The following is a 144,179-nucleotide window of genomic DNA, read 5'->3' on the forward strand; positions in this document are numbered from 1 at the left end:
CTTTATTCAAATAATAAATATCATTTACAAAACATATTTTTAAACAAGCCCATCCGACATTTCCGGAGGTTACATTCGATACAGGCATTCATTTAGACATTTACATACATTTACCCAGTATCCCTTATTTGGAGGGGCGTCTCTCTCCACCACACCCTGCCCCCCCATGTCCAGCAGCGGAAGGACCCTAGACTGTGGTCCTCCCCCACAGAGCCTTGGCGTTGGCTGCACCAAGCTTCAGTGCGTCCCTCAGCACGTACTCCTGCAGTCTGCAGCGGGCCAGTCGGCAACATTCCTTGACGGACAGCTCGCTCCGCTGGGAGGCCAACAAGGCTCGGGCAGACCAAAGAGCGTCTTTCACCGAGTTGATGACCTTCCAGCAGCACTCGATGTCAGTCTCGGAATGCGTCCCTGGGAACAGTCCGTAGATCACAGAGTCCTCTGTGACGGAGCTGCTCGGAATGAATCGTGACAGGGACCCCTGCAGACCTCTCCAGACTCTCTTGGCAAATCCACACTCTGTGAAGAGGTGGGCCACCATCTCCTCTCCGTAGCAGCCGTCCCGGAGGCAGCGTGCGCTGGTAGTGTGGTTCCGGCGGTGCAGGAAGGATCTGACTGAGAGGGCTCCCCTCACCGCCAGCCAAGCCAGGTCTTGGTGCTTGTTGGTTAGTTCTGGCGATGAGGCATTTTGCCAGACAAGCTGGGCAGTCTGCTCTGGGAACCACTCCACAGGATCCATGGAGTCATTCCCCTGCAGTGCCTGCAGGACGTTCCGTGCTGACCACTGCCCGATGGACTTGTGGTCAAAGGTGTTGGTCCGGAAGAACCTTTCCACAAACGACAGATGGTTCGGCAATGTCCAGCTGACTGGCACATTGCGTGGCATCTGCGCCAGGTCCATCCTTCGCAACACCGGGGACAGGTAGAACCTCAGCAGGTAGTGGCATTTGGTACCCACGTGCCTTGGCTCTATGCTCCGCCTGATGCAGCCACACACGAAAGTGGCCATCAGAATGAGGGCGACGTTGGGCACGTCTTTACCCCCGTTGTCTGCCGACTTGTACATGGCGCACCCGGTCCATCGCCGACCCCCAGATGAAGCGGAAGACGGCCCGGGTGATCCCCTTGGCGTAGGAGGGAGGGACGGGCCACACTTGCGCCAAGTACAGCAGCCCCGAGAGCACCTCACACCTGATGACCAGGTTTTTCCCCGTGATGGAGAGGGAGCGCTGCTTCCACAGCTCCAGCTTCTTCCCCACCCTGGCTATCCGCTCCAGCCAATTTTTGTTACATGCCTCAGCCTTCCCGAACCAGATCCCCAGCACCTTCAGGAAGTCAGGCTTGATGGTGAAGGGGATGGAAGATCGGTCGGGCCAGTTGCCAAAGAGCATGGCCTCGCTCTTCCTGCGGTTTACCCTGGCCCCCGTGGCCAACTCAAACTGGTCGCAGACGCTGATCAGTCTGCGGACCGACCCTGGATCCGAGCAGAAGACGGCGACATCGTCCATGTACAGGGAGGCCTTGACCTGAGTGCCCCCACTGCCTGGCAATGTCACTCCTCTTATGCTCGCATCCTTCCTGATGGATTCGGCAAAGGGTTCAATGCAACAGACGAACAAGACAGGGGAGAGAGGGCAACTCTGCCTGACTCCAGACCTGACGGGGAAGCTGTCTGATTCCCACCCATGAATTTGGACTGCACTACAGATATCGGTGTAGAACAGTTGTATCCACTTCTTGATTCCCTCCCCAAATCCCATTTTGGAGAGCACGTCCCTCATGTACGTGTGCGATATCCTGTCGAAGGCCTTCTCCTGGTCCAAGCTGACCAGGCAGGCATCCACCCGTCTGTCCTGCACGTAGGCAATGGTATCTCTCAGCAGCACCAGGCTGTCTGAGATTTTCCTGCCAGGTACAGCACAGGTTTGGTCCGGGTGGATCACCTGTCCCAGAGCAGACTTGACCCGGTTGGCGATGGCCTTAGACAGGATCTTGTAGTCTACATTTAACAATGTGATGGGTCTCCAATTCCTTATGTCATTCATCTCCCCCTTCTGCTTGTAGATCAGGGTGATGCTGCCCTTCCTCATAGAGTCTGACATGCTGCCGGCTAGAAGTATGTCGTTGAACACTTCCAGCAGGTCCGGGCCCACCAAGTCCCACAGAGCCGAGTACAACTCTGCCGGTAAGCCATCGCCTCCGGGAGTTTTACTCGAGTCAAAGGAACGGATGGAGCCAGTCAGCTCCTCCAGGGTCAGTGGTTGGTCCAGACTCTCCCGCTTGCTGTCGTCCAAGACTTCCGTGATGGAGGACAGGATGTTCTGGGAGGCGGTGCTGTCTGTGGTCTTTTTATCGTACAGATCCTTATAAAAGGATCTGCAGATCTTTAGCATGTCTGTCTGCAAGGATGTTACCGAGCCGTCCTCCTCCCTAAGGCTGTTGATCACAGAGCTCCCCCTGTGAACCTTATGGAAGAAGAAACGTGAGCACGTCTCATCCTGCTCAACATGACGGACCCTGGACCGGAAGATGATCTTGGAGGATTCAGAGGTAAAGAGCCGAGCTTGCCGGCCCTTCAACTCTCTCAGTTCCTCCCTCACATCCACCCCTCTCCTCTGCAGAAGGAGCAGTTGCTGCAAATCTGTCTGGAGTTGACACAATTCCCTCTTACCCTGTCTTGCTCTCTGAACACCTTTGGAGACGAAGAACTTCTTGATGTTCTCCTTTGTTGCCTCCCACCAGAGTGTCGGGGAGTCAAAGAGGGGCCTTACAGTTCTCCAACATGCGTAGTCCCTCTTTAGCTCCTCAACGTTCTCCGGGGTCAACAGCTCCACATTTAACTTCCATGTCCCTCTGCCCGCCTTCCGGTCCTCCTGTAGGTGACAGGTGGCCTGAAGGAGGCAGTGGTCAGAGAAGAACACCGGCGCGAGGTCGGTGTGTCTGACCGTGACGGCCCTCGATGTGAAGAGGAAGTCTATCCGTGACTAGGCTGAACCGTTTGGTCCTGACCAGGTGAACCGCGGCTGGGCCCCGCCTGCAAGGTCACTGAAGGCGTCGCGCAGCTTTGCATCTTTGACCGTCTCCACCAGGAGTTTGGAGGTGCCGTCCAGTCTGTGGTTGGCACTGCCGGATCGTCCAGCCGCATCGATGATGCAGTTGAAGTCACCGGCCAGAACGAGCGGTCTAGACGTGGCCAGCAGCGGTGGGAGCTGCTGGAGGACGGCCAACCGCTCGCTCCGCCTGGGTGAGGCATACACATTAATCAGCCGGAGCGGAGAACCACGGTACATTACATCCACCACCAGGAGATGCCCCCCCACCACCTCCCTTACCTCAGTGATGGTGAAGCCCCCTCCCCGCAGCAAGATCCCCAGACCGGACGCACGTCAATCATTGCCCCCCGACCATACCGACAGTCCGTGGGGCCACCATCGTGACCACCTCCGATAGCAGCGAAGGTGTGGCAGCCCGCACTCTTGTAAAAAAGTCACATCCGCCTTTACCTTGGCCAGGTACTGCAAGGCGTTGACACATCGCGCAGTGCTCTTCACACTGCGCACGTTTAGGGATGCCAGTTTCAGCTCCATTGTCCTTTAGAGTTCCAGGCCGTCCTTCTCCTCCCGCATGAGCATCGTCTGGCTGAGTTCCAGCACATTTTTGTGGCACAGGTACTGGTACTGGGTGTTGACTTCCTCAGCACAGGGTGAATTTTCTGGCGTGGCCACTGCACTGCTCCCGGTCTCCCGGAGCTGGGGCCCATTGGCCACCGCACTGCTCCCGGTCTCCCGGAGCTGGGGCCCATTGGCCGTTGTACCGCTCCCGGTCTCCCGAGCTGGGGCCCATCGGCCACTGCAATGCTCCCGGTCTCCCGGAGCTGGGGCCCATTGGCCACAGCAATGCTCCCGGTCTCCCGGAGCTGGGGCCCATTGGCCACCGCAATGCTCCCGGTCTCCCGGAGCTGGGGCCCATTGGCCGTTGTGCCGCTCACGGTCTCCCGGAGCAGGGGCCCATTGGCTGCTGCACTGCTCCCAGTCTCCTGGGGCTGGGGGACAACAGACATGTTCTTCCTCTTACCTTCCTCCTCCCCCGTTTTCTTCCTCTGCCTCCGTTGTTGGCTCCTCCCGGTCGCCTCATCCTCCGACGCGGAGAGGTTGCTGGCCTCGTCCTGGGAGAGGACTCTTTTTTTGGGACTTGCTTGCTCCCTCCGGCTTTTTCGGTGCGCAGAGCCTTCAGGGTTTTCCTCGACTGTACCAACTTCCAATCCTCCTCTTCCTGTTCCCCCTCTTCCATTGACTCGCCCTCCTGGGCAGGGGGCTGTGGGGCTCTGTCGGGCGGTTTGGGGCTCGAGGTAGTCGAGCTGTCATCGCCCCTGCTCTCCTTTCCTATTTGGGTGTTTGCCGTGGTAGGAGGCGTCTCGTCCACCCTGGGGGTGCTGGCAGCGGCCCCTCTTATCGCCTGTGCATAAGTGCTTGCTCTTTTAGGGCAGGCCCTGTAAAGGTGGCCTCCCTCCCCACACAGGTTGCAGCTCTTACTTTCTTTACATTCCCTTGTCTCGTGGCCTTCTAACTTGCAGTTTCTGCAGACGACTGTCCTACCACGTGCCACGTGCCCAGGTTTGTTGCATTTTCTGCACACCCTGGGCTGCCCCTCGTACGTCATGTAGCCCCGGTTCCCTCCGATGGCGAACACCGAGGGAGGGTGGATGATGAATCCCTTCCCGTCCACCCTCAGCTTCACCTTCACTTGCCTCTTGCTCGTCCAGATCCCGAACAAGTCCTTTATGTCCACACAGTTCCCTGCCCCTTCGACATAGCGAGCAAGGAAGGTGAGGACATCCACGACGGGCACATGTGGGTTAAACATGTGCACCGTGATCATTCGTTCCCTCTGGGTGGGGAGGGTGAATTTTGAAGGATGAAAGGGCCCATTGTTAGCTGGAGAGGGTGTGGTAACAAGAGGGATACCAAGAATGCCACCAGTGGGATTGGTTGTATGACTAGGGTGAGGGAAGGTGGGGGAGAGAGCTGAAGGGAAGGAATGCAGGTGTTCCATGAAATTAGACAAATCAATTTCATACTGCTGGGTTGTAAGCTGCCCAAGTGTTGTTCCTGCAATTTGGCCTCACTCTGACAATGGTGGAGGCCCAGGACAGAAAGGCCAGCATAGGAACGAGAAAGGGAGTTAAAATGTTTTACAACCGGGAGAGCGTAGGCCAAGGTGGGCTGAGCGTGTGTTCAGCGATACGATCACCAAGTCCACGCCTGGTCTCACTGATCTATAGAAGCCCACACCGGGAGCGCCAGATACAGTAGATGATGTTGGAGGACGTGCAAGTAAACCTCTGCCTCACCTGAAAGGACTGTCGGAGACCCTGGATGGAGTCGAAGGAGGAGGTGTAGGGACAGGTGTTGTGTCTCCTGCCATTGCAGAGGAAAGTCCCTAGGGTGGGGGTTGTTTGGGTGCCCCCTGGAGCGACTGGGCGGAGGGGGAGGGGTAGAGGGTATTTAGTTGTAAAGAGATGTTTGGACAAGCTTGGATTGTATTCCCTGGAGGATGGAGGTTGAGGAGAGATCTGATAGAGGTATATAACATTATGAGAGGCATAGATAGGGTAGGCCATCACAACCTTTCCCCCGGGACGGAAATGTCCATACATAGTGGGCGTGGTTTTAAGGTCAGAGGGGGAAGGTTTAAAGGAGATGCGCGGGACCAGATTTTAAACCAGAGATTGGTGGGTTCCTGACACACTCTGCCACGGGTGGTGGAGGCACATACGCTAGAGGTGTTTAAGAAGTACTTAGGAAGGCACAGGGTTATGTGGACAAAATGTGTAGGAACGAACTGCAGATGCTAGTTTACATCGAAGAGAGACACAAAATGCAGGAGTAACTGAGCGGGACAGGCAGCAGCTCTGGATAGAAGGAATGGGCGACGTTTCGGGCCGAGACCCTTCTTCTGATGGAGGACTCAAGCTCAGTCTGAAGAAGGGTCTCGACCCGAAACGTGACCCATTCCTCTATCCAGAGAAGTTGCCTATTCCGCTGAGTTATTCCAGCATTTTGTATCTATCTTTGAATATGCAGACAGTTGAGGGATATGAATCACGTGAAGGCAGCGAAGATTAGTTTAACTCGACATCATGTTCATAGAAACAGAGAAACATAGAAAAATAGATGCAGGAGTAGGCCATTCAGCCCTTCGAGCCAGCACTGTCATTCAATATGATAATGGCTGATCTTCTAAAATCAGTACCCCGTTCCTGCTTTTTCCCCATATCCCTTAATTCCTTTAGCCCTAAGAGCTAAATCTAACTCTCAGCATTAACATTGTGGGCCAAAGGGGCCTGTTTTTGTGCTGTATTGTTCTATGCTCCATGAAATGTGAACCCATTGAGGACAGACTGCTTAACACATCCTTGCAGGCTTTCAAACACCTTTGGACAAAAACTTTTTAATGAGGCTATCAAATGGTGCAACACCTGTCCCTTTACCTCCCCCCTCAACTCCATCAAAGGACCCAAACATTCTTTCCAGGTGAGACAAAGGTTCACCTGCACCTCCTCCAACCTCATCTATTGCATCCGCTGCTCTAGATGTCAACTCATCTATATCGGCGAAACCAAGCGCAGGCTCGGCGATCGCTTCGCTGAACACCTGCGCTCGGTCCGCATTAACGCCACTGATCTCCCGGTGGCCCAGCACTTCAACTCCCCCTCCCATTCCCAGTCTGACCTCTCTGTCATGGGCCTCCTCCAGTGCCATAGTGAGGCCCGCCGGAAATTGGAGGAGCAGCACCTCATATTTCGCCTGGGCAGTTTGCGGCCCGGTGGTATGAACGTCGACTTCTCCAACTTCAGATAGCTCCTCTGTCCCTCCCTTCCCCTCCTCCTTCCCAGATCTCCCTCTATCTTCCTGTCTCCACCTATATCCTTCCTTTGTCCCACCCCCGACATCAGTCTGAAGAAGGGTCTCGACCCGAAACGTCACCCATTCCTTCTCTCCCGAGATGCTGCCTGACCTGCTGAGTTACTCCAGCATTTTGTGAATAAATCGATTTGTACCAGCATCTGCAGTTATTTTCTTATACAAATGGTTCTTTAAGTCTATTTCCCAGGTTAGTCCATTGTCCACAAAGGAGTTCCAATTTACGTAGTTCCAATTAGTTCCAAATAATGGCTTACTATTGTTCTGGAGAAGGATTTTTTTTTAGGTGACAACACATCCTCTAGAATACTTCTCAATGCTGGTGCCCACAAGGCTGCATTCTCTTTCCCCTACAATGCTACCTGCACACTCATGATTGTATGGCCAATTCGGCTCCAGTTAGTTTAGTTTAGTTTAGTCTAGAGATACAGCGAGGAAACAGGCCCTTCGGCCCACTGAGTCCGCACCGACCAATGATCCCCGCACATTAACACAAACTAGGGACAATTTACACTTATACCAAGCCAGTTAACCTACAAACCTGTACATTTTTGGAATGTGGGAGGAAACCGAGGATCTCGGAGAAAACCCACGCAGGTCACGGAGAGAACGTACAGACTCCGTACAGTACAACACCCATAGTTGGGATAGAACCTGGGTCTCTGGCGCTGCTGGAGTTGTTGGTTAAGGAGGATGGCACGGCAGTGACCAGAGGTGACATTACGGATAGTTCGTCTAGTGAGGCTAAATGGGTGGAGCTGAGGAACAGAAAAGGGATGGTCACCTTGTTGGGGGTGTACTACAGACCCCCGAATAGTCAACGGGAATTAGAAGAACAAATATGCCAGGAGATTCCAGACAGCTGCAGATCAAATAAGGTTGTTGTAGTAGGGGATCTTAACTTTCCCAATATAGACTGGGAAAATCATAATGTGATGGGGTGCAATTCCTCAAAAGTGTTCAGGAGAGTTTTCGTAAGCAGTAATGTAGAGGCCCCCCACACATGAGAGGGCAACGCTGGATCTAGTATTGGGAAATTGGGAAGGGCAAGTTAATGAAGTGTTTGTGGAGGAGCCTTTTGGGACCAGTGACCACAGTTCGATTAGGTTTAAGATAGTTATGGATAGGGACGGAGAGGGTCCACGTGTTAAAATGCTCAACTGGGATAAGGGTATGAGAGAAGGTCTCGCTCAAGTTGACTGGAGCAGGTTATTTGAGGGGAAAGGAACATCGGCCAAGTGGGATGAGGGGGTCACCTTTTAGAGGTGTACAAAAGCATGAGAGGAATAGATCGGGTAGATGCACAGAGTCTCTTGCCCAGAGTACGGGAATCGAGGACCAGAGGACATAGGTTCAGGGTGAAGGGGAAAAGATTTAACAGAAATCCAAGGGGTAACTTTTTCCTCACAAAGGGTGGTGGGTGTATGGAACAAGCTGCCAGAGGAGCTATCCCATCATTTAAGAAACAGTTAGACAGGTACATGGATTGGAGGGATATGGACCAAGCACAGGCAAGTGGGACTAGTGTAGCTGGGACATTGTTGGCCGGTGTGGGAAGTTGGGCCGAAGGGCCTGTTTCCACACTGTATCACTCCCTATGACTCTAAGTGCTGTAAGGCAGCAACTCTACCACTGTACCACCGTCACAACCATAAGATTGCAAATGTCACCACTGTGGTGGGCCGAATCATGAACAATAATGAGACGGAGTACAGGAAAGAGATAGAGAACATAGAAACATAGAAACATAGAAAATAGGTGCAGGAGTAGGCCATTCGGCCCTTCGAGCCTGCACCGCCATTCAATATGATCATGGCTGATCATCCAGCTCAGTAGCCTGTACCTGCCTTCTCTCCATACCCCCTGATCCCTTTAGCAAAAAGGGCCACATCTAACTCCCTCTTACATATAGCCAATGAACTGGCCTCAACTGGCCTCTGTGGCAGAGAATTCCACAGACTCACCACTCTCTGTGTGAAGAAATGTTTTCTCATTTCGGTCCTAAAAGACTTCCCCCTTATCCTTAAGCTGTGACCCCTGGTTCTGGACTCCCCCAACATCGGGAACAATCTTCCCGCATCTAGCCTCTCCAACCCCTTAAGAATTTTATATGTTTCTATAAGATCCCCCCTCAGTCTTCTAAATTCCAGCGAGTACAAGCCCAGTCTATCCAGTCTTTCCTCATATGCAAGTCCCGCCATCCCAGGGATTAATCTGGTGAACCTTCTCTGTGCTCCCTCTAAGGCAAGAACGTCTTTCCTCAGGTTAGGAGACCAAAACTGCACACAATACTCCAGGTGCGGTCTCACCAAGGCCCTGTACAACTGCAGCAGAACCTCCCTGCTCCTAAACTCAAATCCTCTTGCTATGAATGCCAACATACCATTCGCTTTCTTCACTGCCTGCTGCACCTGCATGCTTGCTTTCTATGACTGGTGCACCATGACACCCAGGTCACGTTGCATCTCCCCTTCTCCCATTCAGGTAATACTCTGCTTTCCTGTTCTTGCCGCCAAAGTGGATAACCTCACATTTATCCACATTATATTGCATCTGCCATGCATTTGCCCACTCGCCTAATCTATCCAAGTCACTCTGCAGCCTCCTAGCATCCTCCTCGCAGCTAACACTGCCACCCAGCTTCGTGTCATCCGCAAACTTAGAGATGTTGCATTCAATTCCCTCGTCCAAATCATTAATATACACTGTAAATAACTGGGGTCCCAGCACTGAGCCTTGCGGTACCCCACTAGTCACTGCCTGCCATTCTGAAAAGGACCCGTTTATTCCTACTCTTTGCTTCCTGTCCGCCAACCAATTTTCTATCCACCTCAAAACTGAACCCTCAATACCGTGTTCTTTAAGTTTGTACACCAATCTCCTATGTGGGACCTTGTCAAAGGCCTTCTGAAAGTCCAGATATAACACATCGACTGGTTCTCCCTTATCCACTCTACTAGTTACATCCTCGAAAAATTCTATAAGATTCGTCAGACATGATTTACCTTTGGTAAATCCATGCTGACTTTGTCCGATGATTTCACCACTTTCCAAATGTGATGCTATCACATCTTTAATAACTGACTCTAGCATTTTCCCCACTACCGATGTTAGGCTAACTGGTCTATAATTCCCCGTTTTCTCTCTCCCTCCCTTTTTAAAAAGTGGGGTTACATTAGCTACCCTCCAGTCCTCAGGAACTACTCCAGAATCTAAAGAGTTTTGAAAAATTATCACTAATGCATCCACTATTTCTGAGGCTACTTCCTTAAGCACTCTGGGATGCAGCCTATCTGGCCCTGGGGATTTATCTGCCTTTAATCCATTTAATTCACCTAACACCACTTCCCGACTAACCTGGATTTCCCTCAGTTCCTCCATCTCATTAGACCACCGGTCCCCCGCTATTTCCAGCAGACGGTTTATGTCTTCCTTAGTGAAGACAGAACCAAAGTATTTGTTCAATTGGTCTGCCATCTCCTTGTTCCCTATGATCAATTCACCTGTTTCCGACTGCAAGGGACCTACATTTGCCTTAACTAATCTTTTTCTCTTGACATATCTATAAAAGCTTTTGCAGTCTGTTTTTATGTTCCTTGACAGTTTTCCCTCATAGTCTATTTTCCCTTTCCTAATTAAGCCCTTTGTCCTCCTCTGCTGGACTCTGAATTTCTCCCAGTCCTCTGGTATGCTACTTTTTCTGGCTAATCTGTATGCTTCATCTTTTGTTTTAATACTATCCTTGATTTCCCTTGTTAGCCACGGATGCACTACCTTTCCTGGTTTGTTCTTTTGCCAAACTGGGATGAACACTTGTTGTAGTTCATCCATGCGACCTTTAAATGCCTTCCATTGCATGTCCACCGTCAACCCTTTCAGCATCAATCGCCAGTCTATCTTGGACAATTCACGCCTCATACCCTCTATCTACTTCCTTAAATACAGACTTTTCCACCAGCTCTACTGATACGCTGCTGCATTGAGAACTATATTCTCAACTCTATTTCCCCCCCTTTGCTCTATCTATAGTATTCGAGTTGGACTTGATTGTATTTATGTATGATGTATCTGATCTGTTCGGATCGCATGCAAAAAAAAACTTTTCACTGTACCTCAGCATGCAGCATAGGTTTACTAGGTTAATTCCCGGAATGGCGGGACTTTCATATGTTGAAAGACTGGAGCGACTAGGCTTGTCTACACTGGAATTTAGAAGGATGAGAGGAGATCTTATCGAAACGTATAAGATTATTAAGGGGTTGGACACGTTAGAGGCAGGAAACATGTTCCCAATGTTGGGGGAGTCCAGAACAAGGGGCCACAGTTTAAAAATAAGGGGTAGGCCATTTAGAACTGAGATGAGGAAAAACTTTTTCAGTCAGAGAGTTGTGAATCTGTGGAATTCTCTGCCTCAAAAGGCAGTGGAGGCCAATTCTCTGAATGCATTCAAGAGGGAGCTGGATAGAGCTCTTAAGGATAGCGGAGTCAGGGGGTATGGGGAGAAGTCAGGAACGGGGTACTGATTGAGAATGATCAGCCATGATCACATTGAATGGCGGTGCTGGCTCGAAGGGCCGAATGGCCTCCTCCTGCACTTATTGTAAAAAAAAAGTATATGTGTCAATAATAAACCTAAATGTAATTGTAAGTAAACCTAAATGTAATCATAAATAAGCCTTAACGTAGACCTAAATAAGCCTAAATGTAAACCTGAATCAAAATTGGCACAAGTGGAGCAGCACTTTCTATCCAGGTTCTATCCAGCTTCCATGCGTAGTAGGTGTAATTGGATAAAGTTATTTTTGTTACACTTTGAGACATATCTTTTGGTCAGTTACTTTCCATCAGCTTTTAAACATTTTATGTGCGGTATACATTTGTTTTGATGTGATCACACAACGCGCCAAATTTCCTGCTGGGTTTATAGAGAACAACATGTTATTTATGCAGACCAGATCAATTTTGTTTTGCGTGCATTGTATTCAGAACCTTGCCTGGCATTCAGTACTTTTCCACTGGGTGTTTGAAATATATATATATATATATATATATATATATATATATATATATCATTTATATATTTATAAATGTCCATGTAATGTATCCAGTTCTGTGTCTCACATTCTGTATTTTTCCATAAGTTTTTTATATATATATATTTATATTACACACACACATTTGTGTCCCAGTACTTTTCCACTGTCCCACAAGACTGGTACTTTCCAATTCTGACGTCAAGGCAGCTTCAAACCATGTTGCCGCTTGCTTTAACCCCTCCTCTCTTTTCTCCCTCCTCCACTCACCTCTCTGTGCTTCTTTTTTTACTCCTCCTCTCTGTCTCTCTCTCTCTCTCTCCCCCCCTCCCTCCCCCTCCCCCCTTTTGTAGGCGACCAAGTGAAATAGTCAGGACGGAGACCCAAGCAGCCAAGAGCAGCAGCTTCACCGACTGGAAGGTACAAGTCAGGACATCGGGATGATGATGACGACGATGGAACAGCAAGCACACAGCAGTCCCATTGCGGGTAGGTCCATTTGCCATGCATGCTTCCAGACTCAAAGAGTGTTTTATTATCATAATAACGTGTTATACACAACACGTATAACACGTTATTCAAAGTCTGAATACAATGCACGCAAAACACGCTAGGCCGCGGGACTTAACATCGCCCGGGGCAGCTAGGCCACGGGACGGTTCAGCGCCCGGGGCAGCTAGGCCGCGGGATGTTTACATCCCCCGGGGCAGCTAGGCCACGGGGCCTTCCATCGCCCGGGGCAGCTAGGCCACGGGACTTTACATCGCCCGGGGCGGCTAGGCCGCGGGGACTCCCATCCCCTTGCGGGGACTGTGCGGGTCGGTCGGGGACGAGCTGTCTGTCCGTGGGCGTGGGGGGGGGGGGGGGAGAGAGAGTGGAAGTTTTGTTGCCCTCCATCACAGTGAGGGGGTGTTTGGAGTCACTGTGATGGATGTTTGTGTTGGGGTCGTGTGTCTTGTGTTCTTTTTTTTGTGTGTGACTGCAATGTGATTTCGTTCGGTACCGAATGACAAATAAAGCTCTGTATTCTGTATAACATTGGTGCAGCATTTATTACCGGTTACAGGTGTTAGTGCAACGTTACGCACTTCCAGTCGGCAGATATATATATATATATATATATATTTCAAACACCCAGTGGGAAAAGTACTGAATGCAATGCCATGCCATGCCATGCCATGCCATGCCACACAATGCACGCAAAACAAAATTGATCTCACTTATATATATATATATCAAAACAAAATTGATCTCACTTGTGTATATATATGAATATATATATGAATATATATATATTCATCAATATATATATAAATATATGAATATATATATATATTCATATATTCATATATATACAAGTGAGATCAATTTTGTTTTTGATATATATATATATATATATATATATATATATATATATATATATATAAGTGAGATCAATTTTGTTGTGAGATCAATATATATGAGAGATTCAATTTTGTTTTGCGTGCATTGTGTTCAAACCTTGATCAATTTTGTTGTGAGATCAATATATATGAGAGATTCAATTTTGTTTTGCGTGCATTGTGTTCAAACCTTGCATGGCATTCAGTACTTTTCCACTGGGTGTTATATATATATATATTTCAAACACCCAGTATATATATATATATATGTGTGTGTGTGTGTGTGTATTTCCAAGGCAAAACACTCACGAGGTTTGCAAAAGCCCTGAGAGTTCTCATGTACCTGACTGAGCACAAGAGCAAAATTCTGCGGATGTCGGAAGCCTGAAGTAAAAACGGACGATGCTGGAATTAGGCTGCTGGGCATTTTCTGGTCTTATTGTTCCTTTCGGAGAGAAGCCGGCTTTCAGAGAGAGGAATCAGAACAAACGTTATATTGTCGATTCCAGCATCAGCGGTTGCTGGCGACTCCGTAATTGTATTGTAAGAAAATAACTGCAGATGCTGCTGGTACAAATCGAAGGTATTTATTCACAAAATGCTGGAGTAACTCAGCAGGTCAGGCAGCATCTCAGGAGGGAAGGAATGGGTCGAGACCCTTCTTCAGTCTGAAGAAGGAGAGAAGGACTTCAGACTGAAGAAGGGTCTCGACCCATTCCTTCTCTCCTGAGATGCTGCCCGACCTGCTGAGTTACTCCAGCATTTTGTGAATAAATACCGGAATTGTATTTAATCTGCTGTTTGAAGTAAGTATTGGGTTTTAACTCAGCGAAGAGTTTTGTCCTCCGGGGGGCATTGGGGTGCTGGCAGGCGAGGCGAGGAGAGATTTACATCGGCACAGAGAGAGAGGGAGGCCATTCGGGCCGGCTTGCTGGTGCAGGCCCTTTGATTGTCCACTACCCCCCCCCCCCCCCCCCCCCCGACCCATTGGCACAATGCAGTCCTCTCACATTACATCAGCCGCAAGGCGATGCTGGTTACATATTCCTCAGCTGGCGATGGGGGAGGGAATTTCCAGACACAACATCTGAACCTGACAGGCCTTGAGAAACCCCTCTTCCCGGGCGGCAGGTCTCCAACCTCTCCTCTCTTCCCTCCTCCTCTTCCCACTCCCCCTCTTCCCACTCCCCCTCTTCCCACCCCTCCTCTCCCATCTCCCCACATCTCCTCTCCCCACCCCTCCTCTCCCCTCTCCCTTCTCCCCACCCCTCCTCTCCCTCCCCCTTCTCCCCACCCCTCCTCTCCCTCCCCACCCCTCCTCTCCCTCCCCACCCCTCCTCTCCCCACCCCTCCTCTCCCCACCCCTCCTCTCCCCACCCCTCCTCTCCCCACCCCTCCTCTCCCCACCCCTCCTCTCCCCACCCCTCCTCTCCCCACCCCTCCTCTCCCCACCCCTCCTCTCCCCACCCCTCCTCCCCCCACCCCTCCTCCCCCCACCCCTCCTCCCCCCACCCCTCCTCCCCCCACCCCTCCTCCCCCCACCCCTCCTCCCCCCACCCCTCCTCCCCCCACCCCTCCTCCCCCCACCCCTCCTCCCCCCACCCCTCCTCCCCCCACCCCTCCTCCCCCCACCCCTCCTCCCCCCACCCCTCCTCCCCCCACCCCTCCTCCCCCCACCTCTGCCCTCTCCCACCCTCTCCTATCCCATCCTCTCCCCTCTCCCCACCCCTCCTCCCCCCTCCCCCCACCCCTCCTCCCCCCCTCCCCCCACCCCTCCTCCCCCCCTCCTCCCCCCACCCCTTCTCTGCCATCTCCCACCCTCTCCTATCCCATCCCCACCACTCCTCTACCCTCCCCTCCCTCTCTCCTCCCTCACCCCTCCTCTTCTCTCACCCCTCTCTCTCCTCCCCCCTCCCCACCCCTTCTCTGCCCTCTCCCACCTTCTCCTATCCCATCCCCACCCCTCCTCTGCCCTCTCCTATCCCATCCCCACCACTCCTCTACCCCCCCACCACTCCTCTACCCTCCTCTCCTCTCCCTCTCTCCTCCCTCACCCCTCTCCCCTCTCCCTTCCTCCCCTCTCCCTCTGTCCTCCCCGCCCCTCTCCCCTCCTCTCCTCAACCCCCACCCCTCTCCCCTATCCCATCCTCCCCTCTCCCTCTGTCCTCCCCGCCCCTCTGTCCTCCCCGCCCCTCTCCTCTCCTCCACCCCAGCTGGTGGCGAGCGTCCACATTGGACACAAACCCTTTCCTATATTCACAGACAGAGTGAGTTGATGTTGCCGTAGAAACCAAGACACTGCTGATGCAATTGCTCGCACGTTGCTGCAAATTACGGATCAACATTATTTAGTCATTGCGACTTCACTGTAATCGGGATCATCGGCTTTCCCAGCTTACATATCATTCAACCTTTCAAAGGGTGCGCTCTTCAAATTTGTTTGAAAAAAAAAAAAGCTATTTAGGGAATCCTAAAAGTTATGTAGATCATTGGTTTTACCCCACGGTTGCATCTTACTCATTGCCTATATTGTTTCTTATTCTCCAAATTTCGCAGAAGGGGGCCGGTTCATTGCCGGCAAACCCCTCCCCGATTTAAAACATGTCAATTTGGCTTTGCAAAGCTTACATGTACTGGAGAATGATGCTGCTGTGATTTGCTTTAATAAGGGATAACGGGACAGCGTCACAATGAACTAACTTGTACTCACAGCTCCTTAGAACAACAGAGGAATAGATCTGAGTACATTTGAAATACTTATTTTTCAATGGTTCAATGGTACTTTATTGTCAAATGTACCGAGGTACAGAGAGCTTTTTTTCCCCCACACAGTTAACATATAAACATAGAAAAATAGGTGCAGGAGTAGGCTATTCAGCCCTTCCAGCCAGCACCACCATTCAATATGATCATGGCTGGTCATCCAAAATCTGTACTCCGTTCCTGCTTTCTCCCCATGTCCCTTGATTCCCTTAGCCCAAAGAGCTATATCTAACTCTCTCTTGAACACATCCAGTGAATTGGTCTCCACTGCCTTCTGTTCACTAAAAGTTTTGTGTAAGAAGGAACTGCAGATGCCGGTTTACACCAAAGATAGACACAAAAAGCTGGAGTAACTCAGCTGGTCAGCAGCATCTCTGGAGAAAAGGAATAGGTGACGTTTTGGGTCGAGACCTTTCATCAGACCCTTTCACCAGAGGTGTGATAAAGGATCTTGACCCGAAACATCATCTATTCCTTTTCTCCAGAGATACTGCTGACCCGCTGAATTACTCCAGCATTTAGTTTCTGTCTTCAGTGAAAGTATTCCTGTACATAAGCACATGTTAGATTCAGGAGATTTGGGAGATATCCAAATAGTTTTTTACCCGACAGTTAACTCCCCTTGCAAACTTGTGATGGCTAGATCTGCAATCAACTTGATTGGACGTGAGAAGAGAATCAAGTGCAATTGCCTATTTTAATGAATAAATTGTTGATTTTAATGAATAAATGTAACAACGTATCCTTGGCTTGTTGAATGTCTTATTTCTGTGAACATATGGCTTGACACGACACTTGTTCTAATGACTTCCTTCTGTTGGTGTCATGGTGAACAAAGAAGAGTGGGGGAGGAACATAGAAAATAAGTGCAGGAGTAGGCCATTTGGCCCTTCAAGCCAACACCAATTCAACATGGCCATTCAACATGAGCATGGCTGATCATCCAAAATCAGTACCCCGTAGCTGCTTTCTCCCCATATCCCTTGATTCCGTTAGCCCTAAGAGCTCTATCTAACTCTCTCTTGAATACATCAATTGAAAATAGTGGCACACAAATTGAGACCCATCGACAAAAAATGAATAAATGGCAATATTTTATAATGAATAAGTAGCAACTGATCCAACACTAGTAGGTACATCCAATATTCCCATATTGGATGTACCTACTAGTGTTGGATCAGGTGCAACCTATTTTTAGCTGTTTAGCTGAGTCAAATCATATCAGTAGCATATAATAAAAGTCCGGTGTTGTTAATTTATAGTGCTTAATGCAGTTTAGCAAAAAGTTAACATTTATACTGTAGAATTCACTGGTTCAAAATCTTTAACTACATAAAAAGCAATGTTTACTCATTGGTATCCAAGCCGCTGATATCTACTTTGAAGATAGTAACCCGGGTTCGATCCTGACTTAGGGTGATGTGTGCATGGAGTTTGTACGTTCTCCCTGTGACTGCGTGTGTTTTCTCTGAGCTCTTCGATTTCATCCCACACTCCGGAGACGTAGTTTGTAGGTTAATTGGCTTGGTATAATGTAAAATTGTGTAGGATAGTGTTAATGTATTGGGATCGCTGGTCAATGTGGACTTGGTGTGGCAGAAGGGCCTGTTTCTGCGCTGTACCTCTTAACTAAACTGAACTAATCTTTTGATGATATGGCTTGCAGCTAATTTCATACGTAATATCGGATACAAATTTTAAACAAATTATAAGAATATTGTCACAGGCTACATTCAAAACCATGTTAATAATAATAATATAATATTAATATATTCTTTTATTCGTCACAAAGTTTTGTGTAAGAAGGAACTGCAGATGCCGGTTTACACCAAAGATAGACACAAAATGCTGGAGTAACTCAGCTGGAGAAAAGGAATAGGTGAAATTTACAGTGTTACAGCAGCAAAGTGGATAGCAAGAGAGCAAGAAACCTGTTGAAAGACAGGTTAGAGAAGCAACAAAATTTATTAAAAACTCGCAACAACTTCAGAGTTGAACGTTGAAGGATGAACTTTGTTTTTGTCCACACATTTGTTCATTTCTACTGAGCCTCCACTTTGACCTCTGGCAGCCACATCTCAATCTCCTCACACTCTCTGTCCCTGCTCCCTAATGCCCAGAATAACGTGATACAACGGTCATCATTTGACATTAAACAACCGTGCTTTATGTTCACATTGAGTGTGGATGTTCGGTGGGGATGTTCCTTGTTTAATTTAATTCAACCCAAGCATGATGGCTTTCTTGATGATTTGGAAACGGACGAGAAAAGAGGGTTAGAACTGCAGCTCTAGTTTGTCTTTAGAAAGAAGAAACAAGGAATTGCAGATGCTGGTTAATCCAGGAAAGACACAAAATACTGGAGTAACTCAGCGAATCAGACGGCATCCCTGGAGAACATGGATAGTGTTGCTTCGGCTCGGGGACCTTCTTCAATCTGAAGAAGGATCCTGATGCGAAAAGTCACCTATCCATATTCTCCGTGAATGCTGCCTGCCCCCCCCCCCCCCCCCCCCCCCTGAGTTACTCCAGCATTTTGTGTCTTTTCCAGTTTAAACATTGTTTCACTTTAAAAATAAAACACGCGTTGCAATTGCTATTGTGGGATCTGCAGATGCACTGCAGCGAGATGTTTTGGAGGGAGGTTTGCAGTTGAACAAGTACAAAGGTGCTCATGGCATCTTTGAACAAGGAGAACTGAGAAGAGGAGAAACGGGAAGGTGAAGACCCGTTGCCACTTGCAATCCTGGGAATCCAATGCCTGAACTCGCTGGAGTTTAGAAGAATGAGGGGGGACCTCATTGAAACATACCCAACAGTGAAAGGCTTGGATAGAGTGGATATGGAGAGGATGTTTCCACTAGTGGGAGAGTCTAGGACTAGAGGTCATAGCCTCAGAATTAAAGTTCCTTTAGGAAGGAGATGAGAAGGAATTTATTTGGTTAGAGGGTGGTGAATCTGTGGAATTCTTTGCCACAGAAGGCTGTGGAGGTCAAGTCAATGGATATTTTTAAGGCAGAGATAGATAGATTCTTGATTAGTACGGGTGTCAGGGGTTATGGGGACGGCACGGTGGCGCAGCGGTAGAGTTGCTGCCTTACAGCGAATGCAGCGCCAGAGACTCGGGTTCGATCCTGACTACGGGCACCGTCTGTACGGAGTTTGTACGTTCTCCCCATGACCTGCGTGGGTTTTCTCCGAGATCTTCGGTTTCCTCCCACACTCCAAAGACGTACAGGTATGTAGGTTAATTGACTGGGTAAATGTAAAAATTGTCCCTAGTGTGTGTAGGATAGTGTTAATGTGCGGGGATCGCTGGGCGGCGCGGACTCGGTGGGTTTCCGCGCTGTATCTCTAAATCTAAATCTAAATCTGAAAGGCAGGAGAATGGGTATTAGGAGGGAGAGATAGACCAGCCATGATTGAATGGCGGAGTATACTTGATGGGCCGAATGGCCTAATTCAGCTCCAATTACTTATGACCTTATTACCTAATCTCTATTACTTTGACATTTCATCTTAATGAAATAACAGATGTATCGTGGCAAATGTACCACACCTCCCTCCCCCACCGAACCGCAGTCACTACTGACATCAATTTAATTTCTATTTTCAACTACTCCTTGTTTCCTTTGCACGATACAATCCTTCAACCACTTCATGGTTGCTCGGTGGGTCCCGGAAACTATTAAGGTTCATGACCAAACAAGTAAAGGGCGACACGTGTTGGCCCTTGGAACGTAACAATGGGCACAATGTAGCTGTCATTAAATTTTATGTACCGTTGTAAAAATGGAAACATAGTAATATAACATTTTACTAGCACTAATTTCTGGTTTGCTATTTTTTTGTGAAAAGAGTCAAAGGCAGCCTATTTTTCCAGTGAAGCCACTTCTTCTCCAATGACACTATTATCAATGCTTCACAAATGTCCTCTTTTGTTTCTAATAGTGATTTCGATTGCACGTATTTATTCCTGGGGCATTATTTGTTGCAACTTTTTTTATTGGGAAAATACTTTTTTTCTTATTGGTATAATGGGCACAGCAGGTTGTAATTTATTTCCTTTTAAATAATTAGAGGAAATAGCCAATGCATAACCAGTGTGCCTCAGAGATTGCTGTTTGTCGTCCATATCAACATTTGAATGAGAATATGCAAGACATGAATAGTCAGTTTGTAGGTGACATCATAGACAGTAAATAGACACAAAAAGCTGGAGTAACTCAGGCAGCATCTCTGGAGAGAAGGAATGGGTGACGTTTCGGGTCACCCTACTTAAAAAAAATGCCATTAAACTGGAAAGATTTATAAGGATATTACCAGGACATGAGAGCTTGAGCTATAGGGGGAAATTAGACAGTCTAGGAATATATTACTTGGAGTGCAGGAGGCTGAGGGGTGATCTTATAGAGGTGTATAAAATCATGAGGGTAGTAGATAGGGTGAATGCACAGAGTCTTTTTCCCAGGATAGGGGAAATAAGATGAGATGGGAAAGATTTAATAGGAACCTAAGAGAAAACTCTTTCATACAAAAGCTGGTGGATATTTGGAATGAGCTGTCAGAGGAAGTAATAAAGGTTTAGAGGGATAGGGGCCAAATGTGGGCAGATGAGACAAGCTTAGATGAGGCATCTTGGTCTGCCGGGCCAAGTTGAGCCATAGGGCCTATTTCCGTACTGAATGACTCAGTATGATAACCGTACTCTGTATTTTTTCCATTTGCCTCTTTGCCCTTCTGAATATTCTCTGACCACGTTTCTGCACATTGTGGCATTTACCTCAGTGAACTTCTCCCTTTTCCCTGTAGCATTTTTGTAGATTTCACTGCTGATTAATTTGTAAATCCTTTAGCTGTTATGCTTCATTAGAATGTGACTGCTGATTCTTTGCATTAAAATGTAAACTGCTTTCTCAGCATATTGTTTTCAAAGGTGCCTCACTTGTCCTCTACTGAAGCTTCTTTGAAAGCTACCTGTTTAATGATTTGCTTAAACCTTCATTTGAAGTTAGCCCTTTTTGAAGTTATAAGGATGGCTTCTGCTCTTTGACATTTCACAATCACAGATCCCATTGAAATCTTTCATTTCTGTCATTATTAGATCTTCGGTTTCCTGCCACACTCCAAAGATATACAGGTATATGGGTTCAGTGTGGACTCGGTGGGCCGAAGGGCCTGTTTCTGCACTGTATCTCTAAACTAAACTAAACTACATATGTCATCTGCATCTCTGAATATGGCTGGGTACAATGACCATTTAAGAGTATTGGGTTCTCCTCATTTACCTTGCCTTAATCTTATCAACTCGTGTTTTATCTTATGAAGAATTTATTTTGCATGTCCTCCAGAAAGGATCCTAACATTTGTTTTACCCAGTACCCGTTATCGTCTACAGAAGAAAATAACAAAGTAAAGGAAATAGTGGGAGAAAATTACAGTTAAAATGAACATCTCTTCATTGTGCACACTTTGACTATCATTAATCAATATCAATATATTTGAATAAAGAAGAGTTAGAATTTTGTGCATTTTGAAATGTATCACTGTTATTTATACACAAAATACTGGAGTAACTCAGCAGGTCAGGCAGCATCTCAGGAGAGAAGGAATGGGCGACGTTTCGGGTCGAGACCCTTCTGAAAGACTGAAAAAAAAACGGTTCCCAGGCCCCCACTCCCTCATCTTCACCATGGATGTCCAGTCACTCTACACTTCCATCCCCCACAAGGATGGTCTCAAAGCCCTCCGTTTCTTCCTCGACCGTAGAACCAGCCAAAATAAATAAATAAATAAATAAGATATAAATAAAAAAGCCCAACCTAGACCACTGTTATTTATATAAACCCGAGATTCTAAAATGTATTTTCCACAGTGAAAAAAAATCTTATGAAATTAATAAACTAAAGCCAATATCCCATTTTTTCCCCCTAATGTCAGTTCTTGGGTTTCAATGCAAACTCCGTGCAGACAGCACCCGTAGTCAGGATCAAACCCCGGTTTCTGGCGCTGCAAGGCAGCAACTCTACCGCTGGGCCACCCCATCAAAGACCAGCTACGATTGCACAGAGGGACAGGGAAATTGCAATTTTGGTTCCTTGCCCTCATCAGTGATGAGTTAATGCTTTAGAATTAACGGCAGGAACGGGGGTACTGATCGAGAATGATCAGCCGTGATCACATTGAATGGCGGTGCTGGCTCGAAGGGCCGAATGGCCTACTCCTGCACCTATTGAAAAAAAAAAAACATTGCTCCACAAAAGGCTTGGATTAGATTCTCAGCCTAATTTCACTCTCTAACAGATCTGAAGGAGAATTTGAGGTCAGAACTTGGCAGATGAAAAGAATGAAAATAAACTGCAAACACAGCTGTTTCAGAATGCCGTCGGGATACGCAGTTAGGAAATGTGCTCTAGGTTTTAACTTCTGTCAATAAGATTAATTGAGGTGGAAATGTTTCTCTTGAATTCTTTGATCTGTGTACTTAGGGCCCTGCTCTATTCTCTTTACACCCATTACTGGGTACAGCCCCACTTCCATCTCTCTCTCAATTGCTGCCAACACCACTGTGGTTTCCCACTGGAGATGGGTCAGCGTACAGGAGAGATAGAACAAGTGGTTAGAGTCATAGAGTGATACAGTGTGGAAACAGGCTATTCAGCCCAACCTGCCCACACCGGCCACCATGTCCCACCTACATTAGTCCACCTGCCTGCGCTTGCTCCATATCCCTCCAAACTTGTCCTCTCCATATACCTGTCTGCCTGGCTTGAGCTCCGGTATAGATGGCTCCATACACCCACCACCCTTGTGTGTATGCCAGCAGATGGGTCCAATCATGAACAAGTTCATCAGCAACAACCTGAGGCAGAGATTCACAACTCTCAGATTCACAGATTCACAACTGTCTGACTGAAAAAGTTTTTCCTCATCTCCGTTCTAAATGGCCTACCCCTTATTCTTAGACTGTGGCCCCTGGTTGGCGGTGAAGAAAGTTAACAGCTTCAAATTCCTGGCCGTTAACATCTCGGATGACCTGTCATGGATCCGGCAGATGGGTCCAAGCATGAAGAAGGTGTTTCAGCGCCCCTGCTTTCTTGGTAGTGTAAATAGATTTGGCATGTCACCAAATACTCTAACAAACTTCCACTATAGAAAGTAACCTGGTTGCTCCATGGCCTGCTGTGGCAATTTCAATGCCCTTGGACGCAAGAGGATGCAGAGAGTGGTGGAGTCAACCGGGTCCATCACAGGCACAGCTCCTCCCTCCATTGAAACCATCTAATTGAGGCGCTGTCCTAACAAGTCATCATTCCCACCTTCTTGGGGCAGTCCAATGAACCTCACCATCTAGTCAATGCCCTCTTCTCACTGCTACCATTAGGCAGAAGGTATAGAGGGCTGATGTCCTTCACCACCAGGTTCAGGAGTAACTCCATTCCTACAACTATCAGGCTCTTGAATCAACCTGCACAACTCAAGTCCTGCCTCGAACATGGAAACCTGCAGACTGCCTCTTACATTTCTAAAGATTTGATAATTTTTTCCTATTTATGTTTTGGGAGGCACAGGTGCACAGTGGCACCGAGCTGCTACCTCACAGCACCAGAGACCTGGGTTCATTCGTGCCCTCAGGTGGAGTGGCGTTTACATGTTCTGCCAGAGGAAACCGCATGGGTTCAGTCTCCCCCCTCCCTCTCCCCCCTCCCCCCCCCCCCACCACATTGCAAAGACATGCAATTTTGTAGGTAATCAGCCTCTATTCATTGTGGGTACGAAATGCATTCGAAAGTGGGATAACAGAACTAGTGTAAACAGGTGATCAATGGTCGGCATGGACCTGGTGGACCGAAGGGCTTGTTGTATCTCTTAACTAAACTATTACACTAATGTCTTACTCATGCACTATCTCTTGCCTGTCATGCTGCAAGCAAATACGATTTTTTTCATCGTATCTGTGCCTTACCGTACTCGGGTATAATAACAATAACCCTGAATTTGAACAGGTTTTGTATTTGAATGAGGTCAAGAAATTTGTTATTTTTTTTAATGATGCAAATATACCACAGATGTTTTTCTCCTATTTCTAAAACTGTCCTATAATCTCTCAATGTAGATGAACTTAAAAAAGACCAACATCTTAAGAAGGGTGCAATTCTGGTGGACGGAGTTGTCTTGAATGGACCCCTGCAGGATGCAAAAGCAGGCGAGAAGTTTATTGAAGATGCATTCCCAATCATCATGGAAGATGCTATAAGGAGAGCCACTGATGTTAATGAAAAGGTACAAAACCTCAGATCACTGTCATCTGTAAAAACAAGATATCAAAAGACAATAAACAGTTTTTGGAGATGTGGATGGAGAAAGGATCTCAACATGGCTGTTCATTTAAAAATCATTTTTCATCTTTAGAAATTAGGTGGCGCAGCAATAGTGTTGCTGCCTTACAGCGCCAGAGACCCGGGTTCGATCCTGACTATGGGTGCTGTCTGTATGGAGTTTGTCCGTTCTCTCCGTGAACATGTGGGTTTTCCCCAGATGCTCCAGTTTCCTCCCACATTCCAAAGATGTACAGGGTTGCAGGTTAATTTGGCTTCGGTAAAAATTGAAAATTGTCCCGAGTGTGTAGGATAGTGATAGTGCATGGGGATTGCTGGTCGGCGGGGCTGAGGGGCCCATTTCCGCGCTGTATCTCTAAACTAAACTAAACTAGCCACCAAGCAGGAGGTAATGATGGGATTTTTTGTTACAAGGGTACAAATTTTTTGTTACAAGGCGGCACGGTAGCGCAGCGGTAGAGTTGCTGCTTTACAGCGAATGCAGCGCCGGAGACTCGGGTTCGATCCTGACTACGGGTGCTGCACTGTAAGGAGTTTGTACGTTCTCCCCGTGACCCCGTGACCTGCGTGGGTTTTCTCCGAGATCTTCGGTTTCCTCCCACACTCCAAAGACGTACAGGTATGTAGGTTAATTGGCTGGGTAAATGTAAAAATTGTCCCTAGTGGGTGTAGGATAGTGTTAATGTACGGGGATCGTTGGGCGGCACGGACTTGGAGGGCCGAAAAGGCCTGTTTCCGGCTGTATATATATGATATGATATGATATGATGAAGGGGGTATGGGGAGAAGGCAGGAACGGGGTACTGATTGAGAGTGATCAGCCATGATCGCATTGAATGGCGGTGCTGGCTCGAAAGGCTGAATGGCCTACTCCTGCACCTATTGTCTATTGTCTATAAGATACAACAGCATTAAAATATGAAAGCCTGCTGTTTTTCATTTTTGGTGTTTTTGCATCTGGGAATAAAAATCTAGCTGCAAACCTCTCATTGATCTAAGAACAATTTGGTATCCATAGGATAGATTAACTCAATTTAATGTTGAATAACTTTGCGTTGAATCAGCATTTTAGAAATTAGATTTCCTGTTGGTACGCAAGCCTGATGCTGCAAGGTCCTTTTGTTATTTCCTAAACTTGTTAAGCATTTTTAAAATTGGCGACAATGTTTAATAATTGTTAAATTAAACATCTTTCTTATCTCTGCCCCTGCTGGTTTCGATATTGTCCACTATTGTTCTATAACACACAAAATGCTCCATGATGCTATGAATCTATGTTCAATTTTTCCGTTCATCATTTACTTGCATTGCTCATGCAGTAGAACATATGTTCAATCTTCTATGCATTATTTATTCATTACTCCTCCAATTTTGTTTTTCAAAGTCTTGCATGACTACCAATACAACTATTACAATTATTTTTGACACCAGTGAGGAAAATTGTTCTGAATTATTGTGTGGTTTGCGTTAGCTCATTCTATTGCTGTGTTCTGGAGATCCATGGTCTGAAAAAAGTGTTTAACATGGTTGCTTATTTATCACTCTTCTTTCATTTTCCGTCATTCTTCCTAGTTTGCATACAAATGTAGTGGATTTTATTATTTTCGGGTTTTATTAAATACGGAAAACAGATATCTTTAGAAATGGAACCAGGAAAATAAAATGATTTGAAATGCTGATATAGTGAAAGAACGTATCATAAAAACATAGCAAAAATTAGGCCATTCGGCCGATCGAGTCTATTCCGCCATTCAATCATGGCTGATCAACTTTTCCCTCTCAACCCCATTCTTCTGCCTTCTCCCTGCAACTTTTGACGCCCTTACTAATCAAGAACCTCTCAATCTCTGCATTAAAAATACCCAAGGACTTGGCCTCCACAGCCATCTGTGGCAATGAATTTCACAGATTCACCACCCTCTGGTTAAAGAAATTCCTCCTCACCTCCATTCTAAAGGGGTGTCCTTTTATTCTGAGGCTGTTCCCTCTGGTCCAAGACACCCCCAATATTAGAAACATCCTCTCCACATCCACTCTATCTAGGCCTTTATTCAATACATTTCAATGAGATCCACGTTCTCTTATGGTGCATTAGTCACGTTTAGAATTAATGTCATAAGTTAAAAATTATTTATCTGCATTTATACCCACCCAAACTATAATGGAAACGACTTAAGTAAACTTCACACTGTAATTGCACATATCACCCAATGGGCCATTGCTATGCCTCAGTTTAAAGTCTTCTATCTTCACAGCCAATAGGGTAGGGCACTGTTATGTTCCTAGAAAATCCTTTGTAGTTGGTTTAAATTTATAGCTTCATTAATTTATAAATTAGCTAATTTTATAGTAAAGAATACAAAGAGACAAAATGCATCACGTTAGATAGAGCTCTGGGGGCTAGTGGAATCAAGGGATATGGGGAGAAGTTGGGCACAGGTTACTGATTGTGGATGATCAGCCATGATCACAATGAATGGCAGTGCTGGCTCAAAGGGCCGAATGGCCTCCTCCTGCACCTATTTTCTATGTTTCTATGTTAAAATGAGTAAAACATAAAATGCTGGAGTAATTCAGCGGGTCAGACTCTGAGGAAAGGTCCCGACCAAAAGCGTCACCCGTCCATTTCCCTCCACAGATGCTGCCTGACCCGCTGAGTTACTCCAGCATGTTGTGGTTTTTACTCAAGATTCCAGCATCTGCAGTTCCTTGCGCCTGATATTAAAATTATACCTGCAAATGAAATATGATTTGAAGGAAAATAATATTGTTAGTGTATTTATGCCAAAAAGGAATCTTTCAGGCCTGTCACCGGATATTTCCCAGGCGTTGAGGTGTTCATTAATTTGTACATACCTTCCAGGTCTGTGAATGGCGGTCTCCTGAAGAGCTGAAGAAGCTTCTTGACTTGGAATTGAGGGACACTGGGGAGTCCCATCACCAACTGCTGCAACGTTGTCGGGACGTTATAAAGTATAGCGTGAAAACGGGTAGGGTGATTTTCCTTTTTAATGATGCGCTTTGCTGAATAAATTCCTTCTTGCATTGAGCAGCGTTTCCTTTCTCATTTGGAAAGGATGATGTAGATTGTCCTCACCCCAAGTGAAGGTCTCAACACACAAATGGCTAACACTGTCCATAACCTTTTACTGTGGGTGTCAACATTCCCTCTAATGGTGGATGTTCTGCCATGATTACCCAATATGTGTCCCTCAACAATATTGGTTGGCTCTCAATGAGCTTCTGAGGTGGTCAAGAACGCCACTCAGTTCAAGGACAATTGGATGGTGGCTTCGTCAGCAAGGCTACGTCTCATGAAAGAACTAATAAAAGGTAAATATAATGACACAGATACTGGAGAGAATATTGGTTGGCTCTTAATGAGCTTCTGAGGTGGTCAAGAACGCCACTCAGTTCAAGGACAATTGGATGGTGGCCTTGTCAGCAAGGCTACACCTCATGAAAGAACTAATAAAAGGTAAATATAATGACACAGATACTGGAGAGCACCTACATCTGTACACACATTGCCTGTCTCGTCTTTTAATTGATCTACAACAAACAGCACTATATCAACTCTAATTGAAGTGTACAAGGGGGACACAGTGGCGCTGTGGTAGAGCTGCTGCCTCGCAGTGCCAGAGACCTAGGTTCGATCCTAACCTCGGCTTCTGTTTGTGTGGAGTTTGCACGTTCTCCATGTGACCGTGTGGGTTTCCTCTGGGTGCTCTGGTTTACTCCCAAGTCCTGAAGATGTGCGGGTTTGTAGGTTAATTGCCTCTGTTAATTGCCTCTGTAAATTGCCCCGGGTGTCCAGTGCGATAACTAGTCTGGACTCTGTGGGCCGAAGGGCCTGTTTTTATGCTGTATCTCTAAATTAAACTAAACTAACGTACCCGAACATGAAATGGTTCAAGGTAGTGAGTAAGGACAGTCAAACTTTACAAAGGTTTGCTGGCTGTTACAGGGTTAAAGTACCATTTGCCGAATGCTTCTCGTGAATGCGTGCGTGATACAGACCTCACCATGGCTATTGGACCTGTGGTACATTATCACAGGGTGATTTTGCCATTGGACCTTAACACAGAAAGACGACTTTAACCAACCTTGAAGCTTTTCTCACATCTTCTATTTGATTTTGAAAACATAGGAGTCATCAGCCAGAATTGTTAAATGTAATCTATCAGCGATTTCCATAAAGTCAACTTCATTTTTTATACTTGTCTGCCTCTTTTTGCTATAGTTAGCAAAGTGAAGTCTTTGTGGGTCCTGGAGGCAATGCCAGGCTTGGCTGTAAGTGCTGACCTTGCAGTACACAACTGAAACGATAATTAGAAAATATAATTCAAAAGTCGCTATTTTCAACTAGTCAAGCATATCATCCCTGAATCATAGGACAGTATAACCGGAGACTATTCAGTCTATGATGTATTAGCTGCTTTTTGGGCCAATCTACTTACTGGGACCCATACCACCTGCTGAATCCTGATTGATACCAATTATTTTTTTTCTGCGACATCCTCGTTCTACCGGCTTAAGCACTAATCTGTGGCTCTGTCTTCCCGGCTTTACAAAACAAGCCTTTGTGTTGAGAAGCCTTTGTGTGTAACTCAGCCAGCTTCTCTGGGGGACATGGACAGGCAAAGTTTCGGGTCGGGACCCTTCTTCACATTGAAATGTCACCTATCCAAGACCTCCAGAGATGCTGCCTGGCCGGATAACTTAATCCAGCACTTTGTGTTTGGTTTAGTTTAGTTTTAGTTCAGAGATACAATAGACAATAGACAATAGGTGCAGGAGTAGGTAGGCCATTCGGCCCTTCGAGCCAGCACCGCCATTCAATGTGATCATGGCTGATCATTCTCAATCAGTACCCCGTTCCTGCCTTATCCCCATACCCCCTGACTCCACTATCCTTAAGAGCTCTATCTAGCTCTCTTGAATGCATTCAGAGGCTTGGCCTCCACTGCCTTCTGAGGCAGAGAATTCCACAGATCCACAACTCTCTGACTGAAAAAGTTTTTCCTCATCTCCGTTCTAAATGGCCTACCCCTTATTCTTAAACTGTGGCCCCTGGTTCTGGACTCCCCCAACATTGGGAACATGTTTCCTGCCTCTAACGTGTCCAACCCCTTAATAATCTTATACGTTTCGATAAGATCCCCTCTGGTGCGAATACAGGCCCTTCGGCCACCAGCTCCGCGCCGACCAGCGATCCCCGCACACTAACACTATCCTACAAACACTAGGGACAACTTACAATTTTACCAAGCCAATTAGCCTACAAACCTGTACCTTCTTCCCTGTGGCTACCAAACTGTACAACTCCTCCCCCTTCCCCCCACATCGCCAGTCCTTACACATCCACAATCCTTTCCACTCATTACTTTAATTTCATGTTTCATGTATTTTGTGTTTTATGACTGTTGGCAAATCAATTTCCTCCTGGGATGAATAAAGTTCTATCGTATCGTAGACACACGAGAGACAATTTTTACACTATACCAAGCCAATTAACTTACAAACCTGTACGTCTTTGGAGTGTGGGAGGAAACTGGAGCACCTGGAGAAAACGCACGCAGGTCAGGGGGAGAACGTACACACTCCGTACAGACAGCACCCGTAGCCAAGATCGAACACGGGTCTCTGGCGCTGCAAGGTAGCAACTCTTGCGCTGCGCCACCTTGTTCTACATAAGATTCCAGCAGCTACAAGCCTTTGTGGTTTTCATGGTTGCAAGTCTCGACTTGATGTCCGTATCCAGTTGCATGTGATGAGGATTAAAAATTCAAACAAGTGAGAGACATATGAAGAGACAGACCCTATTACACTGCAGTGACATCAATCTGAAAATTAATATCAATCCCACTCGGATTCCTCTGACATTCTACATTTAGCTTAGTTTTAACTTAGAGATACAGCGTGGAAACAGGCCCTTCAGCCCACCGAGTCCGCACCGACCAGCGATCCCCCGCACACTAACACTATCCCACACACACTAGGGACAATTTCCATCGATACCAAGCCAATTAACCTGCAAACCTGTACGTCTTTGGAGCATGGGAGGACACCGAAGATCTTGGAGTAAACGCACACAGGTCACAGGGAGAACGTACAAATTCCTGTAGTCAGGATTGAACCCGGGTCTCTAGCACTGTACCGTGCCATTTATAGTGTGGTGTTTGTTTTTACAGAGTTAGCTTAATAGTTTAGTTCCCAGCACCGAGCCTTGCGGTACCCCACTAGTCACTGCCTGCCATTCTGAAAGGGACCCATTTGTCCCCACTCTTTGCTTTTTGTCTAAACTAGGAAAATTGACAGGGGAGAGTCAGTGGATGTGGTGTACCTCGACTTTCAGAAAGCCTTCGACAAGGTCCCACATAGGAGATTAGTGGGCAAAATTAGGGCACATGGTATTGGGGGTAGGGTACTGACATGGATAGAAAATTGGTTGACAGACAGAAAGCAAAGAGTGGGGATAAATGGGTCCCTTTCGGAATGGCAGGCAGTGACCAGTGGGGTACCGCAAGGTTCGGTGCTGGGACCCCAGCTATTTACGATATACATTAATGACTTAGACGAAGGGATTAAAAGTACCATTAGCAAATTTGCAGATGATTCTAAGCTGGGGGGTAGTGTGAATTGTGAGGAAGATGCAATAAGGCTGCAGGGTGACTTGGACAGGTTGTGTGAGTGGGCGGATACATGGCAGATGCAGTTTAATGTAGATAAGTGTGAGGTTATTCACTTTGGAAGTAAGAATAGAAAGGCAGATTATTATCTGAATGGTGTCAAGTTAGGAGGAGGGGGAGTTCAACGAGATCTGGGTGTCCTAGTGCATCAGTCAATGAAAGGAAGCATGCAGGTACAGCAGGCAGTGAAGAAAGCCAATGGAATGTTGGCCTTCATAACAAGAGGAGTTGAGAATAGGAGCAAAGAGGTCCTTCTACAGTTGTACCGGGCCCTGGTGAGACCGCACCTGAAGTACTGTGTGCAGTTTTGTTCTCCAAATTTGAGGAAGGATATTCTTGCTATGGAGGGCGTGCAGCGTAGGTTCACTAGGTTAATTCCCAGAATGGCGGGACTGTCGTATGTTGAAAGGCTGGAGCGATTGGGCTTGTATACACTGGAATTTAGAAGGATGAGGGGGGATCTTATTGAAACATATAAGATAATTAGGGGATTGGACACATTAGAGGAAGGAAACATGTTCCCAATGTTGGGGGAGTCCAGAACAAGGGGCCACAGTTTAAGAATAAGGGGTAGGCCATTTAGAACGGAGATGAGGAAGAACTTTTTCAGTCAGAGGGTGGTGAAGGTGTGGAATTCTCTGCCTCAGAAGGCAGTGGAGGCCAGTTCGTTGGATGCTTTCAAGAGAGAGCTGGATAGAGCTCTTAAGGATAGCGGAGTGAGGGGGTATGGGGAGAAGGCAGGAACGGGGTACTGATTGAGAGTGATCAGCCATGATCGCATTGAATGGCGGTGCTTGCTCGAAGGGCTGAATGGCCTACTCCTGCACCTATTGTCTATTGTCTGCCAACCAATTTTCTATCCATGTCAGTACCCTACCCCCAATACCATGTGCTCTAATTTTGCACACTAATCTCCTATGTAGGACCTTGTCGAAGGCTTTCTGAAAGTCAAGGTACACTACATCGTAAATCGTACACTACATCGTAAATCCATGCTGACTCGGAACGATCCTGTCACTGCTATCCAAATGCTCTGCAATTCCGTCTTTTATAATTGACTCCAGCATCTTCCCCACCACCGATGTCAGACTAACTGGTCTATAATTTCCCGTTTTCTCTCTCCCTCCTTTCTTAAAAAGTGGAATAACATTAGCTACTCTCCAATCCACAGGAACTGATCCTGAATCTATAGAACATTGGAAAATGATCACCAATGCGTCCATGATTTCTAGAGCCACCTCCTTAAGTACCCTGGGATGCAGATCATCAGGCTATGGGGATTTATCAGCCTTCAGTCCCATCAGTCTACCCACCACCATTTCCTGTCTAATAGGTCAGAAGCAGTTAAACAAAACATAGAAAGAAACACAAATATAATCAAGAACCATAATTTCTATCATGTCAATCATTTCTCAGTGCTGATCACATATTTTGTATCTTTCAAATATAATATTTTTGAACATTTTCTTGAATTTACACATATTACTACACTCTTTTAATTCATTGTTGCAACTATTTCATAAATTGACCCCTTTAACAGTCACACGTCTATTTTTCACATTTGTTCTTGCCCTCATTTTTTCAAATATATAATTACCCATGAGTGGATACCTGCTCTCCCTCACTGAAAACAAACCTTGGATACAGTCAGGAAGTGTTCTTTCTTTTGCTCTAAACATTATTTGTAGAGTTTTAAAGTCTACGAGGCCCATAAATTTTAGGGCATATGATTTCATAAATAATGGGTTGGTTGGGTCATTATATCCAGTGTTATTGACAATTCTTACAGCTCTTTTTTGCAATATAAAGATTGAATTAGTGCTAGTTTTGTAGGTGTTTCCCCATACTTCTGCACAGTATGTAATATATGGAATAATGAATGAGCAATATAACGTAAATAGTGAATTTTGATTCAAGATGGCCTTAGTTTTGTGCAGTATTGCAATGGATTTAGACAGTTTTGATTCGATATGTTGTAGGTGAGGTTTCCAACAGAGTTTATGATCTATTATCACTCCCAAGAATTTATTTTCATACACTCTTTAGTTTATTATTGTCACGTGTCGCAATGTACGGTGAAAAGCTTTTGTTTGCTTGCTCTCCAGTCGAAGAAAAGACTATACGTGAACACAATCAAGCTTTCCACAGTGCACGGACACTTGTTATCATGTTGTACAGCAGGTGTAACTGTCGAATCATATGGACAAATCTTTTTTACATATCTGATTGAAAAAATGTGCTGTGCGTTAGTTTTATCATGGCTTGGGCGTAGGTTTCATGCCGAATAATGAAAAGAAAAATTAGCACAGTGCTGGCTCGCAGACCCTTGTGTCAGCTGCTTGCATTTGTTCCTTGTAAACCCCACAGCAAGTTAGAGGCCAGAGTAATAGTGAGAAAACTGGAGGTGGTTCACTCACTGCACTGGAGAGGGCGTATTTTCTGGCTGGAGCTGAGATAGAGGACCAGCAACAGAGTGTTTACTTGTGTCAATAGACAATAGGTGCAGTAGGCCATTCGAGCCAGCACTGCCATTCACCGTGATCATGGCTGATCATCCACAATCAGTACCCCGTTCCTGCCCTCTCCCCATACCCACTGACTCCACTATCATTAAGAGTTCTATCTAACTCTTTCTCGAAAGCATCCAGAGAATTGGCCTCCACTCCCTTCTGAGGCAGAGAATTCCACAGCTTCACAACTCTTTGAGTGAAAAGGTTTTTCCTCATCTCCGTTCTAAATGGCCGACCCCTTATTCTTAAATTGTGGCCCCTGGTTCGGGACTCCCCCAACATCGGGAACATGTTTCCTGCCTCTAGCGTGTCCAATCTCTTAATAATCTTATACATTTCAATAAGATCCCCTCTCATCCTTCTAAATTCCAGAGTATACAAGCCCAGTCGCTCCAGTCTTTCAACGTACGACACTCCCGCCATTCTGGGAATTAACCTGGTGAACCTACGCTGCACTCCCTCAATAGCAAGAATGTCCTTCCTCAAGCTTGGAGACCAAAACTGCACACATTACTCCAGGTGTGGTCTCACTAGGCCCTGTGCAACTGCAGAGGACCTCTTTACTCCCCTTCAATCACTGCACTGGGGAGGGAGTCCTTTGACTGGGTATTTTCTAGCTGGAACTGAGATAGGGGACCAGTAGCAGAGTGTTTACTTGTGTCGGACAGATCTGCAGATGCTGGTTTACACCGAAGAGAGACACAAAGTGCTGGAGTAACTCAGTGGGTCACGCAGCATCTCTGGAGAGAAGGAATGGGTGAAGTTTCAGGTCGAGACCCTTCTTCCGAAGATGAGATAGATGCTCCCACTGAGTTACTCCTGCATTTTGTGTCTATCCAGAGTGTTTACCGGGTTACATTAGTGTTAAAATAGAGCATCCTACCAAAATAGATAGCAATGAAGGTGAAAGCTTTGAAAGTAAGCGATGGAACACTTTTATGAATGAATATAACACAACTGTGCTAAAATCTCCATTGGAGCAATTGTCGTATGGGAGAATTAAATGAATTCAATTTGACATCATTTGAAAAGTACTTCCAGCTCTATATATCGCTTTATGTTTAATTCTGAACAGTTTATTCAAATAAGTCTTGTCTGCAAGATCTCCAGGGTAAGTTCCAGGAAGCAATAATCTCATTTTCACACCATCTAAATTTATTTTACTGAGTGCTGGTGCTATTTCAAATGTATTTTTATATTTACTCCTGTGAATATTTTCGCCTGCCTATTTAAAGCATTGTTTCTTCTTAAAGTGCAGTTTCACACATGCGGAAAGCATTCAGAAGTGCTGCTTCCTCCCTTAGAGTTGTGGTGCTACACATTCCACCAAAGTGTGGTGTGGGGGGATCAAATCTTTCGAAGTCCGACTTGGCAAATACTTTGTGAAGGAAGGAACTGCAGATGCTGGTTTAAACCGAAGATTAGTTGATTAGTACTGGTGTCAGAGGTTATGGGGAGAAGGCAGGAGAATGGGGTTAGGAGGGATAGATAGATCAACCATGATGGACTGAATGGCCTAATTCTCTCCTATCTCTTATGATCTTATGATAGACACAAAAAACTGGAGTAAGACACAAAATGCTGGAGTAACTCAGCGGGACAGGCAGCATCTGGATAGAAGGAATGGGTGACATTTTGGGTCGAGATCCTTCTTCAGACTGAAGGGTCTCATCCTGAAATGTCACCTATTCCTTTTCCCCAGTGATGCTGTCTGACCCACTGAGTTACTCCAGCATTTTGTGTCTTTTGTGTGTATTAACCAGCATCTGCAGTTCTTTTGTTTCTACATTGCTGCCAATTTGTTCATTCTGCACGTTTATTCGTACATTCATATAATTTGTGGAAGTCCTTCTCAGTACTGTCTCCACAATATGGCTTTATTTGCATATTTAGAAACAGCATTCTTTGGCAAATACTGTCCTCCATTCCAGAAATGTTCCTCTTGATTAGTCTCTTCAGTTCCTATGTTGCTGCATGTGGGGGACTTTTGCATTTAATTGACTTGGCGATGTTTCTGAATGGAGAGTCCAGCTACAGACACAAATCACTTATGTATTCCTGATCCCAGGAATGAGTAGATTAACTATTTGATGAGCGTTTGATAGCAATGGGCCTATATTCACTGGAGTTTAGAAGAATGGGGGGGGGGGACACCTCTTGAAACATACAGAATAGTGAAAGGCCTGGATAGAGTGGATGTGGAGAGGATGTTTCCACGAGAAGGAGAGTCTAGGACGAGAGGTCATAGCCTCAGAATTAAAGGACGTTCTTTTAGGAAGGAATGCCTTTAGTCAGAGGGTGGTGAATCTGTGGAATTCTTTGCCTCAGAAGGCTTGTGGAGGCCAAGTTAGTGGATATTTTTGAGGCAGAGATAGATTGATTCTTGATTAGTACGGGTGTCAGAAGTTATGGGGAGAAGGCAGGAGAATGGGGTTAGGAGCGAGAGATAGATCAGCCATGATTGAATGGTGGAGTAGACTTGATGGGCCGAATGGCCCAATTCAACTCCTACCACCTATGATCTTATGATGTAACATCTGTATTGACCCATGTGTTAAACGTGGAGATCTACCAGGTGTGTCGGCCATGAGCAGCATTCTTTGCGAGTGGGAGCTGAGAATACTTGGCAAACTCGGGGAAATGCTGTTCTTTCAAATTGTCCCTGACCGAGAATGGACTTCTTGTCTCGTCGGCATTTACCAGCCCCGAGAGGTTCGATTCAGCAAACCTGCCGTGAGGCAAGAGAAAATAATGGTTTGCGTGAGGTAGCCGACCTCGGTCCATTTGCCACTAAGATGTTTAATTAACTTCGGTACACACAGGAGGGAAAATCCACACATGCTCCCTCTCATGATCACCTTCATAAGTTGTGATGATCTTACAGACCAATTGGTATTTCACTCTCATGGGATTCACACATTTAAAAATATGAATAACATGTTGTCGCACTGGGGGATTGACAACCCAGATTACCATTGCTGAGCCATTGGTTTCAGGAGAGTCACAGTGAACTAAACGCACAGGGGGGTGGGGGTGGGAGGAGGGGAGGGGAGGGGAGGGGGTGGGGGGGGGGGGCAGGAGGCTGAAGGGGGGAGGAATTTCCACTTTTTCTGTGCTGCATTCCTGATTCATGAAGTTGTCAACCACTGGCTGCTGGACTGCTGCTAAATAACGGAAATCAAGCACTTTGGGTTTGGGGGGCACCATTTGGCAATCACCAACAATGGGGTTTCTGCAAGTCCCTCCCATTTCCCACAAGTTCTGACATGTTGTCCCACAAACCAGTGGCGTGACGCTACACACATTTCAATGTTCACTGAACAATGAAAGTGTAAAAATAGACGAAAACCGTCATCCCTGCAGAATAATTAAATGATGGCTCACACACATGTACCTTAAGACAATCTTTTTGACTAAATGTTTTATGCTTCGCTTTCTCTGCGTTTAGTGCAGACCCTTTTTTAATTTTCCTCTTGGATTGAAAAAGAGTCAAATAAAACCAACCAAACACATTCTGCTATAAAAACCCATTCGTTCTCTCCCGAGATGCTGCCTGACCTGCTGAGTTACTCCAGCATTTTGTGAATAAAACATTCTGCTATAAATATTGTTTCTCTGTTTGATTAATTAAAAACAATGGGATGCCGGTTCATAACTTGTGTCCACCTTTTTAAAATAGTTATTTAGTTTTAGTTTAGTTATCTTCCTGTCACGCGTAACGAAGTGCAGTGAAAAGCTTTTGTTGAGGAAAGATTCTAAGGGGAGTAAGAGGCACCCGTGGCTGACAAGGGAAGTCAAGGACAGCATAAAAATAAAAGAGAAGAAGTATAACATAGCAAAGAAAAGTGGGAAGCCAGAGGAAGATGCTATGAAGTTGCAGGGTGACTTGGACAGGCTGTGTGAGTGGACGGATGCATGGCAGATGCAGTTTAATATGGATAAGTGTGAGGTTTGGTGGTCAGAATAGGAAGGCAGATTATTATCTGAATGGTGTCAAGTTAGGAAAAGGGGACGTACAATGAGATCTGGGTGTCCTAGTGCATCAGTCACAGAAAGGAAGCATGCAGGTACAGCAGGCAGTGAAGAAAGCCAATGGAATGTTGGCCTTCATAACAAGAGGAGTTGAGTATAGGAGCAAAGAGGTCCTTCTACAGTTGTACAGGGCCCTGGTGAGACCGAACCTGGAGTACTGTGTGCAGTTTTGGTCTCCAAATTTGAGGAAGGATATTCTTGCTATTGAGGGCGTGCAGCGTAGGTTTACTAGGTTAATATCCATGGTATCTCTTTTAGCTCTCTCTGTCTCCCTCATTTGCCAGCCTAATCACCAATACCTGACCCACTGTGTTGGAGGCAATGTTTTTCTTGCAGTCAATATAACTTTGCCTTAACTTGGCTTGAACTATAAGTACACTTCTTTAACGTTGCCTGCAGTTCATTTGGCTGTCAGCAGCAGTTGACAGAGGCAAGAAGACAATGAATGTGGTTTTTCTGAGCTGGTTTCTTTCCTTTGATTCCACAGGTCATCCAAGATTCTACAACCAACTATATGCTGGGATGGATCACTATTCCCTTGTTGCCCGTTTTATTACCGAAGCCCTCAATCCCAGTGTGTAAGTAGCTTTCTTAATACTTCTTTATTGCACAGCTACATTTTGTTAATTGATATGTAATAAGTCTCTCCTTATTTTAATAATAATAATAATATGCCTTTATTGTCATTGTACACAAGGTACAACAAAATTAGAAATGCTACAACTGATAACAGTGCGACAGTGCAGAGACAATTGCACAGACATGCGAACCAACACAACAAATGCCAGTATCATATAAAAACCGATTTAAAATCCTAATAAATAATGAGTGGGTTAAACACTTAAAAATTCTTAAAAGAAAGTTTCTTTTTTGAAAATGATAGTAGCCGAATCATGTGCTTCCATTCACTGTTCTTATTGCCCAGGGAAAGAAACTGTTCTTGAGTCGATTTGTCCTGGTCCTTAGGCTCCTATAGCGCCTCCCAGAGGGCAGGAGAACAAACAATTCGTGTCCCGGGTGAGTGCTGTCCTTGATTATGACTCTGGCCCTGTTCAGACAGCGCGAGCTGGTGATGTTCTTCAGAGAGGGTAGTGGACAGCCGATGATTTTCTCTGCTGTCCTGATGACCTTTTGGAGGGCCTTCTGGTCTGCAGCCGAGCAGCCAGCATACCACACAGTGGTGCAGTATGCCAGTACGCTCTCGATGGTGGAGCGGTAGAAGGTCACCAGCAGATTCTCCTTCAGTCTGTTTTTCCGAAGTAATCGTAGGAAATGCAGTCTCTGCTGTGACTTTTTCACTACCGCCTTGGTATTTGCAGTCCAGGTGAGGTCCTGGGAGATGGTGGTCCCTAGGAACTTGAAGGTGGAGACCCTCTCCACTTCCTCCCCATTTATATGAAGTGGGGTGGAAGCCGCTCTTTGTTTCCTGAAGTCCAGCACTATTTCTTTTGTCTTGCTAGTGTTTAGTGCTAGATTATTTGCCTCGCACCATCCGGACAGAGCACAGACCTCGTCCCTGTACGCAGACTCATCCCCTCCAGTGATCAGACCGACCACAGTTGTGTCGTCTGCAAATTTGATGATAGAATTGGAGGGGTGGATAGGAGTGCAGTCGTGTGTGTACAGAGCATAGAGGAGGGGGCTCAGCACACAGCCCTGCGGGGAGCCAATGCTAAGCGTAATGGTGGAGGAGCTGTGGGGGCCGATCTTAACAGATTGTGGGCGGTTTGTGAGGAAGTCTCTTATCCAGGCGCAGATGGATGGGGAGAAACCCAGGTTATTGTACAGCTTGTCCACTAGTATGCCTGGGATGATCGTATTGAATGCCGAGCTGTAGTCTATGAAAAGCATTCTTACATAGGTCCCCGGGCGCTCCAGGTGGCTCAGTGCAGTGTAGAGGGCTGTATTGATGGCGTCTTCTGTAGATCTGTTTGCTCGATAGGCAAACTGATGAGGGTCAAAGCTGGGAGGAAGGATGGCGTTGATGTGTTGTGCCACAAGCTTTTCAAAACATTTCATCACAACAGATGTGAGAGCTATTGGTCTGTAGTCATTTAGACTACTGACAGCAGGTTTTTTGGGGACAGGGATAATAGTAGCTGATTTTAAGCAGGATGGGACGGTGGCTTGTGTCAGGGAGATGTTAAAGATCTTTGTGAGGACCTCTGAAAGCTGGTCAGCACAAGCTTTCAGCACTTTGCCAAGTACTCCATCAGGTCCTGCTGCTTTATTTGGATCCACCATCTTTAGTACACGTCTCACTTGGTGTTCCTGTAAGGTGAGCGTGTTAGGTGTGATAGATGGTGGGGGCAGGATGGCTGTGTGTGGCACTGCAGTCTCAAAACGGGCAAAGAAATGATTTAGCTCCTCTGCCAGTGAGGTATCCCTGCTGGAGATCACAGATGTTTTGCCCTTGTAGTTGGTTATCTGCTGTAAACCCTGCCACACCTGTCGTGGGTTGTTCTGAGTTAGATGGTCCTCTATTTTCCTCTTGTAGTCCTCCTTGGCTGCTTTGATGCCCCTCCTCAGCTCAGCCCTTGCCGCGCTGTATTGTGCTCTGTCTCCAGACTTGAGGGCAGAGTAGCGCGCTTCCAAAAGACATTGTACCACTCTAGTCATCCAGGGTTTGCGGTTGGGATATACCCGGACGTGTTTGTTAACAGTCACATTATCAGTGCAGCTTTTTATATAGGACAGAACAGTTTCCGTATATTCCTCTAGGTCCTGGTGTTCAAATATAGTCCATTCTGTGCGTGCAAAGCAGTCCTGGAGCTCTGCGAGTGCTCCTGATGGCCAGATTCTTATAACCTTTTTCCCTGGATTAATGTATCTTCTCCCTTTTGTCTTCCCCCCCACAGACTATATCATAACATGAAAGGGATGGTTTGTGTTTAGATTGCCTTGTACATTCTTACAATGGAAATGAGTTTTCATCTCCACTTGCTTTATTCTGAGAAACTTTATAGATATCTAGTAAGCTAGAAAAGATGTAGTACCATAAATATAGGCTTTAAAATCTAGAAATAGTTCGATTGATTGATTCTTTATTATCACATGTGACACGTCACAGTGAAATTCTTCATTTTGCACGCCATACAAAGAGACGCCACCTAAAGGGCGTTGACAAAGTTACTTGGTTGTTCAGTGTAGTCCCAAATAGTCCCTCTTTGTTCTCGGCTGCCCCGCAGATACTTAAAATCAGGTGCGCCATTGGTGAGTTTTCATTTCCATTTTGTTTATTCTGAGAAATTGTATGGAGATTTATTAAGCTGGACAAAAAAAAACGTAGTACCATAAAGATAGGCTTTACAATTTAGAGATCGTTTGGCACTCCGGATATTTAAAATTAGCTTCAGTGCATCATTGATGAGTTTCCATTTTCTTTATCCTGAGAAACTGTGTAGAGATCTAGCAAACTAGAGAAAAATATATAGTACCATAAATAATGGTTTGAATGAATTGGAGACTGCATACACCAGTTTAGTTTAGTTTAGTCTAGTTTATTTTCCCATGTACCGAGGCACAGTGAAAAGCTTTTTGTTGTGTGCTGTACAGTCAAAGAAAAGACAATACACGATAACAATCATATTATTCAGCATAATATTCAGTCAATAAAATCCAAGTGTAGTGTTGATAATTGTTTGCAAGGTACAATAATTGGACAATGATTATCATGTGTAGTAGTTGGTCAGTGAGCACTGTGGGAAAACTTGCCCAGTAAGTGCGCAGTGCAATATGTAGCGCTTGGTACATACGCCAGAAACAATCAAGGGTGGCGCGGTGGCGCACGATAGAGTAGCTAACTAACAGTGCCAGATTCACAGGTTTGATCCTGACTACGAGTGCTGTCTGTACAGAGTATGTACTCTCCCCGTGAACTGAGTGGGTTTTCTCCAGGTGCTCTGGTTTCCTCCACACTAAAGATTGTAGGTTAATTGGCTTCGGTAAAATAAATTGTCCCAAGTGCACGTGGAGGGTAATGTTAGTGTGCGGAGATCGCTGGTCGGAGCAGACTCGGTGCTTCGAAGGGCCTGTTTCTGCACTGTATCTCTAAAATAAACTAAACTAAACTAAACCAAGGTCAGTGTCCTTTGTCAGACAAGCATCGCCAGCATTGATGCCCTAACTGCGATCGGTCAGCTGAGCTGGGCAGACTACATTGTTGGCAGATACGATATGAGAATCCTGAAACAGAAAATGAATTCTGTGTTGCGTCAAAGAAGGAAATTACCAGGCAGACAGTGGAAAGGATTCAAAGATATTCTCAAACCCTCTTTTAAGAATTGAAACAGCCCGACTGACATCCGGGAATCCCGAGTCTGTGATTGCACAAACTAGAGAGGGAGCGCTCAGGACACGAATAAGAACTTCAATTCATCAAGTCATCGAGTGATACAGTGCGGAAACAGGCCCTTTGGCCCAACTTGCCCACACCGGCCAACATGTCCCAGCTACACGAGTCCCACTTGCCTGCGCTTGGTCCATATCCCTCCAAACCTGTCCAATCTATGTACCTGTCTAACTGTTTCTTAAATGGTGGGATAGTCCCAGCCTCAACTACCTCCTCTGGCAGCTTGTTCCATACATCCACCACCCTTTGTGTGAAAAAGTGACCCCTCGGATTCCTATTAAACCTTTTCCCCTTCACCTTGAACCAATGTCCTCTGGTCCTCGATTCCCCTACTCTGGGCAAGAGACTTTTTGCAAGAGACTCTGTGCATCTACCCGATCTATTCCTCTCATGATTTTGTACACCTCTATAAGATCACCTCTCATCCTCCTGCACTCCATGGAATGGAGACCCAGCCTACTCAACCTCTAGTCCTGGCAACATCCTCGTAAATCTTTTCTGAATCCTTTCAAGCTTGACAATACCTTTCCTATAACATGGTGCCCAGAACTGAACACAATATTCTAAATGTGGTCTCACCAATGTCTTGTACAACTGCAACATGACCTCCCAACTTCTATACTCAATACTCTGACTGATGAAGGCTAAAGTGTCAAAAGCCTTTTTGACCGCCTTATCTACGTGCGACTCGACCTTCAAGGAACCATGCACCTGTACCCCTAGATCCCTCTGCTCTACAACACAACCCAGACACCTACCAGTTACTGTGTAGGTCCTGCCCTTGTTAGACGTCCCAAATTGCAACACCGCACACTTCTCTGAATTTAATTCCATCAACCATTCCTCCGCCCACCTGGCCAATCGATCCAGATCCTGCTGCAATCTTTCACAACCATCTTCACTATCTGCAAAACCACCCACTTTTGTATCACCAGCAAACTTGCTAATCTTGCCCTGTATGTTCTCATCCAAATCATTGATGTAGATGACAAACAGTAATGGTCTATCAACGAACCCTGAGGCACACCATTAGTCAAGGGCCTCCAGTCTGAGAAGGAACATTCCACCATGGAATTCTATGTATTCTTTGGAAGGATGAGAGGGGATCTTATCGAAACATATAAGATTATTAAGGGGTTGGACACGTTAGAGGCAGGAAACATGTTCCCAATGTTGGGGGAGTCCAGAACCAGGGGCCACAGTTTAAGAATAAGGGGTAGGCTATTTAGAACGGAGATGAGGAAAAACTTTTTCAGTCAGAGAGTTGTAAATCTGTGGAATTCTCTGCCTCAGAAGGCAGTGGAGGCCAATTCTCTGAATGCATTCAAGAGAGAGCTAGATAGAGCTCTTAAGGATAGCGGAGTCAGGGGGTTTGGGGAGAAGGCAGGGAAGGGGTACTGATTGAGAATGATCAGCCATGATCACATTGAATGGCGGTGCTGGCTCGAAGGGCCGAATGGCCTCCTCCTGCACCTATTGCCTATTGTCTATTGTATTGCCCCTAGGAGGTCAGTGTAATGGAGGAAGGAGCGTATCTGCTTTCAAAATATTACACAGAAGGGCAGCACAGTGTCGTGCAGTGGTTTACTGCTCTGCCTTACATTGCCAGAGACCCAGGGTCGATCCTGACTGCGGGTGCTGCACGTGCGGAGTTTGCAAGTTCTCTCTGTGGCCGCGTGGGTTTTCCCCAGGTGCTCCGGTCTCCTCCTTCACCCCAAAGATGTGCGGGTTGTAGGTTAATTGGCTTCTGGAAATTGTTCCTAGCGTTTAGGTGATCGCTGGTTGGCGTGGATTCGGTGGGCCGCAGAGCCTGTTTCCATCTTTAAACTAAACTCAGCGGCGACACGGTGGCACAGCGGTAGAGTTGCTGTCTTTCAACGCTTGCAACGCCTCAGACCCGGATTCGATCCCGACTACAGGTACTATCCGTATAGAATTTGTACGTTGTCCTTGTGGCCGTGTGGGTTTCTTCCGAGATATTCGGTTTCATCCCACACTCCAAAGACGTACATGCTTGTAAGTTAATTGGCTTGGTGTAGTGTAAACATTGTCCCTAGCGTGTGTAGGGTAGTGTTAATGTGCGGGGATCACTTGTCGGTGTGGACTCGGTGGGCCGAAGGGCCTGTTTCCGCGCTGTATCTCTAAACTCAACTAAACTGAACTAAACCACTCACCTGTCTGAGCAGACACCTCTTGTGCCATCTTTGAAAGGGACAGCACTCCATTTGTTGGCCTCGTTGATCATCTTAGATCCCACTGAACCTGGGTGGAGGCAAGTTAGCCTCAATCCCGAGGAGCTGTGGAAAGAAACAGAAGGAGTATGGACTATGGAAATTTTTTGAACTCTATGGCATGTACAAAACATCCTGCACAAGATTAGCAAATATATTTCTGTCATCTGACAAGAATGCTTCCCAAAATAGAGTTGAGCCATATCACCATTTGGTATGAGTTTCCAATTACATTAAGTGTTGTGATGTACTTTACAAGCTAACGAATTGTAGGTCTGTGCTCCATTTCAGCAGGTGCTCATACTGTAAATTTCCCTACCTAATCCAAAATGCACATATTGGATGATAAATGAATAGGAGAGATCTTCATCTCAGAGAGTGCTCTGGTTAGAAATATAAAATGAAAGGGGCACTCGTAAATTATATGACTATAATTCATATTCAAGGGTTGGCACCACAGAAGGGTGAGTGACCTTATTAAACAAAGTATGCACTGCTCCGCCCAATTAATGCCATCTAGATTTCCGACCCGTTCGACCTTTTAGTTTAGTTTAGAGATACAGCGTGGAAACAGGCCCTGTGACCTACCAAGTCCGTGCTGACCAGTTTATACACTGGCACTATCCTACACTAGGGACAATTTACAATCTTTACTGAAGACAATTAACCTACAAACCTGCACGTCTTTGGAGTGTGGGAGTAAACCGCAGCACCAGTGTATAAACAACATGGTCAGGGGGAGAACGTACAAACTCTGTACAGATAGCACCTCTAGTCAGGATCTTACCCAGGTTTCATAGGCAATTTTTACAGAAGCCATTGTGCCGCCCTGGGCTTTTGGCTTAAAACTGTCTGAAATTACCTATAATACTTGGGAGGCTGAGTTCCAATCTTTCATTTCTCGTCATTAGTAGTCACAGTATGTCAGCTTCATGCAGACAAGCAACTTCCTGATGAGATTTTTTTCTGTGCATATGGGTATTGCTGTATTAAAACCTGGGCTACAAAAGACAGCTCCTGGTGTATCATCAGACTCCAAGGCACAATTTACCAAGACACACCTCCAATGTCCTTCTTAAGTTCCTTCAAGCCAATGACCATTAGATTGATTGCTCATTCTTCCAAACAAACGTCTTTTAGTAACACTTTCAAGTTCATAAGACAAAGAAGCAGAATTAGGCCATTCGGCCCATCGTCTGTTTCAGCCATTCGATCATGGCTGATCTAGTTTCCCCTCTGATCCCCTTTCTCCTGCCTTTTCCTTGCATTCAAAAGAGAGTTAGATTGAGTTCTTAGGGCTAGCGGAATCAAGGGGTATGGGGAGAGGGCAGGAACGGGGTACTGATTGTGGATGATCAACCATGATCACATTGAATGGCGGTGCTGGCTCGAAGTCCGAATGGCCTACTCCTGCACCTATTGTCTATGTGTCTATGTAACCCCTGACATCCTCACTGATGAAGAACCTATCAATCTGTGCAAGCAAGATTGATTTTATTTTGAATAAATTGGTCTTTCAAGAAGGTGACGATTGTCCAGATTTGACTTGTTTAATTCTTTCGTATCCATGTTTCATCCATACATCCACATTTATACAGGTCCTCCCCAGCTTGCGAATGACTGATTTATGTACCGCTCATACACAAGAGCGAGCATTTGGGTGACCGGTGCTATGGATTTGATGGCCAATATGGGTGTGCAGGTATCTGGGCGGAAGGACCTGTTTCTGAGCAGTAGTGTTTTATCTTCTGCTACTCTGTGGCCACATTTCTCACTTATGGCCTGCTTATAAGTTCTTAAGCTAATCAGTTACAGGAGCAGAATTAGGCCGTTCGGCCCATCAAGTCTACTCCACCATCCAATCATGGCTGATCCATCTTTCCCCCTCAACCCCATTCTCCTGCCTTCTCCCCATAATACCTGACACCGTACTAATCAGGAATCTGTAAAACTCTGCCTTAAAAATATCATTTGACTTGGCCTTCCACAGATTCACCACCCTCTGACTTAAGAAATTCCTCCTCACCTCCTTTCTAAAGGTGCATTCTTTTATTCTGAGGCTACGGCCTCTGGTCCTGGACTCTCCCACTAGTGGAAACAACTTCTCCACATCCACTCTATCCAGGCCTTTCGCTATTTGGTAAGTTTCAATGAGGCCCCCCCCTCATCCTTCTAAACTCCAGCAAGTACAGGCCTAGTGCCATCAAACTCTCATCATATGTTAACCCAATCATTCCTGGGATCATTTTCGTAAACCTGCTCTGAACGCCAGCGCATCCTTCCTCAGAGAAAGGGCCCCAAAACTGCTCACAAGGCACTCCAAATGCGGCTGACCAGTGCCTTATAAATCCTCAGCATTACATCCCTGTTTTTATCTTCCATTCCTCTCGAAATAATTGCTAGTATTGAATTTGCTTGGGTTATGAATAGTTCACAGGACGAGAACCCTTCCTAACCTGGGGAGGGCCTGTGTGTGGATATTTTGACTTTAGACTTTAGGGAATCGGCGTGGAAACAGGCCCTTCGGCCCACCGAGTCCACACCGACCAGCGATCACCCCGTACACTAATTCTATCCTCCACACTAAGGCGAATTTACGAGGACCAATTAACCTCCAAACCTGCACGCCCTTGGGATGTAGGAGGAAACCGGAGGAAACCCACGCGGTCACTGGATGAACAGACAAACTTCGTCAATTCAGCACCCGCAGTCAGGATCAAACCCGGGTCTCTGGCGCTGTAAGGCAGCAACTCTCATCAGGGGCGGCACGGTGGCGCAGTGGTAGAGTTACTGCCTTACAGCGAATGCAGCGTCGGAGACTCAGGTTCGATCCTGACTACGGGTGCTGTACTGTACGGAGTTTGTACATTCTCCCGGTGACCCGCGTGGGTTTCCTCCGGGTACTCCGGTTTCCTCCCACACTCCAAAGACGTACAGGTTTGTAGGTTAATTGGCTGGGCAAATGTAAAAATTGTCCCTAGTGGATGTAGGATAGTGTTAATGTGTGGGGATCGCTGGGCGGAGCGGACTCGGTGGGCCGAAGGGCCTGTTTCTGCGCTCTATCTCTAAATCTAAAAAATAAAATCTCTACTGCTGCGTCACTGTGCCACCCGGATTTAATATCCCCTCTGTTCTACCTGCGTTGGCAAGGACCCGTATGCGGATATTAAATATCCCCTCTGTTCTACCTACGTCCCATTTTTCAGTGAGTTAACAATAACCAGGTATATCGCGTTTCACTTCCCTGGCTTGTTTCAGCTGCGGTATTTATAAGCTGTAAGAGAGGCCACGCTGCTAGGAATTGATGTTAATTCACCTGAAAGTGTGGCAATACGGCCGTTAACATTGCCGTTCTGTTAAATCCTGATTCAGCAGGAGGTCTTGTTACAGTTGGCCGATTTAAATTATATATATTTCTTTTGCGTTTCTTGCCGCAGTCACCAGCCTGGTTTTGTTGAGGTTATCTTCGACCTGGCTGCTGAAACACAGCAGCAACGATTGCTGGAATCAGATATGTTTAATTGGGAACAGAGCCAAATTGCCCAGTGTTGAGACTGCTGTATCAGATGTCCCAGGCCAGACAAGCAGGGAGTATGGAGGTCTGAAAGGCCTGTTGAAAGCTTGCCAAGGTGGATTGTTGTCAGCAAGTATTTCCAACAGCAGATGTTTAACCACTCCGGTAGAATTCCACCGGCAACTTACCATTCCTTAAATAGGTCAGGTCAGCTGACGTAAAAGGGGTTATTTGCCTTGGATTACCTTCCCATGTTTACATACCTCGCAAAATGATGCTTTAGGGTTTTTTAAAAAAACTTGGTGACAACAGCACCATTCATACCAACATTTAAAAAAAAGTTGAAGAATGTCACCCAGCTACTACATTGGTATCAGCAGTGGCTCAGTAGGTAGGTCATGTGCCTCAATGTCAGAGCCAAGATCTATCACCCAGGAAAGCTGAGCTCTGAATCTACGCAGCAGCGTCAATGCAGTCCTGAGAATGTGACACCGTCAGCGGTGCTGCCCAGCAAGTGCCCCTTGGAGGTTCAACCTGTCAGGTGAACAGTTGAGGGCTGGATGTGAATGGTCTTCCAGAACCATTTCTGACAAGAGCATGTTGTCCCGCTGAGTGACTCCAGCTTTTTGTGTCTATCTTCGGTGTAAACCAGCATCTGCAGCAGTTCCTTCCTACACAAGAGAGAGCTAGATAGAGCTCTTAAGGATAGCGGAGTCAGGGGGTATGGGGAGAAGGCAGGAACGGGGTACTGATTGAGAATGATCAGCCATGATCACCATTGAACGGCGGTGCTGGCTCGAAGGGCCGAATGGCCTCCTCCTGCACCTATTGTCTATTGTCTAAGACCATGTTAAAACCGAAGATCGGCACAAAATGCTGGAGTAACTCAGGCAGCATCTCTGGAGAGAGAGAGGTGCGATATCATTGAAATAGATGACGTGATATTTCTCATTAGATGCAGCTGGACCCTTGCTGTGTGTATTACCGATAATGTGTCAGTGACGACCCTTCAGAAATACTTTGTTAGCTGTGAGGCACTTCATGATGCCCTGTGGTTTTGAAAAGGCTGATAAAATTACAGGCCTTCTTCCTTTCAAAACTTCATTTTCGCATCTATTCCCTTCAATGCAGCTACACCTATGAGGTCGCGCCAACATTTGTGCTCATGGAGGACGCTGTTTTAAAGAAGATGAGGGAGTTTATAGGCTGGGCAGACGGAGACGGGATCTTCAGCCCTGGTAAGTAGCAAATACTACCGTTCTTTTTTTAAAATTGAACTCCACTAAGATATAATGCCATTAACCTTTCCAAGCCATTCTCTCATTATGGTTTGGAACGAGTATTGGGGTTTGTGGCCTTTAATTTTATCATATGCATAACAATACATTGGGTCCATGCCATCTCTCAGAAAAACTATCTCATTGGTCCCAACTCTCTTCTCTCTTTACTTCTCTGTACCCTTACAACCTCTCCCTCACATATGCCCACCAACTCTCCTGTCATTCTTGTTGGCTGCCAATCCACACTAAGAGGTGACTTAGAGTGGTCACTCAATTTAGAACGCAGAACATAGTACAGCACAAGAACAGGCCCTTCGGCCCACAGTGTCTGTGCCGAACACGATGCCATGACCATCTCTTACCTGCCTGCACATAACCTGTATCCCTCATTTCCCTGCATATCCCACATGCATATCCAAACATGGTTTAAATGTCACCATTGTACCTGCCTCAATTGCCCACCCCCGGCAGCACATTGCAGGTACTCACAACCCTCTGTGTAAAAAAAACAGTAAGTCTTTAGGATATGGAAGGAATCCAGAAGACCCGGTGGTTGTGACAAGCACATGCAAACACCACACAGACTGCACCCAAGGTCAGGACAGCCCTACCTGGAACTGTGCAGCAGCATCATTATCCATGAAAGAATGTATAGACTGGGCTTGTATTCACTGGAATTTAGAAGGACGAGAGGGGATCTTATAGAAACATATAAAATTCTTAAGGGATTGGACAGGCTAGATGCAGGAAAAATGTTCCCCATGTTGGGCGAATCCAGAACCAGGGGTCACAGTTTAAGAATAAGGGGTAGGCCATTTAGGACTGAGTTGAGGAAAAGCTTCTTCACCCAGAGAGTTGTGAATCTGTGGAATTCTCTGCCACAGAAGGCAGTGGAGGCCAATTCACTGGATGTATTCAAGAGAGAGTTAGATTTAGCTCTTCGGGCTAATGGAATCAAGGGATATGGGGAGAAAGCAGGAACGCAGCACTGATTCAGGATGATCAGCCATGACCATATTGAATGGCGGTGCTGGCTCGAAGGGTCGAATGGCCTACTCCTGCACCTGTTTTCTATGTTTCTATGTCGACAGTACTACTACTCCTTTAAGGTAAATGTTTACACATTTGTTGTGTCTGTTGTAACATGCAGAACTTTGCAGTACAGTAGGAAGCATATTGTATGATTGTCATGAGAAATGGAAGCAGGCCCTTTGTCCCACTAGTTCGTGCTTACCACAATGCAACAATCCACATTCAATGTTCCCATTTTGTTCCCATTTTATTCTCTTCATATTCACATCACATGTGAATGGCCTAGAGTCTACAATGAACCTATACACAAGGGACAGTTCACGGTGGTCATTTCCCCACCAAACTATGTTTTAGGGATGTGGGAGTAAACCCACATGGTGACAGAGAAAATGTGTAAATCCCATACAAACAACATTGGAAATGATCATGCGATCATAGGTTCATGGGTGATAGGAGCAGAATTAGGCCATTGGGCCCATCAAGTCTACTCTGTCATTCAATCATGGCTGATCTATCTCTCCCTCCTAACTCCTTTCTCCTGCCTTCTCCCCATAACATAGAAACATAGAAAATAGGTGCAGGAGTAGGCCATTCGGCCCTTCGAGCCTGCAACGCCATTCAATATGATCATGGCTGATCATCCAGCTCAGTAGCCTGTACCTGCCTTCTCTCTATACCCCCTGATCCCTTTAGCAAAAAGGGCCACATCTAACTCCCTCTTAAATATAGCCAATGAACTGGCCTCAACTACCTTCTGTGGCAGAGAATTCCACAGACGCACCACTCTCTGTGTGAAAAAAAAAGTTTTCTCATCTCGGTCCTAAAAGACTTCCCCCTTATCCTCAAGCTGTGACCCCTGGTTCTGAACTCCCCCAACATCGGGAACAATCTTCCCGCATCTAGCCTCTCCAACCCCTTAAGAATTTTATATGTTTCTATAAGATCCCCCCTCAGTCTTCTAAATTCCAGCGAGTACAAGCCCAGTCTATCCAGTCTTTCCTCATATGAAAGTCCCGCCATCCCAGGGATCAATCTGGTGAACCTTCTCTGTACTCCCTCTAAGGCAAGAACGTCTTTCCTCAGGTTAGGAGACCAAAACTGCACACAATACTTCAGGTGCTGTCTCACCAAGGCCCTGTACAACTGCAGCAGAACCTCCCTGCTCCTAAACTCAAATCCTCTTGCTATGAATGACAACATACCATTCGCTTTCTTCACTGCCTGCTGCACCTGCATGCTTGCATTCAATGACTGGTGCACCATGACACCCAGGTCACGTTGCATCTCCCCTTCTCCCAATCGGTCACCATTCAGGTAATACTCTGCTTTCCTGTTCTTGCCGCCAAAGTGGATAACCTCACATTTATCCACCTCATGAGGTATAAAGGTAAAAGTGTGTGATGTTGTCTATGATCTTTTACCGTCGGCTGCCGATGTTCTTTGCATTTCTAATGACCGCGGTGATCAAGTCACTTGTGTTCAGTGGTCTATTAACTCGTTTCATAAAGCACATTACAATCTGCATCTACTCTCACTCCCTTGTCACTGCTCTCTCTGTGAGGCTGTGAGGCAGTTCAGTTCTGACACCTGAACTGATGATTACATAGAAACATAGAAACATAGAAAATAGTACAGGAGGAGGCTGATCGTCCACAATCAATAACCCATGCCTACCTTCTCCACATATCCCTTGATTCCACTAGCCCCTAGAGCTCTATATAACTCGCCCTTAAATCCATCCAGTGATTTGGCCTCCACTGCCATCTGTGGCAGAGAATTCCACACATTCACAACTCTCTGGGTGAAAAAGTTCCTTCTCACCTCAGTTTTAAATGGCCTCCCCTTTATTCTAAGACTGTGGCCCCTGGTTCTGGACTCGCCCAACATTGGGAACATTTTTCCTGCATCTAGCTCGTCTAGTCCTTTTATAATTTTATATGTTTCTATAAGATCCCCTCTCATCCTTCTAAACTCCAGTGAATACAAGCCTAGTCGTTTCAATCTTTCCTCATATGACAGTCCCGTCATCCCAGGGATCAATCTCGTGAATTGAGGCACTGCCTCAATTACAAGGATGTCCTTCCTCAAATTAGGAGACCAAAACTGTACACAATACTCCAGATGTGGTCTCACCAGGGCCATATACAACTGCAGAAGAACCTCTTTACTCCTATACTGAAATCTTCTCATTATACGTTATCCTTTTCTTAGGCCCCCTCGGTCATGGCTGACCATGGGTGATGCATCCTAGTTGGCTGCTTGCTCCACACCTCGGCTGGAGCAGCGTCGCTTGTGGCTGAAGAGACCAATGCGGGAGTGACAGTCTCTGTCGCAAAGGTCACATTTGTGTGTGGTCTCTGGTCTGTTGAAGTTGCTGCGCTCCTTTCTGCGTGCCCGCTTTTCTGCCGCTGCGTTCATCAGTTTCTCTTCCCCCGTTTTGAGATGTTGGTTCATTTGTACGTTATAACAGCATGGAAAAAGCTGGTCTTGAAAGTGGTGGAAAGTGCTTTCAAGCTTTTGTGTCCCACCCTGCAGCAGTGGGAAGAAGAGGTTGTGAGTAGAAACATAGAAAATAGGTGCGGGAGTAGGCCATTCGGCCCTTCGAGCCTGCACCGCCATTCAATATGATCATGGCTGATCATCCAGCTCAGTAACCTGTACCTGCCTTCTCTCCATACCCCCTGATCCCTTTAGCCACAAGGGCCACATCTAACTCCCTCTTAAATATAGCCAATGAACTGGCCTCAACTACCTTCTGTGGCAGAGAATTCCACAGATTCACCACTCTGTGTGAAGAAATGTTTTCTCATCTCGGTCCTTAAGCTGTGACCCCTGGTTCTGGACTTCCCCAACATCGGGAACAATCTTCCCGCATCTAGCCTCTCCAACCCCTTAAGAATTTTATATGTTTCAATAAGAGTGGTCCGTGATTACGTTCGCTGCTCTCCTGAGGTAGTGTGAAGTGTCGGTGGGGAAGTATGTGGTGCTGGTTGTTGTGATAAATTGGGTTGTGTCGACAATTCTCTGTAATTTCTTTCGGTCTTCGGCAGAACAGTTGCAATGCTTATTTTCCCAACTTTACGCCATCTATAACATTTTAGCCAACAATGACTTATATTTTTTTGGCATAAACAGGAGGCTCAGTTTCCAACATGTATGCGGTGAACCTGGCCAGATACAAGCTCTGCCCAGAGATAAAGGAGACTGGGCTCGCTGGTGCTCTCCGTATGGCAATGTTTACATCTGAGGAGGTAAGTGACGCCACACTAGAATTTGGATGAAGGATCAGAAATGGGTTATGTTGACTCCAGAGTACAAAGAAAATTAAAGCCATTTATTGAACTTTATCAGAATGGAAAATGGTTCACATTTTATTGATAGGCGAGGATGACAATAGACAATAGACAATAGGTGTAGGGGGAGGCCATTCGGCCCTTTGAGCCAGCACCGCCATTCAATGTGATCATGGCTGATCATTCTCAATCAGTACCCCGTTCCTGCCTTCTCCCCATACCCCCTGACTCCGCTATCCTTAAGAGCTCAATCTAACTCTCTCTTGAATGATGGACTTGGACACGAGGATGGACTTGGACTCAAAACATTGGATCATTAGGAACAAACGAACTGGCTCTCCTGTACCTTGGCTCCATCTGCGTACCTTTGCTCCATATCCATTGATACCCTTTCTCAACAATATCTTGTACAAATGGAAACTTTATCAAGCCAAAAAAAAAAAATCTGTGTGATCAATACGGAAGTGATTCCCTGTTCAACAACAATGTCTGAAATGACAAAGCCTTCATCTCAACATAACTATCATTTTCAACCTCTGTGATAAACTTACCATTCAATGCAGTCTTAATGTGTACTAGTAGCATGTGAGAAAAAATATATTGTATTTATAAACCAGTGCAACAAAAAAACAAAAGAGTCATAGAGTCACACAGTGTGGAAACAGGCCCTTCAGCCCAACATGCCCTCACCGGCCAACATGTCCCAGCTATACTAGTCCCACCTGCCCACATTTAGCCCATAACCCTCCAAGCCTGTCCTATCCATGTACCTGTCTAACTGTTTCTTAAACGTTGGGATAGTCCCAGCCTCAACTACCTCCTCTGGCAGCTCGTTCCATACACCCACCACCCTTTGTGTGAAAAGGTTACCCCTCAGATTCCTATTAAATCTACTCTGGACAAGAGACTGTGCATCAACCCAATCTATTCCTGTCATGATTTAAAACCCACTTGGAATAATTTAAATTTTGTATGGAACACAGCTGGCTCTATGAAATCAGTATACACTTGCCCTTTACCCCTGATTTTAGACAAGTTTATTGTCAATTATTTCTATTTCAAACATTTATCCACTTCCCTCCTAAAAGTTTTTTTTTAAATGTATTATGATTCAAGCATTAATTCTAGTTCAGCATGTCATGTATGCAACAATAATGATCTCCTGAACTTCACCTTTATTCTTATTGTGATTTTGGTGCTTTTTTGTTACCATCGGATGGAAATGATTCTTTTTCCACATTTACCGCATGAAAATCTCTCAAAGTTTTGATGTCCACCTCCCCCAACTCTCTTTCCCACTGAAAACAGGCCCGAGTTTTTTCTCATAAGTCCACATAAAGTCACTCTTCCCATGTACTGCCATAATAATTTCCCCATGCATTGTTTCCATGGCCTTGCTATCATCAAGGTCACTTAGAGGAGGACAAAATAATTCAAAGAGCAGCTTGCATTCCAGTGATGACTGGATTTTAATCGTCTTCAGTTTGTGGGAGGGCAGGAACACAAAGACAGTTTGGAGATCCTGAGAAATAATTAGTTAAGAGAGACTGTGGGAATGTTTTCATGATCTTGTAACTTTTTCCTCTCCTACCATACAAAACAAAACCTGGCTTGCCTTTAGAACTTGTTATGTTATTGTCCAGAGTACAATGCTGCTTTAAACTGCATATTTGTTATTGATATTACATTCCCACGGAATTAAAAATAAGGCCAAGGAACACTATAAATGATTCTCAGCGAGCAGATGTGAAAAAACAGGGAGGGTAGCAGAGGGATATGGGCAAAACGCGGGCAGGTGGGACTTGTATAGATGGGGCATCTTGGTCAGCATGGGCAAGTTGGGCCGAAGGGCCTGTTTCCTTACAGTATTTCTCTATGGTTCAGGAAAAGGCAGCTCCAGCAAAAGACTGATAAAGATATGAAGAATAATTTCTATTGAGGGAGAAATTTAGAACCAAGGAACAGAGTTGTAATGTTCATGCCAACTGGGGGCAACATCAGGGAACATTTCTTCACACGTACAATGGTGGAAATCTACAAAAGTGGTTATTTGCAAGGACATTCAGTGGTTTGTGACCCAAGAATGAAATATTTTTTCTATGGTCCGAAGACGGGTAAACGGATCTGAGGTGTAAATCGTTCATGATTTCTGAAGAAGGGTCTTGACCCGGAACGTCACCCATTCCTTCTATCCAGAGATGCTTCCAGTCCCACTGAGTTACTCCAGCATTTTGTGTCTATCATGATCTCGTTGAATAGTTTGACAGAAGGGTGGGATTATGGTGGTGACAAATTAGCCTAATCCTCGTGTTCTAATACGTCTTTATCTCTTGAGTAAACTGGCAGAAATGCTCACAGCATTTCCTTCATATTTCCAGCGCGCGCTTTTTTTTTTGACAAAACACACCAAAGTTTGGTTATTTAGTCTAGTTTCGTTTAGTGATACAGTGCGGACGGAAACAGGCCCACCCTTTGGCCCACCGAGTCCGCACCGACCAGCAATCCCTGCACATTAGCACTACCCTATACACACTAGGGACAATTTTACATTTTATAGCCAGCCAATTAACCTACAAACCTGTACGTCTTTGGAGTGTGGGAGAAAACCGAAGATCTCGGAGAAAACCCACGCAGGTCACGGGGAGAACGTACAAACTCCGCACAGACAAGCACCCGTAGCCAGGATCGAGCCGGGGTCTCTGGAGCTGTAAGGCAGTAGCTCCACCGCTACGCCACCCTGTTGCCCCCGGGTGCATTCCTTACTTTTGACCGAAAGGAAGCAATATTTTCTAAAAACGAAAGTTTAAGACGATGAGTTGTAACTGAGTAATGAGATGTGGCTGAAGTTGATTAAAGTTATTCACGGAGTGCCCTTATTTTGTAGTGTCACTACTCGGTGAAGAAAGCTGCTGCCTTCCTTGGAATTGGCACCCGCAATGTCTATGTGGTGAAAGCTGACAAAAGGTAAGAGCCATTAGTTCTGTCTTGTCGAAGCTGATGGCATCTCCACCTTTGGTCCATTACTTTTCAATAAGGCCATTATTCTCTTATGCTGGTGAGTTTCCTGACTGAACAGTGATGACACTGATAACAGCAGCAATGCTTTGGAAGAAGTTCCCCTTCTGATGCATATTTGGGAATAAAATATGGCTTTGATTCTCTCAGTTTAGTTTAGTTCAGAGATGCAGCGCGGAAACGGGCCCTTCGGCCCACCGAGTCCACACCCACCAGCGATCCCCGCTCATTAACACTATCCTACACACGCTAGGGACAATTTACATGTACACCAAGCCAATTAACCTCCAAACCTGGAGTGTGGGAGGAAACCGAAGATCTCGGAGAAAACCCGCACAGTCACGGGGGGGGAACGTACAAATTACGTACAGACACCACCTGTAGTCGGGATCGAACCCGGGTCTCCGGCGCTGCAAGCTCTACCGCTGCGCCACCGTGGCCGCCCAGTTAAGGGGGAAGGGTCCCGACCCGAAACATCACCTTTCCTTTTCTCTTGATTTTATCAAAATCAGTCTGAGGACATCTAGTCCAAGTTAAAGCCTGGATACTGCTGCCATGAACATGGTGAATGTATCATTTTTCACAGCTTCAGCTGAAAGAGGCATCCCCACAGCTTTTGCTGATCAAAAACCCGTGCATCGATATCTACCTATTACTCACCAGGCTTTGTCCTGCCCCTCCTCTCCTCCAGCTTTCTCTCGCCCCTCCCCCACCCCGATTGAACTCAAGCATGGTCACAACCACAAAATGTCACCTACCCATGTTCTCCAGAGATGCTGCTTGACCCATTGAGTTTCTCAAGCACTTTGTATCCTTTTGTGTGAAGTTTTTTTTACAAATTTGCAATCCTTACCAGTCCATGCGTGGTGACTATGTTGTAGCTACCTTACACCCTAGGCCTCCCGAGTCCCCTCCTTATACCGCAATTGGGATGGCGGAGTTTTGCAGTGGTAGAGTTGCTGCCTTACAGTGCCAGAGACCTGGGCTTGATCTTGACTATGGGTACTGTCTGTACGGAGTTTGTCGGTTCTCCCCGTGACCACATGGGGTTTCTCCAGGTGTTTCGGTTTCCTCCCACATTCCAAAGACGTGCAGGTTGTATGTTAATTGACTTTAGCGTGTAGGATAGAACTGGTGGAATTTAGAAGGATGAGAGGAGATCTTATCGAAACGTATAAGATTATTAAGGGGTTGGACACGTTAGAGGCAGGAAACATGTTCCCAATGTTGGGGGAGTCCAGAACAAGGGGCCACAGTTTAAGAATAAGGGGTAGGCCATTTAGAACTGAGATGAGGAAAAACTTTTTCAGTCAGAGAGTTGTGAATCTGTGGAATTCTCTGCCTCAGAAGGCAGTGGAGGCCAATTCTCTGAATGCATTCAAGAGAGAGCTGGATAGAGCTCTTAAGGATAGCAGAGTCAGGGGGTATGGGGAGAAGGCAGGAACGGGGTACTGATTGAGAATGATCAGCCATGATCACATTGAATGGCGGTGCTGGCTCGAAGGGCCGAATGGCCTCCTCCTGCACCTATTGTCTATTGGTGTATGGGTGATCGTTGCTCTGTTTGGACTCAATGTGCCAAAAGGTCTATTTTCACGACACATCTCTAAACTAAACAAAGGCTGTCTGCTTCTTTTCTCTGTTTAAGACATTACTTGAACTCTTCTCTCAATTCTTTTGATAATTTTTTTAAAAATCACCTGGCTAAGGGCCGATTTATTTTGATTATCCTCCAGTGATGTGCTACATACATCTTGGTGCTATAAAGATTGATTGATTGAAAGATATAGCATGGAGACAGAAACTTGAACCCACCTTCGGATCCACTCACTACCCTAGGGGCAATTTACAGAGGCCAATTAACCTGCAAATCCTTTGGGGTGAAATCAGAGCATCCGGAATAAATCTACGAGTTCACAGGAAACATAGAACATAGAAACATAGAAAACAGGTGCAGGAGTAAGGCCATTCGGCCCTGCGAGCCAGCACCACCGTTCACTATGATCATGGTTGATCATCCAAAATCAGTACCCTGTTCCTGCTTTCTCCCCATATCCCTTGATTCCGTTAGCCCTACAAACTCCACATAGATAGCACACACAGTCAGGATCAAAACTGGGTCTCTGGCACTGTGAGACAGCAGCTCTACCAGCTGTGCCACTAAAGCTCCTTCATAAATAAATGGTTGCACAATAATTTGAATTGCACTGATATGATTTCCTGCACAATTAAAAAAAAAAAAAATAGGTGCAGGAGGAGGCCATTGGGCCCTTCGAGCCAGCACCGCCATTTATTGTGATCATGGCTGATCATCCACAATCAGTAACCTGTTCCCGCCTTCTCCCCATATCCCCTGATTCTGCTAGCCCCTAGAGCTCTATCTAACTCTCTTTTAAATTCATCCAGTGAATTGGCCTCCAATGCCCTCTGTGGCAGAGAATTCCACAAATTCACAACTCTCTGGATGAAAAAGTTTTCTCTCATCTCAGTTTTAAATGGCCTCCCCTTTATTCTTAGACTGTGCCCCCTGGTTCTGGTTCAACATTTTTCCTGCATCTAGCTTGTCCAGTCTTTTACAATTTTATACGTTTCTATAAGATCCCCTCTCTTCCTTCTAAATTACAGTGAATACAAGCCCAGTCTTTCCAACCTTTCCTCATATGACAGTCCCACCATCCCGGGGATTAACCTCGTGAACCTACACTGCACTGCCTCAATAGCAAGGATGTCCTTCCTCAAATTAGGAGACCAAAACTGCACACAATACTCCAGATGTGGTCCCACCAAGGGCCCTGTACACTGCAGAAGGACCACTTTACTCCAATACTCAAATCCTCTCGTTATGAAGGTCAACATGCCATTCATTAGCTTTCTTCACTGCCTGCTGTACCTGCACGTTTACTTTCAGTGACTGGTGTACAAGGACACCCAGGTCTCGTTGCACTAATATGTAATAATTATTCTTTTTCAGAGGCAAGATGATACCAGAAGAGCTGGAGAAAGAAGTTCAAAGAGCCAAGAAAGATGTGAGTGTCTTCGGGATTCACTTGCTATCAGATTGGTGCTTATACACTTCTGGATGTTTCTTTTGAAGTGTAAATGTTTACAGTGTGTAGATATGGCAGCAAGCCTTGGTGAACTGCAGTTTAGTTTAGAGATACAGCACGGAAACAGGCCCTTCTGCCCACCAGGTCCGCTCCGACCAGAAATCCCCGCATGTTAACCCTATCCTACACAGACTAGAGACAATTTTTTTAACATTTACCAAGCCAATTTCCCTACATACAAATCGAAGATCTCGGAGAAAACCCACGCAGGTCACGGGGAGAACGTTACAAACTCCGTTCAGACAGCACCCGTAGTCGGGATCGAACCCGGGTCTCCAGCGCTGCATTCCCGTAAGGCAGCAACTCTACCGCTGCGCCACCATGCAGATGCTGGTTAATACACACAAGGACACAGTTGAATATGTGGTTCCACTTTGGGTAGCTTGCAACCCAATGGTATGAACATTAGATTCTCCACCTTTAGGTAAACACTAACTAAATCCTCCCACCAAACCCATCCCCCTCTTTTCTCCCCTAGACCGCCCCTTTCTCTCCTCTCCCCCCCCCCCCCCCCCATCACTCCCCAAGTGCCCCACCAGGACTCCCACCTATTTCTCCCCCCACTCCCTCCTGTTACTTTCCTCCTCTGGCTTCACAATCCGCAATGCTTCAAACCTGTCTCACTCCTTCTGCTCTTATCTCTGACCTTCGTTCCAGCCTTCTGCTTCTTCTGCCCATCTAAAAAAAGCCGTGCCCATGTCGACCTATTACCAGGCACACTTTGTCCTGCCTCCATTCTTTTGTAGCTTTCTTCTGCCTCCCCGACAATCAGTCTGAAGAAGCATATTAACCCAAAACGTCACCTCTCCAGATGTTCTCCCTAACCTGCTGAGTCACTCCAGCACCTTGTGTCCTATCGGGCAGATAATTATTTGCAATTTATCTCTTGCTATTTCATGCAATCTTCCCATGTACAACATTTGTGCCGCATTTGCTTGAGCATGAAGGAACAGTCCAGTTGGAAGAAGTAATTAGATAGCACATGTGTAATGCTTTTCAGCCGTTGCTTATGGATATTCGCCTTGAGATTCCACGCGATTTCTTCTGTAAACCATGAAGCAATCCTGAAAGAGAACAACAGCAACTGGTTAAACTTCTCTCCAGAGATGCTGCCTGACCCGCTGAGTTACTCCAGCATTTTGTGTCGACCTTCGATTTTAACCAGAATCTGCAGTTTTTTTCCTAAGCAACTGGTTAAACTTGCGTCCCACTGTCACCCCAGTGGAAAACAAGGGTCATTGCAACACTCTATGTCAGTGCAAGGATTTCTTTTCAATTTCATCCATCATGACCAACATCTGGAACTAAAAAAAATTCTTTCTTGCAATCTCTCAACAGGGGGCTCTGCCTTTTATAGTCATTGCCACTGCAGGGACGACGGTACTGGGAGCGTTTGACCCTTTGAATGAGATTGCAAACATATGCGAAGCTCATGAGATCTGGTTCCATGTTGATGTGAGTATATTTATTGGGTAGAAGACCTGCACACTTGACGTGAGCCATTTTTATATGAATGAAAAAGGTGTGCTGTTTCCCGTGATACTCATGTCGGTGAGGTACCAAATCAGTACTTTGCATCTGTATTCACCAAAGGACATGGGGACTAGTGAGATCAGTGCGGGGTATACGAACATGCTGGAGCAGTTTGAGATCAAGAAGGCGTTGGTTCAGCTAACAATGATATGTCTCGTTGTCACCTTCCCCTTAGCTAAGAATGATCCACTCGACATTCTCCTTGACCGTCGTCCCCTTTGATATCTCGTTTTCACACCTTACCCTTCCATATCTCTATGTCTATCTCTAGATAGAGCTCTTAAGGATAGTGGAGTCAGGGGGTACGGGGAGAAGGCAAGAACTGATTGAGAATGATCAGCCATGATCACATTGAATGGCGGTGCTGGCTTGAAGAGCCGAATGGCCTACTTCTGCACCTATTGTCTATTGTCTATTGTCTCCCTCTCCCCTGACTCTCAGTCTGAAGAAGGGTCTTGACCTGAAACGTCGCCCATTCCTTCTCTCCGGATCTGCTGCCTGTCCCACTGAGTTACTCCAGCATTTTGTGTCAATCTTAGGCATTGATGTTGAGTCTCTTGAAAAGCATTAAGGTGGATAAATCCCCAGGGCCTGATCGGATTTATCCAAGATTATTGAGGTCCTAGAGTGCTGGAGAATTGTGAATGTTGATCCTTTGTTTAAGAAGGGAAGTAGAGATAATCCAGGAAATTATGGGATGGTGAGCCTCACGTCAGTAGTTGGGAATTTGTTGGAGAGGATTCTTGGGGATAGGATTTGCTCACATTTGGAAGAGAATGGGTTAATTAGCGCCAGTCAACAAGGCTTTGTCCACAGTAGGACATTGACTTAGTGTTTTGAGGAGGTGACGAAGATGATTGTTGAGGTTAGGCAGTGGATAGTGTCTTCACTGGAGTTTAGAAGGATGAGAGGGGATCTTACGGAGACGTATAAAATTATAAAAGGACTGGACAAGCTAGATGCAGGAAAAAGTGTTCCCAATGTTGGGCGAGTCCAGAACCAGGGGCCACAGTCTTAGAATAAAGGGGAGGCCATTTAAAACTGAGGTGAGAAGGAACTTTTTCACCCAGAGAGTTGTGAATTTGTGGAATTCTCTGCCACAGAAGGCAGTGGAGGCCAAATCACTGGATGAATTTAAGAGAGAGTTAGATAGAGCTCTAGGGGCTAGTGGATATGGGGAGAATTTGGGCACAGGTTACTGATTGTGGATGATCAGCCATGATCACAATGATTGGCGGTGCTGACTCGAAGGGTGGAATGGCCTCCTCCTGCACCTATTTTCTATGTCTACATGGATTTTAGTAAATCCTTTGATAAAGTCTTTCTTGGTAGGCTGATCCAGAAGATTAACTTGCATGGGACCCATGGTGACTTGGTAGTTTGGGTTCAGAACTAACTTACCCATTGAAGACAGAGGGTAGTGGTGGAAGGGTACTGTTCTGGCTGGAGGTCCGTGACCAGTGGTGTTATACAGAGATAGACACAAAATGCTGGAGCAACTCAGCGGGACTGGCAGCATCTCTGGAGAGAAGGAATGGGTGACGTTTCGGGTCAAGACCCTTCTTCAGTCTGAAGAAGGGTCTCGACTCTAAAAGTCACCCATTCCTTCTCTCCAGAGATGCTGCCCATCCCTCTAAATTGCTCCAACATTTTGTGTCTATCTTTGATTTAAACCAGCATCTGCAATTCTTTCTACACGTGTCGTACTGGGATCTGTGTTAGGACCTCTGTTGTTTGTGATATATAGATATATCTAAAACTAGAATGGAAATGTAGATGGGATGGTTAGTAAGTTTGCAGACTACATCGAAATAGGTGGAGTTGTGGAAGTGAGGATATTGTCAAAGGATACAGCAGGTAATAGAACAATCATAGACATGGGCGGAGAAATAGCACATGGAGTTTAATCCGGGCAAGTGTGAGATGTTGTACATTGGGAGGCTGATTGTAAGGGAAGTTAGTAGCAAGATGCCTAACGACATTGATGTACAGAGGATCTTAGGGTCCAAGTCCAAAGCTCCCTGTAAGTAGCAGCACAAGTTAAACCAGCATCTGCAGTTTTCTTTCCTACACAAGTAGATAGAGTTGTAAAAAAAGCCATATGCTAAGGTTGCCTTCAGCAGTCAAGGCATTGAGTATAAGAGTCAGCAAGTCATGTTGCAGCTTTATAGAACTTTGTTTAGGCCTTATTTGGAGTATTTTGTACATATCTGGTTGCCGCATTACAGGAAGGATGTGGAGGCTTTGGAACGGGTGCAGAAGAGATTTACCGGAATGTTGCCTGTATTAGAGGGTATTAGCTATAAAGAGAGGGTGGACAAATCTGGATGTTTTCTCTGGAGCCTCAGAGATTGAGGGGAGATCTGCTAGAAGTATATAAAATGGTGAAATCCATAGATAGAACAGACAGTCGGATCCCTTTTCCCTGAAATTGTCAGACTGGATGGCCTAGCTTTAAGTTCAGAGGGGGGAAATTACCCCTCAGATTCCTATAAAATCTTTCCCCCTTCACCATAAACCTATGTCCCCTTGTGCTTGATTCGCCTACTCTGGGCAAGAGACTCTGTGCATCTACCTGATCTATTCCTCTCATGATTTTATACACGTCAATAGGATCACCCCTCATCCTCCAGCGCTCCAAGGAATAGAGTCCCAGCCTACTCAACCTCTCCTTATAGCTCAGACCCTCTAGTCCTGACAACATCCTCGTAAATCGTCTCTGTACCCTTTCCACCGTGACAACATCTTGTGCCGTATGTCCGCATTGCTTTTTAATTAATAGAAAATCTTCAATCTTTATTTTTCTCTAGGCATCATGGGGAGGTAGTGCGCTGATATCCAGAAAACATCGTTCTCTTCTGAATGGTATCCACAGGTAAATGCAAAATGGCTACTCCGTCAACTACTAAATGTTGTAACTGACCTCTGCATTGCAAAGCAGCACTGTGGGTATTTTGCTTGTAAGTGTGTGAACTTTCTCATTTTTAGTACTTTTTTTTTTCCTTTCTGCAAAGTACCACCGAACGAATTGTTAAATTTAGGCAGCAGCGTTCGGTGAAGTCAGCTTTTGAAACTGCTGATCTGTCTGCAATTGCATAATTAACTTTTGTCCTACCTACCTTTCCGAACTCAGCTATAATTATATATTTACCATGAAAATCAACCAAAAAAAAACTGCAGATGCCGGAAATCTGTAAAAAGAGCGGAAAAAACAGTCAATTTTCAGGTCAATGGTTGTTCATCTTTCAGATTATGTATTTACTTTGTGAAATGAATACATGGTATTCGAATATATGGTATGCAGTATTAGAATGCTATTGAGATGGGATCTATCCCCTTGTCTGGCTTCTCGCCACTTTATCTCCATACTCTTTGATGAGTGGGTAGAACGTTTTAATTTATGTTGAAAATGGCAATGAAGAGTATTGTAAAGAGGACTCTAGATTACAACCAACATTCTTTTTTATTGATTGTGGAGGGTTTGAATAATTAAATCTTGCATCCTCAGAAGTTCAATAAAATAAGAGGTGAAAAACTTATTTGAGAACTTGACATGGAGTCATAGAGTCACACAGCACAGAAAGAAGCCCTTTGGCCCAACTTGCCTATGCCAACCAAGGTGCGACAGAGGGCAGTGGAAGCCAAATCACTGGATGGATTTAAGAGAGAGTTAGATAGAGCTCTAGGGGCTAGTGGAATCAAGGGATATGGGGAGAAGGCAGGCACGGGATATTGATTGGGGACGAGCAGCCATGATCACAATGAATGGCGGTGCTGGCTCGAAGAGCCGAATGATCTCCTCCTGCACCTATTTTCTATGTTTCGATGTTTCTATGCCCCATCTACACTAGTCCCACCTGCCCGCTTTTGGCCTCTATCCTTCTAAACCTTTAATTTAAACTTGACATGATAAATGTTAAGAGGCTATTTCCTCAAGATGAATATCTAGACAGAGGGGGTCATGATCTCAGCGTTAGGGGTTGGCTAGGATGAGGGGAGGTTTCTTTACTCTTCACTCGAAGTCTTTGGAACCCAGGAAGTTGTGTGTTCTTAGTTATTGAGTCTAGTCAGTATCACCGATGTTTAGACACCAAGGGAATCAAAGGGTATAGAGAAATGATTGAAAAGTAGAGATGCAGTGGAACCCCAGCCTGATATTATTGAATAACAAAATAGCTTGAGGAGCCATATCAGGCATTTCTTTTCCTTTTCCTTCTAGTGAAAATAGTTATCAAAAGTTACAACAGGATCTTGATCAGTTGGGCTAGTGGGCTGAGGAATATTTAATGGAGTTTAATGCAGATAGGTGCGAGGTGTTCCATTTTGGGAATTCAAATCAGGGCCAAACCTTTACAGTGACAGACTGGGGTCTGTTGTAGTGCTGATATATCTAGGAGCGCAGGTATATAGCTCTTTGAAAGTGATGTCACAGATAGATAGATTGGCCAAGAAGGCTTCTGGTACATTGGCCTTCAACATTCAGGGTATTGAGTTTAGAAGTTGAGAAGTTATGTTACAGCTGTTCAAGACGTTGGTGAGGCCGCATTGGAGTAATGTGTTCCGTTTTGGCAATAGGAAAGATGTAGTTAAGATAGAAAGAATTTAGAGAAGATTTACGAGGATGTTGCCCAGACAAGGGCCTGAACTACAGGGAGAAGTTGAGCAGGCTAGAACTTCATTCAGCCAGGAGGCTGAGGCAGAATTGTGAGAACGCAGAGATCTCTGTGATTGCAGGATTGGGGAATATTGTGGAAACGAGGAGAAATAAAGCTGTAAACACCAGTGCGAACTTCAACATTAAAGAATTTCTGGATAGTGAACTACTGGCTGATCCTTCCTTCAGAGGGCTCTTCCTTAGTCTTGGCTGTGCACTGAAGGAGCAATATTTTGATTATTTCCTCTACTTTATTTTCTCTCTTTAGAGCTGATTCAGTTGCATGGAATCCACACAAAATGCTGATGGCTGGTATCCAGTGCTGTGCTTTTCTTCTGAAGAACAACTCAGTAAGTATATTTTAGTTCAGTTCAGTTTAGTATATTGTCACGTGCACCAAGGTACAGTGAAAAGCTTTTGTTGCGTGCTAACCAGTCAGCAGAAAGACAATACACGATTACAATCAATGCATTTACAGGGTATAGATACACGATAAGGGAATAACGTTTAGTGCAAGGTCAAGCCAGCAAGTCTGATCAAGGATAGTCCGAGGGTAGATAATCCGAGGGTAAATAGGTAGCAAGTAGCTCAGTACTCTTCCATTTGCGGTCAGTGAAAGGTTGAATGAAATTATTTGAAACTCAGATCAACCTACTGGGAATATGAATGAGCTGACAGTGGCCTCTGACTGTCTAATCTTTGGCAAAGCGTCACTCGTTTCTCATGAAAGATAGCACGAGATTCACGGTCCAGATTTTATTCATTTTCACATAGTTGTGCAAAGCATCACGTGTGAAGTTTGTGGGAAGTGGGAAGCAAGCAAACGCTTTTCACTGTACAGGTGGTCCCCGACTAGCGATGCTTGGACGTACGATATTTCGACTTTACAATGGTACCAATGCTCGGCAATGGCAGCGGCTCGTAGCTCGCTTCCGGCCACGTGATCAGGTGTATTTAAACGCATTTCGACGTACGATATTTTCGGTTTCCAAGGGGTTTATCGGAACGTAAGCCCATTGTAAGTTGAGGAGCACCTGTACCTCGGTACACGTGCCAATAAACTAAACTCAAACTCGTCTCTACATTAAATGTTCACCTACCGGCGACCCACTATAGACAATAGACAATAGACAATAGGTGCAGGAGGAGGCCATTCGGCCCTTCGAGCCAGCACCGCCATTCAATGTGATCATGGCTGATCGTTCTCAATCAGTACCCCGTTCCTGCCTTCTCCCCGTACCCCCTGACTCCGCTATCCTTAAGAGCTCTATCTAGCTCTCTCTTGAATGCATTCAGAGAATTGGCCTCCACTGCCTTCTGAGGTAGAGAATTCCACAGATTCACAACTCTCTGACTGAAAAAGTTTTTCCTCATCTCCGTTCTAAATGGCCTACCCCTTATTCTTAAACTGTGGCCCCTGGTTCTGGACTCCCCCAACATTGGGAACATGTTTCCTGCCTCTAACGTGTCCAACCCCTTAATAATCTTATACGTTTCGATAAGATCTCCTCTCATCCTTCTAAATTCCACTATAATTACAAATCAAACTGTTTTGTGAAAAAGAACTGACGTCATCATCCAGGGTATCCCTACGAGGGATGGTCAAGCAAACTCTGTGAATTTAGAATTGAGAGATTGGCGATAACGTCCAACTAATATGATTGGAATTACAGAGAACAAAGAGTGTTTAGTTTGGTTTAGTTTAGTTCGGAGGTACAAGGTGTGAACGGGCTCGTCAGCTCACCGAGTCAGTGGCGACCAGCGATCACCCGCACACAAGATCTATGTTACCCAGTTCCACATCCTTTACACTGGGGATCATTTCTAGAAGCCAGTTAACCTACACGTCTTGTGGATCGCTGGTTGGCACGGACTCAGTGGGCCGAAGGGGCTGTTTCCGCGCTGAATCTCTAAACTAAAATCTAAACTAAACAATGCACCCGAGTGAAAATGGAACCTAGCGGGAGGAAACCAGAGTACCAGGAGAAAACCCACATGGTCGCAGGGAGAACATACAAACTCCAATTGTAAATTACTGCTATCATTGTTATTAGGTAGTGGTTTGATAATGAAAATTTAATCGTGAACCATTGTGTGCTGTGTGAACCATGATTCTAGCATGGATCAGCAGTGCTACAGAGGAGTAAATTCAGCCAAGTTCTAGTGGGGATGAGTTAATTGAGCACATGTACTGATTCACCCCATCAGCCTCTGTTTATTGGTTAGTTTTGCAAAACATCCTTTCTGAACTGATTCAAGTTGCTTGCACTGGTCATTGTGCAATGTATGGTGCGATAAATTTAGTCCGAAGCTAAGTGTTTAAGTGAGTAGATTAAGGAATACAAAGGGCGGCAAAGTGGGCCAGCAGGAAAGTTGCTGCCTTGCAGTGCCAGAGACCCAAGTTTGATCCTGACTATGGGTGCTGTCTGTATGAAGTTTGAACGTTATCCTTATGGCTGAATTGTGAAAGGCTTGGATAGAGTGGATATGGAGAGGATGTTTCCACTAGTGGAAGAGTCCAGGACTAGAGGTCATAGCCTCAGAATTAAAGGACGTTCCCTTAGGAAGGAGAAGGAAGTTCTTTAGTCAGAGGGTGGTGAATCTGTGGAATTCCTTGCCATAGAAGGCTGTGGAGAACGTTGATGGATATTTTTAAAGCAGAGATAGATAGATTCTTGATTAGTACGGGTGTCAGGGGTTATGGGGAGATTGCAGGCGAATGGGGTTAGGAGGGAGAGATAGATCAGCCATGATTGAATGGCGGAGTACATTGATGGGCCAGATGGCCTAATTCTGCTCCTATCACTTATGACCTTTTGACCGTGTTAGTTTCTTCGGCTGGTTCCTCCCACGTTCCGAAGACGTACAGGCTTGTAGGTTAAATGGCTTCTGTAAATTGTCCCTAGTGTGTGGGATAGAACTAGTGTACAGGTGGTCGCTGGTCGGCGTGGACTCGGTGGGCCGAAGGGCCTGTTTCCACGCTGGATCTCTCAACTAAGCTAAATTAAATGGAACTGGGAAAGAACTAAAATATTCATGCGCCCAAATAAAGCATGCAGTTGGCAAGGCACCAATAAACCTCTAAATTGGTGAAGCACTGGTGTACATTTGGGTGCAATGAACTATGTAGAAATGTAGCCAATATGGCACATGTTTATTCCGTTTTCTCTTCTTCTTTACAGGGCTTGATAGACAAATGCCACAGCGCCCAGGCCTTGTACCTGTTCCAGCCGGATAAGTTTTACAACGTTGATTATGACAAAGGTGACAAGTCAATTCAGTGCAGCAGGAGGGCTGATTCTTTCAAGTTCTGGTTAACATGGAAGGCTATTGGGTCAAGTGGACTGGAGGAGAGGATCAACCGTGCTTTTGCGTCAGCCAGGTACGTCACTGGCCATGGCAGCTGAACCTGGACACGATCAAATTCTGCTGAACTTCGGAAATCCTACCTACCAATCATGACCTTGCATGGCAAAACACAAAGTGCCTTACACAGAGACGTTTTGTCGGGATGACCCGAAACATCGCTTATCCACTCCTTCCTCAGATGGTGCCTGACCTGCTGGCTTCCTCCAGCACTTTGTGTTTTGCTCAAGGTTCCATTGTCTGCAGTTCCTTGTGTCTCCACGACTCTGCATGCAATCGTACAACACTGGAGGTGATCTTTCATCCCATTGTCCCAGTGCTGGCTTAGGAGGTGGGGAACAATGGGATAAGGGACATTTCCGTTTAGACCAGTGCCCTCTAACTATGCCAGTTGTCACATTAAAAAAGTGCATCCTTTAAACATCAAACAACTGCAGATGCTGAGAATCTGAAACAAAAGCAGAAAATGCAGTAAACACACCGAGGTTTGGGTAGAATCTGAGGAAGGAAAAACAGAGTTAATATTTCAAAGGGTAGACCTTCGGTGAGTTCTACCCTTTGAATCATGTTCGTAGATAGACAATAGACAATAGGTGCAGGAGGAGGCCATTCGGCCCTTCGAGCCAGCACCGTCATTCAATGTGATCATGGCTGATCATTCTCAATCAGTACCCCGTTCCTGCCTTCTCCCCATACCCCCTGACTCCGCTATCCTTAAGAGCTCTATCCAGCTCTCTCTTGAATGCATTCAGAGAATTGGCCTCCACTGCCTTCTGAGGCAGAGAATTCCACAGATTCACAACTCTGACTGAAAAAGTTTTTCCTCATCTCAGTTCTAAATGGCCTACCCCTTATTCTTAAACTGTGGCCCCTTGTTCTGGACTCCCCCAACATTGGGAACATGTTTCCTGCCTCTAACGTGTCCAACCCCTTAATAATCTTATACGTTTCGATAAGATCTCCGCTCATCCTTCTAAATTCCAGTGTATACAAGCCTCGTCGCTCCAGTCTTTCAACATATGATAGTCCCGCCATTCCGGGAATTAACCTAGTAATGTATAAAATGTATTCATCTGTACACAATATATATTGTATGTAGATTTCCAAAGGTGATGCCTAAGACTATACTTAAAGTGCATCCTTTAAACATCAAACAACTGCAGATGGCCGAATGACCACCTCCTGCACCTATTGTCTAATGTCTATTGTCAGAGGATAGCTAGTTACTCTTTTGTTACTCAAATTACTATTGTGCCATACATTTTGTATAGATGGTACAGAAGAAAGAGCTTAGCAGTCCATGATGTGATACAGAGGTGAATACAATAATGCAGTCGGCAAGGCAGATTCACTTCATGAGTTGTGTCTGCATCTGCAAGGTCATTAAAAAGAATTGTTAACTTTGATATTCACCTTGGGCATTGGGAATTACACGATAAGACCTTCACATGCATGAAGCTGGTAGTCTAAATATCTATAGTGCATGCACCTCTATCTGTTTAATCTAAATGGTAATAGTTCTCACACTGTTTGCAATAAATCTTTTAAGTATTACTGTTGAGCCTGTAAAGAATGGATTGTGACCTTTATCTTAAGGCTACCATTGATGCTTAAGAACGTCAGGCTTGCAAATTGAATACAGAAGATTCTATCAATAAGGACCAGTATCTGTTGAGGGACCTTTATCTTTTATGTTGTGTATGGTGTAAGACTGCATTTGCAAATGTCCCTATGTTAACATTGATAACCTTTGAAAACAACATAATTTGATTCTAATTGCAGGTATCTGGCTGATGAAATTAAGAAGAGGAATGAATTCAGGTTGATTATGGAGGTAGGCATTGTTATTCAAATCCTTCACTTTGGTTTCTCCTGTGGTCATTTTTACTGGGGAATTATTACTAATTTATCTCTGCTTGGAAATAACTTTTTCTGAAACCATAGGAGATCATTCAACCCATCGAGTCCGTACCGGCCATTCCCCCAATTCCTTCAATTCTTCCTCCTCAACCCCCTCCAACTTCCTCCTCTCCCTCCCCATTCCTATTTTTCACCCCTCAGCTACATACTAGGGGCAATTTGTAGTATATTTAAGCTACCAACTTGCCTGTATTTATGATGTGGGAGGAAACTGGAGCACAGAAGGGAAACCCGTGCAGTCACAGTGAATATACGCAAACTCCCCTAGATACCACCCGAGGACAGGACTAAACCAAGGTCCTACAGTTATTAGTTCTAACCTTGGGTAGAGACAACAACCAAGGACACTGGTATCATCAGGAGCCAGCCTGAAAGTCAGGAGAACCATTGGCTTAAGGAACTGGAGTAAGTGTGTATGAGGCTAGGAGTACCAAATTAAAATGGCCGCCCTCTTCAAAACACCATCTAGTGACTATTACTCGTTGTAGGATTGGGATTTGGTGTGCGCTTACTTGTCAGGGTCAGAAAACATTACTGTGAGCAAATTGGAGCCCCTTATCTGAGGAAGGATGTGCTGGCTCTGGAGAGGGTCCAGAGGAGGTTTACAAGAATGAATCCAGGAATGAGTGGGTTAGCATATGATGAGCGATTGACAACACTGGGCCTCTACTCACTGGAGTTTAGAAAATTGAGGGGGGATCTCATTGAAACTTACAGAATAATGAAAGGCATAGATAGAGTGGATATGGAAAGGATGTTTCCAGTGGTGGGAGAGTCTAGGACCAGAGGTACTGTAATTGCCTCAGAATTAATGGGTGATTTTTTAGAAAGGAGATGAGGAGGAACTTCTTTAGACAGAGGGTCTTTAATCTGTGGAATTCATTGCCACAGAGGGCTGTGGAGGCCAAGTCAGTGGATATTTTTAAGGCAGAGATAGACAATTTCTTGATTAGAACGGGTATCAAGGGTTATGGGGAGACAGCAGGAAAATGGGATTAGGTGGCAGAAATCAGCCATGATTGAATGGTGTAGATGGGCCGAATGGCCTAATTTACTCCTATAACTTGTGAACCTTGACTGCGCCATTTAGGCTTAGGCTTGGTGGCTGAAAGCCTCTTCAGATTGTTTGGGGGTTAACCAAGTTAAATCAGTCAGCAGATGTATGCTCATAAGTTGTTCATAACCTGTGGGAGCAGACTTAGGCCATTCGGCCCATCAAGTCTGCTCTGTCATTCAATCATGGCAGATCTATCTTTCCCTCTCAATCCCATTCTCCTGCCTTCTCCCCATAGTCCTTGACACTCGTACTAATCAAGAGCCTACCAATCTCCACCTTGAAAATATTCATTGACTTGGCCTCCACAGAGCTTCCGTGACCAAGATGACTTTCCAGAAGGTTTGACAAATACTGCAGCCACTTCCGTGGCTGGTCCATAACACGATTCTTGCTCTGGAGTTGTGCCGTCTGTTATCTTTGCCATTTGTATGATTTCAGAAACCTCAGTGTTTTTCGATATTATTACATTTTGTTGCTAAACTGCATACTCATTTTACACCTATCTGTTACATCCTTAGCCGGAGTACACAAACGTCTGCTTTTGGTACATACCACCTAGCCTGAGAGATGGGCCCCAGGACCAGGATTTCTGGAAGAAACTTCACAAGGTGAGCAGTTATGAATAATCAAGGCTCCTAGACTTCGGTGACACTTACACATAATTTCACATATTTTGGCATAAATATGTTCCCTCCAGATTCAGGGACAATTTCTTCCCAGCTGTTATCAGGCAACTGAATCATCCTACCACAACCAGAGAACAGTCCTGAATTACTATTTACCTCATTGGTGACTATCTTTGATCAGACGTTACTGCCTTTACCTAGCACTAAACGTTATTCCCTTATCATTCCCTTGTTCCCTTTACACTGTAAAGGGCTCGATTGTAATCATGTATTGTCTTTCCACTGACAGGATAGCATGCAACAGAAGCTTTTCACTGTACCTCGGTACATGTGACAATAAACTAAACTCAATAAACGTATGCAAGTTTGGGCTGTTAAAGTGGGAAGATTTTCAGAGAACTTGACTGCCAAGGTTGATTTTGGCTTCTTTGCAAAGGGGTTTCAGAACGTGCTGATGAAATAACTCCGTGAGACATCAGTGCAAGAATGGAGCTCAGTGCGTTTAAGTAATTAGGGGTGTAGGCAATAGTGTAAATTGGATTATATCAATTTAGTTGCCTATTATTCATCTTCACTGATCCTTACTTCTACTGAACTGTATGGGAATGAATATCAGGACGTATATATTTACCTGGTGGCCCTGATACAGCTTATCGTCAAAATTACCCACGTTATTAAAAATGTATTTTATTTCCTATATCTGACACGAGCTATCTGTTTAGAAGTTGTCCATTGGAAACAGTAGGAAAGGAATCCAGAGAAACATAAGCTAACTGTTGCCAAATGTCAGGTTTGTCCTTGAGACTCTGGAAATGAATCTTTAGGAGATTACGGTGAGGAGCCCAAAAAGAGAACTGACAGGATGTTAAAAATGTATGTTTAGACATTGTGTGCTGCGAGTTTAGACGTACTATAGTCCCATGGTCCAACAAAGTTTTGTTCAAGGTTCTGCCATTGCAGGTACAGCAGGCAGTGAAGAAAGCAAATGGCATGTTGATGTTCATAGCGAGAGGATTTAAGTATAGGGGCAAGGAAGTCCTACTGCAGTTGTACAGGGCCCTGGTGACACCACACCTGGAGTATTGTGTGCAGTTGAGGAAGGACATTCTTGCTATTGAGGGAGTGCAGCATAGGTTCACCAGGTTAATCCCCGGGATGGCGGGACTGACATGATGAAAGAATGGATCGACTGGGTTTATATTCACTGGAATTTAGAACGATAAGAGGGGATCTTATAGAAACGTATAGAATTCTTAAGGGATTGGACAGGGTAGATGCAGGAAAAATGTTCCCCATGTTGGGGAAGTGCAGAACCAGGGGTCACAGTTGAAGAATAAGGGGTAGGCCATTTAGGACTGAGATGGGGAAAAACCTTTTCACCCAGAGAGTTGTGAATCTGTGAAATTCTCTGCCACAAAAGGCAGTGGAAAACAATTCACTGGATGTTTTCAAGAGAGAGTTAGATATAGCTCTTAGGGATAGCAGAATCAAGGGATATGAGGAGAAAGCAGGAATGGGGTACTGATTTTGGATGATCAGCCATGATCATATTGAATGGCGGTGCTGACTCGAAGGGCCGAATGGCCTACTCCTGCACCTATTTTCTATGTTCCTAAAATTCTGTAAGGCATGAGACCAAAGTGTTGTGAAGATCTGCTACTGCATGAGTGGCCTTTGTCGCCAGCCATGTGTTATATCTTATTGAATGCCATTACTTGTGTTCAGACGCTTACAAATATTAACATGTGGAGATTGTGTGTTATTCATCCAGGGACCAACCTATACAATGTCAGAAAGTCTGAGCGATTAGCCACAGGAGACCTGTTACAATGGCCAACGGCAGCCCAATGATGCAGTTGTTATGATCTGCAAGTCTTTAAAAATGCTGCAGATGATAATGAAAATGTTGTTCCCCAGTTCACACACACAGCCAAAGAGACACAGACACACACAGGCAGACACAGCCACGCAGACACGCACACACACACACACACACACACACACACACACACACACACACACACACACACACACACACACACACACACACACACACACACACACACACACACAGCCACACACACACACACACACACACACACACACACACACACACACACACACACACAGCCACACACACACACACACACACACACACACACACACAGCCACACACACACACACACACACACACACACACACACACACAGCCACACATAGCCACACACACACACAGCCACACACACACACACACACACACACACACACACACACACACACACACACAGCCACACATAGCCACACACACACACAGCCACACACACACACACACACACACACACAGCCACACAGCCACACACACACACACACACACACACACACACACACAGCCACACACAGCCACACACACACACAGCCACACACACACAAACAAACACACACACAGCACCACAGCCAAAGAGACACACACACAGGCAAACACACGCACACGCACACACACACACAGCCACACAGCCAAAGAGACACACACGTACAGCCACACATAGCTACATACACACACAGCCACACACACACACACACACACACAGCCACACACACACACACACACACACACACACACACACACACAGGCAGACACATACACACACAGCCACACATACACATATATATAAGGGTTTAGCAATTTTTTCAAGCATGTACAGTGTGTTTTATGTTCAGAGTTGCAAATTCAGGGGGCCTGGATAGAATATATGCTCTCAACATAAAACACACTGTAAATGCTCATATATATGTGAGCATTTACAGCGCAAATTCGCCCTCCATCCCATCTGTCTGTTTCGCCCTCCCATCTCACATATACATTTACATATACACCCAGGCACCGATGACTGTGGGCTTCGTTGACCCACAAGGCCCGGGCCATGAGGCACCAGCCTTGGTTTCTCAGCGGTACAGCCGGAAACTTCCTTCGACATCAGCTTAACCCTCCACCTCACATGCATCTCCTTTCCACCTCAACTCCCCTCTATCTCACCTCTGACTCCCCTTCCTTTCCACCAGCCTCTCTTCCACATAACCTCCTTTCCACATTAACTCCATTTCATCTAACCATCCCTCCCCTCCGCTCTGTTCGCCTTCTACCTCCCACATGCTCACTTACTCAGAGGTTAAGGGTTATGGGGAGAAGGCAGGAGAATGGGGTTAGGAGGGGGATATAGATCCGCTATGATTGAATGGGCGAGTAGATTTGATGGGCCGAATGGCCTAATACTGCTCTTATCACTTATGACCCTACTCTTCCCACCATCCCGTCACTTTACCTTTCCTTTTCCTTCCCCTTTCCTCCCTTATTTTGCCTTCCACTTCCAGTCTCCCTTTCTCTCTCACTCATAACTTCCCTTTCATCTCCCTCCCTCCCTCCACCTCACTTTCCTCTCCTTTCCACCTCCCCTACCATCTTACCTCCACCTCACTTTCTCTTTTACCTCACCTCTTTTTCACCTCACTTCCCTTCCACCTGATCTCTCTTCCTCCTGGTCTTCCTTTCCCTCTGCTTCCTTCAACATATTTGCCCTCCATCCCATCTGTCTGTTTCACCCTCCCATCTCATCTACAGGAAGCGGAAGTCTTGACTGCAGCTATTAAGGCAGTGCCTTGTGTTAAGAAATAACCTACAAGGCTTTGGAAAAATCAAGTGAAAGCTGGGTGACTTCAAGGAAAATCTGAACTTTTGGGAGGCTTGTGGCCTTCTGGAGATCATTTCATACCATTTGTACAGGATTAATCAGATTTGGTTTATTGCTTTATCAGGTTTACAGGTACACATAGACTTTCTAACCCTTGCCTTTGACCTGCCTTATGGTCTTGAGTCTGAAAACAGACGTGGCTGTGGTAGCGAGTCTGAAGAAGGGTTTTCGTCCCGAAACGTCACCCATTCCTTCTCTCCTGGATGCTGCCTGACCTGCTGAGTTACTCTAGCAGTTTGTGATACCTAGCCTTATGGTCTTGATGCTCTGGCCCCAGAGCTGCAATGCCAGCAGATGGCGCTGATGGATCTCTGTTGAAACAAAGTTGGGTCAGGTCCACCTTGAATCTGAAGCTAAATTTTCCCTCCTGTTTGCTCTCAACAAACCTTTTCTTAAAATGTTCTCATACCGGATCTCTCAGCACTTCATGGTTTCATCCAATCCTACACTCCAATGGAATTTCTGCCCAAATCCAAGTATGTCCTCAAAGTTCATTGCTCCACCATTAACAACTGTTTTCAGCCTCTGAGCCTTTGATTCCAGTTACCTTTCTGAACTTCACTACCACTCTATTTTTCTTTTCTTCGAGACAATCCTTAAAAAAATGCTTATACCTTTTAAGCTTATGCCCTAAAGTTTGGTGTCCAGTTTTGTTTTACATCAATGAAACTCCTGGGAACATTTTATTGCGCATAAGACGCTGGAAAAATGCTTCTGCTGTGCGTTGTTTTCAAGTGTTGGCCAAATACTTTGCAAAGGGACAGGGCTTTTATAGTTTAAAAAAGTTCTTAGTTGTGACATTGGGGCAATAAACATGCTATAAGCAAGGTACTGGTGCAGGGATAGTTGCATTTTATGCTATGTGCTTCCTTCTAATGCCACATTACAAAGTAACTGCATTTATATAGAAACCTGTTTTAAAGTCATAGAGTCATACGATGTGGAAACAGGACCTTTGGCCCAACTTGCCCACAGCGACCAACATGTCCCATCTATACTAGTCCCACCTGTCTGCGTTTGGCCCATATCCCTCTAAACCTATCCTATCCATATATCTGTCTAAATATTTATTAAACGTTGTGATAGCATCTGTCTATGTGTAAACGTGACCCCTCAAGTTCCTATTAAATCTTTCCCCCCTCATTTTAAACCTATGTCCTCTGGTTCTTGATGGCCCTACTCTGGGTAGGAGACCCGATCTATTCCTCTCATGATTTGTGTACGGCTCTATAAGATTACCCCTCATCCTCCTGTGTTCCAAGGAATAGAGTCCTAGCCTGTTCAACCTCTCCCTATAGCTCAGGCCCTCAAGTCCTGGCAACATCCTCGAAAATCTTCGCTGCACCCTTTCCTGCTTGGCAACATCTTTCCTATAACATGGTGCCCAAAATTGAACAAAATACTCCAAATGTGACCTCACCAACATTGGCGATAAAGTACCTTGCAACACCCTGAATTTGCCAACATGGAACATAGAACAGTACAGCACAATAGACAATAGGTGCAGGAGTAGGCCATTCGGCCCTTCGAGCCAGCACCACCATTCAATGTGATCATGGCTGATCATTCTCAATCAGTACCCCGTTCCTGCCTTCTCCCCATACCCCCTGACTCCGCTATCCTTAAGAGCTCTATCAAGCTCTCTCTTGAATGCATTCAGAGAATTGGCCTCCACTGCCTTCTGAGGCAGAGAATTCCACAGATTTAGAACTCTCTGACTGAAAAAGTTTTTCCTCATCTCTGTTCTAAATGGCCTACCCCTTACTCTTAAACTGTGGCCCCTGGTTCTGGACTCCCCCAACATTGTGAACATGTTTCCTGCCTCTAACGTGTCCAACCCCTTATTAATCTTATATGTTTCGATAAGATCCCCTCTCATCCGTCTAAATTCCAGTGTATACAAGCCTAGCCGCTCCAGTCTTTCAACATAAGACAGTCCCACCATTCTGGGAATTAACCTAGTAAACCTATGCTGCACGCCCACAGTGTCTGTGGCAAACATGATGCCAAGACTAACTCTTATCTGCCTGCACATAATCCACATCCCTCCATTCCCTGCATATTCATATGCCTATCCAAAAGTCTCTTAAATGGCATTATCGTATCTCCTTTCAACTTTGCCCCTCTCATCTTAAAGCTATGGCCTCTCGTGTTTCATTTTTCCATCCTGGGAGAAAGGCTCTGACACTCTACCCTAACTATACCTCTCATAATTTTATGCACAAAGGGGGAAATTGTTGACAAGATGATCTTTCTTTCCTTTCCAAGGTATAGATGCATCTGCCACTCAGTTCTGTAGTTATCAATTAGTGAGGGGATTGGAAAACATGTTCATTGTGCAGTCAGGCACAAGTCTTTGATTCTGGGCCTTCTGTCATCTCAAGTAGTGGGTAGAATTGGGAAACTATGAGCTTGTGGGCAGTGGTGGATGGGGAGGAGGAAAGGAAACCAGGGAAAATAATCATCTTCTCTAATCCATTTCCTTAAACATATTTCATCTGTTCCTTTTGAAATGCGCTAGTGCCAATTTTATGCTTAATAACAGTTCTTTTCTCAAAGCATGAGGGTTGAAGCAACAAAAACTTAGTGAGCATTCAGTTTTTAAATGAGTGCCAATTAACTTGAGTTTCACAAACCCATACTTAAAACTTGAAAGGCATATTAGATCTCAGGAAACGTGGTTCAGGAGGCATGAGGCAACAGTGGACATAGTGTAATATATTTGTACACACGGAATACAGGGAATGTATTGTATGTGGTACATGCATATCTGAAACAAAACACAATGCACCAAAACACAAGAGGTTGCTTTCATTTGGAATTGGTTGTAAAGGATAAAAAGATATTTAACTTTTACTGTAGTTTCTGTTAAGATGTCTTATTCTATTGTGAACACAGTATTGGTATGCATCTCTCCCTGTATTGAAGAATGCCCCTCATTCAGAGTTTGAGGCAGTTTAGTCCTGGATTGCTTCAAACCACACTCTATATAATTATAGCAAATTAAGCACGATCATAGCTGGATTAAAGTAAATTTAGTAACTGAAAATGTAAATGTGTGAAAATATCCACATCAAAAAAATAATAACGGCAGAATTTCTGGTAATACCCAGCAGGTTTGGCAGCGTTTGCGACAGAGAAAAACAGAGTTCACGTTTCAAGCTGATAACATTTTCTAAAAACTGGAGAAAGTTATAAATCAAACATATTTTATGTCATCTCCAGTTTCTCTTTGCTACAAAACAAGTTGCTTACACAGGAGGTGGTGGGTCACGTTATGATGCACCAAGGAATAGGCAGTTTGGTCCCTTGGGACTATTCTGCCTTGAGATCTTGGCTGATTTGTCTTTCCCCACATCCCCTAATAACTTTGGGCTATTTTCAGTCATGTTGTTTGAAGGACTTTATTGGTTAAAATACTAAGGAGTGTAGATGCATAGGGTCTTTCATCCCCTGCAGAAGAGGTGGATGAGGCCTAGGCTTCATGTCTCATTTGAAAGGAGGCACTTTCAATGGTCAATAGACAATAGACAATAGGTGCAGGAGGAGGCCATTCGGCCCTTCGAGCCAGCACCACCATTCAATGTGATCATGGCTGATCATTCTCAATCAGTACCCCGTTCCTGCCTTCTCCCCACACCCCCTGACTCCGCTATCCTTAAGAGCTCTATCTAGCTCTCTCTCGAATGCATTCAGAGAATTTTCCTCCACTGCCTTCTGAGGCAGAGAATTCCACAGATTCACAACTCTCTGGCGGAAAACGTTTTTCCCCATCTCAGTTCTAAATGGCCTACCCCTTATTCTTAAACTGTGGCCACTTGTTCTGGACTCCCCCAACATTGGGAACATGTTTCCTGCCTCTAACGTGTCCAACCCCTTAATAATCTTATACGTTTCGATAAGAATGTATTGTATGTGGTCCTTCACTCCCTCAGTACTTGCATCTTAGGAGTGGGACCATTGACCTGCTGACCCAGATACAAGTTGATTACAGCAGTACATAATGAGTATGACTGTGGGCTGATGCAGTGGATGATTTGCACCATTTTGCCATAGCCTTTGTGAAACTCCTGAGCTCACTGTCAACCCCACCAATGTCATGACATTGCTAGATTTGTACCACTAATCTACCTTGCACTAGAAAATCGTCGCAGGTATGTGATTCCATCAAGATCTTGCTGATGAGATGATTTAGACTTTAGAGATACAGCATGTAAACAGGCCCTTCAGCCCACAGAGTCCCCGCTGCCCAGCAATCACTCCATACACTAGCACTATCCTACACATTAGGGACAATTTACAGTTGTAACCACTGTGGCGCGTCGAAAGAGGCACGAAATAAAGGCGAGGAGCCGGGTATTTCGGGACGTTCGGTTTTATTTCACAGTTATCAGACCGGTCAAGTCTGCTGGAATGACTTTGCGCCCAAAACCTCGTCCTTATATCTGTAGCAAAGGACCGCCCCCCTGGACTGCTCCATTCCCGTGCCGAGGGGTCGGTAGTGGTATGGCCCGACCCTTGGGAGCCACCACACCACAGCCAATTAACCTACAAACCTGTACATCTTCAGAGTGTGGGAGGAAAGCAGAGAAAGCCCACGCGGTCACGGGGAGAACGTACAAACTCAGTACAGGCAACACGTAGTCAGGATGGAACCCGGGTCTCTGGCACTCTACTGTTGCTCCACTGTGTCATTGCATAACACTCAACCAAGAGGCGAAGAAAGGGGATATTTGAAAATTTGGTTTCTCACTCTTCTGGGCAGCACATGGATCTAATTTTATTTTAATTCGCTTTCTTTCTCTGTCAATTGCCCCACCTTAAATCTGGAAGGGCGAGGAGATGGATTACTGGTCCCAGCTATCAGAGGGACGGGGAAAATGCGTGGACGTTATTCATTCTCATTTCTGGCAAAGTGTCAGACAAAATTAATTGGAGCTAATGGCTTGCAGTGTGAACTCCTAATTCATGACGTGCCAGATACCATGCTCCAAGAAATGCAGGAATAGTTTTCTTTAATAACATTTCTAAATTACAAACACATACATGTGTCAAGGAGATGTAAGTTGTAGTAACCCGAAGCATTACAAATCGTTGCTAAAATAAAACACTAATCAGAAACAGGAAACTCCACACAGCCATGGTTTCACACACAAGTTATATTGTTTGGCACAACTACAACCAACATGCAGATACTTGCATGCATATCATCTAGTAGTGCCTGGTGCGAATCTCAGCATACAATTTATTTCTGGGAACCACTCCAGCTTCCCTTGAGATTGTTGGCATGTTGACAGTGAAGACAATAGCAGTGATGGTATAGCAACTTTTATTTGTAGCTCCAAGGAGACAGTTTCTTGGTGTGAATTACATCTGAATTTAAACAATGGATTTTCACACACACCATTCTTATCATGAATCTATCGGCTGAATTGAAATCCCTAAATTGGGTGCATGTGGGTAACGTGAGGGACTAACTTGTAAAACAAATAGCAAAAAATTAAACTAAACCCCCCCTTGAATCTGCTTCCTTTCAGTTTCAATAGTAGACAAGAGATGGGCAGGCCAGGCAGCGTCTGTGGAGAGAGAATTAAAGGACATTCTTTTAGGAAGGAGATGCGGAGAAATTCAATATGATCATGGCTGATCATCCAAAATCAGTACCCAGTTCCTGCTTTTTCCCCATATCTCTTGATTCCTTTAGCCCTGAGAGCTAAATCTAATTCTCCCTTGAAAACATCCAGTGAACCCAGTGCCTTCTGTGGCAGAGAATCCCACAGATTCACAACTCTCTGGGTGAAAAGGTTTTCCCTCATCTTAGTCCTAAATGACAAAAAACGTTTTCACCCAGAGAGTTGTGTATCTGTGGAATTCTCTGCCACAGAAGGCAGTGGAGGCCAATTCGCCAGATGTATTCAAGAGAGAGTTAGATTTAGCTCTTTGGGCTAAAGGAATCAAGGGATATGGGGAAAAAGCTGGAACGGAGTTCTGATTTTTGGATGATCAGCCATGATCACATGTAGTCAAGTTTTGTTAGAATGCTACGATTGATGGGATGAGCACCAAGGAGAGGTTAGACAATAGACAATAGGTGCAGGAGGAGGCCATTCGGCCCTCAGAGCCAGCACCATCATTCAATGTGATCATGGCTGATCATTCTCAATCAGTACCCCGTTCCTGCCTTCTCCCCATACCCCCTGACTCCGCTATCCTTAAGAGCTCTATCTAGCTCTCTCTTGAATGCATTCAGAGAATTGGCCTCCACTGCCTTCTGAGGCAGAGAATTCCACAGATTTAGAACTCTCTGACTGAAAATGTTTTTCCTCATCTCAGTTCTAAATGGCCTACCCCTTATTCTTAAACTGTGGCCCCTTGTTCTGGACTCCCCCAACATTGGGAACATGTTTCCTGCCTCTAACGTGTCCAACCCCTTAATAATCTTATACGTTTCGATAAGATCTCCTCTCATCCTTCTAAATTCCAGTGTATACAAGCCTAGTCGCTCCAGTCTTTCAACATATGATAGTCCCGCCATTCCAGGAATTAACCTAGTAAACCTACGCTGCACGCCCTCAATAGCAAGAATATCCTTCCTCAAATTTGGAGACCAAACTGCACACAGTACTCCAGGTGCGGTCTCACTAGGGCCCTGTACAACTGCAGAAGGACCTCTTTGCTCCTATACTCAACTCCTCTTGTTATGAAGGCCAACATTCCATTGGCTTTCTTCACTGCCTGCTGTACCTGCATGCTTCCTTTCATTGACTGACTGAACTGACTAACTTCAGTTGGACAAACATGGATTGTTATCTCTGGAGGGTCAGAGGTTGAACGAAGACCTGATAGATGTTTATAAAATTACGTGAAGCAGAGACCATCGGAACCTTTTCCCAGGTCAAAGACTAGAGGGCATAGCTTTAAGGTGAGAGGGGAAACGTTTAAAGGAGATGTACATGGCCAGTTTTTTTTTTTGTATAGAGAGTGGTGGGTGCCTGGAACATGCTGCCAGGGCTGGTGGCAGAGGCAGGTAAGAGAGGAGCATTTCAGAGGCAGGTGAATGTGCAGGTAATCATGAAATTGGCTGCCTTTTTGGGGCAGCTGCTCATATAGATCCCTTCGATGATGGGGAGGCCAGTATCTGTTCTAGACTGGGCATCCTTTCTCATAATGTTTTACTTTTGCGAAGTAAAAGCCACCTTGCTTGGCACTGCGCCTGAGCCTGTTCTCTTTCAATGTTCCAGGTTGCACCCATAATTAAGGAGAGGATGATGAAAAAAGGCAGCATGATGGTGGGTTATCAGCCTCATCGCGACAAAGTCAACTTCTTCCGTCAAATCATCATCAGCCCTCTTGTCAGCCGTGAGGATATGGACTTTGTTCTCAACGAGATCGACTGCCTGGGGAAGGACTTGTAATCTTGCTTTAAGGTGTCGGCAATGTGTTTACAGTTACCAAACGTTTACTAGAAAGAGTTTAAAACGTTCAGGCTTTAGTTTAGAAAATGGGGAAGAACTAACGTACTCAATTTTAGCATGAACAAAATTAACCTCGATGAAGCAGACTTCACCCATCAGAACACATAAATGATAGATAATAGGTCTTCATAAACCTGCTTATTTTACGGAACAATGTCAAGGCTTAGTGAACTCTTGATGAAATGTTTCTAATCTGTATTTATATTCAGTTATGGTTAGCTGATCTTATGGGATAAGTGTCCTTGTGGACATAATGATGGTGTGCATCTTTGCTGTCCTCTGTGTCTCTGAACCTGGAAAGAGAACAAGCCTAAAGGACTTGCCTACTGCTAAATCCAGATCACGTTGTAGCATTAAGCATCTTGACTTGCCTCAGCTTCATTACCAGAAACAGTTGTTTTGCTGGCGCCACCTTGACTCAAAATATTAAATCTATCTAAGTCATGAGATAGGTTGGATATATGACCTTTAAAAAAATTGGATTCTAATTTCTTTATTTTTGGCCATATGGACATCAGATTTTAATTCTGCTTGTTGGCAAAACTCTATTAAGCCAATAACATTTAATTTTAATTTGCTGGTATATTAATTTATAAAGCTTAATTTCCAACCTATCTCTGTGACATGGCAAAGGGGCAAATAGAAATGAAAGGGCTGCCTTGGTTGGCCCTTGTGCCCACAGAAGTCCCTACATTTCTGTGGGTATTTTCCTGGCTGCAGTTAACATGGGAGAAGGTAGCTAAAGTGCACTATGGAGCACACGTGACGGAACCAAAACGAACACTAATTTATTTTATTTGAATGCAAAATCCACGTGCAAGGCCCAAGACCATAAATTGGCAGTAGAAAGGAAGATGAGGCATTTCCCGAAAAAACTGTCACCAATATTACTGGTACGGGAAAGAAACAATCATTCATTTGGTCTGAGTGTCTGCATAGTATTTGGGGGAAATTTGAAATTACCACAGAGCACATTGTGCTTTGCCTGTCACAAGAATTATTAGAACAACGTTATTTCGTGATCTTCATGCTAAAAAGACAGCAAGAGCAATTAGAGTTCACTGGACGTGCAATATTATGAGGTACAACTAACTTGTGTAGCTCACACGGCATATAGCTGCTGCACTAATAGTTATATTGGTGAAATGTTGTTGAACTAAGTTTCATTTAATTCCTGGGTCTTATTCCTGCAGCTTACTAGGTATATTGAAGTGTGCAATTTGCGTTGTGCATGTTTATTTTGGAAGAGTGATGTGAGAAATCTCACAACGGGGACTACATGGTCACCAGGGCCAGAATTTCATTTTGTAGCCTTCCCCCCTGCCCAAGGCACCCAAAAGTACAGGTACCTAAGTGCCTTCCTGAGAATCCACAAACGGTACTTCTGAAGGTTTTGAACAGCATGCTTTTTACTTAGAACATTTATTTCAAAGCTTTCAAGTCACTTTTTATGGGAAGATCACTCCAGAATAACTGTGCTGCTGCAATAGATTGGTAAAGCACAGCATTGTTACGGCTCATCCTTTCTGTAAGATGACCAAGCTTTTTTTTTTTAGAAAATAGCCTTTATATCAATGTAATATAGAGTTTTTGATTGCCTAGTGCTAGAGTATCCACTTTTGACCTGCGAAATCATTCTGTAGACGCGAGGTTTCATTGAAACATTCACTGTGCAAGTAAAGGATCAAGGTAGGGTGAAGGTTAGGAATAAAGTGTTGAAATGTTGCCAGCTGTCCAACTCCTTTGTCGGAAGGAACTGCAGATGCTGGTTTACATCGAAGATAGAAACAAAAAGCTGGAGTAACTCTGTGAGTCAGCTAGCATCTTTGGAGAAAATGAACAGCTGACGTTTCGGGTTGAGACCCTTCTTCAGACTGACTGAAACATAGAAAAATAGGTGCAGGGGTAGGCCATTCGGCCCTTCGAGCCAAAACCGCCATTCAATATGATTATGGCTGATCATCTAAAATCAGTACCCCGTTCCTGCTTTTCCCCCATATCCCTTGATTCCTTTAGCCCTAAGACTGAAGAAAGGTCTCAACCTGAAACGTCTCCTATTCCTTTTCTCCCGAAATGTTGCCTGACCCGCTGAGTTATAATGGGGCAGGTTTAGAAAAACAAATATAATAACAAGGAACTGCAGCTGCTGGCTCACCAAAGAAAGACTTCAAATGCAAGCAGGTCGGGTAGTATCTCTGAAGGCTTAGAAAAGGCAAGGATTAGTACGGGTGTGAGGGGTTTGGGGCAAAAGCAGGAGAATGGGGTTTGGAGGGAGAGATAGATCAGCCATGATTGAATGGCGGAGCAGACTTGATGGGCCGAGTGGCCTAATTCTGCTCCTATCACTTATGACCTTATGACAAGGTCTCGCACAGACACATTTCCTTTGGTATTTTGTTTTTGAAGAGTTCTTTATTTTGTTTAAATGCTGTTTTTTTAAATTTTCTATGGCCATTGTTGTATTTATTTTAATATTCAGTGAAGATGGTTATTTAAAAGAAATATATATTTTCCGGAGTATTGAATTAATTGCTTAATGTTGGAGGAGTTGCAAGGAACAGATTAATGTAAAAGTAAATGAGAATGTAAATGCTGTCTGGTAATTTAGACAGTACGTCATGTTGTGCATCACATGCAGAATGTTATATGTTCACCTCATCTTGAGTCCGACATGAATGTATTTATGTATGGTATATCTGATCTGTTCAGATAGAAAGCAAAACAAAGGTTTTCACAGTACCTCAATAATAAAATTAAACCTCATCATCATTTCTAACCACTGCGTTTTAAAGGCAGCTGATTCTCTGCCCTACACATATTCAGTCCAATGCTTCCCTTATGGGAATTTCCATTCAATGTAGAAATGATGCTATGAGATTCGATTGTTAATTCTGTGCTTCCAAATACGCAAGCATAAAATATGGCTGCAGATGTAAAATTTATTGGATGGAAGTTGCCACATTTGTCATTAGCTTACAAGAACAAGGATGGCCGTTGCTAAGACAAGAGGGGAAAAAGTGTTGTCAAGATACGACCCATTCAGCAGACTAACGGGAAAAGGTAGCGAAAATGAATTGGTAACATTATCTTCAGTGCCTCCAACAGTGGGACAGTGACCAAGTCACTGGGCAAGGAAACCAAAGGCCTGATTTAGAAACTTGAGGTAGAAGCTCGGCAAATTTGAAAATAAATCTGGGGAATAAAGCTGGAGTCAGTGGTGCTGACCGTGAAACTACTGGAATGTTGTCAAAGTGCATCTGATTCACTTATACTCGCTATCCTTATCTGGTCGAGCTTAATGAGGGACTCCAGATCCCCCTGCCAAGTGGCGATGCTTCAGTGCCCCTTGAAAATCTGATGTACATGAGAAAAAAAAAGTCCCTCTTTAAGTCCCTTTCACCAGTACGAAAAAATGGCTTGAGAAATGAAATATTGGTTTGGAGAAGAACTGGCAGGATGACAGTGGCAAAACTAATGATATCTGGGAAGATAGATAGCAATCTCCATTTGTAGCTGTGAAATCCTTAACCAATAATGATTATATCTGCATAAAATTATTCTGATATTGCATGTTAAATGGCACTTATTTTTGGTGTTCTCTTGAGACGACTGCTAATTGATTACCTCATCAGGGTTTATCATTATATAATGGCCATCTACAAATTTAAGATATTGGGGTAAAAGACAAGTCGACCTGTAATTTTTCAGTTTCCTGATAAACATCCTGGTAGTTTCTTTGACACAACATACTGATTAATGAGTCGAGTTGTGTACTTATTAACTTGTACAATTTTTTCCCTTGTGGGAGAATTTCCAATGATTCTTTATTGTTCAAATTTCAACAGCAGATCCGAAGAACATCGTTATCATTCCATCTAAATTCATACAGGGAAATATTCCTTTTGGTACTGCAGAGTGTGTTCACTTTCCAGTTGCTGGGAAGTGGGAGTGGGTGTCAGATTGAGGGAGGTATTGGGAGAATACGAATGTCAGACAGTTGACAGAAAGATGACAGCTCGACAGTTCAACATAAACAGATCGACTTAGGCCACCCATTTTATGTAGTGTTGCCAACCTTTAATCAACCTACTGAACATAGCTTTAAAGGGGAAACGTACAACAGTGCTTAAAAACATTAACCGCCATCAATTGTGCAGGTCAACATCAGTGTGTTGAATTTTATAGAAAGAGGTCAAGTTCTCCAACGATCGTAAGTTAATAGTGTGCTGCTTTTACAGTGCAGCATACATCTGCAACTATACAACACTGCACTTGAAAGTAAAACGGTCTCTGAAGTGTTGATTGCAACGAAAGAAATGTTGCAATGCTCCTTATCTTTCTGGCTACCCACCCATAATCTGTCGTAGTATGAGAATTCATTTGTCCACAATTCAACTCCACTGAGCTACTCAAGCGACATGCCAAGAGTTAAAATTTACAATGGCTTTACCGGTTGGGGAGAGGTTTCCGCATTATTTTACATAATGCAGCTTTTTTGGTGTTTTGGACCATTTAATATAAAGTAGAACCAATGCATCAAAACAAAGCTGTGATCATACTTTTTTATACACAACTTATTGAGCAGAATGTACTTGAATTAGACAAAGTAAAAACTGTCATGTTTTAATGTAAAACCAAAGGTTACGATTTCTGTATTTAATGTAGTGAAATAAAAAATTATGAATCTAATCTGTATTCACGCTTTTTATCTTTCTTGGTGCAGAACAATTGTACATTTTTTTTCATTGGAGTTTGACAAAAAAAATCATAGCTGTAGTTTCAATAGACAATAGGTGCAGGAGGAGGCCATTTGGCCCTTCGAGCCAGCACCGCCATTCAATGTGATCATGGCTGATCATTCTCAATCAGTACCCCGTTCCTGCCTTCTCCCCATACCCCCCTACTCCGCTATCCTTAAGAGCTCTATCTAGCTCTCTCTTGAATGCATTCAGAGAATTGGCCTCCACTGCCGTCTGAGGCAGAGAATTCCACAGATTCACAACTCTGACCGAAAAAGTTTTTCCTCATCTCAGTTCTAAATGGCCTACCCCTTATTCTCAAACTGTGGCCCCTTGTTCTGGACTCCCCCAACATTGGGAACATGTTTCCTGCCTCTAACGTGTCTAACCCCTTAATAATCTTATACGTTTCACTTGCAATGTTTCTTCACATTTGTTCAGGGTCGCCTCTGGTGTTCCCGTAAAATATCCACTTCTACCCCAAATCCTGGGTCATCATCGGTAACATTATTTGTAAGCACGATGTTTGTTGCTCAAGGTGTACCAGTGGTACCCAGCTTTATCTCTCTGCCAACGTCAATGATTCATGTAGTTCACACATAGAAGTATATGAATTAGGTGGAATATAGTGCAGCAAAGTGTGGAGTTATGCATTTTGGTAGTAGGAATAAAGGCATAAATGGGGAGAAAAATCTAGAAATCAGAAGTGCAAAGGGACTTGGGAGTACTGGTGCAGGATTTGCAAGTCGAATCGGTAGCAAAGAAGGCAAACGCACTGCAAATGTAAAGAAGGCAAACACAATAAATCTTGAATTTATTTCAAGAGGACTAGAATACAAAACAGGGATGTAATGGTTGAGGCTCTATAGGGCGCTGGTCAGGCTGCATTTGGAGTATTGTGAGCAATTTTGGGCACCGTATCGGAGGATGTGCTGGCTCTGGAGAGGGTCCAGAGGATGTTTACAAGAATGATTCCAGGAATGAATCATTCCTGATGAGCCACAAGTACATGTAACTGAGAATGGGAAAGTTTGCAGTACCCTGTTCACCCACTCCTCGACCCCCAACCATTTCTATTGCTACTCAAGCAAGAGTTTCCACATCAGGAACATGTTTCCATGCTGTATGACTCTATGGCATGATCAAACCTAGGTACCTGGAGGTGTGAGGAAGCGGCAATAACTGCTGTTGCACCATTCAAAATTGTTTTCCCTCGAATTTTCTTAATCACTATATACTTTTACCATTTCCTTGGTGGTTTCCAGATGTTATAAAAAAAAGGTGGACTTCCATTGAGTTAGTCTTCCGTGGTACATGGTGTATAAATGGCAGGATGCTGCAAAGTGGAATTCAAAACTTCTATCAGGAACGAGATGAAATTCACATTTTTTAATGTCTTTATTAAATACATACATTACACTCTTTACATTGCAAAGATGATAAATGTGTGGGTTTAACACACATGTACATATAAGCTTGGCTATACTTTAAAAATGAGTAAAATATATTGTTAATCATTCAGATAAAGGTTTCTATTTCCCTGCACTGCAACAGATTACATTCATTCCTTTTTTAATGGACTGACGTCCCAAATCATTGTAACATACAAATCATTGAAAATTCAGTTCGCATTTAGTACAAGATCCACCAGCAATAACGCATTTGTTACATAATTCCTGAAAGGTTGCAAGATATCACAAGGCACTTCACAAGAGCATTATCGGACAAAATTTGATAACGAAGACATTTGGAAAATGTCAGGAAAAAAAAAGTAGAGTTGTACAGAGAGACAAGTTTAGGTGGGGAATTTCAGAATAGAAAGACTTGGTAACTGAAAGCAAAATCAGTAGTGGCGGGACAAGAATTGGAAATTGGGACATTGCTGGCAAGGCAATACAAGTCAAAGGACATGTGAGAGATAGGAGAACAAAATGGAACACATTAGGACACAAGCAGCAGCATTTTGGGTGACAAGTTGAGGGAGGAGAGAAGGCCAGCTAGGTGTGCACTGAAAGAGTCTTGTGCAGAGTTTGAGGCAAACATCTATAAAGACGAGCAAGTTGTACGTCTAAATCAATATTCAGTTGATAATAGTTCAATATTCAGAAATGGCAGCTCTCCTTTGCCTGGGTGGCTCAAGATTGATGGTCACTTGGTAGGAAATTTTGCAATGGCTCACACCCAAGTTTGTGGCCCCAAAAAGGAAAGAGACTGACAGCTGTCAGATTAGTGAAGTTGTTGGTCAAACTAGCAGCCAATGTATACACTCCATATCAAAAATCATGCTTAACCGATCCAATTCTTCCTCACTTTTGAGGTGGATGCTGAAGATTGGATTCACGGTTCACTGTACCAATGAAACCTAAGGTACATAATGGTATTTGAACAATTAAGGATAGTAAAAATAATTTTGATCAGGCACCACACAAACCGGCCATTTAGAGGCAACAGGTTGCTAATAGCTTTTGTCCTGACATCGACTTGAAATCCTTTCAATGCCATCTCTATTGAAAGGTCTTTAAAAAGAACTGTTAAGTACATTTATCCTATGAAACACCACTTTGCATCCTTTTTACATAAATGTCTCACTTATATTAAGTGCTATATAAAATTGTTTTAATGCAAGTTGAAAACTCCAGCATTTACAAACAAAAGATATAAAAGGATTATATATATAGTAAGAATTTCTTAAAAATACATTCAAGCAATTTATACTCCCAAAACTGGATTGAAATCATGTCCGAGGCCCACAAAACCAGTGGCGGTAAATTGTACGGTCAGTTTAAAGTATGAGCGCACAGCTTATGTTTTGTAATACATTTTATCTTAGACATCAACCTGCCATGAGGAGGTTGCAAACGAACATACAATTCCAAGAAGCATTAATACAAAATGTGGATTGCACATCCTTGGACAGTTGGTCAACCAATTTTAATTGAACTCGAAAACCATAGGAAGACAAGGCCATTCAGCCCTGAGCCTGGTGCTACCATTTTGATCAAATTGCTGTCATTTTGTTCAAATCTTAACCTCTCTTCATTCCTCAGTCTTTAATATTGTCATCTAACAAAAATTCTGTTGATCCCACTTTCCTCCGGGTATAATTATTGTTTAGGAAGGAACTGCAGATGCAGGTTTAAACCGAAGATGGACACAAAAAAGCTGGAGTAACTCAGCGGGACAGGCAGCATCTCTGGAGAGAAGGAATGGGTGACAGAAAAGTCAACCATTCCTTCTCTCCAGAGATGCTGCCTGTTCTGCTGAGTTACTCCAGCTTTTTGCGTCTATAATTATTTATTGTGTGTGTGTGTGTGTGTAACTTTTTTTTCTCTCGTTTATTATATTGTTTACAGAGTACTGTGCTTGCAATGTTCTGTTGTGCTGCTGCAAGTAAGAATTTCATTGTTCTGTCTGGGACATCTATCTATATACTAAAACTCTTGTTTATTTGTTTGTTTGTTCCTGAACTACAGCCAACCGGTGGTACACAATAGCGTGATAATTTTAGGCCCACCTTACTCACCCTTGTCCCTTTGGTGCTAATGGAAGTTTCATTGAAATCAGTGTTATATTTTTAAAGTTATTCACATTTTAAAGTTTAAATCTATCTCCCGGGGAGGGGGGAGGAGGGAGGGGAAGAGGGAGGGGAAGAGGAGGGGAGGAGGGAGGGAGGGGGAGGAGGAGAGGCGAGGAGGAGAGGCGAGGAGGAGAGGCGAGGAGGAGAGGGGAGGAGGAGGGGAGGGAAGGGGAGAGGAGGAGAGAGGAGGGAGGGGGGGGGGGGGAGGGAGGGGGAGGGGAGGGAAGGGGGAGGAAGGAGGGGAAGAGGAGGGAAGGGTGCTGCACCAATGCAGGAGGTTTGGGCCCAACGGGTCCACTTGGTCTAGTATATGACAATAAAACACTATTGACTCTAATCTCGACAGCTCCTAGGATGAGAGTTTTGGGATGTGCACCACTCTGTATTCAAAGTGTACATCCTGATGGTTCTGGACAGATTTCTGAACATTCAGACCATGGTTTCCTAACAGTCTTTTCTAATATTAAGATGACACCATCATTTCCTGAACTCTCCCAGCACAGATAGTAGCTCTAATTTCTTAACCTTAGTAAAATAACTCCCCGTAAATTTTGAGAGCAAAGGAATATACAGACAGTGTATGCAAGCACTTTTCATAGCTTAATTCAGTGACCTGGGTTGTACTCAAAACATTAGAAATATAGCCCTCCTGAGGGCTATGTGTTTGAGGGAATCAATCTAGCCTGTCTGAATGCCTCATTGCCCTGTGAGGAATTTGGAGTATCAAATTTACCATGATACATTCTTGCTGACAGTTTGCAAAACAGGGCATTACAAATGGTGCAGCGATAGAGCTGATGCCTTATAGTGCCAAACACCCAGGTTTGATCCCGACTACTGTGACCGCGTGTGTTTTCTCCGGGTGCTCTGGTTTCCCCCCACACTCCAAAGATGTTCGGGTTTGTAAGTTGATTGGCTTTGGCGAAACTTAGAACCTTGTGCCCGCTCTGTCTTTCCTCAAAATCACAGCTGATCGTTTACTGCAGGGCCACATTCCCCACACTGAATGTACAACCTTTGATCCCTTTAACGTGGAAACCTGTCGCTTCCTAACGCAGAGGCGGTGGCACTTTAGACTGTGTGTTCTGCCCGTGTCTGCAGCAATGGCAGCCAGGCAGGCTCCAGGTCTGTACTTAAGGGGGCTCGAGCACAGAGGGGAAGATTAGGCCAATGAAAGACGAGGTCCACTCTGGTCACCACCGTCATCCCAATGATCACATCTCTCCACCTCGGGTACATGCAAATCAACCTAGTCCAGGCCATTACAATCCAACTGTCCAACAAGATGAGAAGACTTTGATTTGATTTCACATTGCAGCAGCCCTACTCTCCAGTGAGAGGATGACAGAGGTCACCAAGCCAGCGTGACCTCCTGCTTTTACGCCCCAGATTGTGGCATGTCTCGTCCTCCCTCTCCCTCGCTCCAAGATCTCGCCCCCCAGTTCATTCCTATTCCATGTGCTCAAGCCATCCCAGGCTGTTCCTACATCATACCAAACCCAATGCAGAAAGTAACATTACATTTTTGGGAGAGTGGATATTTTAAGCGGCTTTGTTGCTGGTGTACAATGCTTTAACAGGCACGCTGATTCCTATGATGACGATATTTTGAATACAGAGCAGAAACTTGAAAAGCTTCTCAAAAGTATGTCACTATACTTTATATACACAAACATTAATAAAGTGCATGGTCAAAGGTCACAAGATGGAATCTTTGGCTTCCTGAGCTGTCACCAATCAGAAAATGCAATCCTTTAACAACTGAGAAATTCCGGCCTTTTTTGCTATTGGCGCTCCCAGATTTCCAAGGTCTTTGTGTTGCTCAGTAAGTGACGGCAAGAATGTCTTCCGTGGGACTTCCGTCAAACTGTCCCCACTGGTGCAAAGTTTTCCGCCGACACTCTGTTGCCGGCTTTGGGTTGTTTCCCCCCTCTCGGTCAGTCGGCCCTTCTCTTACACCACCGTGACTGCCTTCAGGTTCTGTTTGGTCTCGTTGACCGTGCAGTCTTCAGGGATCTTCTCCTCCGAGCAGCTTCGCCCGGAGAGCTTGTCTATTTGTTCCAAATCACTGAAACGTTCCACTATGCACTGAGCGGTGAGCCGGGCCTCGGGATCGTGGTCCCAGCACTCCACGATGATCTCACATACCTGCTGCACCAGCTGCAAAAGACAAGGGGGAGGGAGAGAATCGATGAATATCCCGAACGTAAGTTAAAATATCCCGGTTTCTATAGAAATCCCAGTTGCATGTATTGTCGATACTAAACCATTGGTTACTTGCATCAAAAAATGCTTTTCAAATTCATAGGTTCTCGGAGCAGAATTAGGCCATCCGGCCAATCAAGTCCACTCCACCATTCAATCGTGGCTGATCTATCTTTCCCTCTCAACCTCCTTTTTCCTTCCTTCTCCTCATAACCCCTGACATCTATACAGTGGCACAGAGGTAGAGTTGCTGCCTTACAGCGCCAGAGACCTGGGTTCAATCCTGACTACGAATGCTTGTCTGTACGGAGTTTGTATGTTCTCCCCGTGACCTGCGTGGGTTTACTCAAACATCTTCTGTTTTCTCCCACACTCCAAAGACGTACAGGTTTGTAGGTTAATTGGCTTGGTATAAATGTAAAATTGTCCCTCGCGTGTATATAGGGAAGCGTTAATGTGCGGGGATCGCTGGCCAGTGTGGACTTGGTGGGCTGAAAGGCCTGTTTCCACACTGTATTTCTCTAAACTAAACACTAAATTACTACTTACTAAATTAGCACTAGAGGTGTCCAGGCAGAAATGTCTGGGAGTGGGCTCAACTGGGGAGATCTCAAAAGAACCGGCAACAACCGAGTGAGGTGGAGGACATTTGTCAATGGCCTATGCTCCCTAGAGGAGCCAAGGGCTTAAGAAGAAGAAGAAGAAATTAGCTCCAGCAAAGGTTTTAAACAAAAACTTTTTTGCTACATTAACACCCAAGGCGATTTAGTCATTGGGATTTAGTCAATGACTGCTGTGTTAAAGCCTATAAGAAGTTTCATCCACACCCCCTTTGCCTCAAGGGCATGTGCTTGACATCTTGAACTGCTAAATGAAATCGAAGAAAATGGAGGGCGACTTTCATTATTGTTTCTTTAGTGATCAATAACAGGCCAGGTACCTAAAAATAACAGCGGCCTATTCTCATAAATGCATCAGAGGACAACTACCCTTTCATGAACGGTGGCACAGCGGTAGAGTTGCTGCCTTACAGCGAATGCAGCGCCGGAGACTCAGGTTCGATCCTGACTACGGGCGCCGTCTGTACGGAGTTTGTACGTTCTCCCCGTGACCTGCGTGGGTTTTCTCCGAGATCTTCGGTTTCCTCCCACACTCCAAAGACGTACAGGTATGTAGGTTAATTGGCTGGGTAAAATGCAAAAATTGTCTCTAGTGTGTGTAGGATAGTGTTAATGTGCGGGGATCGCTGGGCGGCGCGGACTCGGTGGGCCGAAGGGCCTTTTTCCGCGCTGTATCTCTAAATCTAAATCATGTTCCGAAATGCAGGAGACCAGTTCTGAAATACAGGGACCATCCCAGCTCCCATCAGTCCCATTACCTCTCTCCTTTTGCCTTGGACTTGCCCATTGTTCTCTGTCACATGCCCACCCACCAATTCCCTTTTGGCTCTTTGGGACACTGGCCCATTCACCCGTCAGCAAATCATTGAGTCATTGAGGAACTAAAAAGTCCCTGGAGGGGCCTTCGCTTCACATAGACATTGTCCCAAGTCACAATGAAACCCGAGTGCCTGGACATGTGAAGCAACTGCACTAACAGCTGCACCACAGTTCCGTCAGACAGACCGCCTTCGCACAAGCTTTCCTATGTCTCGATCTCCTAAACCCTCCTGAACCTTTTGACTCAGAAGCAAAGAATACAACACGCCGCGGAATAAATGTGGAAAGGATGAGTGCATGCATACATCATGTCCTTCACAAGTAAATTCCAAATACCACCAACGCGTTATTCTTGAAGTGTGCTGACTTGAGGATTTAATTTACTACGGTTAATTTGTGCAAGGTGTCACAAGAACAGGACAAACTATGAGCAAATATATATTTTGGGATGTGGAGGAAGGAACTGGAGATGCTGGTTTATACCGAAGAGAGACACAATATGCTGGAGTAACTCAATGGTCCAGGCAGCGTCTCTGGAGAAAATGAATAGGTGACGTTTCGGGTCGGCACATTGTGTTTTGAAATATAGGAGGCCAGTTGGCCCACCTTACCTCAGTCCCATTACCTTTCTTTCTCCTTATCTGAAGGGTTCCGATTCTTTTTCTCCAGAGATGCTGCCAGACCCGCTGAGTTAGATAGAGCTCTTAATGATTGCGGAGTCAGGGGGCATGGGGAGCGGGCAGGAACGGGGTACTGATTGTGGACGATCAGCCATAATCACATCGAATGGCGGTGCTGGCTCGAAGGGCCGAATGGCCTACCACTGCACCAATTGTCTATTGAGCTACTCCAGCATTTTGTGCCTATCTTATGGTCTTGGGATGTTAGCCGAGAGATAACTATCTTGCAGGCCGCCTGGGGAACTTCTCCAAACACAGCCAAGCCTTCCTTTCGCTCACCATGGATGGTAGATTGGATATCATCGGCTCAGCATCCGAGAGGGACTCTGACAACGCGTTGCTCTCTCCATTCTGCCTCAGCCTAGCCATTGTGCTCAGGACCCCGGAGTGAGACTTGAGCCCAGAACCTTGCGGCAGCCCCACCCCACCTCTCATCCATAGCTCCAAGCAGGAGGTGTGGCTGGAAGTATCCTTAGCTGTGTCTAGCTGATGGGCTACTTTTGCTGCTCACTTTTCAGCATCCATTTGCAGTTACTCCAATTGTAAAAGCAACCCCTTTCCACTCCTTCAAAGAGTTGTGCTCCTGTGCTCGTGTGAGGGCTGAAAGGAGCCATCTTGTTCCAATACCCCCTCAGTGCAGTTGCATTTCTTCATCGGGGCAAATATGCCGAGCGGGTTAACTCATAAGACCCAGGAGCAGAATGAGGCCATTCGGCCCATGGTCTGCTCTGCCATTCAACCATGGTCGTTCTATCTTTCCCTTCCAACCCCATTCTCCTGCCTTCTACCCATAGCCTTTGACATGCTTACTAATCATGACCACATCAATTACCACTTTAAAAACACAAATGACTTGGCCTCCACAGCTGTCTGTCTGTGACGAGGAAATTCCACAGATTCACCACCCTGACAGGGTGGTTATTGTAGTTATAACTCGTGACAGACCGGTTATTTACTGGGCGCGGCAAGAGGTTCGAGTACCTGGTGATTGAGCCAACTGTTGGGGATCTCAGGCCTTCCTCGATCCCTAAGAACAACGTCCTTCATGCTTTCCACGCAGGGTTGCTCCCGAACCTTAGAACCAAAGGCCGGCTCGTAGTCTTTCACTTCTGTGGAGGAAGAAAAGTTATCAATAACTACGGTGGTGCAGCGGTAGAGTTGTTGCCTTACAGTGCTTGCAGCGCCGGAGACCCGGGTTCGATCCTGACTACTGTGTACTGTGTGTATGGAGTTTGTACGTTCTCTCCCTGACCGTGTGGGTTTTCTCCGAGATCCTCGGTTTCCTCCCGCACACCAAAGACGTTCCGGTTTGTAGGTTAAATAAGACAATATTACATTGTCATTGTACATTTGATCCTGTGCCAACCTACATATGACAAATAAAATAGACAAATAGAGTTGCTGCCTTACAGCGAATGCAGCGCCGGAGACTCAGGTTCGATCCTGACTACGGGCGCCGTCTGTACGGAGTTTGTACGTTCTCCCCGTGACCTGCGTGGGTTTTCTCCGAGATCTTCGGTTTCCTCCCACACTCCAAAGACGTACAGGTATGTAGGTTGATTGACTGGGTAAATGTAAAAATTGTCCCTAGTGTGTGTAGGATAGTGTTAATGTGCGGGGATCGCTGGGCGGTGCGGACTCGGTGGGCCGAAGGGCCTGTTTCCGCGCTGTATCTCTAAATCTAAACCTACTGTTTTTTGGCAGGTGATGAACAAATGTTCAAGATGAGAAGCAAACAAGAGTTAATAAAGAGAAACACAACACAGAAACAGGCCCTTCAACCCATCGAGTCCGCACTATCCATCAATCACCCGTTTGTACTAACGCTACACGAGCCCCATTTTTCATCCCCCACATATTCTGATCAACTCCCTCCTAAATTCTACTCACACTAGTGGGCAAATTATGTTAGTTTTAGGTTTAGTTTTAGAGATTCAGCGTGGAAACAGGTCCTTCGGCCCACTGAGTCCGCGCTGATCAGCGATCCCCGCACACCAACACTATCTCACACACACCAGGTACAATTTACAATTCTATCGAAGCTAATTAACCTACAAACCTGTACGTTTCTTTTAATGGAGTGTGGGAGGAAACTGGAGGACCCGGGGGAAACCCACGAGGTCACTGGGAGAACGTGCAAACTCCTTACAGTAAAGCACCCGTAGTCCGGATCGAACCCGGGTCTCTGGCGCTGTAAGGCAGCAACTCTACCGTTGCGCCACCGTGCCGCACGGCCGATCTAACAAGGCACATGACTTTGGGATAGATCGGGGAAACCGGAGCATCTGAAGGAAACCCAATTTTTTCTAATATCTAGTCTCATCTGTCATGTACATCTTTTTAACAGGGTTTTATGTTTAATTAAAAGATATTATGAATGCCTCCAACTTTCATTGTATGTTATGCATTGGCAGACAGATGACGACATTATCTGGTTCTATACAGGGCTTCATCGTCTAGGCTATCAGCAGTAATTGCATAGTAGGAGTACCTTATCTACATAGGCCACCCACACATAGATTAATATATTTTTTACTTGTTTACTCATTGCCATGGGAATGCCACCTGGTTCCTGTAGAATCCAAGGGGAAGGCTTAAAGGATTAAAGGTTATTTTTTTTAAAAAGACTAACTTTATGGGAATGGTTTAACTAATCTCGACATCTCTGGGAGCATCACAAAATCACAAAGCTGCAGCAACATTAATACACCAGTGACCTCCTCCACTGCACGGGAGAGCCATCGGACGTAATTTGATACGAAGGCTGTTGAAAGTCTTTCATGGAGGAGGTCTGTGAGAGAGAGGCAGGCAGAGGGCTTTAGCAGGAACATCGTGGCGATTACAGTGGACCCCAGCATTACAGAACGGTTGAAAAACATTCGCATTGCGAGTTTCCATAATGCAAACTCTTTTCTCCCCTCCCCCATTGTGTTCAAGGTTACAGTTGAGATGCGCTTTCAAGAAAGAAGTCTTTCAATAGTAGTGGGCGGCACGGTGGCGCAGCGGTAGACTTGCTGCCCCACAGGGCCTGAGACACGGTTTTCATCTTGACTACAAGTACTTGTCTGTACGGAGTTCTCCCCGTGACCTGCGTGGGTTTTTCTCCAGAATCTCTGGTTTCCTCCCACACTCCAAAGAGGTTATGGGGAGAAGGCGGGAGAATGGGGTTAGGAGGGAGAGATAGATCAGCCATGATTGAATGGCGGAGTAGACTTGATGGGCCGAGTGGCCTAATTGTGCTCCTGTTTCTTATGGCCTTATGGCATACAGGTTTGTAGGTTGGTTGGCTTGGTATATTGTAAATGTAATAAATTGCAAATGTATATTAACATTGATACACACACACACACACACACACAGTGTTTTGTGAATTGCATCAGGACAATTTTCCATTCGCTGAACAGTCAATAGACAATAGACAATAGAAAATAGGTGCAGGAGGAGGCCATTCGGCCCTTCGAGCCAGCACCGCCATTCAATGTGATCATGGCTGATCATTCTCAATCAGTACCCTGTTCCTGCCTTCTCCCCATACCCCCTGACTCCGCTATCCTTAAGAGCTCTATCTAGTCATAAGTAGGGTTAGTACACCGTAGATGAAGGAGCTGAAGGCGTGGATGCCAAGATGGAGCAAAGCAATTCTGGGATGATAAGAATGTGGAATTGAAGGACCAAAGTGGTCTTGAAGGTCTGCAGAGGCAATAGACATAACAAGGAACACATGGATAGATCTGAACACAAGCTTGCAAACTTAGAAACATAGAAAATAGGTGCAGGAGGAGGCCATTGGCCCTTCGAGCCAGCACCGCCATTCATTGTGATCATGGCTGATCATCTACAATCAGTAACCCGTGCCTGCCTTCTCCCCATATCCCACGATTCCACTAGCTCTATCTAACTCTCTTAAAATGAAGCATTGTTGGGCTAAGCGGTCAATGTAACTGACAAGAATTTGGTCAGATATTTTGACAAGTCTTTGCTTTCACTACAGTGGCAAGGTACGGTACGTTAGAGCTAATAGTGAATGGTTTGGACAGAGTGGATGTGGAGAGGATGTTTCCGCTGGTGGGAGAGTCTAGGACTAGAGGTCATGGCCTCAGAATTAAAGGATGTTCCTTTGGGAAGGAGATGAGGAGGAATTTCTTTACTCAGAGGGTGGTGAATCTGTGGAATTCATGCCACAGAAGGCTGTGGAGGCCACATCAATGGATATTTTTAAGGCTGAGATAGATAGATTCTTGATTAGTACGGGAGTCAGGGGTTATGGGGAGAAGGCAGGGGAATGGGGTTAGGAGGGAGAGATAGATCAGCCACGATTGAATGGTGGAGTATTGATGGGCCGAATGGCCTAATTCTGCCCCTATTACGACCTTATGAGATGCTGCCTCACAGTGCCAAAGACCCGGGATCGATCCTGACCTTGGGTTCAGACTGTGTGGAATTTACACATTAGCCCTGTGGTTCTTCCTACATCACAAAGATATGCAGGTTTATACGTTAAACAGCCTCTATACATTGCCACTTGTGCGTAGGGAGTGGATGAGAAAGAGGGATATCATACAACTAGTGCAAGCGGGTGATCAATTTTTCGGAGTGGATTGGGTGGGGTGAAGGGGCCATTTCCATGCTGCATCTTTCAATCAATCAAGTTTTCCCTCATCTTGTTAGTCACAAAGTGCAGGAGTAACTCAGCAGGTCAGGCAGCATCTGTGGAGAAAAAGGATGGGTGATCTTTCGGGTTGGCACCCTTCTTCAAACTGAAAGCAGAGGGGAGAGAACTGGAGGTACGAGGAGGCCAGAACAAAGCAGGGCCGGCAACCGATGACCAAGGAAGGGTGGAGCCCATAAAGGCCCATTGTTGGCTGGGGAAGAGGTGATATTGAAGGGATACAGGGATGTGAACAGTGGAACTAGTAGGATGACTAGGGTGGGGGGGGGGAAGGGAGGGAATCCAAGGGTTACTTGAGATTAGAGAAACCAACGTTCATACCGCTGGGGTGTAACATCTTCATTGTGCTAATTATGAGCACCAAATACCACTAGTTGCCTCAAAGATGAATCCAAACAGTGCGTGTCAAAAACATTCAATAAGCGAGTAAAATTGCTTCACGCTCAAAAGAACCAAGATTTGAGCAGCTCAAACAGCAAAGAAAACGATCGCAGGTCTAGACATGCCCCAGACAGGTGTGTCTGCAACTGCAGGTCGGCTGATACGAGCAGGGAGAAAGACGTGGTGGGGAAGGGAGTTTACTTGCTTCCCTGCCAGAACTGCAGGAGACATAGTGTGTATCTCTGTTGTTGCTGGTGGGGAGATGGTCGAGGAGATGAAGCGTTCTTAATTCAACACGAGATCATGGGGTGGCAGGGTGGTGCAGCGGTAGAGTTGCTGCCTTACAGCGCCAGAGACTCGGGTCCGATCCCGACTACGGGTGCTTGACTATCTGGAGTTTGCACGTTCTCCCTGTGACCTGCGTGGGTTTTAGATTTTTTTAGATTTAAATTTAGAGTTACAGCGCGGAAACAGGCCCTTCGGCCCACTGGGTCCGTGCCGCCCAGCGATCCCCGCACACCAACACTATCCTACACACACTAGGGACAATTTTTACATTTACCCAGTCAATTGCACATTTATGTGTATGTGACAAATAAATGACTATTGACTATTGAATTAACCTACATACCTGTACGTCGTTGGAGTGTGGGAGGAAACCGAAGATCTCAGAGAAAACCCATGCAGGTCACGGGGAGAACGTACAAACTCCGTACAGTACACCACCCGTAGTCAGGATCGAACCCGAGTTTCCGGCGCTGCATTCGCTGTAAGGCAGCAACTCTACCGTTGCGCCACCGTGCCGCCGGGAGCTCCGGTTTCCTCCCACACTACAAAGTCGTACAGGTTTGTAGGTTAATTGACTTGGCAAAATTGTAAATGGTCCCCAGTGTGGAGAGGATAGCGTTAGTGCACGGGGATCGCTGGTCGGCGTGGACTCGGTGGGCCAAAGGGCCTGATTCCGCGCTGTATCTCTAAACTAAGCTAAACAGAAAGGATCTGCATACGTTTCAGTTAGAAAACAGCCAATGTCTCCATAAACCCATAGCTACAAACCACTTCTAATTTGCTACATAATTAGAGAGATGGCGCAATAGTGGAACATTAGCAGAGGCACGTTTTGTTAACCGATCACTGCTCGGCAATGCAACAACAAATGGAAGTGCGTTTTGAAAGGGAAAATGCCCCCAGGCAGGTTCTGTCAATAAAAGCAATTCAACTTGAACAAACGGATTACTGGGGAATCTTAACTCATGATAGACAGTAGGTGGTCCTGGCTAGTGAATCCCTAGCATACACTGTCTGAATAAACAGTCATCAAAAATCGGTGCCAAGCAGAGATCCCCAACCCAGTCACAGCTAGTCAGTGATAGCCTCCACATAACTCCAGCCCTGGATCTGTGCAATTGTTATGTCAATGTCTCCATTTACAAGGAGGTGCCAATTTTCCACAATCCACCACTGACATGTATTGCTCAAGCATCTTTCATGAAATAAGAGCCTATACGCCTGAATTTTGCATGACACCATCGCGACAGGTTTCTCCACTGGGGTCTATTTCTGAAAAGATTTGTAACCCAGTCAACTCTTCAGCATCACATGCAACACAAAGATAGACCACTCCATCCTCTTTCAATGCTGCTGCATTTAACCCCTTCTGCATGTTCCCTTGACGAACTTGAGCGTTTTCCACTCCATCCAAGACCCGAAGAAATTACAGCGAATTGTGGACGCAGCCCAGACCATCACGCCAACCAGCCTCCCTTCCATTGACTCCATTTATACCTCACGCTGCCTCGGCAAGGCCAGCAGCATAATCAAGGACGAATCGCAGCCTGGCCACTCCCTCCTCTCCCCTCTCCCATTGGGCAAAAGATATAGAAGTGAAAATGCACACCCTCCAGATTCAGGGACAGTTTCTTCCCAGCTGTTATCGAGCAGCTGAATCATCCATCACCACAACCAGAGAGCAGTCCTGAACTACTATTTACCTCATTGGTGACCCTCGGACTATCTTAGATCGGACTTTACTGGCTTTATCTTGCACTAAACATTATTTCCTTATCATGTATCTGCACACTGTGAATAGCACAATTGTAGTCAAGTATTGTCTTTCCGCTGACTGGTTAACACGCAACAAAAGCTTTTCACTGTACCTCGGTACACGTGACAAACTAAAACTAAAAAACGGCACAGTGGCACAGCGGTGGAGTTGCTGTCTTACAGTGCTTGCAGCACCGGAGACCCAGGTTCATACCCAACTATGGGTGCTGTCTGTACAGAGTTTGTACGTTCTCCCCGTGACCTGCGTGGGTTTTCTCAGAGATCTTCGGTTTCCTCCCACACTCCAAATACGTCCAGGTTTGCAGGTTAATTGGCTTGGCACAAGTGTAAATTGTCCCGAGTGTGTGTAGGATAGTGTTAATATACGGGGATCGCTGGACAGCGCAGACTCGGTAGGCCGAATAGGCCTGTTTCCACACTGTGTCTCTAAACTAAACTAAAAACTACATTTCTCTGTATCTTTGTTGCTATTAAATGTAGGTGATCACACTAGGTGATAACTCCGTTTTCATACTAAATACTCAGGAGTAAAGAGGTTTGTTCTGAGGCTGCTCTGGTCTCAGAAGTCACGGAATAACATAGTATCGTAACAGGTCTGATGCCCATCAAAACCTGTCCCACATCCCTTTAAATCCTTCCTATCCATGCAACTGTCCAAATGTCTATTAAATATTATTATACGTCCCACTGCCTCTGACAGTTGATCGATGGTCAGTGTGGACTCGCTGGGCCTGAAGGGCCTGTTTCCATTCTGGGTCACTAAACTGACCATTGACCAAGATGCCCTTGGAAATAATGAAAGGATTCAGTGAAACACTGAAGATAGATACAAAATGCTGGAGTAACTCGGCAGGACAGGCAGCATCTCTGGAGAGAAGGAAAGGGTGACATTTCGGGTCGGGTCAGGTTTAGAAGAATGAGGGGGGACCTCATTGAAACATACAGAATAGTGAAAAGCCTGGATCGAGTTTAAAGTGGAGAGGATGTTTCCACTAGTGGGGTGTATAGGACTAGAGGTCAGAGCCTCAGAATTAAAGGACGTTCTTTTAGGAAGGAAATGAGGAGAAATTTCTTTAGTCAGAGAGTGGTGAATCTGTGGAATTCTTTGCCACAGAAGGCTGCGGAAGCCAAGTCAGTGGATATTTTTAAGGCAGAGATAGATAGATTCTTATATATAAGAAAATAACTGCAGATGCTGGTACAAATCGATTCATTCACAAAATGCTGGAGTAACTCAACAGGTCAGGCAGCATCTCTGGAGAGAAGGAATGGGTGATGTTTCGGGTCGAGACCCTTCTTCAGTCGAAACGTCACCCATTCCTTCTCTCCCGAGATGCTGCCTGACCTGCTGAGTTACTCCAGCATTTTGTGAATAAATAGATAGATTCTTGATTAGTATGGGTGTCAGAGGTTATGGGGAGAAGGCAAGAGAATGGGGTTAGGAGGGAGAGATAGATCAGCCATGATTGAATGGCGGAGTAGACTTGATGGGCCGAATGGCCTAATTCTAATCCTATTCCATATGACCTTATGTGACCCTTATTCAGACTGAGCCTATCTTCGGTGTAAACTAGCATCTGCAGTTCCTTCCTACATATTTAGTCTGCTCCATTGCGAATGCCCCTCAAGGTAAGCCTACTTTGAAGAGGTTCTCCTCTCCTCTCCGTGTAAGCTTCCTTATCTTGGTGTCTCCCCCTCCCCGATTCCCAGTCTGAAGAAGGGTCTCGATCTGAAACGTCACCCATTCCTTCTCTCCAGAGATGCTGTCTGTCCCGCTGAGTTACTCCAGCATTTTGTGTCTATCCTCAGTCAAACATAGAAATATAGAAAATAGGTGCAGGAGGAGGCCATTTGGACCTTCGAGCCAGCACCGCCATTCATTGTGATCATGGCTGATTGTCCACAATCAATAATCCATGCCTGCCTTCTCCCCAAATCCCTTGATTCCACTAGCAGCTAGAGCTCTATGTAACTCTCTCTTAAATCCATCCAGTGATTTGACCTCCACTGCACTCTGTGGCAGAGAATTCCACAAATTCACAACTCTCTGGGTGAAAAAGTTCCTTCTCACCTCAGTTTTAAACACCTAGTGGGATCTCACTTAATGTTTGACTCAAGAGCCAAGAGAATCACTTACTGAGCCGTCATTACCACCAAGGATCTTTTCCCCTCCTTGCAGAAGTTAGAGTTTTCACCGAGTGCGATTGGCACATTTAAGAGCAACAAAGATACATAGAAATTTGGTTTTTAGTTTACAGAGATACAGGGCGGAAACAGGCACTTCGGCCCACCGAGTGCACGCCGACCAGCGATCCCCGTGTATTAACACTATCCCACACACACACACTAGGGACAATACACACTTGTACCAAGCCAATAAACCTCCAAATCTGTACGTATTTGGAGTGTGGGAGGAAACCGAAGATCTCTGAGAAAACCCAGGTAGGTCATGGGGAGAGCGTACAAACTACCCATGCATCAACAGGCCAGCATATGTGCTCCAGGTTATAAAGATCGGCTCTTTGATGTTTGCAGATATTTTATTGCCACTCACCGCCGGCAGTTGTGCATCGCGATACCATCTCCCACAGCACGAGTGCCAGTGAATACACGTCCGCCTGCTTAAATGCCTCGATATCCTCCAGATTAATCCGCGACTCCAGCACTTCGGGTGCCATGTATCGAGCCGTGCCCACCTACAGAGTACACGAAAAGGGTAAAACAGGTCATGCGTGTAGTTGTAAAATGTGACAAGAAGAATAAAAGTCAAACCCCAACACTGCTAACAAATGATTACCAATTCACTGTATGTATTCAAGAGAGAGTTGGATAGAGCTCTTAGGGCTAACGGAATCGAGGGATATGGGGAGAAAGCAGGAACGGGGTACTGATTTGGGATAATCAGCCGTGATCATATTGAACGGCGGTGCTGGATCGAAGGGCCGAATGGCCTACTCCTGCACCTATTTACTATTATTCCAATACAAATTAACTTGTCCTTGAGCCGAGGTGTAAATTTGCAAAAGGGCAAGAGTTGTTTGTCCACTGCTTCCACACGCCCAGCACTGAATCTGCAAGGAATTTGACCTCATAATCGAACGCTGTTGACAAAGTTGTGCAAAAAGCAGCAGCCAGCTAATTGCACAGAGATATTGGACAATGTCTTTGTAAGCTTTCATTCCTGTGGTATGGGTGTGGGCCTATGGGCAGAAAGGCATTTAATGCCAGAGGCTGCTAGAAAAAAACCCCAGCTCATTACTGCTGGCATGGCAACGTGTACTCGTGCTACATCCTCTTGTAAATAAATATGGTCAGTGTTCCCACTGACTATTTCATACTCCAGGCTAGTTGGTCTCCATCCAAGACCGCCAGAAATTGCAGAGAATAGTGGACGCAGCCCAGACCATCGCACAAACCAACCTCCCTTCCATTGATTCCATTTATACCTCATGCTGCCTCCGCAAAGCTAGCCACATAATCAAGGACTAGTCGCACCCTGGCCACACCCTCTTCTCCCCTCTCCCATCGGGAAAGATATAGAAGTGAAAACGCACACCTCCAGATTCAGGGACAGTTTCTTCCCAGCTGTTATCAGGCAACTGAACCATCCTACCACAACCAGGGAGCAGTCTTGAAATACTATCTACTATCTTTGATCAGACTTTACTGGCTTTTCCTTTGCGCTAAACGTTATTCCCTTATCATGTATCTGTACACTGTGAATGGCTCGATTGCAATCAGGCATTCTCTTTCTGCTGACTGGTTAGCAAGCAACAAATGCAAGTGACAATAAACTGAACTGTACAAGTGACAATAAACTGAACTGAAACTGAAATCTGATCAATGACTGTTGATTGCAGTGACTCCTACGAGACACAAGGAAATATTACAATTTGGACTGTGACGGCGAGTTTGGTTTCAGATTAAACTTGGACCGAATCTGAAGAGGGTCCTTACAGCCAAGGGAAACCTAAGTCGTCAAAGCAGACTATGATACTGAAGGAGCTGACTTAATACAGCGAAACAGGACCCTCTTGTATGCACCTCAGATTGTTAGACATACGGTAGAACTCAATCTTAATGCGTCAGAGTAACAGTACTTAATACATCTTTAACACCACCACAACAATGGACAGTCATAGGGTGATACAGTATGAAAACAGGTCCTCCTGCCCAACTTGCCCACACCGGCCAACAATGCCCCAGCTGCACTAGTCCTACCTGCCTGCATTTGGTCCATATTCCTCCAAACCTGTCCTATCCATGTACCTGCCCAACTGCTTCTTAAACATTGGGATAGTCCCTGCCTCAACTATCTCCACTGGCAGCTTGTTCCATACACCCACCACCCTTTGTGTGAAAAGGTTATCCCTCAGATTCCTATTTAATCTCTTCCCCTTCACCTTAAACCTATGTCCCCTGGTTCTCTATTCACCTACTCTGGCAAAAGACTCTGTGCATCTACCCGATCTATTCCTCTCATGATTTTACACACCTCTACAAGATCACCCCTTACCTCTACAAGATCACCCCTTACCTCTACAAGATCACCCCTTATCCTCCTGTGCTCCAGGGAATAGAGTCCCAGCGTACTCAACCTCCCCCAATAGTTCGGACCCTCTAGTCCTGGCGACATCCTCTGTAAATCTTTTCAGCTTGACAACATCTTTCCTATAACATGGTGCCCAGAATTGAACACAATGCCCAAGTGCCCAGTGCCCAAGGTTATGTATATACAACAGTCTTCTCGAACTTAAAGAGAATTACGTCTTTGCTACCCCAATGAGCTGTGAAGGGAGAATCATTGAAGGCATTTGAAGTTTATGGAGTGGAAGGGTATCTGAACAGAATGGGAAAAGTGATACTGAGGCAAATGTAGTGATCTCATTAAATGGTGAAGCCGGCTTGAGGCCAATTGGCCTACTCATGTTTACATAGAACGGAGAACGGGACAGCACAGGAACAGGGCCTTCAACCAAGCGCAGGCTCGGTGATCAAGTCGCTGAACAACACCGCTCATTCTGTCTAGTGCTTATGTGACTTCCCAGTTGCTAAACACGTTTAACATTCCAGCATTTTGTGTCTACCTTTAGCCATGATGCCAAGTTAAATTGCACGTGATCCATATTCGTCCATTCCTTGCACATCAATGTGCCTATCCATCCTATCACCAACTAGAGAGCAGTCCTGAGCTACCATCTAACTCATTGGAGCCCCTCGGACTATCTTCATTTGGACTTTATCTTGCACGAAACATTATTCCCCTTATCGTGCATCTGTACAATGTGGATGGCTTGATCGTAATCATGTAGCGTCTTTCCACTGACTCGATAGCAAGAGGATTTGAGTATAGGAGCAGGGAGGTTCTGCTGCAGTTGTACAGGGCCTTGGTGAGACCGCACCTGGAGTATTGTGTACAGTTTTAGTCTCCTAATCTGAGGAAAGACATTCTAGCCTTAGAGGGAGTACAGAGAAGGTTCACCAGATTGATCCCTGGGATGGCAGGACTTTCATATGAAGAAAGACTGGATAGACTAGGCTTATACTCGCTGGAATTTAGAAGACTGAGGGGGGATCTTATTGAAACATATAAAATTCTTAAGGGGTTGGAGAGGCTAGATGCGGGAAGATTGTTCCTGATGTTGGGGAAGTCCAGAACCAGGTTAAGGATAAGGGGGAAGTCTTTTAGGACCTTGATGAGAAAACATTTCTTCACACAGAGAGTGGTGAGTCTGTGGAATTCTCTGCCACAGAAGGTAGTTGAGGCCAGTTAATTGGCTATATTTAAGAGGGAGTTAGATGTGGCCCTTGTGGCTAAAGGGATCAGTGGGTATGGAGAGAAGGCAGGTACAGGTTACTGAGCTGGATGATCAGCCATGATCATATTGAATGGCGGTGCAGGCTCGAAGGGCCGAATGGCCTACTCCTGCACCTATTTTCTATGTTTCTATGTACCTCAGCTCACGTGACAATAAACTAAACTAAACACGAACTATCATATCTAAATATGATACCTTATGTTCTAACTCATGGCTCATTCGATGCATTGGGCCTAATGCATTCCTAGACTGAACAATGAATGACCTGTAGTGAATATGAACTCAATGCAGGCAGTCTGTTTGACATGTCCTTGTAGGCACTGGCTAATTTTTAGACACAAACATTTTAATGGGTGGGGGGGAGGGCGGCAAAAAAAAAAATGTTCTTTAAATCTATTTAACTCCCAGGATAATCAATTACCCAAAAAGAAGTTTCAATTGATATATTCGGCAATTAATGGCTTACTATTGTTTGTCTAGGGATTCCTTTGTAAGGCAAGGCAAACCACTTAAACATCTTTTAATTTCTGCAAACTGTTTTATGTTTCGCAAGCTCCCATGCAAACGCCCACAACCCTGCCCACATTTACACATTTCACATCAGTCTCGTGCTTTTAAATTTATGCAAGCAATGAAATTTATGAAGGAAATGCTAAATACTTCCAGAGTGGGTATCTGTTGATGTTATTCCATTTGCAGTGGAGGTTTTATTATTATTTTTAGTTTAGTTTAGAGATGCAGTGCAGAAACAGGCCCTTCGGCCCACCAAGACCGCGCCGACCAGCGATCCCCGTGCACTAGCACTATCCCACACACGCGGGACAATTTACAATTATTTTTTTACAAAGCCGATTAACTTACAAACCTGCACGTCTTTGGAATGTGGGAGGAAACCAGAGCACCCGGGGAAAACTCACGCAGGTCACGGGGAGAACGTACAAACTCTGTACAGGCAGCACACGTGGTCAGGATCGAACCCAGGTCTCTGATGCTGTAAGGCAGCAATTCTATGCCACCGTGGCAAACTAAAACAAACACAATACATCATTCTGAATCGCTTTCCTTCTATTTAACGGGTCCCCTTTCGGCTTCTTGCCCACCGTGCATGTTTCTGAAAAGAGGAGGCAACTTTACACATCAGTGAAAGTCGAGCGATAGAGTCATTAGAGGTGGCCCAATTATGAGGCATCTTGACGAGGAGAGGTTTCCATGGGCAGATAGATCAGTATTTGGAGGACACAGCTGTAAGGTGAATGGGCAAGAGAAAGAACGGCAGCTAATGGAAAACGGGCAGTTGGCTTAAAGGGGAAAAATAACTAGAGGCCTGTGGTACAAGCAGCCAGTGAGACCGTCACAATAGCTGACATACACTAATGGGCCAAATGGCCTTCTCTTGTGCTCCATTATTCTACGAGTGGACTCGATACGCCAAAGGCCTTTTTCTGCTCCATGTCTTATGGTTTTATAATTCCATGATGATAGACAATAGATGCAGGAGGAGGCCGTTCGGCCCTTCGAGCCAGCACAGCCATTCAATGTGATCATGGCTGATCATTCTCAATCAGTACCCCGTTCCTGCCTTCTCCCCATACCCCCTGACTCCGCTATCCTCAAGAGCTCTATCCAGCTCTCTCTTGAATGTATTCAGAAAATTGGCCTCCACTGCCTTCTGAGGGAGAGAATTCCACAGATTCACAACTCTCTGACTGAAAAGGGTTTTCCTCATCTCAGTTCTAAATGGCCTACCCCTTATTCTTAAACTGTGGCCCCTTGTTCTGGACTCCCCCAACATTGGGAACATGTTTCCTGCCTCTAACCTGTCCAACCTCTTAATAATCTTATACGTTTCGATAAGATCTCATCTCATCCTTCTAAATTCCAGTGTATACAAGCCTAGTTCCACGTTTCAATAATCATTGAAGAAAACATATACACTGCGGTATGGTGGCGCAGCGGTAGAGACCCGGGTTCGATCCTGACTACGGGTGCTGTCTGTACGGAGTTTGTACGTTCTCCCCCGACCGACGTGGGTTTTCCCCCGGGAGCTCCGGTTTGGAAAAACTGTAAATGGTCCCTTGTGTGGTGTGTAGGGTGGTGTTAGTGCGCAGTGATCGGTGGTCGACACTGACTCGGTGGGCCAAAGGACCCGCTTCTGCGCTGCATCTCAAAACTGTACTAAACATTGCGCAAGTTGGGTCGAAGGGCCTGTTTCCATGTTGTATGACACTAAACGTAACGGCGGAGGGTACAGCTGTGAAGCTGGTGCCATGGCTCGCTCACTTCGTCGTCAAATCGCAAAACAGGTGCCTCTTCAAGGGTTTGTTAACGTTTGTGTGCTGGAGAGTTAATGACTTCCAAAAGCCTTCTCCCCAAGGTGGCTTGCATAATGAAGAATTTAATGCTTGGATGAACCCCCTTGTGTAATTATAATGCATTGCAACAGTGAAACAAGTGCCACTCAGAGTTGACAGTCTCAGCAGTGGGATAGTCTCATGTGGATAGGGTGGTGAAGAAGGCGTTTGGTATGCTTGCCTTTACAAATCAGAGCATCGAGTATAGAAGTTGGGATGTAATGTTAAAATTGTACAGGGCATTGGTGAGGCCGAATCTGGAGTATGGTGTGCAGTTCTGGTCGCCAAATTATAGGAAGGATGTCGACAAAATGGAGAGGGTGCAGAGGAGATTTACTAGAATGTTGCCTGGGTTTCAGCACTTAGGCTACAGAGAGAGGTTGAACAGGTTGGGTCTTTATTCTTTGGAGCGTAGAAGGTTGAGGGGGGACTTGATAGAGGTTTTTAAAATTTTGAGAGGGACGGACAGAGTTGACGTGGGTAGGCTTTTCCCTTTGAGAGTGGGGAAGATTCCAACAAGGGGACATAGCTTCAGAATTGAGGGACAAAGGTTTAGGGGTAACATGAGGGGGAACTTCTTTACTCAGAGGGTGGTGGCTGTATGGAATGGGCTTCCGGTGGAAGTGGTGGAGGCTGGCTCGATTTTATTATTTAAGAGTAAATTGGATAGGTATATGGATAGGAGGGGATTAGAGGGTTATGGTCTGAGTGCAGGTAGATGAGACTAGGTCAGGGAGAATGGTCGGCGTGGACTGGTAGGGCCGGACAGGCCTGTTTCCATGCTGTAGTTGTTATATGGTTATATGGTTATATGGGCTAGAGATCAGTTTAGTTTAGAGATACGGCATGGATAACAGGACCGTCGGACGATGAATCAATCTCCCGTTCACACCAGTTCTACGTTATCCTACTTTCTCATCAGCTCCCTACAAACTGCAGGCCAATAAGAGGCCAACTATCCTTCAAACCAGCACGTCATCGAGCGATGCCCTCTAGTGCTGGACATCTCCACCCTGGGAAAAAGGTTCCGACTGTCTACCTTATCTATACCGCTCATAGATGCCTACCAGCCTTGGAGGGCATCTACTACACACGATGCCTCAGAAAAGCCACCAGCATCCGCAAAGACTCTTCACACCCCTGCAACCGTCTGTTCGAACTTCTACCATCGGGCAGACGATACAAGGCCTTCTACGCCCGCACCTCCAGACTCAGGAACAGCTTCATCCCCAGGGCCATAACTGCTATGAACCGGTCCTGCTGAGCCGGATGGTCTCATCGCACAATGATCCGGCACAGATCTACTTGCACTTTATTCTGTTTTAAAACTGTTACAATTTGTTTCATTGGGTTGTTTAAATTAATACTGACTAGCTACTTCAATTATTGCATCGTATGGGAGACGCATTCCCAATCTTGTTGTACCCCTGTACAATGACAATAAAGATATATTGTATTGTATTGTATTGTATAATTTGATATACTTCTATTAAGTCTCCCCTCAAACACTGACGTCTCAGAGAAAACAATCCAAGACTATCCAACTACTCCGTGTAGCCAAAACCCTTGAATCCAGGCAGCATTCTGGTAAACCTTCTCTGCGCCCTCTCCAAAGCCTCAATGTCTTTCCTGTAAAGGGGGTGACCAGAACTGCACACAATTCTCCAAATGCTGACTAACCAAAGTTCTATAAATATATCCAACAAACTATTCCGATGTTGGGGGAGTCCATGGCGGTGAATGGCGGTGAATGGCGGTGCAGGATCGAAGGGCCGAATGGCCTACTCCTGCACCTATTTTCTATGTTTCTATTTTTCTATGTTTCTATTCAATTCCCTCTTGAAGTTTTTAAAAAAATTGTACCTGCTTGGAGTTTTCTCAAGAATGCTGAAGGTTGAGGAGTGACCAGGTACAGGAATATACAATCACAAGAGGCATAGATGGACTACACACACCCCAGGCTGGGAATGTCAAGGACGACACATTTAGGGGAGCACAGCGGTAGAGTTGCTGCCTTACAGCACCAGAGACCTGGGTTCGATCCTGACTACGGGTGCTGTCTGTGTGGAGTTTGCATGTTCTCCTTGTGGGTTTTCACAGGGTGCTCTGGTTTCCTCCCACACTCCAAAGACGTAGAGGTTTGTAGGTTAATTGGCTTCGGCAAGTTGTAAAATTGTCCCTCGTGTGTCGGATACTGTTGGTGTACACAGTGATCGCTGGTCGGTGAGAAGGGCCTGTTTCTTCACTGTATCTCTAAAGTAAACTGAACTGCGACTAGAGTAAAGTAGAGGGTATAGGTTTTAGGTGAGAGGGGCAAAGTTTAAAGGAGATGTGCTGGGCAAGTTCTCTTTTACACAGAGTGTGGTGGGTGCCTGAACCACACTGCTAGATGTAGTGGTGGGGGCAGGTATGAAAGTGCCATTGGAGGCTTTTAGATGGACACACGGATTTGCAGGGAATGGAGGGTTTTGGATTATGTGTAAGCAGACGAGCTTAGTTTATCTTGAGATCATGATGGACACACATTTTAGGCCAAAGGGCCTGTTCCTGCACTGTACTTTTCCATGTTCCATGTTCCTCCAAACACTGAGGCAGTTAAAAAAGAAAGCAGGTCTCTGCTCCCTTCCAAAAATATTTCTAATTTCTTTCCATCACCTACTGGATTAAAACAACATACTTTGGTTGCTGATTCTCCAGCCAGTTGCTTCCAGTAAGTTGAAGCAAATTACGCAACACGTCTGAAAACTGTTAACCAATTCTACTCCAAGGAGAACATTCCAGGCTTCGCAAGCCTCTACAGAACTGGTGATATTCTTTAAAACAAAAAGCTTTTCACAGTACCTCAGTAAACGTGACAATAAACTAAAAAAGTCCCATCCATACTAGCATCACCTGCCCATATCCCTCTAAACCTTGGCCCATATCCCTCTAAACCTATCCTACCCATGTACATATCCCTCTAAACCTTGGCCCATATCCCTCTAAACCTATCCTACCCATGTGCATATCCCTCTAAACCTTGGCCCATATCCCTCTAAACCTTGGCCCAAATCCCTCTAAACCTTGGCCCATATCCCTCTAAACCTATCCTATCCATCTACATATCCCTCTAAACCTTGGCCCATATCCCTCTAAACCTATCCTACCCATCTACATATCCCTCTAAACCTTGGCCCATATCTCTCTAAACCTTGGCCCATATCCCTCTAAACCTATCCTACCCATGTACATATCCCTCTAAACCTTGGCCCATATCCCTCTAAACCTTGGCCCATATCTCTCTAAACCTTGGCCCATATCCCTCTAAACCTTGGCCCATATCCCTCTAAACCTATCCTACCCATCTACATATCCCTCTAAACCTTGGCCCATATCCCTCTAAACCTATCCTACCCATCTACATATCCCTCTAAACCGTGGCCCATATCCCTCTAAACCTATCCTACCCATGTGCATATCCCATGGAATCAGAGGGGTAGTTTTTTTACACAAAGGGCAGTGGGTGCATGGAACAAGCTGCCAGTGGAGGTAGTTGAGGCAGGCACTATCCCACCATTTAAAAAAAAGTTTACACAGGTACATGGATAGGACAGGTTTGGAGGGATATGGACCAAACACGGGCAGGTGAGACTAGTGTAGCTGGGACATGTTGGCTGGTGTGAACAAGTTGGGCCAAAGGGCCTGTTTCCACACTGTATCACTCTATGATGCTTTAATCATGGTAAACAACAATATGCAGTCACACAGCATCTATCACCACAAAGAGTTTGACACAAGCCAAATTGTTAATTATAGGTACCTGAGGGTTTAACCTTTTAATACAAAGGGCGGTGGATGTATGGAATGAGCTGCCAGAGGAGGTTGTTGAGGCAGGTACTAAACCATAACGTTCAAGAGAGATTTAAACAGGTACATGGATAGGATAGGTTTAGAGGTGTCAGATATGGGGCTAATACACGCAGATGGGACGAGTGTAGGTGGGGCATGTTGGATGACATGGGCAAGTTGGGCCTGTTCCCATGCTGTATTACCCTATGCTCGAAACATAATTAAAAAATCATTTGAATGAACTATTTCTGAGGCATTAGCACAGGTATACAAAAGCTGAGTGAGGGGATTGGTTGAAAGGTGCAGGTTCATAGTTCATAAGTTATAGAAACAGAAGTAGGCTGTTCGGCCGATCAATACTACTCTGCCATTCAATCATGGGAGATCTGTCTTTCCCCATCAACCCCATTCTCCTGCCTTCTCCCCATAACCGCTGACAGCCGTACTAATTAAGAATCTATCAATCTCCACCTTAAAAATATCCATTAACTTGGCCTCCACAGCCTTCTGTGGCAGTAAATTCCACAGATTCCCCACCCTCCGACTAAAGGTTCTGTGAAGAAATTCCCAAACTTGGGATAATGAAGGCTTAGACTCACCTGGCCGCTGTTGGCTAAATCATCTACAGACAGAGAGGACTCCAGCCGCAAGGACAATCCAAAGTCACACAGGCAACATGTCAAATCATTTTTCACCAGGATGTTGGAGCTTTTGAGGTCCCGGTGGGCGATGGGAATCTTTGGGCAGCCGCAGGGGGTGTATTCACTGTGCAGGTGGGCGATCCCTCGGGCCAGCGACCCCCCCAGCAGGCACAGGTCCTCCCAGTTGACCACGTGCCTGAGTAGATAGTCTTGCAGGTTGCCCTGCGGGTGGTAGGCGGTAATCAGCCAGTACTGCTTGCCCATGTCTGTGTCGCGCTCCTCGGCAGTCAGGAACTGCAGCACGTTTTCGTGCTTCAGGTTGATGTCGGAGAAGATCTCCTTCTCGTTCTTCCACGACACGTACTCGTCGAAGTGGAAGATCTTCGCGGCCACCGTCTCGAACTGCTCGGCGGTGCTCTGCCGCAGCTTGGCCTTGTAGACCTCAGCGAAGCGACCCTTGCCCACCAAGCCGTCCAGCTCCAGGGGCAGCAGCTCCGTGTTGTGGTTGATGTTGTTGGCACAGGTGGAGCTGATGTCCGACTGGTCATCGCCCAGGCGGATGGTGCAGCCATCGCTGCGGTCCATCGCCCTCCGCTTCCGGTGGCCCGACTTCTTGACCTTCTGACCCTTGGCCCACTCCAGGTTCAGGCCCCTCAGTCGCTGGACCCGATACATGTAATAGCCCACTATGACCACGGCGGCGATGATGACCAGTGGGACCAGGGTGACCAGGACCACCTCCAAGATTGGCTCCACGTCCTCTTTGACAACTAAAAGCAGATGGACATCAGCAGAGTTACAACAAGGTACAGATGCCGCAGTTTGAACAGAATAATAAAGGCAGAAGACAAAGTGCTGGAGTAACTCAGCGTGTCTGGCCGCATCTCACAAAAACATGGATTGGTGACGTTTCGGGTCGGGACTCATCTTCAGGCTGAAGTAGTGCCCTGACCAGAAAAGTCACCTCTCCATGTTCTCCAGAGATGCTGCCTGACCCGCTGAGTTTTACTCCAGCATTTTGTGACCCTTTGTGCAAACCAGCTTCTGCAGTTCCCAGTTTCTGCCTTAGAGGGAGTACAGAGAAGGTTCACCAGATTGATCCCTGGGATGGCGGGACTTACATATGAGGAAAGACTGGATAGACTGGGCTTGTACTCGCTGGAATTTAGAAGGCTGAGGGGGTATCTTATAGAAACATATAAAATTCTTAAGGGGTTGGAGAGGCTAGATGCGGGAAGATTGTTCCCGATGTTGGGGGAGTCCAGAACCAGGGGTCACAGCTTAAGGATAAGGGGGAAGTCTTTTAGGACCGAGATGAGAAAACATTTCTTCACACAGAGAGTGGTGAGTCTGTGGAATTCTCTGCCACAGAAGGTAGTTGAGGCCAGTTCATTGGCTATATTTAAGAGGGAGTTAGATGTGGCCCTTGTGGCTAAAGGGATCAGGGGGTATGGAGAGAAGGCAGGTACAGGCTACTGAGCTGGATGATCAGCCATGATCATATTGAATGGCGGTGCAGGCTCGAAGGGCCGAATGGCCTACTCCTGCACCTATTTTCTATGTATCTATGTTTCTAAAATCAGGAATACGGCCCAAAACGCAACGCACGGCCCAAAACGCAAATTCAGCGTAATCTCTCCGAAAAGAACATTATGCCAAAGTAAGTCTAATTTCACATTTTATGTACGGGATTACCAATATTGACCACTCTGACACCTTGGAGCAAAGGGGTCAATAGATACTCCAGCTACTATAGGTACCACAGGCATCTAGCCCTGGTATCTACTAACGCCTAGCTGGTTAATCTCTAGGCTCCTGGGAATGTAGGAGGTAGAGTTTATTCCTACTGTGGGGAAGGAGGTAGAGCAGTCTTGAAAAAAACTGACCACCATGATCAAGAATAGCTTCTTCCCAACAACCATCAGGTTCTTGAACAAGACAAAACACTTACCTCTACCCATTCCTTCTCTCCTGAGATGCTGCCTGACCTGCTGAGTTACTCCAGCATTTTGTGAAATAAATACCTTCGATTTGTACCAGCATCTGCAGCTATTTTCTTACACTACCTCTACCATGAACTATTCAATACAATATGGCGGCACGGTGGCGCAGCGGTAGAGTTGCTGCCTTACAGCGAATGCAGCGCCGGAGACTCAGGTTCGATCCTGACTACGATGACTACGAGCGCCATCTGTATGGAGTTTGTACGTTCTCCCCGTGACCTGCGTGGGTTTTCTCCGAGATCTTCGGTTTCCTCCCACACTCCAAAGACGTACAGGTATGTAGGTTAATTGACTGGGTAAATGTAAAAATTGTCCCTAGTGTGTGTAGGATAGTGTTAATGTGCGGGGATCGCTGGGCGGTGCGGACTCGGTGGGCCGAAGGGCCTGTTTCCGCGCTGTATCTCTAAATATCTTTATTGTCATTGTACTAGCACAATGAGATGAAAAATGCCACTTCCATATCGATACTATAAAATAAATAAAACACCAGGAAAACAAAAAACAACAAAAAGGGAGAAAAAAAAAAGAAAACAAGGTAAAGTGCAAATAGGTTCATGCTGGGTCTATTGTGCCAGATGACCATGGGGGCAGAGAAAGACCATGGGGGGCACTCAGCAGGTCTGTGGCTGGTTGCAATAAGGAGGGTTTTTTGCACTAGTGTTGGAGTTATTCATTTATTGAATTTTGCTTTATTCTTTTATCTATGTGTACTGTGAGTAAAGGCCTGTTATGTTGTTACCAGAATTTCATTGCTCCATTGTCGTTACATGCTCTTGAACACTCTTGACTTTCGCACAGGTTCTAATATGAAAACCATTATTTAGATGTTATGGGGTAACACAGACAAATGGATCCACAATTTACTTATAGAGTCATACAGTGTGGAAACAGGCCCTTCAGCCTAACTTTCCCACGACAACCAACACGTCGTCCTATCTACACTAGTCCCACTTGCCTGCGTTTGGCCCATATCCCTCCAAACCTTTCGCATCCACGAACCTGTCAAATTGTTTCTTAAATGTTGCAATAGTCCCTGCCTCAACTACCTCCTCCAGCAGCTCATTCCATACTCCTGTGTGTGAAAAGGTTACCCTCTCAAATTGCTATTAAATCTTTCCCCCTTCATCTTAAACCTAGGTCCTCTGGTTCTCAATTCCCCTACTCTGGGCAAGAGACTCTGTGCATCTACCTGATCTATTCCTCTCATGATTTTATACACCTCTATAAGATCACCCCTCATCCTCCTGCACTCCAAGGAGTCCCACCTAGCCTGCTCAACCTCTCCCTATTGCTCAGACCCTCTAGTCCTGGCAACATTCTTGTAAATCTTCTCTGTACCCTTTCCAAATTGACAAATTAACTTTTTTTAAAAATTCTCATAATTTCAAAGGAACTTGAGTAAGGTTTCTGGAAACGTTACGTCCCATCAATCATTCTTTTATACGTATTTATTCACAAAATGCTGGAGTAACTCAGCAGGTCAGGCAGCATCTCAGGAGAGAAGGAATGGGTGACGTTTCGGGTCGAGACCCTTCTTCAGACTGAAGAAGGGTCTCGACCCGAAACGTCACCCATTCCTTCTCTCCCGAGATGCTGCCTGACCTGCTGAGTTACTCCAGCATTTTGTGAATAAATACCTTCGATTTGTACCAGCATCTGCAGTTATTTTCTTATTCTTTTATACGTATCTACTTTCTTGAATTAGGACTCTGTTGACCGGATTGCTTTGAGGTCAGAGTTATGGTTTGGAATCACAGCACAAAGGTTGAACACATCATCTGGCAAGTATTTCCACACAGCACTAAGGGAGTGTTACACAGTCAGAATTAAAGTTAAGATTTTAAATGTCAGCTGCCTTTGTTTTGAAAGGCTAATATAAAAGCTCACACTGAAATATTTTAAAGAGCAAAGTCGTTGTCTTTGCCCTTGAATCAGTCAATTGTTTGATGGTAACAACCATTGCCAATGCACATTATCCAATTGACATCGCGTGTTTACTTGCAAGACCGAGGCAGTGCCCAAAATGGGCATCTTACCCTGGCACAACTTACATCTCCAGAAAGGAAAATTGGGAGATCTAAAGCCACGAAGAAGGTTCAACATAAGTAGCGCATGGAAGGACATGGTGGCGCCATGGTAGAGTTGCTGCCTCACAGCGGACAGAGACCCTGGTTCAAACCCCACCACGGGTGCCACCACTCCCCATAACCCTTGACAACCATTCTGATCAAGAACTTGTCTATCCTTCCCTTAAAAATATCCACTGATTTGCCCCTCTGTGGCAATGAGTTCCACAGAGCAACTACTGGGCGGCACGGTGGGGCAGCGGTAGAATTGCTGCAGAACAGCGAATGCAGCGCCGGAGACTCGGGTTCGATCCTGACTACGGGCGCCGCCTGTACGGAGCTTGTACGTTCTCCCCGTGACCTGCGTGAGTTTTCTCCGAGATCTTCGGCTTCCTCCCACGCTCCAAAGACATACAGGTATGTAGGTTAATTGACTGGGTAAATGTTAAAAAAAAAATTATCCCTAGTGTGTGTAGGATAGTGTTAATGTGCGGGAATCGCTGGGCGGTACGGACTCGGTGGGCCGAAGGGCCTGTTTCCGCGCTGTATATATAAATCTAAATCTAAAATCTACCCTCTGACTAAAGACGTTCCTCCTCACGTCCTTTTTAAAAGTGTGCCCTTTAATTCTGGGGCTATGACCTCGGGTCCTAGACTCTCCGACCAGTGGAAACATCCTTCCCACATCCACTCTATCTATGCCTTTCATTATTCTGTAAGTTTCAATGAGGTCCCCCCCCCCCCCTCAAAATTCTCGTAAATTTTCTCTGTACGCTTTCCACCTTTCGTATTAGGACTTGAGGGTTAACAGTGGCGAATATACTGCCTGGGGGCAGTGGAGAATAACAATGTCTGTTGCAACTTGATAAATGCTGGCAGTAATCTCACTGGGGATGCTCACAGGAATTGGACTGAATTTATTATATATTTGGGGTTAGTTGTTCAATTGACCTGCTGTGAGGCAGATACTTTATAGCAGTCGCCCGCGCATCCACCTTCCCCAAAGAAACAACTTCCACCTCTTCAAATCCTCTGCAGAAACCTTCGCCAGTCCTATTTAGCCAGATCCAGGCTTACGTTTTGCTAGTGCTGCTTCATAAATCTTGAAATTTCTTCCCTCTTTAGTATCTTGTAAAATATACTGACAATGCAACGCGTGATTTCATCTCCCGAGGCCAGGAGCTCTACCAGTGCACCATGTTATTGGAAAGGTGTCCAGACCGAAGAAGAGTCTCGACCCGAAACGTCACCCATTCCGTATCTCCAGAGATGCTGCCTGTCCCGCTGAGTTACTCTAGCATTTTGTGTCTATCTTCAGTTTAAACCAGCATCTGCAGTTCCTCCCTACACATGTCAAGCTGGAAAGAGCACCGAGAAGATTTACGGGAATGTTGCCAGGACTCGAGGGTCTGAGTTATGGGGAGAGGTCGAGTAGGCTGGGACTTTAGCCCCTGGAGCGCAGGAGGATGAGAGGTGATCTTATAGAGGTGTATAAATTCATGAGAGGAATAGAGAGTTCAAAAGAGAGTTAGATAGAGCTCTTAGGGCTCGCGGAATCAAGGGGTATGGGGAGAAGGCAGGAACGGGGTACTGATTGTGGATGATCAGCCACGATCACATTGAATGGCGGTGCTGGCTCGAAGGGCCGAAAGGCCTACTCCTGCACCTATTGTCTATGTATTTATGAATAGATCAGGTAGACGCACAGAGTCTCTTGCCTGGAGTGGGGGAATTGAGAACCAGGGGACATAGGTTTAAGGTGAGGGGGGGAAAGGTTTAATAAGAATCTGAGGGGGTAACCTTTTCACGCAAAGGGTGGTGGGCGTATGGAACAAACTGCCGGAGGAGGTAGTTGAGGCAGGGACTATCGCAATGTTTAAGAAACAGTTAGAGGTATATGGATAGGGGTAGGTTTAACGAGATAAGGGCCAAATGCAGGCAGTTGGGGGCTAGTGCACATGGGACATGTTGCGCCAAAGGTCCTGTTTCCACTCTTTGACCATAATGCTGCTAGATCCTGTAACCACAAGCGTACTCAAAAGGTTAAAGGGCCACCACCGCGCAGAGGCAGAGGCAGTGCGGCACTCATCCAATCAATGGCAAGAGGTGGAAGATAGACGCAAAGTGCTGGAGTAACTCAGCGGGACAGGCGGCGTCCCTGGAGAGAAGGAATGGGCGATGTTTCGGGCCGTGACCCTCCTTCAGAAGTGGACTCGATGCATCAGCCCAGCCCCCTGGCAAGAGCAGTACTTGGGCACAACAGATGCACACTTGAGAGAAACGTGTTTAAACAGCTGTGTTATTAAGACACCTCCCCGGAATTAAAAAAGCCTGCCCAGACTCTCTGCCAGAAAAGAGGGGGTCTGCTGGGTTTGTCGGATCTGCGCGCACATGTTGGAGCCTTTGGAGGATGCATTCCAACCCCAGTCCCAGGCCCTCTTCGCGAGGTTGACTTATTTTGGCAACGGGCAAAAGGTGTGGGAAGAGAGCCCAGAACTTTCAAATCAGCCTGCTTGCTGTCTGCCATCGGCGCGAGTCAGCGGTGGAAGAGATTGCCAGGGTGACGCACGGAGCTGTGAGCTGCTCGAAACAAATGAAACTATTTCCAGAAGAGGGGGGACAGTGGCGCAGCGGTAGAGTTGCTGCCTCACAGCGCCGGAGACCCGGGTTCGATCCTGACTACGGGTGCTTGTCGGTACGGAGTTTGTACGTTCTCCCCGTGACCTGCGTGGCGTTTTCTCCAGTTTCAATAGACAATAGGTGCAGGAGAATGCCATTCGGCCCTTCGAGCCAGCACCGCCATTCAATGTGATCATGGCTGATCATTCTCAATCAGTACCCCGTTCCTGCCTTCTCCCCGTACCCCCTGACTCCGCCATCCTTAAGAGCTCTATCCAGCTCTCTCTTGAATGCATTCAGAGGATTGGCCTCCACTGCCTTCTGAGGCAGAGAATTCCACAGATTCACAACTCTCTGACTGAAAAAGGTTTTTCCTCATCTCAGTTCTAAATGGCCTACCCCTTATTCTTACACTGTTTCTTCACACACTCCAAAGACATACAGGTTTGTAGGTTAATTAACATACAGGTTAGTAGGTTAAATTGTCCCTGGCGGGTGTAGGATGGTGTTAGTGTGCGTGGGGATCGCTGGTCGGCACAGACTCGGTGGGCCTGTTTCCGCACTGTATCTCTAAACTAAAAGAGGGTGAACATGTCTCGGGGACACACCGCAGGGTGCTGAGGAGTTTGTGCTGAACACTGGAGGCATCCCAAGAGAGTCTTTCACTATTTCTGTCAGGCCTTGGGAGGGGGGGGGGGAAGGAAGTCCCACTGTTATTAGTTACGTGCGGAGTTTGGACGGAATGTTAGCAAGACGATTTCGACTAGACAAGGGTTGAGAGAGCGAGTGGTAGGAAGAGAGGCTGCAGTCAACCAACCAACAGAGAGAGAGAGAGGGACTTGGAGCGTACAGACGGGGTGGGGGGGCAGAACAGGTCAGGGGAGCACCAGCACGGAATATGGACCAAGATGGGCAGGGGCTCAGGCACATCCCCATGCAACCAACATGTCCCACCTCCCTGTGTTTGGCACACATCCCTTTAAACCTGTCCTATCCAAGCCAGATGGGCAGGCCATGTCGTCAGAATGCCCGAGAGTAGACTGTCAAAACAGCTTCTGTATGGAGAACTGTGTCAGGGCAAGCGCTCAGTAGGAGGACAATAGACAATAGGTGCAGGAGGAGGCCATTCGGCCCTTTGAGCCAGCACCGCCATTCAATGTGATCATGGCTGATCATTCTCAATCAGTACCCTGTTCCTGCTTTCTCCCCATACCCCCTGACTCCGCTATCCTTAAGAGCTCTATCTAGCTCTCTCTTGAATGTATTCAGAGAATTGGCCTCCAGGACAGAAGAAACGGTTTAAAGACTGCCTCAAAGTGTCCCTCAAAGACTTGGACATCAACCTCAGCACTTGGGAGTCTCTTGCTCTGGACCGTCCAACCTGGCGCAGCAAGCTCACCACAGGAGCCCGTGCAGCAGAGAACAGACGCACTGCAGAGGCCCAGAGGAAACGCACCGCCCGCAAGGCCCGGGCTACCTCCACTTCCACTGCAGCACCCATCCACTTGTGTCCTACGTGTGGGCGTGCCTTCCAGGCCCGGATTGGCCTCACCAGTTACTTCCGGACCCAGTCACTAATCCTCCAATTGAAAGTGAAGTCATGGTCATCTTCGAACCCAAAGAACGAACAACAACATCCAAGTACATGTCTAATTGTTTCTTAAACATTGCGATAATCCCTGCCTCAATGAGAGAGACAATGAATAGTGAAGAATTGTCGAATAGTAACATTGGCACATGAGATTCAATGTTTTTATTGGTACCCAGCATCGGGCCATCGTCAGTGAACACACTGCAGGAACTGCTGGTGCAGCCAGAGGATAATCTTGATCTGACAACAACTTGCTGAGCTCCACCTTGGGCCTAGCAGAGGACAGACTGGGAGTTTAGGTTTTAGTTCAGAGATACAGCGCAGAAGCAGGCCCTTCGGCCCACCGAGTCCACGCTGACCAGCGATCCTTGCACCCTAATACTACCCGACACATACTAGGGACAATTTACAATTTTACCAAGCCAATCAACCTACAAATCTGTACGTCTTTAGTATGTGGAAGGAAACCGGAGATAGACAATAGATGCAGGAGTAGGCCATTCGGCCCTTCGAGCCAGCACCGCCATTCAATGTGATCATGGCTGATCATTCTCAATCAGTACCCCGTTCCTGCCTTCTCCCCATACCCCCTGACTCCGCTATCCTTAAGAGCTCTATCTAGCTCTCTCTTTAATGCATTCAGAGAATTGGCCTCCACTGCCTTCTGAGGCAGAGAATTCCACAGATTCACAACTCTCTGACTCAAAACGTTTTTCCTCATCTCCGTTCTAAATGGCCTACCCCTTATTCTTAAACTGTGGCCCCTTAATTCTGGACTCCCCCAACATTGAGAACATGTTTCCTGCCTCTAACGTGTCCAACCCCTTAATAATCCTATACGTTTCGATAAGATCCCCTCTCATCCTTCTAAATTCCAGTGTATACAAGCCTAGTCGCTCCAGTCTTTCAACATATGACAGTCCCGCCATTCTGGGAATTAACCTAGTAAACCTACGCTGCACGCCCTCAATAGCAAGAATATCCTTCCTCAAATTTGGAGACCAAAACTGCACACAGTACTCCAGGGACGGTCTCACTAGGCCCCTGTACAACTGCAGAAGGACCTCTTTGCTCCTATTCTCAACTCCCCTTGTTATGAAGGCCAACATTCCATTGGCTTTCTTCACTGCCTGGTGTACCTGCATGCTTCCTTTCAGTGACTGATGCACTAGGACACCCAGATCTCGTTGTATGTCCCCTTTTCTTAACTTGACACTATTCAGATAATACTCTGCCTTCCTATTCTTACCACCAAAGTGGATAACCTCACACTTATCCACATTAAACTGCATCTGCCATGCATCCGCCCACTCACACAACCTGTCCAAGTCACCCTGCAACCTCATAGCATCTTCCTCACTATGAGCAAGATGCTACACTGCCACCCAGCTTTGTAACATCTGCAAATTTGCTAATGGTACTTTTAATCCCTTCATCCAAGTCATTAATGTATATTGTAAATAGCTGCGATCCCGGAAAAATCCTCACGCAGGTCACGGGGAGAACTTACAAACTCCGTCCATACAGCACCCGTGGACAGGATCGAACCCGGGTCTCTGGCGCTGTAAGTCAGCAACTCTACCGTGCTGCCAGGGACTGCACTTTAATTTTCCAGTAAAAGTCCTCAAGAAAGAAAGAACAGACTTTTGAGACATTGGAGTTGGACATCAGTCAGGCCGCAGTAAATGAGTGCAAGCGCTATCTGCTTGTAAACATGGCCTAAGGAGCAGCAGGCTTTGATGCGCTCGTAAATTTAAACACAGACAGGAAACCATATGTCTGAGAGCAGACGTAGGGATTCGCTTCCAACCACAGATGCTGTAAATGACACGAACAGCAGACGCAGTCTGCTCTCAGTTGGAGAGAGGGACGACAGCTGAAAAAAATGATGAAACAGCACCTTCAACCTCAGTCTGGGTGCATTAAAATATCCCCCCCCCCCCCCCCCCCCCCGCAGAAATAAAAAAAAACAAAAAAAAAAAAAACTTTCACACAAAGGGTGGGTGTGGAACAAGCTGCCAGAAGAGGTAGTTGAGACTGGGTCTATCCCAACATTTAAAAAACAGTTAGACGGGTACATGGACAGGACAGGTTTGAAGGGATATGGACCCAACGCAGGCAGGTTGGGCTAGTGTAGCTGGGACATGTTGGCCGGTATCGGCAAGTTGGGCCGAAGGGCCTGTTTCCACACTGTATCACTCTTTGACTCTATGACTAAATACAGCGTGGAAACAGGCCCTTTGGCCCACCAAGTCCGCGCCAACCAGCAATCACCCCGTACATTGATGTTTTCAAGAGAGAGTCAGATATAGCTCTTAGGGCTAACGGAGTCAAGGAAAATGGGGGGGGGAAAGCAGGAACGGGGTACTGATTTTGGATGATCAGCCATGATCATATTGAATGGCGGTGCTAGCTCGAAGGGCCAAATAATCTACTCCTGCACCTATTTTCTATACTAGCACTGTCCTGCACGCTAGAAACAACTTACAATTTTACAGAAGCCAATTAACCTACAAACTTGCACGCCCTTGGAGTGTGGGAGTAAACCGGAGCACCCGGAGTAAACCCACGTGGTCTCAGGGAGAACATACAAACTCCGTACGCCAGCACCCCGTGGTCAGGATCGAACTCGGGTCTCTGATGCTGTAAGGTAGCAATTCTACGCCACCGTGGCAAACTAAAACAAACACAATACATCATTCTGAATCGCAGATAGCTTTCCTTCTAATTAACGGGTCCCCTTTCAGCTTCTTGCCCATTGGTGTTGTGAATTTGTGGAATTCTCTGCCACAGAAGGCAGTAGAGGCCCAATCACTGGATGAATTTAAAAGAGAGTTAGATAGAGCTCTAGGGGCTAGTGGAATCAAGGGATATGGGGAAAAGGCAGGCACAGTTACTAATTGTGGATGATCAGCCATGATCACAATGAATGGCGGTGCTGGCTCGAAGGGCCGAATGGCCTCCTCCTCCTGCACCTATTTTCCGTGTTTCTAAAAGAAAATGGAAAGTGCAGCATCCAAGTATACGAAGCATTCATAATAAAGGCAGCTGGATCTGCCGAGTTCCTCGAGCAGTTTCTTTTATGCTTAAGGTCCCAGCATCTGCAGTTTATTGTGCCTTTAATTAACAACACAAATATATGTAAGAAAGGCACAAAAAGCTGGAGTAACTCAGCGGGCCAGGCAGTTTAAGTTCATAAGTGATAGGAGCAGAATTAGGCCATTCGACCCATCAAGTCTACTCCGCCATTCAATCATGGCTGATCTATCTTCCCCTCCCAACCCCATTCTCCTGCCTTCTCCCCATAACCCCTGACAACCACTAATCAAGAATCTACCCACCTCTGCCTTAAAAATATCCATCTTAAAATATCCATCTTAAAAAGCATCTCTGGAGAAAGGAATAATCTTTGTAAACTGATTAAATACAATTCCTGCCCTTTGGTGCTTCTTACTCTATTCAGGCCATGTCCACATCTTGATTTACTGAACCAATACTCCTTTTCTCCCAGGTCTGTCCCATTCACTCTCAAGTTAAAAGGAGCTTTACTTTCCAACAACTTCCCGAGATATCTGAATAAAAAGATTCAAGCTGATATCCCGCGCAATCTTCCGTCTCTAACAACTGACTAGCAAGGGTGTCGGGGGTTATGGGGAGAAGGCAGGGAAAAGGGGGAAAAGATAGAACCAGCCATGATTGAATGGCAGAGTAGACTTGATGACACGAATGGCCTAATTCTGCTCGTAGAACTTATGAACATGAACTTTATACAATGAAAATCTTTCTCAGCTCGGTCAACATGCAAACAAAAATAAATGCCAAGGTAAAATCAAAGGTGAGAAGTCGTCATGATCTCAAGAGGTCAGATCACAATATAATTAATTCTGTGCTGTTATATACGATTGTCAAGTTAATTTACTTTGATGTTGTAATCAAGACCAAAGCTTACACACTGGGGCCCTGAGAAGGGTTAGACTGGTGTGAGGAGGTGCAGTCTGCTTTGCAAAGTCCTAACTCCCAAGCATTTAAATCGGATTAGATTAAGGACTGAAGGAAGCTTTTGTTGAAAGACTGGAGCGACTGGGCTTGTATACGCTGGAATTTAGAAGGATGAGAGGGGATCTTATTGAAACATAGGATTATTAAGGGATTGAACACGTTAGAGGCAGGAACGGGGTACTGATTTTGAATGATCAGCCATGATCACATTGAATGGCGGTGCTGGCTCGAAGGGCCGAGTGGCCTACTCCTGCACCTATTGTGTATTGACCCTTTGAGTGTATATAAGTAGATCTTATAGAGTTGTCAGGGGCACATTATGATTAAGTGTGTGGAAGTTATTCCGACCCACACGCCCTCAGCGATGAATTAATTATTTATGCACAGCAATTAACCCCTGCTTTACCAGTCCTGCATTCCCAGGTACAAGAGGCACCGAAGCCACTACCAGTTACATAAGGGGACGAGTCCATAATACCAGGAGACTACGTGCTGAAATCTCTCCTCGGAGTAGACGAGGTTAACGTATAATGAAAATGCACCTGGTGATCATTTGTCTTAAAGCCTTGCAGATTCCAGGTATGATGGAGGAAAGAAGTGCAGGCCGAACCAACCTAACCACGATCACCACCTGTGCCAAGGAGCCCCAACTATTCGACTCCTTCATGTTATCCATTTACTCTCTTATCTTTGTAATAAAACTAGTAATATTCTCTGTCTGATCCCTAACTCATTTTACACTTTAACGGCTCATATTTACATTACATGCTTTAGATAGCAGAACATTCTGTGCCATTTCACAGGAACATCACCAAACAGAATTTAATATAGGGGTACGTTAGGAAATGATATAGAGTCATACAGTGTGGAAACAACCCATTCAGCCCAACTTGCCCATGCCAACCAATATGCCCCATCTCCACTAGTCCCACTTACCTGCGCTTGGCCCATATCCCTCTAAACCTATCCTATCCATGTACTTGCCAAATGACTCTTAAATGTGATAGTCTTAACTACCTCCTCAACTACCTCCTCCGGCAGCTCGTTTCATATACCTACCACCCTTTGTGTCTAAAAATTACCCCTCAGATTCCAATTAAATATTTTCCCCCTCACCTTAAATCTATGTTCTCTGGTTCTTGATTCCCCTACTCTGGGCAAAACACTCTGTGCATTTACCCGCTCTATTCCTCTCATGATTTTGTACACCTCTGTAAGATCACCCTGCATCCTCCTGCTCTCCAAGGAATAGAATCCTACCCTGTTCAACCTCTCTATATCGCTCAGGCCCTCGAGTCCTGGCGACATCCTCATCAATCTTCCCTGTACCCTTTTCCATCTTTCCTATACAGGGTAACCAATACTGAACACAATCTTCTAAATGTGGCATTAGCAATGTCTTGACATGACTTCCCAACTTCGATACTCAATACTCTGACTGATGAGAGCACATGATTAAATGATTAGTCAAAGAGAGGGTTTTAAGGTGCACCCTGACAGCACAATGAGAGGTGGAAAAGTTTGGAGTCCAGAAACAGGCTCTTTGGCCCAACTCATCCATGCCAACTAATTTGCCCAACCAAATTAGTCCCACTTGCCTCTGCCTGGCTCAAACCCCTCCCAAAGCTTTCCTGTCCACATACTTTCTCCAAGTCTTTTAAATGTCATAATTGTATCAGCCTCTGGTAGTGCACTCTTTATTTGTACCTTGCGTGTGGAGAAGTTTACCCCTTTGAAATCTTTGCCCACTCATCTTGTACCAGAGATGTAATGCTGAGGCTCTAGAAGGTGCTGGTCAGGCCACACTTGGAATATTGTGGGACATTTTGGGCACCATATCCGAGGAAGGGTGTCCTGGCTCAGGGGAGGGTCCAGAGGAGGTTTACAAGAATGATCCCAGGAATGAGTGGGTTAACCCATGTTGAGCGTTTGTCGGCACTGGGCCTGTACTCGCTGGAGTTTAAAAGAATGAGGGGGGAACCTCATTGAAACACACAGAATAGTGAAAGGCTTGGATAGAATGGATGTGGAGAGGATGTTTCCACGGGTGGGAGAGTCTAGGACTAGAGGTCATAGCTTCAGAATTAAAGGACGTTCTTTTAGGAAGGAGATGAGGAGGAATTTGGTTAGTCAGAGGGTGATGAAAGAGTGGAATTCTTTGCAACAGAAGGCTGCGGAGGCAAAGTCAGTGGATATATTTAAGGCAGAGACAGATAGATTCTTGATTAGTACGGGTGTCATAGGTTATGGGGAGAAGGCAAGAGAATGGGATTAGGAGGGAGAGATAATTCAGCCATGATTGAATGGCGGAGTAGACTTGATGGGCTGAATGGCTTAATTCTACTCCTATCGCTTATAGACAATAGACAATAGGTGCAGGAGGAGGCCATTCGGCCCTGCGAGCCAGCACCGCCATTCAATGTGATCATGGCTGATCATTCTCAATCAGTACCCCGTTCCTGCCTTCTCCCCATACCCCCTGACTCCGCTATCCTTAAGAGCTCTATCCAGCTCTCTCTTTAATGCATTCAGAGAATTGGCTTCCACTGCCATCTGAGGCAGAGAATTCCACAGATTCACAACTCTCTGACTGAAAAAGTTTTCCCTCATCTAAGTTCTAAATGGCCTACCCCTTATTCTTAAACTGTGGCCCCATGTTCTGGACTCCCCCAACATTGGGAACATGTTTCCTGCCTCTAACGTGTCCAACCCCTTAATAATCTTATACATAATAGGATTATGATCCTATGATTTAGAATCACATGAGCGAACAATCTTCAACTTCCGGACCAACTCACCGTCCTCATTGAATTTCAGAAGGTCATTGCATTCTTCCGCATTGGAACATGAGCAAATGTAGAACACCGAACCTTGGGCCTTCTTCTCTTTCATCTTGCACTTTGTGTTATTGTAGTCATCCAGCAGATGTCCATAGAGGGGGACTGCTGGATCGTGGCACAGAGTCTCTATGGTTACATTGGCATCTTGCTTCCTCCTGCAGTTGAAGAAAAAGCAGAAGCATTTAAAATTAGCGCAAGATAAACAGGAAAAAGGATCTAACATGCCGGGGTACGGGCAAGAGGCAGGAAGCTAGATGCGTTTACTGTATCGTTGTGGCATACCCAATTATTACCATAACTCCCAAGGAGTTCCACAGATCTTGGGCTTCACTTTAGACTTACACAAGTTTAAGATGATCATGAAATTCATTAAGATTGATTCAGAGAGAAGAAAAAAATCTTGGTTGGAAACAGCCAGAATAAAAAGGGCAATCTTCAAATTAAAATCAGGCCTTTCTAACAGGATTGCTGCAAGTGGGAGTAGAAAATAGAAATGTCATTTCTATTAGAATTATGAAATTCATACTGGATTGTAAAATTAAAGAAAAAATAGAAATGTCAAAGAATATTAAATTTGACAACATTATTATTTTTTTTAATTTACATTTTAGATCATTAAAGAAATAATAAAAATAAGAAAATGTACGAAAGTTAGAAATTGAAGAAAACTGGATCAAAGGGAGTTTGCCTAAATGATGGGCTTTTGTTTGTTCAGGTTAGTTAGTTTAGTTTATCGTCATGTGTACAGAGGTACAGTGAAAAGCTTTAGTTCCCAACGAGTATGTAGTAGAGGCAGAGAAATGGCACTGAGGTAAAGATAAAACAGGAAATTGCAGACTTCCACTACCCTGTGTGTGGAAAAGCTTCACTCTATATTAATATTATGCTTCTTGATGTGGAATCTACCACTAGAAGGGATTTATCTCTGGAATTATTCAGCTGAAATCTGTCATTGTTTTAAATACTTTTTTCATTTTGTTTAGAGATACAGTGTGGAAACAGGCCCTTTGGCCCACTGGGTCCACGCTGGACTGCGATCCCCACGCACTAACACTATCCTACACACACTAGGGACAATTTACAATTATACCAAGCCAAACTAACCTACAAACCTGTACATCTTTGGAGTGTGGGCGGAAACCGGAGATCCTGGAGACAACCCACGCAGGTCACGGGGAGAACAGACAAACTCCATGCAGACAAACGCCCGTAGTCAGGATTGAACCCGGGTCTTTGGCGCTGTAAGGCAGCCCCTCTACCGCCGCGCCATCCTGAACTTCTCTCTGAAGACCTCTCAACCTTCCAAACTTAGATGGTTAACCCTTTAAGTTGGCATCGGGAACTGCAGATGCCGGAATCTTGAGTAAAACCCAAAGTGCTGGAGTAAATCAGCTGGCCAGGTAGGATCCTTATGACATTGTTCATTTAACCTAAACCTCCATTTAGAACGGAGATGAGGAAGAACTTTTTCAGTCAGAGAGTGGTGAAGGTGCGGAATTCTCTGCCTCAGAAGGCAGTGGAGGCCAGTTCGTTGGATGCTTTCAAGAGAGAGCTGGATAGAGCTCTTAAGGATAGCGGAGTGAGGGGGTATGGGGAGAAGGCAGGAACGGGGTACTGATTGAGAGTGATCAGCCATGATCGCATTGAATGGCGGTGCTGGCTCGAAGGGCTGAATGGCCTACTCCTGCACCTATTGTCTGTTGTCTATTGTCTATAAACGTCCTGCGGACTTAGGAAATGAAAATAATTTATTTTTTGGAAGTGTACTATTACGTAATGGATCTTGCCCTTTCACCAATAGTAATCAATAAATCAAAGATAGACACAAAATGCTGGAGTAACTCAGTGGGACAGGCAGCAGCTCTGGAGGGAAGGAATGGGTGACCCAAAACATCACCCATTCCTTCTATCTAGAGATGCTGCCTGTCCCACTGAGTTACTCCAGCATTTTGTGTCTATCCTCGATTTAAACCAGCATCTGCAATTTCTTCCTAAAACATCAATCAATGTCAACTGGAAGAGATGAATGAATTTCCAATTACTCTATTTTGCATCTTGCCTCAGTCTCGGTACTAACCATTGAAAATTATTTGGCAAGGTGCACCCAACTATTATCTTTTATCAGCCACTAATAATAATTCTTAATAAAATAGATGCTAGTAATGCAATGATTTTAAAGGCTTATAAAACACTTTACAGCCAATTAAATATTTTGAAGTGTAGGGAATGCGATAGCCTATTTCAATGTTCTCAAATTGCAGTGAGGTAAATGGACCTTCTCCCTTCAATCACTAATTGATAAAGAAATAAAAGCCAAAGCATAAAGGAATCGATAGGGTGGATGCACAGAGCCTTTTACCCAGTGTAGGGGAATCAAAAACCAAAGGGTATGGGTTTAAGGTAAGAAGGACAAGTTTTAATTCAAACCCGAGGCAACTTTTCCACACAGAGCGTGGTCTATCGAACAAGCTGCCAGAGGAGGTAGTTGAGCCAGGAGACAACGAACACAGGGAGTTAAGACAGGTAGTATAAGAAAATAACTGCAGATGCTGGTACAAATCGATTTATTCACAAAATGCTGGAGTAACTCAGCGGGTCAGGCAGCATCTCGGGAGAGAAGGAATGGGTGACGTTTCGGGTCGAGATCCTTCTTCAGACTGATGTCAGGGGGGCGGGACAAAGGAAGGATATAGGTGGAGACAGGAAGATAGAGGGAGATCTGGGAAGGAGGAGGGGAAGGGAGGGACAGAGGAACTATCTAAAGTTGGAGAAGTCGATGTTCATACCCCCTGACATCAGTCTGAAGAAGGGTCTCGACCCGAAACGTCACCCATTCCTTCTCTCCCGAGATGCTGCCTAACCTGCTGAGTTACTCCAGCATTTTGTGAATAAATCGAGTTAAGACAGGTAACAGGTAGTTCATAAGGTCCTAAGTGATAGGAGCAGAATTAGGCCATTCGACCCATCAAGTCTACTCTGCCATTCAATCATGGCTGATCGGTCTCTCCCTCCCAACCCCATTTCTCCTGCCTTCTCCCCATAACCTCTGACACCTGTACGACCAAGTTGAGACAGCAAACAAAAGATTTTCACTGTACCTCGGTACTCGGAAAGGTTTGGAGGGATATAGGCAAAATGCTAGCACATCGGACTAGCTTAGAAGGGCATGGACATGATCGGGTATGGACGCGTTGGATCGAAAGACTCATTTCTGTGTTGTACGCCCATATGACTGTGTGATCATCCATCCAAAACTCAAATAGTGCCTTTGTGATGAAGGCCCTGGCTACAGCGCGGTTGGTAGGCAAGTGGAAATGAGGAGTCCATTACCAGATTGCGACGCACACTTCGTCCACGTTCTCACAGATGGCGCTCTTGGTGCAGTTACTTTCACAGGAACCAACATTGGTACAGTTGGTTTGCTCAACATCGCAGAACCTGCAGAGTTGATTGAAACTCTTAAATTGGCCAAGAATATCATTCTTATAGTTCCCTGAAAAAGAAAAAGGGGAATAACAATGTTTAAAATTGGTGGAAAATATCAGTCGGTCCTTGCTTAAAAACAATTAAAATCATACACATCATTGCAGAAAAACTTCTAGACATCAAATTCAGCTCTTATTTGCAAATTCTGTTCTTATCTGCAACTCAATGCCGATGTCTACGAGCTGGATCCAAAGCACAATCAGTCTTCCCTTTGCCGTACAAATTTTCAAGAGAGTCTTTACATTCCTTTTAACAATTACCAGTGAACCTAGTTCCCCAAGACAGTGCATTACAACTCAATTGAAAAAAAACAGTAGAAACAAGGAACAGTATTCTCAAGAACCAAAGAAGATAGGCTAAAGTAGCTCAACGGGTCAGACAACATCGCTGGAGAACATGGATAGGTGACATTTTGGGTCGAGACCCCTCTTTAGACTGGTTGTAAGGGTATGAGGAGGAATTTCTTTAGTCAGAGGGTGGTGAATCTGTGGAATTCCCTGTGACTGCCTGGGTTTTCTCCGAGATCTTCGGTTTCCTCCCATACTCCTAAGATGTACAGGTTTGTAGGTTAATTGGCTTGGTATACATGTAAATTGTCCCTAATGTGTAGGATGGTGTTAATAGACATAGAAACATAGAAAATAGGTGCAGGAGTAGGCTATTTGGCCCTTCGAGCCTGCACCGCCATTCAATATGATCATGGCTGATCATCCAGCTCAGTAACCTGTACCTGCCTTCTCTCCATACCCCCTGATCCCTTTAGCCATAAGGGCCACATCTAACTCCCTCTTAAATATAGCCAATGAACTGGCCTCAACTACCTTCTGTGGCAGAGAATTCCACAGATTCACCACTCTCTGTGTGAAGAAATGTTTTCTCATCTCGGTCCTCAAAGACTTCCCCCTTATCCTTAAGCTGTGACCCCTGGTTCTGGACTTCCCCAACATCGGGAACAATCTTCCCGCATCTAGCCTCTCCAACCCCTTATGGGAGGGGGAGCAAGAGCGGAGCTGCGGGATGTAGAAGAGACCCTAGTGAGAGCCTCATCTATAATGGAAGAGGGGAAGCCCCGTTTTGCTGAAGAATGAGGACATCTCTGATGCCCCAGTGTGAAACACCTCATCCCGGGCGCAGATGCGGCATAGACGGAGGAATTGGGAGTAGGGAATAGACTTTTTGCAGGAGTTAGGGTGGGAAGAAGTGTAGTCCAGATAGCTGTGCGAGTCAGTGGGTTTATAGTAGATGTCAGTCATTAGTCTGTCTCCTGTGATGGAGATGGCAGGTCCAGAAACGGGAGGGAGATGATGGAGATAGTCCAAGTATATTTAAGGGCAGGATGGAAATTGGAAGTGAAGTGTATTCTCCAACTTTAGATAGTTCCTCTGTCCCTCTCTTCCCCTCCCCCTTCCCAGTTCTCCCTCTATCTTCCTGTCTCCACCTATATCCTTCCTTTGTCCCGCCCCCCCTGACATCAGTCTCTCGACCCGAAACGTCACCCATTCCTTCTCTCCTGAGATGCTGCCTGACCTGCTGAGTTACTGCAGCATTTTGTTGTTAAAAAGTCATATATTTTAGACCGATATTTTGGCTTTGTTAAAGCAGCTGAAAATCATGAAAAAAAATCCTTCAGAAACAAAATTATCGTCCTTTTACAACGAGCAGTTCTTTAAAACAAGCCTTATAATATACGCAGTCATTTTCTAGTTATTTTAGAGTGTCATTGTTAATTTCCTGTTGGCAATTTAAAAAAATAGAAGTATTCAAATGCTTGTTAAAAATGGTGCCTGTTAGTAATCTGGCATTGCAACAAACGGGTACATTCTTGGTCTCCTCAAAACAAGCAGTTAACACAAGGTCCCAAAGGTGATTACATTGAAAGGGGGTGGGCGTGCTACATTTTCACTACTGCACTTTAAACAGTCACAGATGACCATGGTTCATAAGTTCGAGGAGCAGAATCAGGCCATTCGGCCCATCAAGTCCACTCTGCCAATCTATCATGACTGATCTATCTTTTCCTCTCAACCCCATTCTCATGCCTTCTCCCCCTATAACCCCCGACACCCGTACTAATCGAGAATTTGCCGATCTCCAACTTAAAAATATCCATTGACTTGGCCTCCACAGCCATTTGTGGCAATGAATTCCACAAATACTCCACCCTCTGACTAAAGAAATTGCTTGCCTTGAAATATTCCTTTAAAAATTCGACCTCTGTATATGCCCGACCGTGTTGAGCCATTCCAGCGGTGTTGTAGTCTTTCACAATTGAGAATAAGTTTGCCAATGCCACATTAAATGGCAGCCTGCACTGGTTTAGTCAAAGAACATTAGCTCCACAGTGCCTTTTGCACACTTGAAAATGCCAAAACTACAACAACAACAATTCGTATTCATACAACCATCCAACGCAACAACATATTCCAAGGTGCTCATGGAATTGTAACCGGACTACGGCGTGCAGCGTAGCTTTACTAAGTTAATTCCCGGAATGGCGGGAATGTCATATGTTGAAAGACTGGAGCGACTAGGCTTGTATACACTGGAATTTAGAAGAATGAGAGATCTTATCGAAACGTATAAGATTATTAAGGCGTTGGACACGTTGGAGGCAGGAAACATGTTCCCAATGTTGGGGGAGTCCAGAACAAGGGGTCACAGTTTAAGAATAAGGGGTAGGCCGTTTAGAACTGAGATGAGGAAAAACGTTTTCAGTCAGAGAGCTGTGAATCTGTGGAATTCTCTGCCTCAGAAGGCAGTGGAGGCCAATTCTCTGAATGCATTCAAGAGAGAGCTAGGTAGAACTCTTAAGGATAGCGGAGTCAGGGGGTATGGGGAGAAGGCAGGAACGGGGTACTGATTGAGAATGATCAGCCATAATCACATTGAATGGCGGTGCTGGCTCGAAGGGCCGAATGGCCTCCTCCTGCACCTATTGTCTATTGTAAATTTGGCACAGAGACACAAAGAAAATTTTAGGGCAAGTGGCCAAAACATTGGCCCAAAAGAGGAAGTATTTATGGAATATCCTGATGGAGGGGGGAAGAAAACAGCCCCTTCAATTCTGGCCCCATTGATCACCACCAAATGTAATTATTCTGGCCTTGTTACATAGAAACATAGAAAATAGGTGCAGGTGGAGACCATTTGGCCCTTTGAGCCAGCACCGCTATTCATTGGGATCATCCACAATCAGTAACCTGTGCCTGCCTTCTCCCCATATCCCTCGATTCCGCTAACCCCTGGAGCTCTATCTAACTCCCTTTAAAATTCATCCAGTGAATTGGCCTCCACTGCCTTGCGTGGCAGAGAATTCCACAAATTCACAACTCTCTGGGTGAAAAAGTTTCTTCTCACCTCAGTTTTACCGAATCCATGTCTACATTTTAAACACCTCATTTGATGGCAGTGGCCGACATGACGGATTATCTGTCAGGAAGTACATGGTGGACACAAAATGCTGGAGTAACTCAGCGGGTCAGGCAGCATCTCTGAAGAGAAAAGGAATAGGTGACGTTTTGGGTCGAGACCTTTCTTCAGACTGGGCCTTTTCTCCTAAGATGCTGTCTGACCTGCTGAGTTACTCCAGCTTTTTTGTGAATATCTTTGGTTTAAACCAGCATCTGCAGTTCCATCCTACACAGGTAGTACATGGTGTTGGAGCTTCTATGTGGAGTCTGCTCTGTGTTCTGCCTGGTAAAGGAATCTTACAGCCCTTGAGAAAAACCTCTTGCCTGTTTAAGGCAGACAGATGTGTATATTATTTTTTCTTTCCAACATGGTTGGTGGTACCTTTCTGGTTTGTAAAAAGCTTTTGTTTTCTGTTCTCTACTGAGGACACACAGAAGACCCATCAGTGGTTGAAAGGTTGGCGCATTATCATCCAATTTCGAAGCCACAATGCCTGTGCAATTAGCGTATATGTAGGAAATAATTATTAAAAAGTTGGCTAAAATTTAGATTTCCCAGATTGAGGAGCAAATGGCAAAAGGAATAGGAGTAGAATTAGGTCATTCGGCCCATCAAGTCTACTCCGCCATTCAATCATGGCTGGTCTATCTCTCCCTCCTAACCCCATTCTCCTGCCTTCTCCCCATATCCTCTGACACCCACACTAATCAAGAATCTATCTATCTCTGCTTTAAGAATATCCACTGACTTGGCCTCCACAGTCTTCTGTGGCAATTGATGGTTGCGACCTACATGAAGGATATCTGTCAGGTAGTCCATGGTAAACACAAGATGTTGGAGTAACTCAGTGGGTCAGACAGCATCCTGCAGTCAAACAATATTGATGATACTTCACATTTTGCATTGGTCCACGCTGGATTAAATAGTCAATGCCCAAATTATGTATTGGTCTCAGCGATGTAATAATCCCTTGGTCCATGAAACCATAGCAGATCATCACAAACAAGACAGCACAGCTATAAACCAAGAGTCTTATATAATTTATCTCAACAATATTTCTGCCACATAACCCACACCATTTCACAACGGTAAGTAGCCCCTGCTATTTGTTCTGTCTGATTACTATGAAGGACAGCAAAACACAGTTCACAGATCATGGAAACATAGAAAATAGGTGCAGGAGTAGGCTATTCGGCCCTTTGAGCCAGCACCGCCATTCAATATTCAACTTTAGATAGTTCCTCTGTCCCTCTCTTCCCCTCCCCCGTTCTCCCTCTACCTTCCGTTCTCCACCTATATCCTTCCTTTGTCCCGCCCCCCTGACATCAGTCTGAAGAAGGGTCTCGACCCGAAACGTCACCCTTTCCTTCTCTCCCGAGATGATGCCTGACCTGCTGAGTTACTCCAGCATTTTGTGAATAACTGCCATTCAATATGATCATGGCTGATCATCCAAAATCTGTACCCCGTTCTTGCTTTTTTTTTCATATCCCTTGATTCCTTTAGCCCCTGGAGCTCTATCTAACTCTCTCTTGAAAACATCCAGTGAATTGGCCTCCACTGCCTTCTGTGGCAGAGAATTCCACAGATTCACAACTCTCTGGGTGAAAATGTTTTTCTTCATCCCAGTCCTAAATGGCCTTATTCTTAAATTGTGACCACTGGTTCTGTTGGCAAACCATGACCTCTGGTCCATTGACAAATAAAGTTCTCTCAGTGGTCAAAAGAAGGGTTAAATAAAGTGACAGTCATACAGATGCCTACATTTATAATGCCGCATGTTTAAATTACACATGATTTACTGAAGTCTCAAAAGAAAGAGTAACATTTCTGGAAAATGTTTGCCTTCAAATCTGAAAGTGGAGGAGTGATTCATTAGATCATTTCAGAGAAGTTATTCAGTGATTGTCATACAGTCATAGTGATAGAGTGTGGAAACAGGCCCTTCAGCCCAACTTGCCCACACCGGCCAACAATGTCCCAGCTACACTGGTCCCACCTGCTTGCGCTTGGTCCATATCCCTCCAAACCTGTCCTATCCATGTACCTGTCCAACTGTTTCTTAAACGATGGGATAGTCCCAGCCTCAACTACCTCCTCTGGCAGCTTGTTCCATACACCCACAACCCTTTGTGTGAAAACGTTACCCCTCGGATTCCTGTTAAATCTTCACCCCTTCACCTTCAAAGGTTTCAAAGGTCTTTTACACGTGTACCAATTAAGGTGCAGTGATTTGCGAATTACCATACAGCCATATTAAAAAAAGCAACAAGACACACAACTACAGAAAAGGTAACATAAACATCCACCCCAGCGGATTCCCCACATTCCTCACTGTGATGGAAGGCAATAAAGTCCATTCTTCTTTCTATTTATTCTCCCGCGGTCGGGGGAGTCGAACCGATCGAGGCTGCAGCAGCCGGCAGTCGAAGCGATTGAAGCTCTCGTGTCGGGGCAGTCGAAACTCCCACGGCTTGGAGCCCCCGAAGTCGGTCTCTAACTAGAGACCGCGAGCTCCACGATGTTAAAGTCTGCAGGTTCCCATGGTTGGAGCCCCGAGGACGATTCCTTGCAAAGGGATTGTGAGCTCCGCGATGGTAAGTTCGCAGGCTCCCGCGGTTGGAGCTCCCGAAGTCGGTCTCCAGCAAAGGCCTCCAGCGCCACGATGTAAGAACAGAGATACGATACGAGAAAAAAATTGCAATTCTGTCGAGGTAAGAGTTTTTAAATGTTTCCCACCCCCCCAATTAAAACAAGCTAAAGAACACTAAACACATACATTTAACACATACTCTTAAAACAACAAAGAACGAAGGGACAGACAGACCTATGTGCTCTGGTCCTTGATTCCCCAACTCTGGGCAAGAGACTCTTTGCATCTACCCGATCTATTGTGAGAGTCCTAAGAGAGTCAGCTACGAATGAATATGTGCTGCACCCGTAATAGAATTTGGCTTGTTACACGGTGCCCTCTGGATGACCTTGGAGTTATTGGGACTACCCCACCATGGGATGTTTGGTTATGCCTACTAAAAGACAAATAACAGGTATGAAGAAGATCCAAGGTCCCAGGCACAAGAGCCGTGGCCACACTTGTGTTACTCATTTGGGGAACTAATTTCACTTTGCCTCATGCACTACCAGAGTGTAGCCTGTTTCAGTTTAGTTTACCGTCACATATACACTGTACCGAGCGAGGTACAGTGAAAAGCTTTTGTTGCGTGCTAACCAGTCATCAGAAAGACAATTACAATTACATCAGACGATTACAATCGATCCATTTACAGTGCATATAAGGGAATAACGTTGAGTCACATCAGGAGCCAATGATGCTTGATATCCCAAGCAGCCCCATAACTTTGTTCCCCAGAACTATTTAACAGACAAAGTTCAGTGGTCATAATTTCATAATTTCAAGAAGCAGAATTAGGCCATTCGGCCCATCACATCTACTCCGCCATTCAACCAGGGCTGATCTATCTTTCCTTCTCAACCCCATTCTCCTGCCTTCTTCCCACAACCCCAGACACCCAAATTATCTGTGACTTGTACTCAATCCACATGGTCTTTTGTTGATCTACTGAGGCAGGAGAGATTTAGTAGAAACAAGGAATCGCAGATGCTAATTTACAAACAGAGGCACAGAGTGCTAGAGATGCTCAGCGGATCAGGAGAAAATGGATAGGTGAGGTTTTGCGTCGGCACCCTTCTTCAGACCGACTGTAGTAGTGGGGGGGGACGGGACGGGACGGGACGGGGGGGGGAGACAGGAAGCGAGACAAAGCAGGACAAATCAAAAGCGCAGACTCGGTGACTGTTTTGCTGCACACTTGCACTTGGTCCGCCAAGATCTTCTGGATCTTTCGGTTGCTATTATTTCAACTCTCCTTCCCATTCTCATGCTCACCTCTGTGTCCTGAGCCCCCTCCAATGCCACAGTGAGGCCACACGCAACTTAGAGGAACAGCACCTCATATTTCGCTTGGGTAGCTTACACCCCAGCGATATGAAGTTCAATTCTCCAATTTTAGGTGACTTCTACAACCACCTCCCTCTTAGGCTCATACCGTCTCAAGTCAACAATCAGCTTATTAGGGAACCTCTTGACCAAAGTAATCTGTTGGGGAGAACCTCGACCAAGGTAATCCCTGATTTGTCCTGGTTATCCCCCCACACCCCCACTACAATCAGTTTCAAGAAAGATCCCAACCAAAATGTTACCTATCCATTTTCTGCAGAGATGCTGCCTGACCTGTTGTAATATATAAGACAAGGGGGATGTTGTGATATTGCTGGGACTACTTTGTGTATCCAAGGACTACTTTGTATGCCTGTGTCTATAAGTGATTGGTGTGATTAGGCAGTCACTCTGGATCCAGGCGGCCTTGGAATAAACAGCCTGGAGTTAAGCTCCACCATGATAACATCATAAACATGTGTACTCGTGGTCCTTCCAGAGTCACAACAAAGTTACAACAGGTACCGGACCACGAAGTACAACATGGTGGCAGCGGTTTGGGTGTTTAGCCTAGAAAAGGAAAACAACAAAAACCTGAAGAAAAAAAGTTAACAAGTGCGTAAGCAAGAAAAAAAAAAAGAAGAAGGTTAACAAAAAGGAACCCAGCAAAAAGGTTAACAGGAAGATAAGATAGAGCCCTGAAGAACAAAAAAAGGTTCCCGCTTGGTAAGGGGCCAATATATGTAGGTATACTTACCTGCTCAGTAGTCAGCGGCGATCTGCCGACGTGACGCTGCAAGCTGCTGAGGGCGGTGTGTGAAGGCCCACATCGCGCCCCAGCACATGTGCAGGCCCGAGATTGGGAGCCTGCGACTGCTTTGCGGGGGAGAGACCGGAGGCGACCGGGAGACCCGACACCCACGGAGGTGTGCGGCGACCGGTAAGACCGACACCCACGGAGGTGTGCGGCGACCGGTGGAGACCGACACCCACGGAGGTGTGCGGCGACCGGTGGAGACCGACACCCACGGAGGTGTGCGGTGACCGGGGAAGACCGGGAGACCCGACACCCACGGAGGTGTGCGGTGACCGGGGAAGACCGACACCCACGGAGGTGTGCGGTGACCGGGGAAGACCGACACCCACGGAGCTGTGCGGCGACCGGGAGACCCGACACCCACGGAGGTGTGCGGTGACCGGGGAAGACCGACACCCACGGAGGTGTGCGGTGACCGGGGAAGACCGACACCCACGGAGCTGTGCGGCGACCGGGAGACCCGACACCCACGGAGGTGTGCGGTGACCGGGGAAGACCGGGAGACCCGACACCCACGGAGGTGTGCGGTGACTGGGGAAGACCGACACCCACGGAGGTGTGCGGCGACCGGGAGAGCCCCGGGGGAGGCTGACACCCACGGAGGTGTGTGGCGACCGGGAGAGCCCTGGAGGAGACCGACACCCACGGAGGTGTGTGGCGCCCGGGAGAGCCCCGGAGGAGACCAACACCCACGGAGGTGTGCGGCGACCGGGAGAGCCCCGGGGGAGGCTGACACCCACGGAGGTGTGCGGCGACCGGAGGGACCGACCACCCGCGGAGGTGCGGCGGCCGGTAAGGCCGAGACACTACATCCTTACCCAGGCGCGTCGACGGTAGAGTCGGGACGGCCCTGGGCCCGAGGCAGCGGCAGCGCGTTCGAATTGCGCGGCAGCTGCCGGGAGCACCTGTGGGCGGGGCCGGGGAGCACCTGTGGGCGGGGCCAGCGCGCAGCGGCAGCGCGTTCAAAAAGTTGAGCGGCAGCTGCCGGGGAGCACCTGTGGGCGGGGCCAGAGCGCACTGCAGAGGAGGCGCGATCGCACTGCGATTACAGCAGTGGGAGCCCAGCAATGCCAGCCCAGTAGTGCCAGCCCAGCAGTGCCAGCCCAGCAGTGGGAGCCCAGC

At 45.6% G+C, this 144,179-nt stretch overlaps 2 protein-coding genes across 2 annotated transcripts in view; one reads left to right on the forward strand and one right to left on the reverse strand.

Annotated features, from left to right (window-relative positions):
• The first annotated feature begins 12,292 nt into the window (after positions 1-12,292).
• On the forward strand, positions 12,293-88,536 carry LOC144602256 (acidic amino acid decarboxylase GADL1-like). Its single transcript, XM_078415133.1, has 15 exons — positions 12,293-12,445; positions 24,218-24,384; positions 27,304-27,430; positions 38,162-38,252; positions 48,902-49,008; positions 53,218-53,333; positions 56,260-56,339; positions 59,362-59,416; positions 60,836-60,952; positions 63,841-63,905; positions 65,953-66,034; positions 68,867-69,066; positions 70,833-70,884; positions 72,546-72,635; positions 83,641-88,536. Exons 1-15 carry the CDS (start codon positions 12,397-12,399, stop codon positions 83,812-83,814), a joined length of 1,572 nt encoding a protein of 523 aa, XP_078271259.1. The 5' UTR covers positions 12,293-12,396; the 3' UTR covers positions 83,815-88,536.
• A 3,312-nt stretch (positions 88,537-91,848) lies between these two features.
• tgfbr2b (transforming growth factor beta receptor 2b) overlaps positions 91,849-144,179 on the reverse strand; it is an 80,628-nt gene continuing 28,297 nt past the window's right edge. The window contains exons 2-7 of the mRNA XM_078415147.1: positions 134,716-134,878; positions 131,344-131,540; positions 116,226-117,037; positions 106,183-106,324; positions 97,496-97,623; positions 91,849-94,350 (exon numbers count right to left, since the gene is read on the reverse strand). Coding sequence (XP_078271273.1) covers positions 94,144-94,350; positions 97,496-97,623; positions 106,183-106,324; positions 116,226-117,037; positions 131,344-131,540; positions 134,716-134,878 — 1,649 coding nt within the window. The 3' untranslated portion in view covers positions 91,849-94,143. The remainder of the gene's footprint in view (positions 94,351-97,495; positions 97,624-106,182; positions 106,325-116,225; positions 117,038-131,343; positions 131,541-134,715; positions 134,879-144,179) is intronic.

Source organism: Rhinoraja longicauda, chromosome 2, assembly GCF_053455715.1.
Source record: "Rhinoraja longicauda isolate Sanriku21f chromosome 2, sRhiLon1.1, whole genome shotgun sequence".
Taxonomy (NCBI): domain Eukaryota; kingdom Metazoa; phylum Chordata; class Chondrichthyes; order Rajiformes; family Arhynchobatidae; genus Rhinoraja; species Rhinoraja longicauda.

Coding starts and splice junctions, on each gene's coding strand:
- LOC144602256 (XM_078415133.1), top strand. CDS start 12,397: ATGATGATGACGACGATGGAACAGCAAGCACACAGCAGTCCCATTGCG. Junction 27,431..38,161: donor AAAGTATAGCGTGAAAACGG/GTAGGGTGATTT, acceptor TTGATTCCACAG/GTCATCCAAGATTCTACAAC. Junction 59,417..60,835: donor TTCAAAGAGCCAAGAAAGAT/GTGAGTGTCTTC, acceptor ATCTCTCAACAG/GGGGCTCTGCCTTTTATAGT.